General features: G+C 41.9%; 6 protein-coding genes across 9 annotated transcripts; 3 read left to right on the top strand and 3 right to left on the bottom strand.

Annotated features, from left to right (window-relative positions):
- Window positions 1–24,412: 24,412 nt before the first annotated feature.
- On the bottom strand, window positions 24,413–39,714 carry lnpep (leucyl/cystinyl aminopeptidase). Its single transcript, XM_034122309.1, has 22 exons — window positions 39,333–39,714; window positions 37,138–37,232; window positions 36,166–36,368; window positions 35,398–35,509; window positions 34,973–35,236; window positions 34,350–34,540; window positions 34,014–34,152; window positions 33,348–33,482; window positions 33,116–33,236; window positions 32,875–33,026; window positions 32,672–32,785; window positions 32,459–32,590; window positions 31,755–31,889; window positions 31,222–31,382; window positions 31,057–31,145; window positions 30,783–30,966; window positions 30,489–30,645; window positions 28,723–28,907; window positions 28,349–28,510; window positions 27,695–27,835; window positions 27,506–27,587; window positions 24,413–26,783 (listed from the first exon to the last, which is right to left on the bottom strand). Exons 1-22 carry the CDS (start codon window positions 39,358–39,360, stop codon window positions 26,652–26,654), a joined length of 3,114 nt encoding a protein of 1,037 aa, XP_033978200.1. The 5' UTR covers window positions 39,361–39,714; the 3' UTR covers window positions 24,413–26,651.
- Window positions 39,715–40,420: 706 nt separating this feature from the next.
- On the bottom strand, window positions 40,421–47,563 carry erap2 (endoplasmic reticulum aminopeptidase 2). The gene is made up of 21 exons (XM_034122314.1): window positions 47,478–47,563; window positions 46,496–46,842; window positions 46,218–46,404; window positions 45,951–46,120; window positions 45,727–45,865; window positions 45,509–45,643; window positions 45,283–45,403; window positions 45,027–45,181; window positions 44,825–44,938; window positions 44,588–44,719; window positions 44,176–44,307; window positions 43,602–43,670; window positions 43,310–43,485; window positions 43,081–43,160; window positions 42,800–42,983; window positions 42,520–42,676; window positions 42,240–42,424; window positions 41,922–42,083; window positions 41,559–41,699; window positions 41,107–41,188; window positions 40,421–40,908 (listed from the first exon to the last, which is right to left on the bottom strand). The coding sequence occupies exons 2-21, from the start codon at window positions 46,657–46,659 to the stop codon at window positions 40,765–40,767; spliced, it is 2,829 nt and encodes a 942-aa protein (XP_033978205.1). The 5' UTR covers window positions 46,660–46,842; window positions 47,478–47,563; the 3' UTR covers window positions 40,421–40,764.
- Window positions 47,564–50,107: 2,544 nt separating this feature from the next.
- Window positions 50,108–59,992, bottom strand: rgmb (repulsive guidance molecule BMP co-receptor b). Its single transcript, XM_034122316.1, has 3 exons — window positions 59,481–59,992; window positions 54,638–55,167; window positions 50,108–52,461 (listed from the first exon to the last, which is right to left on the bottom strand). Exons 1-3 carry the CDS (start codon window positions 59,596–59,598, stop codon window positions 51,706–51,708), a joined length of 1,404 nt encoding a protein of 467 aa, XP_033978207.1. The 5' UTR covers window positions 59,599–59,992; the 3' UTR covers window positions 50,108–51,705.
- A 43,868-nt stretch (window positions 59,993–103,860) lies between these two features.
- Window positions 103,861–109,006, top strand: riok2 (RIO kinase 2 (yeast)). Of its 3 annotated transcripts, none has more exons than XM_034122438.1 (11): window positions 103,861–104,066; window positions 104,816–104,954; window positions 105,042–105,158; window positions 106,088–106,263; window positions 106,371–106,459; window positions 106,577–106,768; window positions 106,870–106,962; window positions 107,238–107,488; window positions 107,540–107,801; window positions 108,004–108,106; window positions 108,524–108,809. In XM_034122438.1, exons 1-11 carry the CDS (start codon window positions 104,001–104,003, stop codon window positions 108,683–108,685), a joined length of 1,650 nt encoding a protein of 549 aa, XP_033978329.1. In that variant the 5' UTR covers window positions 103,861–104,000; the 3' UTR covers window positions 108,686–108,809. The 3 variants fall into 3 exon arrangements, with proteins under 3 accessions (XP_033978329.1, XP_033978328.1, XP_033978327.1); XM_034122437.1 differs by having other exon boundaries at window positions 107,238–107,499; window positions 107,551–107,801; XM_034122436.1 differs by having other exon boundaries at window positions 107,238–107,801; window positions 108,524–109,006.
- Window positions 109,007–110,068: 1,062 nt separating this feature from the next.
- LOC117476064 (protein limb expression 1-like) lies at window positions 110,069–116,099 on the top strand. Its single transcript, XM_034122424.1, is given in 7 exon segments — window positions 110,069–110,299; window positions 110,877–111,082; window positions 112,605–112,751; window positions 112,833–112,928; window positions 114,563–114,640; window positions 115,416–115,758; window positions 115,761–116,099. Coding segments are annotated over 7 exon segments (1,017 nt in total). The 5' UTR covers window positions 110,069–110,217; the 3' UTR covers window positions 115,826–116,099.
- A 1,578-nt stretch (window positions 116,100–117,677) lies between these two features.
- epg5 (ectopic P-granules autophagy protein 5 homolog (C. elegans)) lies at window positions 117,678–143,641 on the top strand. 2 transcript variants are annotated; one of them, XM_034122367.1, is made up of 46 exons: window positions 117,678–117,794; window positions 118,186–118,341; window positions 118,897–119,535; window positions 119,961–120,221; window positions 120,319–120,517; window positions 120,794–120,930; window positions 121,020–121,127; window positions 121,219–121,292; window positions 121,450–121,558; window positions 123,782–123,896; window positions 124,150–124,300; window positions 124,392–124,553; window positions 124,637–124,794; window positions 125,082–125,233; window positions 125,487–125,627; window positions 125,718–125,879; window positions 125,960–126,082; window positions 126,171–126,433; window positions 126,799–126,939; window positions 127,520–127,664; window positions 127,750–127,947; window positions 129,645–129,752; window positions 129,839–129,961; window positions 130,246–130,412; window positions 131,080–131,316; window positions 131,425–131,548; window positions 131,688–131,832; window positions 131,983–132,154; window positions 132,289–132,451; window positions 132,545–132,687; window positions 132,792–132,948; window positions 133,383–133,577; window positions 133,670–133,883; window positions 135,355–135,539; window positions 136,076–136,283; window positions 136,376–136,451; window positions 137,029–137,132; window positions 137,520–137,695; window positions 138,081–138,305; window positions 138,388–138,597; window positions 139,632–139,776; window positions 139,874–140,116; window positions 140,356–140,569; window positions 140,655–140,873; window positions 141,691–141,805; window positions 141,895–143,641. In XM_034122367.1, exons 2-46 carry the CDS (start codon window positions 118,288–118,290, stop codon window positions 142,075–142,077), a joined length of 7,743 nt encoding a protein of 2,580 aa, XP_033978258.1. In that variant the 5' UTR covers window positions 117,678–117,794; window positions 118,186–118,287; the 3' UTR covers window positions 142,078–143,641. The 2 variants fall into 2 exon arrangements, with proteins under 2 accessions (XP_033978258.1, XP_033978260.1); XM_034122369.1 differs by having other exon boundaries at window positions 117,687–117,794; window positions 118,208–118,341.
- Window positions 143,642–144,179: the final 538 nt, after the last annotated feature.

Genomic DNA, 144,179 nt, shown 5'->3' with positions numbered 1-144,179 from the left:
TAAGAGTCTTTAAAAAAAATATGGTATTTGTATACCAGTTTCAGTTGAACTGATTTTGAGACACAAACTACTTTTTTTCTCTGTAAAACTTTATATTTGAAATGTATGTTTTTATAAATAAATTATTTTATAATAATCATTTGAGTCAATGTTGTTTTATTCAATGCTGTGTGAAAGTAATGAGTCAAATATAAAGTAATTACAATTAAGATAAAATAAATAAGATAAAACTTTATTGATCTCAACTTGGGAGATTTTCTTTGAAATAATGGCATGATCCGCTATTTTTCCTGTCGGAGAAACAGATCCCATATATCATTTAGTTATATGCCACATGTATGTATCCAACAAGCAAACAAATACTAGAAATCAATATATAAATCATGCAGACAATATATATATGAACCTTTTCTTATAAAGGGCTATTATACTGAGACAGCTAACTGTGTCTTTGTGGAAAAGGTTAAATGTATGTTGGACACAAGCCCATATGTAGGTGCTGTCTTCCTTGATCTCAGGAAGGCTTTTGACACTGTTGACCACCAAGTGCTCCTTACAAAGCTGACTTATTTCAATTTTTCGGCAGATTCAATACATTGGGTTAAGTCTTACTTATCAAACAGAAAACAGTGTGTTTTGGTCAACGGTACCAAATCCCCCTACCTTGTCAACCCTGTTGGGGTTCCACAAGGTTCCATTCTTGGACCATTACTGTTTTCACTGTACATTAATGACTTGCCTAATGTATGTCCTGAGTTGAATGTGCAAATGTATGCCGATGATGCGGTCATCTTTGTACAGGGGAAAAATACTGAAATAATCTCATCCTGTCTCTCAAATGCTTTGGACAAGGTTCAACACTGGCTGAACAACATTTGCTTACAGTTAAATAAAAAAAAAAAACAGAATGCATGATGTTCAGTAAACGACCAGTCAAAATTGAAGGATCCAATGTGTTTTTAAACGGAGCAGAATTAGAACTAGTCCCCCACTTCAAGTATCTTGGAGTCATAATGGACTCGAACTTGACTTTTAAGAAACATATTAAGAAAGTATCCAATAACATTAAATTCAACTTGCAACATTTTAAACAAATTAGACCTTTCTTAACTGTCAATGCTGCAAAGTCATACCTCCACTGTATGATTCTATCCCACATTGAATACTGTTTGACAAACTGGTCGTTTGCTTGTGCCACAAACCTGAAACCAATAGAACAACTTTACAAGAGAGCTATCAAGGTGTTTGACAGAAAGCCAAATTCATACCACCACTGTACCATCCTTGAAAAACACAATTTCTTGAGTTTTGACAATTTTAAGTCTTTTAAAAGTATGTGTTTTTTTTATAAATGTTTACATGGACTGGCCCTCCCTCCCTTAGGGGAATTCATCCACAAAAAACACACTGGACGCTGCACTAGGTCAGAAACCAGAGGAGACTGTGAAGTCCACCGTAGACGGACCACTTTCGGTCAAAATGTTCTATCAATTAAAGGCAGCTCTTTGTGGAATAGCCTCCCAACTGAGTTACGGGATTGTCCCACTTTGAACAGTTTGGTTGAGAAACAAACAAACGTGCAATCACCGCTAAATGCACTTTAACACAGGGGCATCTCCTCTTGCACTTGATGTACCGTAGCCCTTTTATCTTCTCCTGCACTTTATATTTCGTAGCTGCTACATTGTACTGCCATGTGGTTAATGCTTATATGCTGCTCATGCTCTTTCTGCATATCATGTATTTATTTTTGCTATGTATATAAATGTCATGTTCTTAAATGTTGTATGTGAGGGACAACGGACGGAAATTAGCTCAAAGCTAAAATCCGGCATGTTTACGTTTTAAAGCATTATTTGTTTTAAAGGGCCCATGTCATGGCCATTTCCACTGATCATAATTACATTGTTGAGGTATACTAAAATAGATTTATACTGTGCAATTTTCCAAACTCACATTGGTTTCGCATACAGCATCTCTGTCAAGTATGTGTATTCAGCAGTATTCACTCTCTCCACTAAACGACTCGTTGGAGCTCTTGCCCCCCCCCTCCCTGTGAGCCTAGTGTGCTCCGATTGGTCAGCTCGGCCACTCTGTTCTGATTAGTCAACCACCAGAGAGGCTCCGCCCGCTTTTTTCGGCTCGCTCTCAGCGGAACATCAGTCTTATAATGGCGTCGGTACAGCCGTATATTTTATACGCTAACTAACCGAACTGTACCTACAACTGTTGTTATAGAAGAGTGTGACGGCCCCAGGGCCTTTGTGCAGGTGTGTTGCAGGTCTTACGATGGGGTGGAGCTGAAGAGGCTAATCAGCGCGATCACGGACACCTCCGGAGCCGAGGTGCTATTAAGCCCAGCTGCCCGGAGTCACACGGCGGCCCGTCTCTCTCCAAAGCGGCTCGGCGATCCTCTCCCCTCGACCACCTATCTCTGCATTTACCACAATAAATGTGCCGTGGTTTTGTAAACTCGTGTATGTCTCCTTGTCTTTCCGTTGTGGCCTACGAGCCGGTCATAACAAAGAGTAAGTTATTTTTACCTGTAATAAACTACTACTGTTTGATGAGAAATCAAATCATGGTTTGCTATATATGAATGATATGTTATAGGAGCAAATAATTCAGGGAAGAAAGGATAGGCCTACTAAGTATTTCCATTAAACTTTATTTTTAGAAATGTACAAAATGAACATAAATATACATATACACACGGTATATCATCCATTCCTCCCCGCATCTTGCCTGGGCGCAGCCGGTGCTTTTTAGGACGAGGCCTCAGTGTGGTAGTCCCGTCCCCGTCATGTATTGTCCGCCAGGATCTGGCTGGACGAAATCAAATGCAAATCACAAAATATTAGAGAAACTTAGTTGTTTTAGATTAGTTAGTAGTAGTTGTGGTAGGAGTGTGGATCTATCTAATCCATCTAATGAACAGCTTGCCTGCTAACCTAGCTTTCTTGTTTACTTTGGTAGCTAACACGATATGAACGCTAGCTCGGAGGAACGGCAACTATAATGTAGTGTAATAAAACTACTATGAACAAAAGCTAGTGGTTCATATTAGGCTAGCAATAACGTGTTTATAATTGCAATCTTATACGGGTATTCTGCTACGTTCGGTCATACATTGTAACTTGCATGAATACATTGTTTTGCGCTAGCATGTATAGCTAGCCTCGTTAGCTATACATGCAGTATGTACATGTACTGTCACAATGTACGGTAAATCACCCGGAGTATACTGTATGAGTATTCCGTGTGTGTGACTGCAGACATTCTCCTGCCATGACAAACATGTAAGGCCATCTGCTGACATTGTAGTTGATATATTTAAACGCTAGCAACGTAGCATAACACAAATGTTTTTCCGAGCAAACCCATGTCTAGCTCCGTTGGTTAGATCGGTAGCATACACGCTACGCCAGCTATAATGTAATTACGTTTCGCGACTGACCGCACGGCAAATCACCCGGAGTATACTGTCAATAGGTATTTTGTGTGTGAATGCAGACATTCTCCTGCTATGAGATACATGTATGCAAGGCCATCTGCTGATATTAGAGTTGATATATGGAAACGCTAGCAACTTAGTTAGCACAGTTAGCACTGTGTCAATGGCTTAGCAGTCCGACACAGTTTACACATTTAAACAGTCTTGTTTGATAAATACACAAATAACAATGCAAACTTACAGGTTGTGTACCCGAATCTTCCCCTGCTCCAAACGGTCCAAACAAACTAGGAATAGCATCGTCCTTCAGTTTCAAATGCTGTGCATATCCGGCCTCAAACTGGGCAATGTTTTGGAAGCTTTCGTCTGTGAAATGCCAGTTCTTCGAAGCTCTGAAGGAACAGTGTTAAAAAGAAATTTCAACCACTGACTTCGTCGTGGTTCTTCCGTCGGTAGGACAAACAGCTCAGATTTCTCCTCACATTTCAGGAAACAGGTCCTTGGCAGTGGCATGACTGGATCGATTGTGAACTGAACCAGAGCTTCCAACAGTAAATGTTAGGCTGGCAGAGGGTGCGGCCAGCGCCGCTGGGTGTGGCCATAGCTCTTCGGGATTGGTCCATTTCGTTCCGGGTACCGCATGACATCATGCGGTACCCGGAAGAATCAAATGGGCAGTGACTATCTCCAACGAGGCGTTTTGGGGAGGTATTTTCTGTGTTACGGTACGTCTACACAGCAGCGTTAAAAAAATCTTGGAGGTGGGCGTATCTGAAGCTTGGGGATTTTTTTGCGATCAACCAATCACATGAATCTCCCGCCCCCGAATCTCCCGCCCCCAATATACAAAGCAAAAAAGCCCGGTTCTTCTCCACTATTGCCAAAATGGATGCCGGTTTTGTAGCAAGGGTAGAACGTGTAGTAGCAAGGGTGAATTTAGTGTATGCAATGTCTCGCAGGAGGCCTCGTGTGCATCGCTTTTGGGTACATCCAATACTCCCAAAACGTCTGCAACGGGGGGAATACCACGTTCTGGTCCAAGAGCTCCATCTGGATGACCACCTGTTCCAGCAGTATTTTCGGATGAGCAAAAACGTGTTCGACGAGTTGCTCGGAAAAGTGGGTCCACTGATCACAAAGGTGGACACCCATATGCGTGTGTCAATCGGACCCGCCGAGCGACTCGCCATCTGCCTACGGTACGTTTTGTGTATTTGTACTTCTTTCATCTGACTCTGTATAGAAAGAGAGAATGCATGCCATGGATGAATGATGACTGAAGTCTGTGATTTAGTTCAGATGGATGACATTAATTAAGATAGCTAGGTAAACACAGTATTGCTCCCCTGTGTACATGGCGTGTGTGTCTGTGGTCTGTGTGTGTGTGGGGGGGATCTGTGTGTGATCTGTGTGTGTCTGTGATCTGTGTGTGTCTGTGTCCTGTGTGTGTCTGTGGTCTGTGTGTGGGGGGGGATCTGTGTGTGTCTGTGTGTGTCTGTGATCTGTGTGTGTCTGTGATCTGTGTGTGTCTGTGTCCTGTGTGTGGGGGGGGGATCTGTGTGTCTGTGGTCTGTGATCTGTGTGTGTCTGTGTGTGTGTGTGTGTGTCTGTGTTCTGTGTGTCTGTGTGTGTGTGTGTGTGTGTGTGTCTGTGTTCTGTGTGTGTGTCTGTGTGTGTGTGTGTGTGTGTGGGGGGGATATGTGTGGGGTCTGACATATTTTTTTTTAATCATGTGTATATTTTTTTCTCAGGTACCTGGCAACTGGTGATTCATACAGGACCATAGCATTCAGCTATCGGGTCGGGCATGCAACAGTGGCTGTCATCGTCAAGGAGGTTGCGGGTGCCATCTGGACCGCACTGGTTGAGGAGACCATGCCAGTACCACAGCCGGAGGACTGGAGAGCCATCGCTGCTGAGTTTCAGGAGATCTGGAACTTTCCAAATTGCGTTGGTGCCGTTGATGGGAAGCACGTGGTGATCCAGGCTCCGGCAAATTCTGGGTCCCTCTACTTCAACTATAAGTCCACCCACTCCTTGGTACTGCTGGCTGTCGTGGATGCCCGGTACCTCTTCAGGGTAGTGGATGTTGGAGGATTTGGAAGGAGCAGCGACAGTGGGAGCCTGCGGAATTCGGCATTTGGAGAGAGCCTCAGAGATGGCAATCTGCAGCTACCACCTGACAGCTGGGCCTTCTTCCCCATGTGTTTGTAGGAGATGAGGCTTTTCCGCTGCTGGACAACCTGCTGCGTCCATTCCCTGGACGTCACCTCACCCGTGAAAGGAGGATGTTCAACTACCGCCTCAGCCGGGCCAGGTTGGTGGTTGAATGTGCGTTTGGCATCCTCTCAGCCCAGTGGAGAATGTTCAGGCGTGTCATTACCACCAGCCCGGAGGTAACAGAGTTGTGTGTGAAGGCCACCTGTGTGTTGCACAACTTCCTCCACAGGAAGACGATAGGAAGGCGATCACGCACACCTCTTGCCGAGTCCACGGATGAAGCTACTCCAACCCTGTGTGATGCACCGAGGATGGGCTCCAACAATGCCACACGCAGATCCATCCAACTGCGGGAGACCTTCAGCTCCTATTTCAATGCGGAGGGTGCAGTGCCATGGCAGGCGAATGTGGTGTAGGGTCACCATTGTCTCCAAACCAAAAGCTCTTTTAAGAGCTACCCATATTTTCTTTAAAAAGCAAATATTCCAAATGAGCCATTTTAAAATCAAACATTACTAATAAACATGTTTCTTGAATTGATATTATGATATGACTAACAACCTTTTTCCTTCAGTCCTGTTTTTAGTGATAAACCACTCATAATTACAACAGGTTTTCACCTGAACAATTACAGAAGACCGCACATTATATATCGACATACATGAAGCTTCTGGTATGTTGCAACTGACAAACCACATGAACAGTATAGCCATAACATACTTTAAATAACTTTTATTTATGTAATGTTGTGAGTGAAGTGTGTGATGAGTGTAAAAAGATGTAATGTGGATCAGTATCAGTATCAGTATCTAATCTTCCTCCTGGTCTGCCTCTAATACCACCTTGTGGATGGCAAATCTGACTCGCAGCCTCTTTGCTCTCGACATCAGTCTCATGGTGGGCAAGAGACTCCGGAAGAATAACAGGTCCTCCTCCTCCTCCACCACCAATGGCATGGCCAGAATTGGAGCGACGGCAGACAGCAAATTCTGTTCGAAGGAGGACATCTCCTTTGCCCTTTTCCTTTTCCCCCGGAACGAACCACTTGCATCCACCTGTCCTGTCTCCCCTGCCTCTGCTGGCTGACTGGCTGGCTGACTGGCACCTGGCTGACTGGCTGGCTGACTGGCACCTGGCTGACTGCCTGGCTGACTGGCACCTGGCTGACTGGCTGGCTGACTGGCACCTGGCTGACTGCCTGGCTGACTGGCACCTGGCTGACTGGCTGGCTGACTGCCACCTGGCTGGCTTTCCTGGCTCTCTTCTCCTACCAGGGTGGATGGAGGCAGGGTTTGCCGGGGGACATTGCTGGACATCTCGCGGTCAATCATGAATGGGTTTAAAAAACTCATGATTGCCGCGAGACGCCAGGGCTTGTATCCCCCTGAAGACCCTGCACCGCTTCTTTTAGCCTCCTTCTCCTGTTGCTTCTCCTTCCTGTACCTGTCCCTCAGTGTCTTCCATTTCTTTTTGCACACTTCCTCTAATAAAATGAAATGAAAGAATACAGTTAATTTCTTTAATTTACCTTGCTATAGTACCGTATCTTTAATTTACAACAATTATTCCTCCATTAATGAAAACCAAATCCCTTTTATAACTGTCAATTGCATAAAAGGTTTTACATGTCACACTTTATCAGAATCAAAATCAGAAACAGGTTTATTGCCAGGTAAGTTCGCACATACTAGGAATTTGACTTGATGTCATGGGGCATATATAAAAAACAAGAAATCTAACATAAAACACAATGTTTTACACTGTAATAAAATACAGTTAAGTTGCAATAAGATAACAATTAAATAAAGCAGTAATTTACATGGAAATAGAATGCTATGAATGCAAAAATATTTTGGAGGTGGGCGTATCTGAAGCTTGAGGATTTTTTGCGAGCAACCAATCACATGAATCTCCCGCCCGCGACATACGAAGCAAAAAAGCCCGAAGTAAACTGGATATAAACTCCCCAAAACAGGCGAAAACCTGCCACTGTCTCTGCCACCTCCCTCCATGCCTGGCTCCTCCGGTTTATATCCCGGTAGGTCTGGTCATAAAGCACCGGGTGATTGATTCGCTACCGCTAATTTCTCCTCCATTTTTTGGAATATGAGGAAATGACCTGCGGTATGTCTCTCCCAGTATACACGCCGTTTGATTGGCTAGAGCTTGAACTGTCAGATTTGCGTACACAGGATTTGATTGGCTGACGCTTCCACCTCAGCCTCAAAAGTTGAACATTGTTCAACTTTGAATCCTGAAAATCCTGAAAATCTCCGCTCGCCTGCCCACAATGCAGTTCGACGAAAAGTGAGGGAAAGTGACGTCACCCCATTCAAAGTGAATGGGCAGAAGCGTTTCAAGATTTTTTTAACGCTGCTGTGTAGACGTACCGTTAGAGTTTTACTCGCTACAGGGTGTACTTTGAGGATTTTGACTCTGCACACCGTTTACATGCATAAAAACCTTCATAACACACAAGGGGACGGGTAATAACCGGAAAAGCATGACATGGGAGCTTTAAATGTTCATCAATGTGCATTGTCCCTCTTCAAATAAACGATTAAATGAAATAAATAAAAATAACAGCGGTGTGTGTGTATTTGAGAGAACTATTGTTTATTGAACATACAAAAACACACTTCAACAGAAAGAAATGCAAAGAATAGTATTTACATTTTACTTTCACTTTAAATGTCCTTTAAAGTGAAACGATATATCAAGTACAAGTGCACAAAGACTAGTGCGGACCTAAACCTAGTTTGGGTTCTTACATTACAATGAATTATTAGCATGCCATTTCTGTCTTGCATGCCTTTTCCTGTGCTCTTTATAATCTTTATGCCTAGCTTAGTTGCTCCTAGCTGTTCCTATGCCCATTCCTTTGACCCAGTTTATCACTTTCTACTCCCCTCGCTGAGCATGAGTTGCTGCACTCTCTATGTGAAAGAGTCTTTTTGTCTCCTTATTCCTGCCTGTTGGCATATGTTGATGTTTTGCATGGCTCTAGGGACATCTAGTCCGATACATGTCTCCCCTTTGGCACACGTTCTCTTAGCAAGGAGTCATAGTGCTTTGCTTGGTAAGTCTTGCCATGCAGAATGTTGATTATTCTCTCAGAACTAGCTAAATACTTGGTGAGATTAAGATAAATGTTGTTTTAGCCAAAAACAAACCACATAAGCCTCATTACAGACACACATTAAAGAATGTTCTATTTTCCAGTGTGGAGTCCTTTGATGGGAAATCTTCATCTCTCCGGTTTTAAAGCTTAAACCGAGTAGGGACCTAAATCTAGTTTTTGACTGTAATATAATTATTTATAAATGAGATTTGCATACGTTTTGCTGCAATGAAAGCATATAGATGTACAGATGTTTAACAACTATATTTCTCAAACTACAGTTTAATCCGTTTTTTACCTTATATTGTTAGAAAAACAAAGAAGGCTGACTGACATTCCCTTACATGAAATTAAAATCATCCGTTCAGTCATGAGGTCAGTAATCTGCAGATCTGTAGTTTGTTTTTCACGTGTCTGCAGCAAGTGTTTGCTGCTTAGGGAAATGTACCTGGAGCGCATCAAAATGTGCCTCGCTGCCATGGCGTGATGATCAGAGGGTTGATAAACCTGTTTACTTTTATGAGAAGGTAGATGATGTGGTTGTAAATTCCTGATTAGCGAGGGTTCTCTAGCATAATGTGCATAGCGTCAGATGGGCCTCCTGGCTACCTGCTGCTGTCTTCTAACTAACCTTACACGAACAAGGTCAGAAGTATTAGACACATGTCATGAAATAAGATAAAATGCTATTAAAGGTAGGGTAGGTAAGTTTGAGAAACCTCCTCGAGATCGCTAGAATTTGAAAATACACAACCGGAGAAAATCTGCCACTTCCTCCAACACACACGAACGCGCACATGACCAATGAGGGCACGAGATAAGTTTGTGCACAGATGGAAGGCTGACAGGCAGGTAGGCTATCCAGTTATTTTAGCCGGGCCGGCTAAAATGATTGGTCGTACTTTTTACAGTACTACGGCTTCCACAGATGACATTTTTTTATGGATTTTTTGTCAAAGCACTTAAGATATTCACTGCTATCGGGATGTTAAGAGCATTCCATGGAATATAACAAAAAGTGTATCTCGAGCCGGTTTCTCAAACTTACCTATACCTTTAAGTGATATTATTATTGCTTGCTATAATAATAATAATAATAAATTGTTTTTGTAAAGCACCTTTCATTGCTAAAAGCAACCCCAAGGTGCTACAGGAGGCATAATAGAAACAAACAAAAGAAACAAAAGTTTAATCAAAGGCTTTTTTTAAAAGAAAGATTTTTAGGCCTTTCTTGAAGGCGTCAGTGGTCTGTGGAGTCCTCAGGTGGTCTGGGAGGGAATTCCACAGGTGAGGAGCAGCTGCACAGAAAGCCCGATCCCCCATTGTGCGGAGTTTGGTCCTCGGGGGGCGAAGCAGATGGTTGGTTGTGGAGCGGAGGTTGCGTGTGGAGGTTTGTGATGTTAGTAGTTCTTTGAGGTATGGAGGAGCGTTCCCGTGGATGCACTGATGGGTGAGTAGTGCGATCTTGTATTCGATCCTGAATGAGACAGGAAGCCAGTGGAGGGAATGAAGAACGGGTGTGATGTGGTTGTACTTTCTCACCCTCATCAGGATCCTAGCGGCACTGTTCTGTATGTATTGGAGCTTCTGAAGGCTCCTGCTAGGAGTCCCGATGAGGAGAGCATTGCAGTAATTGAGCCTTGAGGAGACGAAGGCATGGACCAGTTGTTCCGCATCTGACAGGGAGAGTGTGGGATGTAGTTTTGCAATGTTCCTGAGGTGGTAGAAGGAGGTTTTTGCACAGGGTGTCAAAGGTCAGATGTCTGTCAAATCTTACACCCAGGTTGGTAACTGATGCAGAGAGGGGTATGTTTTGGCCAGAAAAGGTAATGTGGGTTATGGGGGATGACTGGATCTGGTTTGGTGTGCCAACTAAAATAGCCTCTGTTTTGGAGCTATTAAGCTGCAGGAAGTTTTGTTGCATCCAAGCCTTTATCTCCTCAATGCAGGTGTTAAAGGATGTTTATGGGAACGGTGATGATGATGGTGACAGTGAGGAAGCATGTGGGATAGGGTCTGTCTTTATATATAGCTGCATGTCATCAGCATAGCAATGGAATGATATTCCATGCTGGCTGATGACACGACCAAGGGGCAGAGTGTAAAGGGTGAACAGAGTGGGTCCGAGGACCGACCCTTCAGGGACACCACAGGTGACAGGGTGTGTCTGGGACCTCGCACCTCCCAAGGAGACATACTCAATCAATCAATCAATGTTTATTTATATAGCCCAATATCACAAATGTTACATTTGTCTCAGTGGACTTCACAGTTTGTACAGAATATCAGTATGACAATACGACACCCTCTGTCCTTAGACCCTCACATCGTACAAGGAAACACTTCCAAAAAAGGAAAAACCCACAGTTTAAAGGGGAAAATGGGAGAAACCTCAGGGAGAGCAACAGAGGAGGGATCCCTGTCCCAGGACGGACAGACGTGCAATAGATGCCGTGTGTAAATCGAAAAGATAATACATTTACAACATAGGTAGACCAAATGTTTGGAAATGCATGTGTTTATAATAAGAAGATGAATCCACGAGGATGTCAACAATGCTGTGGGAGCCATCAGGGAAGTAGTATGATGATAGTCAGGCAGGACCACAGTGACAGGATCAGCCACGACTCAGGATCCCAGCGTAGATAGACACCAAAAAGAAATTTGGGGGAAGCTGGGTTATTCGGAACATGAGAGTACACAGGTACAGACAGAGAGAAGGAAGAAGTAAGGTGTCCCCCGACAGTCTAAGCCTATAGCAGCAAAACTATGGGCTGAATCTAATCAGCCCTAACTATAAGCTTTATCAAAAAGGAAGGTCTAAAGCGCACTCTTAAAAACGGATAGGGTGTCTACCGCCCGAACACAAACTGGAAGCTGATTTCACAAAAGTGAAGCTTGATAAGAAAAGGCTCTGGCTCCCATTGTACTTTTAAAAACTCTAGGAACAACCAACAACCCTGCATTCTTGGAACGTAATGCCCTAGTAGGACAGTAGGGTATAATGAGTTATTTAAGGTAAGATGGCGCCTGCCCATTAAGGGCTTTGTAGGCGAGAAGAAGAATTTTAAATTCTATCCTGTGAGCCAGTGTAAGGCAGCCAAAACAGGAGTAATGTGGTCCCTTTTCCGAACTCTGGTTAGTACACGTGCTGCAGCATTTTGAATCAGCTGAAGCAATTTAACAGACTTCTTGGTACACCCTGATAATAAAGAGTTACAATAATCCAGCCTTGAAGTAACAAATGCATGAACTAGTTTCTCTGCATTGTTTTGAGGCAAGATATGCCTGATTTTGCTATGTTACGTAGATGAAAAAGGCGGTCCTTGAGATTGATTTTATGTGGGCGTTAAAGGATAAATCCTGATCAAATATAACACCAAGATTCCTTACAGTCTCACTGGAGGCTAATTAATGCCATCCATAGTTAATATATCTTGAGATAGTTTGTTTCGTAGAGTCTTTGGACCGAGTACAATAACTTCAGTTTTGGCCGTGTTTAACATAAAACAATGTAAGGTCAGCAGCCGCCCCCGGGTAATAGCTCGATCAACACCCTGCATCTCTGGCTTATTTCATGCAAACAATTGACGGTGCACGCCTTCAGTCTCTCGAGAGGGCATCACCGGCATCAGGGCCGCTCAAATCATCGCATGCGAAGCTTCACCCCATCTCTGGTTTCAACCATCACAGCCCCTCCCGTAGGTAGGGCTTAGGCCTACATCCGATAGCAGCTACATCTCCTCCCGGCTCAGTAGTTCGCACTGGACAACAAGTTGCCGTCATAAGCGGCTAGCAGTTTCACTGCACAGCTCCGGGCTCTCGCCCCCTTCTGCCTAGAGTGCCGCTTTCCTCCTGTGCCTCACCTCTACGTAACAACAAGGCGTCAGGTGCAGCGCTGGCAAGAAGGCAGTTTGCAACAAATTCACGAGAATGTCCGACGTATGCCATTGCTATCTTTAGTTCCAAGGTTCAGGGTAAAGGAAGTCCTAGGTAAGGTAAAGATAGTTCCTCACTTCTCCCACATACGTTATAAAAAATATATACATGTATATATATAATGCTATCATGCTATCAATGCTATCAAAGAGGCAGCATCGTTTTCCAGCTTCTAGAGAGACGTAAATCAAGGCCACTTCATCGGCCCCTCCTGTAGTATTCTGCTCCATGAACAGTTAACTTTCTACATCAGTGCTTCTCAAAGTGTGGTCCACTGATCCGTGAGTATATTGGTAAAATGTCACGTTTGAAATAAATACATTTAAGTTTTCCGCACTCTCGCGGGAATATCTCCGCAATGGAGCGTTTAACTTTTGATTGCATGATATAGCCCAGCGCAACACCTTCATCACACATGTTGCCACTTGTTTGTACCATTTTCAGGCGATTTGTAATCTGTTCTAGAAAGACGATGTGATTTTGGATATTTGTGGAGTTAGGTGGTCCGCAAGTGTTTTTTTGTATTGGTTAACCTGTTTCACGCCTTCCCCCCGGTACCGGGCGGATAAACGCGTCATTTGCAGGAAACAACGTCTAAGGAATCTTAATATTGAATAAAACTATGAATGTGTTATATCCATGTAACGGGAAGAAACTCAGCTAACTGATCTTTTTAATTTTTTTTTTCAAAAAAAACCCACAATGCTAGCACTCAGCCTCTGAATTAGCCTCGATCGAAAAAACGGGACCGACAAAGGCACATAAACTCACTCAGAACTCCCTTATTACTTATCCTAGATGCACAACCAAACACTATTTTTTGGTGTCCTGGAGACACTGAATCTAACGGTGCCCACCTCAACACTCAGTGATAAACATTCGCGACGCTATCAACGAAAGCGTACATCATCACATGTGGAGCCAAGAAGCTAAACATGTAAATATGGCTCACCTTGGTCAAAAGTGGTCTTCAATGGCATTAAAACGATAAAAAAAACGATGCTGCAGTTAATCCATAGGTTCATCCTATGTGTCTGTGCCTTCTTTGAAATTATTTCTGATAATCCATAAGCAATACAACTGCGTTTTAGTTTCCAAACTCCAGAAGGAGACATTCCTCCAGTTTAGTTTCACTTTCCACACGCGAAGCGGCAACATTTTTTCTTTATAATGTGTGTCTATGTGAGTCTCCTCCTTCGATTCTATTGGCTCTAACGGTCACAAGGGTATGTCAACCAACCAGATCGAGCAAGGGGGGCCAGAGATAGGTCAAATCCACCCAAATGACCCCAGATGGCCCAGTTTTTGGCTAAATCTCTCTAAAAAGGTCAAATTTCACTTGTTTTGCATCAATCTTGATACAGGGTACTTATTATATGTTGTACTTTGGATTCCTAAAGCTTTTAGTCTACTAACCCATCATCCAAGGGTAGTTTTCACTATCTGTAAAAAATAATTTTTGGACGGACACTATAATTTACAGTTTTTTACTATGTAAAATCTGAATTTTCTTTAAAATAAAAAACATTTATATTGATTCTGACACTTCTACATCCAACTCACAGGTTTATCATTACTTTGAGAAAAGATTATTAATTTAACCCTTTTAGAAGGGAAGATATGGTCATTTGTTCTGGGAATGTCATTTTCGAGCCTGAGACCTGAAAAACAGGCTCAGAGTGGAACAGGTTAAGTGGTCTTGGTATGAAAGTTTGAGAAACACTGGTCTACATCAACAGATGAAGCGGATTACTGCTCATCAGCATGTCCATGTTTATTTCACTTGTGTTAACCCGCAACATCAACATTACATCAGCTACGTCAAAAATCTTCTATTCACACCAAGATGTTACATCCCCCTTCTTTTGAAAATAAAGTATTGCTGCATATCAAATTACAATCATATGCAAAAAAAATAATAATATATAAATTCAAGTCTAAGGCACTATATCAACCACTTGCGCATAAGAACCGTATCACTGGGGGAATAAGCTGGTAAATCAACATTTAGTTAATTCTTCTGCAGTATAACCTTACCATTCTAAACGGAAGAGCTCACCTGCCTGCCTTATTCATCGTGTATGAACCGAAGATGTTTTGCTCTGTTTGCAGAGAGTCACCCCCCTTTTCCTCGACTACGGTTGGGAGCTGACATGACAATGGTACAATGCTTCCTCTTTCTACGCACGGATGATAATGCAATCAAATAATTAGCGTGCAGGCCAAGGCTGGCTCTCCAAAGCAGATATTAACGACGCTCTTAAAGTTCCCACTCATCCATCCCAGTGGAACTCCTTCAGCCTCAAAAAAATTAAAAAAAACAACGCGTGCACCGGCTACATGGGTAAGTAATATTAATAGTTGGTCTCCTCAGTCCAAATCACCCACTGCTCAGGGAGATCCCCTCATGCGTTGCCCTTTACGCCATCTAGTGTTAAAATACAACATTACATAACATTGTAACACCGCTCAACTGGAAAGAAGAGAAAAAGAAGAAAGAAGAAGAGACTCCTTTAGGAGCACGGCGTTCCTAAATCAAAGAGGAACTCTATACGCCCAGTCACACACCCGGAGTCCTAGGTATCACACCGAGCTTCATAGTAATGAAACGTTCTCCTAACCGAAAACTGCTGTGCATCCACAATAACGTCAAGCTGTATTACAGCAAAATATCACCAACGGCAGTTGCTCTCCCTCACCGGGCAACTGTATATCGCCATGCGGATAATCATTGGCACGCCATCATCTCCCGTCTTCTGGACATGGCGTCTGCCGTCCTTACGACGACCGTGCATTTCCCCGACTCTTAAGGATGTGCACGGCACATCCTTTGTTTTGGGGGGGATTATCTGCAGGGTGAGCGAGTCGCAGGTCCCGGGCCCACTCACTAGCGACTCTTTCCGGCACGAGACGCACAGATTTCCACCTATTGCCTTACACATTCATAATCATACCTTGTTTGGATCTACCACTAGCTCTCCCTCCATCATTCTCATTTCAGATGATATCGAAAAACTGTCCATAATCACAAGCAAGCAATTATAAAAATTGGATTCTCCCCAAACATCGGGGCAGTCCTTCTAGGATAGGTGCAGCTGCCTCAGTGGCAGCAACAACTCGGGCGCAGGCCTCCCTATTCGAAAGCTCAGCATCGGCTATCAAAGTTCTCTCAAGCCTTACTTCTGGTAAGATCCGCATATAACTGGTGGTGGTGTTCAATCATCATATTAAAATTCCAACTAAAAACCTCACATGTTCAAATCAGCTATCACTATAGTGCTCCCCATCATTTGCTTATTTTGTGTCCACTTTGATTGTCCTCTATGATTTTCTACTTCTGTTTTATCATGCTCTGTTGCCTCTTAGCATTTTTTCACAAACCGAGATCACAGGTCATGTTTCATAATTACCTAAGTGCAATGTCATATTCATGCCGTGCGTATTGCACTTCATTTAAAGTCCCTGTTTCATGCTCTCATGCGCATTTCATGCATTTGACCCAGGAAGGGTTTGCGTCTCAGGCTTGTTGATAAGCCGGGATACGATATCCATGCATCACTGTACTCAAGCTAACGGCTCATGTGCATTACGCTGCCTACACCTCCTTCACTCGCACGGACATCAGCTCCGTGCTGGCAATCCAATGATCTCTCAAGCCTTAAAGTGGACCTATCATGCTATATTTGAATAATATATTGTAGGGCCATACCTATATAAGGTATATTTATACGTTTTCTTTTTCAAAATACCAAACAGATCATGCATTTTAGCCATGCCTCATTTCGCTCTATTTTGCTTTCCTCCACCCTGTCTTTGCATCAGCTGACCACGCCCCCCTGCAAAGGAGGGGGCCGAGTTACGAGCGTCGTGTTACCATGCTGTTACCATGCCACGGCAACCTCTCATTCCCCTGATAAGTCGGCTCCGCCGTCCTGACGTCAGAGGAATGTTCAAATCTGGATCAGTCTGTATCAGATCCGTTGCAGCCCCGTTTTTAGAGATTTGGGTATGGAGGAAAAGAGAGAGGGTTGTGTTTTCTGACACTTGGTGAGTTCCCTGGAACACCGGGGACATATATTCATGTATAAAAGACGTACAAAAGTGCATTTTGCATGATAGGTCCCCTTTAACTCTGGTAAATATGCATATAACTGGTGGTGGCGTTTTAATAGCATATCGGCTATCATTTATCATAACCCTTTCTGAATCCTAATTGTATCACTCATTCTAAGATCACGGGCATGTTTTCTCTTGCAATATCTCGTACGTGTCATGCTTGTATTCCAAGTCACGGCTTCATGCCCTCACTCATGTGCTTGTGTCAAGCCAGGATATCTTATCCATGTATCATCGCATGCCTCAACCATTGCATTCCATGCATTCATAAACCCCCATGACATTTCATGTCTCAGTACCCATGCTAAACAACCCATGTGCATTCCATGCATTTTAAGCCTGTATACTTATTTGCGTGTCACATTCTCATGCTAAAACCTCCTCGGCCTATGCCTCGATACTCTGTTCTTCCAGACAGGTAGGACTGGAACCAGCTCAGGGCGGAGTCAGAGAGTCCGATGGTGTATTGGAGGCGCTGAAGGAGGATGTTATGGTCGACAGTGTCAAATGCTGCAGTCAGATCCAGGAGGATGATGAGAGATGGGGAACTAGTGTCAGCCACCATCAGCAGGTCGTTTGTGACCCTGATCAGAGCTGTTTCAGTGCTGTGGGCGGAACAGAAACCGGACTGGAATTTCTCAAATAGGCCGTTTAGTTGGAGATGGTCCTGAAGCTGGGCGGCATCTACTTTTTCCAGCACCTTGGCTAGAAATGGGAGGTTGGAGATGGGCCTGTAGTTGGCAAGGACATCTGAGTCATAGGGTGTTGTTTTTTAGAAGGGGTCTGATGACTGCAGTTTTAAGAGCCGATGGAACATGACCAGCCTTGAGGGAGCTGTTGATGACGTCGGTGATCATGGGACTTATAGCCGAGATGTTCGATTTGACAAGGGCTGTGGGTAGAGGGTCTAGTGTGCAGGTGGAGGGTTTCATCTTGCAGATGATGTCCTCAACCTCTTGCTGAGAGATCTCCGTGAAGCAGCAGAGCGGTTGGAAAATCCCATGCTGTGGGTTGACAGTAGGGACAGACAGCACAAGGGATGGAGAGAAGAGAGCGAATAGTGGCAACTTTTGTCCTGAAGAAAGTAACAAAGTTATTGCACTGCTCTTCTGTAGTGTCGATGTGTGAGGGAGTTTGTGGCTTGAGGAGATGATCAATAGTGGAGAAAAAACGCTTGGAGTTTCCAGGAGTTTTACTGATGATGTCGGAGTAGAACTGTGACCGTGCTTTTTTGAGTGACTTTGAATAGGTTTTTTTGATGATCCTGATAGATAGGCTAATCTGTGAACAGTGAGTCCAGATCGTGCGAGACGCCGCCCGAGTACACGCCCAGCTGCCTTCATGCTACGTAGCTCTGAAGTGAACCAGGGGGCTGAGCGGGAGAAGCTGACTGTTCGTGTTTTCAGATCCAGGACAGTACTCAGGGTTTTATTGTAGAATTCTACTGATTCACTGACTGTTGTGAAATTTGCAGGGGGGGGGGATTTGCTGCAGGTCCAAAGTCATGATGTCAGTGTCGATGTGTTTCAGATTTCTGAAATGGATTTGACGTTTGGGCTTGATGTGGTGAGACAATTTGAACTTGAAACAACCTTGTGATCCGACACTCCCATCGTACACCAACAGATTTGTGATGGGGGCAGAGTCAGTGATGACCAGGTCAAGCGTGTGCCCCCTGGTGTGTGTGTGGGGACATCAACTGCTGTTTGAGGTTGAGAACATCCAGTAATTGTTATAAGATTCCAGTTTATTATTATGATATAAACAGCAGTAACAGAGAAGCAACCATTGGCATGGTCAGTATTAGATCTCAGGCTCACACACACACACACACACACACACATCCTTTTGCGGATCATGAAATACAAGTGTGAATCCTTATGTGTGCATGTGTGTATTATGAGACTGTTCTGAGCCCATATATATCTATGCCCATAGCACGCTCACAAAATAAGTGCCCGCGCTAAATTAGTGCCCGTGCTCCAGCAAGTTACTGTGGGCTTACGAGAGGCAAAGCTCGTCCCTGCCTCACTTCTCATCGCTCCCGTAGCGGAGCTGTATGGGCTCAGAACAGTCTCATAATACACACATGAGCCCATACAGCTCCGCTACGGGAGCGATGAGAAGTGAGGCAGGGACGAGCTCTGCCTCTCGTAAGCCCACAGTAACTTGCTGGAGCACGGGCACTAATTTAGCGCGGGCACTTATTTTGTGAGCGTGCTATGGGCATAGATATGTATGGGCTCAGAACAGTCTCATAATACACACATGCACACATAAGGATTCACACTTGTATTTCATGATCCGCAAAAGGATCCACACTTATGTTTGTCAATGCACACACAAATGTGTTCCGTTTCATATACATGTAAATAAAATCAAAATACAGAAAAAAGTTTTACATATGTATTTTTGATCCTCACATATTTGTTTTCCGTTTAAAACCGCTGCACCTACAAACACAAACCGCTTTCTGTGCATGGATCGCTGTGCATTCGTGTGTGGGTTTTTTGAGACTCCCCTGACGGTCACCCGATTCGTACTTGTAATTTTTTCTATCTATAGCCAATCAGATGTCTCCTCAATTCTAAGCCAATCACATGAGCGCGCCCCCACGAGGGTAGATTTCTTGCGTTCATGACGTAGCGCTTCATGTACGCATTTTGCGCTGTCCGGAGCTGACAGGTCCATGGAGCCTGCCTGCAGGCGCTAATCTCAGGACATTTCCACTCTCAGTACATTGCCACTTTCCGAGCAGGAAATGCACGCAAATACAAGCCTTTATATTATTAAGGTACAGTGCCACTTTCCGAACCATTAATGAATGCTTGTGTACACAAAAACGGAAGGCAAAACCGTTTTAAATGTGTGTTTCCTGTATGGCGAATACAGCTGCTTTATTTATGTCTGAATAAAGTTGTTGTGAGTGTGGAGGGAGCAGCTACAGGTTAGCTTAGCCTAATCGATCAGTGCACTACGAAGCCAGTGCTAGACAGTGAGCTGTCAACGGGGGGAGCCCCGCCGTTCATTATCGGCCGATATTCACTCTTAATAGTTTGATCGGTGCTCTCTATAAAGGCCGATCATGAGAGCTGGATCTGATCGATATGGACATAAACGCGAGTGAAGTTTTAGCGAGCTGCATGAGAAACTGACGGGCTGTCAGGAGAGAGGGAGGGAGAGAGGAAAAAAGAGATGATCCTTACTCCCGTGTTATTAGCCATATCCGGTCATAGTCCGGTAATTACCTGCTAATGGAAACTCTGCTACACAATTCTTCTTCTTCTTATTATTATTATTGAAACATGACCAGTAAGTTTCAAATTTGTCCGGTAAAATAAATTCTGTCCGCGGAAACCCTGCTCCGGACAGCGCAAAATGCGTATATGAAGTGTCATGAAGTGAACGCAATAAATCATACCCTCGTGGGGACGCGCTCATGTGATTGGCTTAGAATGAAGGAGACATCTGATTGGCTATAGATAGAAAAAATTACAAGTACGAATCGGGTGACCGTCAGGGGAGTCTCAAAAAACCCACACACGAATGCACAGCGATCCATGCACAGAAAGCGGTTTGTGTTTGCAGGTTCAGGGGATTTAAACGGAAAACAAATATGTGAGGATCAAAAATACATATGTAAAACTTTTTTCTGTATTTGGATTTTATTTACATGTATATGAAACGGAACACATTTGTGTGTGCATTGAAAAACACAAGTGTGGATCCGGAAATACAAGTGTGGATCCTTTTGCGGATCATGAAATACAAGTGTGAATCCTTCTGTGTGCATGTGTGTATTATGAGACTGTTCTGAGCCCATAGAGCTGGGAGCTCGGCAAATTTGCTGATTTTGACTATAAAAAGCGATTGGAATCATACATAAATCACCCTTACAACACAGATCAGTGGAGACATTTTATTATTATTACTATTTAGTTTTTCTTTAGTTGTTTTTCCGTTACATTGGAGTATGACAGGTGAGGCTCTGCCTCCCCTGCCTCCCCTGACTGCACGTCGCTGCTCGATTCCATACATTTGTAATTTTTAACACATTTACAAGGCCTGTCTTGAACATTTATGTAATGGGTAGACAAACTATCTTCCCTAAAGCTAAACATCTTATCAGTATCATAAATAAATCACAAAAGACAGTCCTGGAGCTGTGGTTGTGGTTTAACACATATTATATATATATATAATATTTGCATAATCAAGTATGTAAGATAGGATCAACCTTCTTAGAATTGCCAATTTATTCTATTCAGTTTCAGGTTTCAAGTTTCAAGGCTTCCTGTCAGACGTGATGTTATGTTGTGTGGGCCTATCCAAACATCTCAGGAGACTGCAGGTTATCACGTAAACTGAGACTCAGCCCGCCTTATCAGACTGTCAGGAGGAAGGCTGCTTTCGTAAAAGACTACAATTGAATTGTCACAAAGATGAGAACTGTGCCAATTTAGATATGTGGTATCGCCTCATTGCGTTGGTACTGTTAAAGTGTAGTGACCTAAATAGCAACTTTTAAACGGCACAAAACGGCAAATTCAATAATCCCACTTAATTCATATTAATGTATATTATGTAAGTGTTTTAGTTGTTTGATTAATTGTTGGAGGCTTTAATATTCATCATGTTTTTATATGACCTGTTTGTAAACTTTGTATAATCCTTTACCTACAGCTTCACATCCACTTAACACTTAACTTACTCCTTGCATGTAGGAATATGAGTTATCTGCATTTGTTCGGATTAGTGTTTCCAACGTTCCTGTGTCAAGATCGAGAGTACTTTAAACAACACAGCATCATTACTGACAGAGTTCTTGAATATGACACCAGAAATTGTAATTAAGACAGATTGTTTCACAGTGTCAGGGAGGAGGCTGCACTTTCTGTTTCACTCCATCTCATCCAACATCACTCACTGACTGGTGGCTTTAAAATGCAAAAACAACACGTTCACACAAATTGGGATCAATAAAGTTCCATCTTATCTTATCTTATCTTAAACTGGAGCAACCACATTTCCTTTCACATGGCTGGTTATAAACAACCAAAAAAGGTGTTGAAACGGTTGCATAAGAGAGGAGAGTCGAGGTGTTGAGAAGTATGTTAGCAGGGAAGGAATTCTAGCCTGTCACACCCTTAACCTGACCTGAGTCTTTGCCTATCAGTGATCAGACATGATATTGGTTTGATCTCACAGATCAATCTGATGCCTTCGAAGCAGCTCATGGCGTATGACTCCACTGTGACTGAATGAGGCCACTGTTGATTGCTCGATATGTTTTTGAGAGTTGAAACACTGTCCTACAGTTTTAGCATCTTTCTGTTAAACGGTGTGTGCATGGGCAAGGCTCTGTGATATGGTCTTATACAGTGATTTTATCTGCTTTCTAAGAATATTTTTTCTCTATTATATTTTCCTAGAAGTACAAAAATATGCTAAGACCGATCTACCAAAACCCTGCTGGCTACGTTCAACACGTGAGGATTGTAGGAGTTTGTTCTTGTGATTATTCTGATTTGCATTTTGCTTACAGATGGCTGCATCCCCTCACAAAGAAGACTTCATTCTGCTGCCACACAGAAAAGTTTAAATGCTGAGCATAAGATGCAGAAAAAGGAGAGTGAAAGAGGGGTGAGATGCAGCAATGGGCAATGGTCAATTTGAACCACATCTGCTCCATTCAGATGTGCTACAGGTGCAACATACTGCTGATATCCCTGTACCTAGTGAGACTCAAGACTTTTATTTCACCTCATGTGAAACGGGAAGTTTTATTTTAAATGTGTCTTAAATTTAGTTTTTGTTAATGTGTTTTCAAATTGAATGCAGTAATACTGAATTCTGCTTTTTACTGTATGATATTTGTAACACATTCACAGTTGCTTCTTTCGAAAAACTAATAATGAGCTCAAAAAAACGCTGGCGCCATGATGTCTTCCAGTTGTGGGGCATCCTTCCATAACAAGTCTGCAGGGCACAAAACTGATTTCCTTAAACACACACTGAATATATGCTGATATTACATTACATTGATACTATTCCTTGGTGTGACCATCACTGATGACCTAACCTGGGAAAACAACCCCACCGCACTAGCGAAGAAAGCCCAGCAGCGCCTGTACTTCATCCGGAAGCTCAAGCGAGCCGGAGCATCACCCCCCATCATGCTGTCTTTTTACCAAGGCGCCATCGAGAGCATCCTCAGCAGCTGTATCACGCTGTGGTTCGGAAGCTGCACCGCCTCCAACCGCAAGAGCCTGCAGCGCATTGTGAACTCTGCCCAGAGGATCATCGGTGCCTCACTCCCATCACTACAGGACATATATAACACCCGCCTCACCCGCAAAGCACTCAGCATTGCGGGTGACTCCACCCACCCCTCCAACAGCCTCTCCAGTCTCCTGCCTTCAGGAAGAAGGTTCCTCAGCCTCAGCTCGTGCACCACCAGGCTGGGGAACAGCTTCCTCCACCAGGCGGTCAGGATGCTGAACTCTCTCCCCTCCCTCCCTCTCTCCCCCTCTCTGACATCTCTCCCCTGAACTCTCCACCCTGCCTCCCACCCTTCTCCCCTGCCCCAAATGGTCCTGGACTTTAACCCTCCCCCCCCCCCACACACACACAACCTTCCCTCATCCAGCACCAGTCACTTTTCTGCCCATCTCCGCTGCTACTGCACTGAAACTGTACTTTGAACACTTTAAATATATTATTGACATTTTAAATGTATACCCCGTTTATCTAGGCCCTTTTTGTTTTGTTTTATGTATACATAAAAGTGTCACACTGTAGGGCTGCGGGAAACGATATTTCGATATTTCTGGATGTATAACACATGTCGAATTTTTGACAATAAAGCTGACTTTGACTTTGATTACAAACAGTGGACTGAAAGTTATCTACATAAGAAATCTCTTTTATAATTGGATTGCAGGATTTACTTTTCTTCGACAGACATAAATGTTTTCAAATATGGCTTCAAGTCCTTTTAAAAGATCATTCCAACAAATACATCCACTTTTAAGCTAGAGTAAATCCAAATGATGTAAAACATGAGCGAGAGCCAGGGTGCAAGTTTTCAGAAGTGCTAGATAGACCTCTGGTGGGGAAACTGAGAAACAGCATGCCCTGTAAATCACTGCAGAGTAGTGGTGATTTAAGCATGCAGCTTAGTATTTACAATAAATAGAATAGAAGCAACAATTAACTAAAATGAATTTCTGTTCTCAAACGTGACAAAGCTTAGTGAAACTGGATGAGGGGAAATAGTGATCAGGTCAATATTCAATAAAAATAAATAATTGTAGGCCTTTTTAAGGTTGTTGTTTTTCTTTAGAGGGGATTTTGTGATGGTGAAGGATGTAGCTTTCAGGTTTTTTGTAGCATGTCTTTTGCAGCTTAATCTAAAGAACCTTCTTGCATTTTGCATTCTCGGATGCTTTTTCACTTATTTCATAGTCCGTTTTCAAAAAGTTCTTATTTATTTCTTCAAGCGCAGCAGCATGCAGTGTCCAACACATATTGTTACGTTGTTAAGACAAATAAAGCCAACATTTTGAGGAAAAAACGTTAACATTTTTTTTTTTTTATTAACATGAAGAGCAACACAGTCACAAAAGCATCTGCAGCATTTTATCCCAGTGCAAAAAACAAAGACCCCCCGATACAGTTACTGACCTTCCTACATCCTCCCATCAGACCGGCCACATCTAAACCTCGTACCTGCACAACTTCAGCAACTCTTAAAGCTTATGACTTCACATGAAACAGTTGTTCTCTAAACAAAACACGATGGAACATACAAATCCCAGAGCCTCAGTAAAGCTGATTCATTCATCTGATTGCTGGCAGCTGGAGAAACAAAAAGTGTCACTTCACAATAAAACGGTACCATCCATAATAATCCAGGAAATCAAAGCATAAAACATGTATATAAAAGGCATATTCCTAACTTCCATATATTAACACACTATGACAGAGTGGAACAAGTCAATGGCAATACTGTGAAAAACGACTACAGTACCTTTGTCTAGTTTTGAATGCACAATTCTTTAAGGGTCAATAATCTGTAGTACTGTGATCCTTCATTCTGCTAACCCCACATCTGGGCAGGGTGTACAGCCATGTTTTCGATTAACATGGCGTCTCTCAGTGTACACAGCGCTGAGGTAACACTGGTGGGGATTGGACCAATGTTTGTGTTTAAATACATTTTTTGAATAAATGAAACAATGAGATAGCATGACAACCAAAAACAGAGATGTTAGTCTCATGGGGATGTTAGGGATGTTCAAAGGAAAGGATTTAATCTACTTTATTTACTCAATTATCCTAAATATGTAATGACAGTGATGGAGTGGATGGAGTAAAAGCAATGCAACTTGAAATATAGCTCAGTGTAAGTAATCAACTGTATTAGGTTAGAACAAAAGTAAGGGAAACATGTTAAGACACTCTCAATAAATAGCTAGGCTCCTCTTTGATAGGAGCAACATGACTGGTTAACATTGGAATCACTTTAAACCTTCTGTATTTTCATTTGGCTAATGAACAGCTTACTGGACACAGCAGTAATTCCCAAAATAAATGTTCTTCTATACCCTGTGTCTTCAATGTGCACATTAGCCCTTAAAACACAAACATTCAGCAGCAAACTGCTCTGCTCGGATGATCTCAATCCAGAAATACAGAAAAAGTATTTGACTCTTAATTCCTTCCGTCTACATTCCATTGTTTCCTTCTCTTTACACTCCATATACACAAACAACACAAAAGCAAATCCCTAAAATGTTAAAAGTCAAGATGATCGAAACAGTAAAGTCACAGGTTAAAACTCTGTAGGGTTGAGCGTATTTACATTATGAATACAAGTTTAAAAACACACTGTTAAATCTGAGTCTGTCCGATCACCGCACTGCAGGCAAAATAAAGAGGAAAACTGGGCTTATGATGGTAGAGGAAGAACGAACGAAACATTTGGCTCCAGCGTTCACTGCCTGCTCTGACCTAAGACAGGTTGTTGATTTAAACCTGCGCAGTACGCCCTCTACTGGACACAGTGGGTAGGTTTTCAGTACATTCAATCGATGCCAACACAAGTTTGGTATTTGACTCAATCAACCAATCGTCAAGAGTTCAGAATGACAAGCAGCTATTTTGTAACATGGCGACACAAGGTTAGTCTAAGTCTAACAATAACTCCTCTAAAAAGTACCGGTGATTTTAACGTCTCATCGCCTAGGAATCCCTGACAGCTGCATCAACATATATCCGACGATAAGGACTGACTGACAGCACATAATAATAATAATAATAATAAATTGAATTTATATAGCGCTTTTCATAGTCTCAAAGTCGCTTACTTTACTAGAAACAGTAATGTTGACATTCTTCATTCGTCCTCTTTTGCCAGTGGCCTATTACAGCTCACAGAGTTCCTGAGAGCAGGCTGACGGAAGAGTGTGGGTGAAGCATGATTGTCTGATCGGGCGGGAGGTTAAGATGAAAGCCACGGAGGAGAGGTTTGGTCGACAGTATCAAGTGTGAGGAGTGTGTTCAGCATCCGACAACTTCCTGTCAGACGCACAATCAGAGCCACCCTGAGCAAAAATACATCTCACCGGACCAGTCTCAGAAATAACACCTTGTCCACCCAGGTAGAGCAAAACCTCTGGCTTTGAAACTCTGGCCTGGATAAAGAGAGTTAAGAGACAAAGTCCTACAATAGTGCAAACATTGCTGTTGCCCCGACGACATGTTGCATGTCAGCGGGGCAGAGCCTGGATGGCGTTATTAGAGCCATTTTTGGAGCGTGGACAGGTTTTTATCCATCCAGCGCCGGTTCAGCCTGATGGTTTCCAGAGCTTCCTGCACGCTCCTCATCTGAGAGCCACGCTCCTTCAGACTGGAGAAGAAACTCTGGACCTACACCACAACCACACACACACACACACACACACACACACACACACACACACACACACACACACACCACACACACACACACACACACACACACACACACACACACACACACACACACACACACACACACACACACACACACACACACACACACACACACACACACACACACACACACACCACACACACACACACACACACACACACACACACACACACACACACACACACACACACACACACACACACACACACACACACACACACACACACACACACACACAAATAGAAAATAGATTGCATGTAGGGATATTTCTGCGATTTTCTTCATATTTAACTCATGTGTAATACCTGTTGACATGCTGCTGTCACAAAAAAACATCCCAATTTGGCATAAATAAAGTGTATCTACACTAATCTAATTTTCTCTAAATTACCCTGTGCCAAATGATTAATATATGTTGTGCTTTTTTTGTGAACAGAGCACAAAAGTACATTTTATTTACAGTTTTGGTTTTGAATATAATGTCTATATATTATTATAAATTAAAAGTGCATTGTTCTTTTAGAGGGTGCACTTGCCTTTTTATGATATAATTTTATCATTACATCAGTGGCATGACAATTATCTAGTTTATAGTAATTACTTCTGGGCCTTTTTTTTTCCAACACAGTAGTTCTTGTGACAGTCCTCAAAAACATACAAATATAAAATAGCGTACCTGATCAAGGTGTGCCTGTGTGGAGAACTGAGAGGTGACGGACTTGACGATTGACTGGATGGCGAAGGAGCCCAGAGGAAACCTACAGCCAGACACACAAACACTCATGTTGTTTCACCTTATCATTCACATGTGAAATCAGAACGTATTCTCAGTGTAACCTGTATGAAGCTGAAAGGGACCACTCACTTCTCGATGAGGCGGTCCCAGTTCTCCTGAATGAAGTCCCAGACGAACAGGTAGCCAGTGAAGCCGTTACACACCGTGCTGATGACCAGAGGCAGCTCCTGAGTCTGGATGATGTTCCCCTGCAGGCCGGCCTTCAGAATCCTACAGACCGAAACACGTGTTTAAAGGCTGTTCAGAGAATAAACAACACTCACAATACACACATTTCTATACAGCAGAATACAATGTTGGTCAAATCAATATTATTTTTATTTTTTGTTATACTACAAACCTGTTTAAGAACACATTAAGAGAAGAAGAAAAGAAAAGAACAAAGAAGAAAAAAGTTTTATTCTCAAATATTAGTGTTTTTGTATCGGAGATTCTTAACTGTAATCACAGACACCAAGATGAGAAAACTCACTATTGGCATTTGGTTTGGGGCGTTTTATTGCTTAATTTAAAAATTGTTATAAGGGTGGGTTAGTAGAACTAAGCCTCAGAGTGGATTTTTACTGAACTAAGAGTGAAATGCTATGAACCAAAAACACAATGGTGCCCTCTTACGCATAGCTTTAAGGCATGTTCAAATAAATAATTTATTAAATTGAGTCGATTGCTTTAGAAATATTCCCTCTCGATCCTGGCCATGAGAAAACACACACAAACACTTACCACACGATACGCCTTGCGTCCTGAGTGGATGCTAGGCCTCGTAGCATGGATCTCTTCTCTGCATCATAGGTGGCATGTACGTACAGGTCAAACAAGTTCTCCCAATCTTCATCTGACTGTCCAGCCACAGTGAATACAACCTGCTGCAGATCGCCTGGGATCCTACCGAAAATATTAAACATTTTGAAGGTTAAAATTGCACCAAAATGTACTTTATTGCCTACAAATAAAATGTAAGATACGAACTAAATCAAGACACATTTCTTCTTTATGCTGGATATGCTATCTCTGAAAATATGTTAGGGCTGCTCCTGAACCTGTTGTTTCTGTCAATGTGACGGAGAAAGGAACAAAATAAATAGTGTCAGACGTACTTTACGGACTCATTGGACTGGAGGTATTGTTTGAACAGGTCTTTGGCTTGCTTTAAGCAGTTCTCCTCCCCCAGACTGCAGGCCGTCCCCAGCAGGGCCGCACGCAGCTCCTGCTTAGAAACACTCTCCTCCTCTGTCCACGTCTGGTTGTCCATCAGAGAACGAAACTGATGCAGGATATAAGTCTGTCAAATGGAAAAAGAAAATAATCATGAATGCATTAGTAAACAGAAACACTGTACTCAGTTCACAAGAGTGTCCGGACACAACAATAGCTTGCAACTAAAACTCACCAACATCTTAACTTCTTAAATAAAGACAATACAGATATGAAAATGTGTTTTAATGAGAGACTGTTGAGATTGTGTAATTCATGTTTAACTTCATTGAGTACTAGTGTGAATTTGGGCTTTTAAGATTCACACTCATAGATGTATTTCTAATAGTGTATATACGATGTAAATATAGATAATACATGTCAATAAGGTTTGAGTCAGTGATCTGTAATTACTTGAGCTTTAAATGGAAAGGCTTGAGTAAAGTTTAAGATTGTGTACATAAACTCAAGACCTCAAAAGTCTAATGTTTTAAGACAGTATTTGCTGCTTGAACTTAACTGCCTATATGTTACTGTTAAATGTAACTACTTCATATAACTCCTCATCTTATAGCAAAATCCAATGTCCGTCAACCTTTTATTCCCAAAATGTGACCTTCATCTCTGAACCTGTGTTGTGAGTGTGTGTGTGTGTGTGTGTGTGTGTGTGTGTGTGTGTGTGTGTGTGTGTGTGTGTGTGTGTGTGTGTGTGTGTGTGTGTGTGTGTGTGTGTGTGTGTGTGTGCGAGTGTGAGTTAGAGTGTGTGTGCGAGTGTGAGTTAGAGTGTGTGTGCGAGTGTGAGTTAGAGTGTGAGTGTGTGTGCGAGTGTGAGTTAGAGTGTGAGTGTGAGTTAGAGTGTGTGTGCGAGTGTGAGTTAGAGTGTGTGTGCGAGTGTGAGTTAGAGTGTGAGTGTGTGTGTGAGTGTGAGTTAGAGTGCGAGTGTGAGTTAGAGTGTGAGTGTGAGTGTGAGTTAGAGTGTGAGTGTGAGTTAGAGTGTGTGTGCGAGTGTGAGTTAGAGTGTGAGTGTGAGTTAGAGTGTGAGTGTGAGTGTGAGTGTGAGTTAGAGTGTGAGTGTGAGTTAGAGTGTGAGTGTGAGTGTGAGTGTGAGTGTGAGTGTGAGTTAGAGTGTGAGTGTGTGTGCGAGTGTGAGTGTGAGTGTGAGTGTGAGTTAGAGTGTGTGTGCGAGTGTGAGTTAGAGTGTGAGTGTGAGTTAGAGTGTGAGTGTGAGTTAGAGTGTGAGTGTGAGTGTGAGTGTGAGTTAGAGTGTGAGTGTGAGTTAGAGTGTGTGTGCGAGTGTGAGTTAGAGTGTGAGTGTGAGTGTGAGTTAGAGTGTGAGTGTGAGTTAGAGTGTGAGTGTGAGTGTGAGTTAGAGTGCGAGTGTGAGTTAGAGTGTGAGTGTGAGTGTGAGTTAGAGTGTGAGTGTGAGTGTGAGTTAGAGTGTGAGTGTGAGTTAGAGTGTGAGTGTGAGTGTGTGTGCAAGTTAGAGTGTGAGTGCGAGTGTGAGTTAGAGTGTGAGTGTGAGTGTGAGTGCAAGTTAGAGTGTGAGTGTGTGTGCGAGTGTGAGTTAGAGTGTGAGTGTGTGTGCGAGTGCGAGTGTGAGTGCGTGTGCGAGTGTTAGTTAGAGTGCGAGTGCGTGTGCGTGTGCGTGTGCGTGTGTGTGTGTGTGTACCTTCATGCGGGCCACAACACTGGGTGCTTGTCTTTTGTCGAGCTGCCGGTAGATGACATTGAGCTGTAACAAGGCCTCTGTCACAGGAGATGTCTCAGTTTCATTGGACACGTAGTGCAACAGGTTGAGGACTTGGCGGAAGGACACACGTCCCAGTCTGTCAATGAAACAGAAAGATAAAGGAAAGAAAGATGGATAATAACATATTTAAAAGAAACAAACACAGTTATTTTAGATAACTCCTCTACTAAATGTTCTTGTTGTCACTAAAACTTTTTATGATGTCATCTATACCTGGAGAGAGCAAAGATGTTGTGTATGAGCGAGGCGCGGTCCTCGTGTGTAAAGACACTGAGGTCGCTGATCAAAGCTTCGATAAGAGTGGCCCAGCCCTCGTCTCCGTAGTGGACGATGTAGAAGCCGGTGTTTCTGTAGTTCAGCTTCAGCCACTTCACACTTTCTGCTAGCTTTAGAGTCCCTGAAAACACACACAAACATGCACAATTTGACACAGCACGTGATATTCTTGAACCCTGACTTGATGGTGCTGGTTGCGACTTTGTTTTACCTGACTTGGTCTTCAGATTGAACACCTGTCTGCACTCAGGGGCCAAACTGCAGTTGTCAGTCACGTATGTCACTGGAATATTCCATAAGCTAAGAAGAGAGCAAAACACAGTTAGTGTTGTGATGGGTTTCTATGATCATCTGTGTGTGTGGTAACGTAACGCACCTGGACGTATGGGTGGCATCATCAGAGGTGAGCAGGAAGTGCTCCTGTGTGAGGGTCACTTCATCTCCCTTACGGCTTACGGTGACCAATGGGAAGCCTTTCTGTGACGTCCATGAGCTCATCATCTCCGACACATTCTGGTGCTGAGCCGAGACCTCCACCTGCATACAGGAAAATAAATCTAGAGTCTGTGCAGTCCAATGCTGTGTTCACTGATTTATTTCTCAACATTTGAAGAGGATTGTGTGATCTGAAACTTTGCAGCTGTTTTTCTGAAGATTTGTTGTAACAATTTCCATTTTTATAATCCAAACCCAAAGGCGATACACAGAAAGTAATTATGTTAATGAGCCGCTCCTGGGCAGTTCTCTGGGATTACACATTTTGTAATAAAAGTGAAACTAGCTAAAGAGAGCATAATTCAAGCTGGCTGACAGAGGGAGGTAACATGTTAAATGTAGTTAAAGTGATATATGTGCTGACTATAGCACCAAGAAGAAAAAACTAAAAGGCACACACACACATATACACACCCGAGTAAGGCTGTTCCAGAGGTCGTTGGTGACGGTGTTTGATCCACTGAACTGCTTCAGGTATTCAATGATACCCTTTCTGAACTGTTGTTCCCCTGGCAGGGAGGCGTTCAGCATCAGGAGGATGGACGCACCCTGGAAGACAGAGTCACAAAGCATCTGTGATCACAGCCAGAGCAGCACTGAGACAGTTATGACTCATAAGATCCAGTAGAGACATTTCTCTCTCGGGTAAACAATCATCCATACTGAGCACAAGCAGAATACAAAACCAGGACTGTTTGTAACAGCCTTCCACTACACATCAAGTCTTTAAATATGAGAGTGGTTTAGAGAAGTCAGATAAGGGCTTTTCATTGGAAATGGGAACTGATTTTTTTGTGGAATTTGCAATGATATTCTTATTGAGCTATTCTTGTTTTTTGGAGTGGGAGTCATTTTGTATTTACATGTTGATGTGTGTCTTTTGTTTAAGGATAGTTTTACTTTTTTCTGTTGTTAATCATGTGCTTCATTGTATTTTCTTTCAATTCTATCATTTTGGCACTGTGTTGTAAAAAAGTGTTTTCACTTTTCCATGCTGCACTTTATTATTAGATATGTTTCCTTGTCTTATGATCCATAAATAAATCAACCATTAAAAAACCAATCTTGATGTGGAATTTTATGAGATTTATGAAAATGTATCTGAGTAAAAAGCGTACCTTCTCATAGGACACGGAGTCAAACATCTCCTCCACCTGCTCCGGGTTGTTCACCTCGGTGGACACAGCGTGGGAGGAGTTCAGCGCGTCTTTGTCCAAGGCTCTGAAGCGGACTGCCAGGAACAAATTACCCTGCAAACAAACAGAGTTTACTGGAAGGCAGACAATGAAGCACGCCGCTTTCATATTTCTGAGGCAGGTGTGTGAACCTACGATGTCCAGCTTGGGCATCACGGCCTGCAGCGACATGTACTGCATGTAGGTGGCAAAGCCTTCGTTGAGCCACAGGTCATTCCACCAGCTCATCGTCACCAAGTTTCCAAACCACTAAATATGCAACATCAGAAAAACATTAGGACCTGACTGTAGCATAATGCACTGCATCTGCTTCTTTTTACAGACATAAAAGTAAATACCTGATGGGCAAGCTCATGCGCTACCACAGAGGCAACGACTTGCTTTTCCAGAGGAGAGGAATTCTGTCCCACCAGCAGGCTGGTCTCTCTGAAAGTGATCAGGCCCCAGTTCTCCATGGCTCCTGCCAGGAAGTCAGGGATGGCTACCAAGTCTGAAACAGGAAATATGTAGGTGTGTGAAGAGGTAAGTCAAGGCAATGGTGTGTGTAAACCTTTTGTGAAACTACCTGTGTGTACTCACCTAGTTTTTTAAGTGGGTAGTTAATTTCAAAGAAGTCGTTGTAGAACTCCAGCAGTTTGGAGCATGTTTCCAGAGCATAGTCAGTATGCTCCTTCTTCTCTGGCACAGAGTACACAGACACCTAAACACACAGATAAACATCTACACATCAAGACACTTAGCAGCAAAACACAGAACCTCACTGAATACTTAAAGAATACAAATGAAGGAGCCACAGTTTTATCAGACCTACCAGCGTGTTTGAGACATTTTTACTCATGGGGGTGAAGTTAGCAACGATGAAGGCCACCAGGTAGGTGCTCATGTTGACACTGGTCTTTTCAAACTCATCTTGCACGAGGCCATTGACAAGTGGTGTGCTTTTAGCCTGAAACACAAAGCATTAGTACAAGATTAGGACCAACAATAAAATAAGATTTTGCAAGTACCATATCAATACATGAGACATGGCTGCTTGTTTGTGCCCACGCTAAGAGCTTACAAGTCAAAGGAAAATTCTATAGGGCTGAAATGTAAATTGTGTCTTTGTTACAAACGTGACATTATTTGTCAGCTGCAGTTTGGAAGCAGAGAATGAGGCTGTGCACACTGACAAAGACAACGCTGTTTTCAGGTCATAAACCACAAAATTGTCTCTAGGGAACATGCCTAATTTTATTTGAGTTGGTATATACTGCCGTCCTAATGCTAGTAACCACTGACATCACACTAAGCCATGTCAGTAAACATCTGTGCTAATCTAGTAACTTAGAACACTGGTCAAGCCCGTTTGTAGCTCACTAATTGAAAATCTTTCATTATTTGTCCATTAAGTTAGAACAGCACATGTATGTGAGGTGTTTGAACACTAGTTGCCGTACAGTAGTAATTAACCAGGACTTAGTAAATGTTACGGTACCAAAGGCATGTTGGAAAGAGTCATGAAGTCTGTTTTTCTGCTGATTTTGATAAGGAAGGTGGCTTTGAAAGCTGGTTCATCAAAGCACGGAAAGGCTTTCCTCGCTGACAGTGGCTCAAACTGGGTTGCTGCTAAGACCCTGGTGACAAGAGGGGGATGAGCACAGTCAGGTTGAACAAAACACATTTGTAAATAATATTTTTAACAGCAACGTTTTTTTTAAGTAGTATCTGTCATGAGTATCTGTCATAAGGTCTGATGATGAGGCTTTTGATCAAATCCTCTGCAGAACATCTTCCAGCTGTTTTGAAATGCGTACACAACGAGCAAGTGTACCTTTTGTTTCCATCTTTATCGATGTATGAGCTGTTGTAGAAACCACCGTAGGTGTGTGAGAGGTTTGCAGAGTACTCCAGGGTCAAAACACAGGACTGGCCTGCCTTCAGATCCTCAGAGAACTGAACAGCTATCTGCTGCCTGGGGAGGTACTCCAGGACAGTCACAGCTTTGGAGTCCCCTTCACCCAGCTGGAAGAGAGGACGTATGAGTTAACAACTAGCAGACAACATCAAATCGTTTAAAACAATTATTTCGTTCAGGGACAATCTAAATCTTAATTTCTGTACATCTATTTAGACTGAAAATCACCTGAACTTGTTAATTCGGGTTCTTACGCCTAAATAAAATGTATGATGCATGGATCCACACTGAGAAGGTTTCATTATGAGAATGACCAGACTCACAGACTGCAATTAAACAATAGTTAAAGGAATTAATGCGTGAACACTCCCCAATTGTGCTTTATTACAATGATGGCAGATTATGCGCTCTCTTGTTATATTTTACACAGAACAGCAAAACAAAGATTGACTAAAATAAAAAACTAACTTCAATTCTGGCATAACAATATATAAACTAAAGCACTTTCCATGACCCCACTAATACCCTTTCTAACCCACCTTGAAGGTAGCTCCGGTGATGTTGAGTTTGGCGCTGTGCAGGACGATGCGCTTGGTGTTGTGCTGCACAGACATGTTGATGACGGTGTAGCCGGTGAAGGTCATGTCCTCAAGGTTAGGGTTCAGGGTGACCTCATAGCTCAGAGGATGTACGCTCTGAGGCAGCCGGTAGCCGTTCCATGGAAACGGTTCGCCACTCGAAGACGGGGGGTTAACTGGCAGTGGCACTAAGTCGGTGGTCTGGTTGGCCTTTCGACAACCCGCCTGCAGAAGAATGAAGGGTCAGAAAACAAAGGTTATGACAGAGAACTAAAAAGGGAAATTATATGACAGAGATATCAACATGTGTTAAGCGAGTCCTGTTTAGTAATCGAAGCATGATAAAGAAAATCTACCTGAATAGAACTAGTGAATATTCGTCTTACCTTGGTAAAGTTGCATCCAGGTAAGAAGTACAGTACCATGGTCATAGAGGCCACTATCACCAGGAATAACACACATACAACCGTGGTGCGGGCTGAGGGTCGGGAACATGACCTGAGACAAACAAAGTTTAAATATATAACTTTGACTTAAAACTGAGCAGTAGTGGTTATGAAAAAGCTGGGGATGGTGGTGTTGTGACAAACAGCTTTAAATTGGTATCTTGACTAAAACCTTTTTCCATGCAAATCTGATCTTTTAAGAATGGTCTTTAATACAAATCGAATTGGTGTGTTGCCTTTTTTTGTGTGAAGAACACCAATCTAAGAAAACACTCCCTTGCCTTGTGTGTTATGTTGCAGGTTCCTTATGTAAAAGAGCCTGATATTCTAACCCACTGTATCATATTCATTAACAGTACTATCTGGCATTGTCTTTGGGCATCTTAATTCATTTTGATTAGCTTTTTTTACCCTGCAACTGTAACCACATAGTTACCGACGGGATCTTCAATGTAGCTGCTGTTTCTCTACAAATCTTAGAGCAAGTGGTTCACCGAAACCACCACTGCTTGTTTTATGACTATGTAAATGTTAGTGATATATGAGGTCATTCATTTTTTATTGAGCACACAGAGATAACACACTGTTTGACTATGTTTATTACTTTCATATATATTTATTGGCTCAGTACAAGCTGAACCATCTCAAATGCGCTTCCCAAAAATACTTTTGATTTTTGTTCATATTAAGACCTTTTTAGAGCATTACCTTGGTGGAGGCTGCCTGGCGTAAGGTGAAGAGCTGGATCTTTTAGCAGAGCTGCGGTTCATGAAGGACATGCCCAGCAGACGGGCTGAGGACTCGCAGTCCTCCTCATCCTCGTCCATGTCGTTCTCTCCCAGCCCTCGCACAAGCAGCCGCGAGCTACGAGGCTCATACGCCACCTCATCTGGGTCAAGAGCAGGAAACGTCTGCAGAGAGCACGGACAGTACACTCTGTTATTCTCAAACTTAGCTGTGCACTGTTCCCCATTTATAGTTAATAATTGAATTCTATTCACAGGTCAATTAATAAGCACAGGGTTAGATGTGTGTAGGTGGTGAGTGGAGGGAGGGCAGAGACCGGAATAATGAAAATAATAAGGGCAGAGGAGGGTCTGTCAACAAAGAACAGGGAAAAATGGAGAGCAATAGAAACCTTTTATTTTAGGATTAATTAAATAAACATCTTGAACATAAAGGGAACCACATTTAGGAGAGGGTTTGTTGGGTGACTGACATTGAGGGAGGACAGGGGGGGGTCGGGTACTGAGTAACACACTTAAGGTCTTACTTCATCTAAAATATTTTTGACACCGTATGTCGATACTGTACATTGGGAAAATAGGCCCTTGTAGTTCTGAACAGGCGACAGCTTGATCTTCATGCTACAATTAAGTTTCTTAGTGCAATTTTCTCAATTATGGGTAAAGATTATTGCAGCTGACAGATCTATGTTCAGACCAGTGAAAGATACACTGAACTCAAAGTTTGCAAATTAGGATTCTAACACGGTTACTCACAAGTGGTGGCTGACCTTGAATTAGCTGGTTCTAATTTATATTGCCATGATCTTTTCACATTATCAGATTTAACGAGAAAAACACTTGTGCAGAGTGTTGCAAATAAGCATTACAAATGATTGAGCCAGACTGGTCTTTAAAACGAAGACATGCATTGCATGAGATGACGGGAACATACTGGAAACGCAGTGGAGTCTTTGGCCAAATCCACCACATCAGGCTCTTCTTGAAACATGCTGTTCTCAATCATGTTTCTTGGAAGGTTAGCTCGATCTGCAACAAAGGAAAAAGAGGAAATTAGAAAAGTGGAAGAGTAGAATATGTATATACATTGACACATTCACACTGTGCTGTATGTTAAAATATGTGGTGTAATTGTTGGAGTTTGATAGTTAACCAGAGAAGAGTTGTGGCAAAAAGTATTTTTTCAACACAAAGACTTGTTATTGTCACCCAATATGCGGGCAACAAGAAGCCTTGTTTTACAAAGCACTAACTGGTTTTTTTCAGTTTCCTGTATGTAAACCTTCTTCAGCATTTCCTGGTATTTGACCCACATAAAATGGATGCATCAAGCTGGTAAGAAAGTACTGGTTTAACAAAATATGTTTAAAGAGGAATTTCTTATTAACTAAAATAAGAAAACATTGACAAAGTATATATTAAAAAAATATCAGGAAAAAGCAAACACAATTAATTCAACTGGTCATGTCACTAAATTCTGCATTTCCACAAACTAACTAGTGTCTCAAGCATCATGTCGGGTATTATGCCTTGTCTTACAAAAATCATGTGACTTTCTGGCAGGCGACTTCTGCCCTACATTTTTGGAACACTCAGAGACATGTTCAACTTCCTAATTGAATAATATCAAAAGTAGAAAGAAACCCTAAGCAATGCAGTTCTCCTATTTGTTTCACTTTTCATTCTTGGTTGAACAAGCTGAGGATAATGCATTTACATTCTCCGTTGGGTTGTAGGGGAAAGCACAGGGAGACATTGAACACTTACTGAATTCACAGGGCTCTTACAGAAACAATCTCACCAAACATGTGAACGTTGGCTCCCCAAACACAAGACAAGAGGCCAAAAATGCATGAGAAGAATTTAGTTTCTTGTCTGTCCTATATAGTGTTTCTGATAAGACTGTATGGGCTGTCACAGTGTCCCTGTCCCCTAGGGTATGAAGGCCTATTTATTAGCTAACAGCTAAGTAGTTGGTAATGTGTAATGTGCGACGAGGATAATAACTTGATTAATAAATGATTGTCATGTCTACTTCTAATTGCTGTGTTATTGTAAGGAAAGTTATTTCATATTAGCAAGATGACATGCTCAGATAACAGAGGAAGTTGATGTAATGGTTATCATTAATCATAAAGCCTGTTCGAGCTCTGTAGATACAGCAGCAGTGCATGTTCATCTGCTGACTGCGCACTTCCTGTTTACCTCAAAACATTTATCAACCCTTTGTGGTTTGTATTACGCGAGTCCAACCTCTCACAGAAATAAAGATGAATATATGTCTGAGTTTGATAGGTGGTCCACTAATTTAGAAGTAGGTAGGAGACAACCAGCATGAGGCAGATTACTGAGCAACAATATGGTCAGTTTGTTGGTCATTAGAATTGTGTTCTTTCTGCTTCTCTTTTCTCATCATTATCTGATTAAAATGTGATTGTGAAATGTGACTTTGGGTTTTTACTTAAAACACCAAGCCAAGCACACACAGGAAGAAAAAACAGGAAGTTTTATTGCTGTGATTTTATGACTGCTTCCAAGTTGAGGCCAACATTAATGAAATACACCCTCAACGGAGCTCATGTGTGCACTGGGCTTTTTGTTTGTTTTCATAAAGCATCGCACACTCTGAGACCATAGAGAGGTTGTAAAAACAGCCTGAGCTGAGCATGACTTATCTCTCCACACCAACACAAAACACAGCTATCATCAAACCAACAGGCTCACACTGGGCAAACAGTGCTGCTGTGTTTTAACAGTCAACGTGGGCATTAACAGAGGCATACTAGGTTTCTGCAAATACAGACATTGTTTAGGATGTTAGAACAGTGTTATTGGCTTTTTTCTGTTAGATAAACTTACAGTTTGATAACAACAAGGTTCAATAACAGCCCATCCCGTTTTGTCCTTACACTTATGTGCGTTAGCAGACTGATACTGTCTGAGACTCCATACAATGTGACATTGAAATCACTCAGAAAACACAAGGTTTAGCTAGTCAGAAGTCAAGTCCCCCACTCAACATGTGTCCTCGGGTGAATGTCACTGCCAGTGATCTCTATGCTAATGTCCCGTTAGTTATTAGCTGGCCTGTTAGCTTGCTGTTATTGTACTGACATGTTAATTCCTTACCTGAAATGTTGCTGTCAAACGGATCCATGGTTGTTTATCTTAAACAGCTCCTCTCCTCCAAAACAACAGCTCACGCAGCTCGACAGACGTGATGTTTTTTTCCTGGTTGGCCACAACCCACCGCAGCCTGTCCTCTCTCACGTTAGCTACGTAGAAGCTAGCCAACTTCTGACAACTGAAACTGACTGAAAGACATCAAGGTAGCGAACGTTAGCTCGTATCCATAACTTTATCGCCTAGAGCTGTTTAGTAGACTTAATTATGATTGGGGTCTAAAATAAATATAGCCTTACGATTTAAATATGTAAACAAAACATACTCTAACACGCTCGGTACTTTAACGAAATAGCAGATGACACTTTCCGTCCTCCCCGACCAGTTGTTGACAATCTCCCATCGTATCACAATGCTGACATCCTATTGGATGTTATCATCGGAGGGCGGGGTCAGGGCATGACAGACACACGCACGCCATAATGCAGATTTTTCAAGAGGTCGAATTTCTTTAAATTCTTTAGAGATCATCCCTAATCTTCACATCTTTGACCCTAACCCTAACAAACCCCTTAAAATATTAAAAGTAATTGCTTCAACATTAAACCAAGTCCTAACCCAACGCCACATTATCTGCCATCTAAAGATTCTCCACTGAAGGTTGTTTTGCACATCTTTAACATGGACACAATAAATATTTATACGTTTTCTGTGTTTTTGGACAAAGAGCAACACAGGCTCTTTAAATATATTTGTGAGAAACAACATTTCATTATCATATTCATTATTTATTACTTGACTGACTATGGCTGACTTTTAACAATACTTTTATATATACAGTCTATGCTTTTAACTCTAAATGTGACACGTCTTACTTTAACCATAGCCTTTAGTTAGCAATCTGAGATATACACACACAATATAACATGATCTGCCATTTTAAGAGTCTGAAATGAAAGTGGTTTTGCATATCTTTAACATGGACACAGAATAAATAATAGATTTCTGTGTTTTTGGACAAAGAACGCATACAATGATTGTACTTACCACAATGAGATTTCAGTTAATGCAACACACAGAAAGGCACAATGAGATACAATGAAAACTTGAATTGTTTATTTGTTGAAGAATCAATTAACACAGCATTAAATCCCTCTACCTCTCTCTCACACACACCCATACACACACACACTGATAGTCACATACATGGCTCCTCACACACTCAGCTGCAAGTTCTACTAATTAAATGTGTTCGTTCTAACAAATAAGTCCCGGGAAAATTTACAAAACCACTCATTTATATACAAAAATGTCAAATCTTCAGTGAAATGTATCGCATTACAATTATCAAATAAAACCCCATAAACATTAAAAAAAAACGTTAGATATCCCATCTGTGATATCTGTGAACCACCAGCTCCCGTTCTGCTGTCTTCCACTACATTTGCTGGTTCAGCCAGTTTCGCAGAGTCTCTAGGTTCCTCTGAAACCAGCGAACATTTTTCTGCACGTTGTCCAGAGCAACCTGAGTAGCTCTCAGCTGTGACGCCTGCTCTTTGATGGACTCAAAGAACAACTGCACCTGCAGGATCAAACACAGATGAATTTACAAAAACAAAAACAAGCATACAACTAAAGGTTTCTCAGAGATTTCCATGTCTAATTATCATCACTATTAGTACAGATATTGCCAATGCCAGCCATTAAATATTGAAATATTGGTAATCTCTAAATTGGCTTGTAGACTTTAGATTAGTTCAAAACATAAGAGTGCATTTACTTCAGCGAGTTCCTCTGGAGATGAGAAATGGAATGTGGTGCCAATGATGATGCTTCTAATACAAGATGAACCCAACTGGAACCTGAGTGCAGAAAGACAACAGAGACACAGATTAATATATCTTCCTTTATTAGCTGTTACACACTTATTGTGAATCATCCAACCAATGTGTTGCTTGTGATATAATGAGGTCTTTATTATTGTAAATCAGAACCTGTTAGACTTGTTAAACAGCATTTTAGCTGCTTGAAAGGTCGGGCTTACTGGTTCACAAAAAGGTTTTGCATTCAACTCACAGCAACTTGATGAGTAAAAAGTACTTATTAGAGGGTGAATATATAAACTGGGAAAGATGTTTAAAATAAGTAGAAGTAAGGAAAATGCATTTTCATTTATTCATAAGGTTTTTATTATCTTATCTGTATTGTCACAATGTCTTGTGTTGCACTAACCTCTGAACCAATGTGTCCCAGTTCTTTTTGACAAAGTTCCAGGCGAGGCGATGTCCCTGCGGGTTTCTGGCCACCATGAAAATGAGAGAGGAAAGATCCTGGGATCGAATCACCTTCCCTTCAAGACCCAACTCCAGCAATCTGAAAAACAGACACACACACACACAGAATATAACATGCTCTATTAGCGTCACATTATCTATCATCTAAAGAGCCTCCACTGAAAGCTGTTTAGCATGTCTGACAAGGACACAGAATAAATATTAGATTTCTGTTGGCTGCAGCACTGGGATGTAATACCCTATGTTTGCCACATGGTGGCAGCATACACTGTGTCAAAAATGAAAAAGAGAGAAGATGTACCTGTGTAGTTTGTTTGTGTCTCTGCTGCAGGTTAAGGCAAACAGGATTTTGCCTTGTTGTGCTGCAGACGAAGAGATGTTGTATGTGTGTAAGAGTGAAGCCCAGCCGTGGTCCTCCTGAGCTCCGACTGAAAACACTGTCTCTGCCACATCGGTTGGCAGGCTATGGTAAACACAAGCAGAGACGTGCACATTAGAGACATGATGAAATATAAAATGAAATAGCCCGGCCGAACACAGGCCATAGCTGCTGTTTATTTGAATGATATCAGAGTTTAGTGACTTATGAGTGTAAAGAATATAATTTAGACAGACGTACTTGAGTGTACCGTTGGACTGCAGCCAGTGCTTGAAGCTCTGACGGGCCCGCTCCAGACAGGGAGGGTCGTCCAGGTGGCAGGCCAGTGACAAGAGCTCTGACCTCAGCCGCCGCTCGGACACAGAGCCCCCGTCGCTCCACGTCTGCTGGTCGATGACAGCACGGAAAAATCGCAGGATGTGCATCTACACACGTAAAAAGAAAGCATTAAACATGAAAATAAACTGCTTTTAATGCCAACATTTGCATACATATCATCCTCATTGTGTAGTCTTCTTACCCGCAGCTTGCGTGTTACATCAATCTCATTCCTTTTCTCAATCATATGGTAAAAGGCCTGCAGAGAGCCCAGTCCTTGGAGGAGAGGCACGTTGTGTGTCTCCAATTGCAGGTAACCAATCAGGTCTAAGCCTTTATCGAGCGACAGGTGACCTGCCCTTTGGAGACATGCAGGAATATTTCAAAATGTTAGATTTCAGGAGGGATCATTTAGGCTGTTTTTTTTAAATGACTGTCTGTGTTGGTCTCACACAAACCCTCAAGAACACATAGATGCTTACGTGACCAATTGAAAAGCGTTGTGTATTAATTGAGTCCTGTCTTTGTAGCTCAGAGCGGTGTGATTTTGTCTCAGTAGTTTTGTCATCTTGTCCCAGCCACCATCCTCGTAATGAACCACATAATAGCCTGTCATGTCAGTGTTGACTTTCACCCAGCTGACTTCCTCTCCAATGTGTATACTGTCTAAATGAGAAATAAACAGAATAATAGAATAAAAAACACTATGTCAAAGCAAAAGTGATATTATACATGATTTATATTTAACACATTTGCTCTTTACCTGTTTGTGTGGTCATCAGGTGTCTGTGGATGGTGTTTGAAGCATCTGTCTTGTATGTCAAAGGGATATGCCAAAGGAAACTACAGGAAAATAATGTTTTATTGTATCATCAGGTCAACTTGAAGTTAAAGGTTTTACTGGGTATGTAGCTGCAGAGAAACATACAATGTTAATAAAATACCAAATTAGATTTGTTTTAGAAACTGTGAAAGTGCATGTGCATGCTCACCCCTTTTGCAAAGAGGACCAGAGAGGATCAGAAGGCAGCACTGTCCTCAGGAACCTGTCCTGTCTGAGCAGCAGATGGGCCCCCTTCCTAGTTACAGTTACCAGAGGAATACCTTTCTGCAGAATCCAAGTGTTCATCATGGCTGTCAGGTCCAGGTGTTCCCCTGCAAACAGGTACTGAAGAGACAACACGTGCGACCGCACCATGGCACAAGGTCAGATTGAAATCTTTTAACAGGTGCTGGTGTAAAACCCATGAAGAGAGGTCAGAAAGGTTTATTATGTTTACTGACTGCATTCTTGGAGGCCTGGCTGCTGCTGTAACAGTGTTTTCCTGAGATGAAGTCCTCCTCGGAGCATGTCTGGAAAACAACAAATAAATACCCTGCATTGCACCTTACCATAATACATGAACATTTATTTTAGGCAGCTGTTCAATTAAATTCGTACTCGATATAATTCAATACAACTAACTTTGAGACTTAATTTGTGTGAGATTTGTAATCCATCACAATGTACACCATGTCTCAGTGGTGTATTCTTTTAAAATGATTTATATTTGCGTTACTGGTAAAAGATAAAATAATACTCTAAAAACAGACATTTTGATTAATACCCTACTTTTAAGTATCAGCAGTTGATTTGTGCCATAATAAATTGAATTGCAAACAGTCACTGCTGTCTGAAAGGTATAGAAATATCTAAATTTAAAAACACTACAGCATCCATTATGAAATGTTAAGTTAGTTAATAAATATACCAGATATCTAATATATGGAATCAAACAAAGATTAGTTAATTGCTTTACAAGAAGTCAAAAGACTTCACAGTGCATTTCACACACATGTATGTAAATTGTGTTTGTACATTGGCTAGGCTGTCCCACAGGTCCTGGTTGAGTGCATTTTTGTAGCTGTATTTGCGGAGGTATCGCACAATCCCCCGCTGGAACACATCATCTGTCAGGAAGTGTCGCAGCATGTGCAGGACACATGCTCCCTGGTGGGAGAGAAAAGGTATTTTAATCAGGCCAGAAAATGTTATATTGTAGGTTGATTTCAACACAGTTTGAATGGAGTTACAATATTCATAAAGAGATCAATAGTTATGCTGTGTGAGTTTAGCGGTCGTTTTCTAACAATTTCAAACCAGGCCAATCAGAAGTGTTTTTATATATCTCTGATTCTGTGGGTAAAACATTTCCACAGATTATACTCATAATGAATTGTAATTATCAGTTGAATGTGGTCTTTGTGACTGAATGAGAATGAAAGCATACTTTGTCATAGGAGGCCGTGTCAAACATCTGTTTGATCTGAGTGGGGTTCTCTGCTGGGCTGGATATTGGCCGAGAGGAGTTCAAAGAATCACTGCCAACTGCTGCAAAACAGGTGTGCAGAAGATATTCCTCCTGCAAACACACGAAACATGTTAATCAATACGCTCTTCTAGGCTTAATATTAATCTGCCACTATTATTCATGTATGTTGATTCTCAGGTTAAACAAAGCACATACCACTTTGAGGTCAGGGTAAGTGGCCTCGACTGAAATATACTCCATGTATCGCGCAAATCCTTCATTCAGCCAGATGTCGTTCCACCACTCCATGGTCACCAAGTTTCCAAACCACTGCAGGCAAGATCAGTAAGATTACTACTGAAGCTTAACAAATATGTAATCCTGTCACCAGAGTCCAAACACAATGTCACACTCTCACCTGATGGGCGAGCTCATGGCCAATCACCATAGTGATCCAGAGTTTATCAGACATGGAGGATGTGAGAGGATCATAGAGAAGGCAGGTCTCTCTGTAGGTGGTCAGACCCCAGTTCTCCATCGCACCAGACTCGAAATCTGGGATGGCTATCAGATCTGAGAGAGGGAAAACACAGCTCAGGGAACACAGAGTGGCAGGGTAAAGAGAAGCAAATGTCACATTATATAAAAAGTAGTGACAAAAACAAATAGAGTACCTTGCTTGGGAAGAGGATAGCGGATGTTGAAATATTCATCGTAGAAATCTAGCATTTTGACAGCAACCTCCAGGGCGTAGCTAGTTTGCTGCCACTTCTCAGGGGAGGCATAGATGGACACCTACAGATACACAACAGTGCATGAAAAAGCAATTAGAGTGTCCTTGAGAGAGAAATATTGTTGGCGAGAAATGAAGGAAATCAAATATCGTTGGGGAGACCACACCTGCACCCCAGAGGATGTTGTTGCTGTGACAGATTTGAAGTCACAGAGGACAAAAGCTACGAGGTACGTGCTCATCTTTACACTGACATCAAACTGGTCCTCAAGCAGGCCATCGCCTACTTCAACTGTCTTGACCTGAAATACACAAATCACATTTTGTAGCCATTTCTTAAACATATGTAAACATGTGTGACACCTAGCATACAGGCAGCACTCACTATAGGCATGTTGGACAGGGAGATCAACTCTGGATTCCTCTTGATCCGAACGGTGAAATTGGCTTTGAAGCTCGGCTCATCAAAACAAGGGAATGCCATCCGGGCACTCGTGGGCTCAAAGTGAGTTGAAGCTAAGGTTCTGGAAATCAGAGGATAGTTTTTTGTATTTAATAGACAACAGACTATTGAATATTTTACTAAGCTTGCTGTGAATCATCTATTACCTTGTCTCTCCTGTGCTGGTTCTGTAGGTGCTCTTATAGAAGCCATAGAAGCCTTCTGCAAGTTCTGCCCCAAACTCAATGCACAGAAAGTACTTTCGCCCACTGCTGAGCACTCTGGGAGAGAAAATGCCAATCTGCTCATGGGAAGGGTGATGAAGAACTGGAAGAACCTAGAACAAGAGGAGATAGACAGTTGAAAATATGTTTTATCCAATGGTAACAAGGACAAATAAGCTGTAATAATATTAACTCTGCTTTTACCATTACCTTATCAGACAGATGAGTGAGGTTCTGGTCCAATATCGTGGCCTTTGAAATCTTCAAACCCTTGCTGTGTAACACGACCCAGTTTGTGTTGTTCTGGACGTCAATCTGGATCTGCACTGTGCCAGTGAAACTGAGACTAGTGAGATTGGGGTGCAGGTGGAGGTCGTAGTGAAGAGGAATGATGTACCTGAGATAAAGATACACTTGTTAATTCAATGATCCTGCAAAATGTACTTATGTCTTAGATGGGGCTGTTATAAAAAAAGCATGAAGGGCACCTTGGCAGACGAAGACGGCTCCAAGGGAACGAGAGGTTATCCGATCCTTCAGGAGACTGTTCCCCTGCGGGTTGAGGAGGACTTGATGCGTGTTGTGAACTCGGGTGTGAGCCAACCAGAGACACATGGAATAGAGAGAGAACTAATAGCCCCAACAAGGCCATCGTAGATGAAATGTCCTTCAACCACGTCTTTCAAATAAAAAAAAAGGGTTGTGTGAAATGCTAAAAGTCAGTATTGAACTGGGGCATATAGGTTGAGTGTTGAATGTCTGCCGGGATGATGTCCAGATCTCATACTATTAGAATACTGCTGAATCAAAAATACCAGGACGTTTCCTCTGAAACCTGAAAGACATTTGAGCAGGATTAAAAATACATCACATATGTATTTAAATGAAACGATTATACCAATGTTCTTTCTTGCCTCCTTCAGCCAGTTGTATGGTAATAGTTATGGTTATGGTTTCAAAGGTTATTTCCTCATCACTTTTAAACTTGGACCATACATAACTGCCACTGTTAAGTTGTTATCCAAACTTTCAAATAATGCATCTGCCTACAAACCTATTCATACAGTGTAGCTTGCAATGCAGAATAAATATATCTACCTACGAGGCAAATGTTTTTATATTACAAAGGGCTTCTGCATTCTGTTGAGAGAGGTTTGTTAATATGCAAACTGAGCTAGGCCCTAACAACAACACCACTCGATCTGAATGAGACTCAAACATGTGACAATCAAACCACATGATTTTCCATGGGACAAAACAAGCAGAGGACACAGCTATAACTGTGTGTACTCACAGTAGCTGTGCTGCACCATGCTGATAAGGTGAGGAAGATGTATTTCACAACATAAACGTAAATTAGTCTCAAATATTGTTATAAAGTCACAGTTAGTAAAGTATTGCTCACATTTAAAGTACTTAATTGGAAATGTCTTAGCAGTAATCAAATAGCAATTGCCAAAAGAGCTTTACCTCGTTTATTTTAGCTTCATCATCCTCCCCTGCATTTCCTGCTGTTGAGTTTCACTTTCTCTTATGAGTTCCGTGTGTGTGTGTGTGTGTGTGTGTGTGTGTGTGTGTGTGTGTGTGTGTGTGTGTGTGTGTGTGTGTGTGTGTGTGTGTGTGTGTGTGTGTGTGTGTGTGTGTGTGTGCGTGCGTGTGTGTGCAGGTGTTGTCTATAATCTGGGTGTGTTGATAGGATCATCCTTTCTTACCTCAACAGTCGTAGGCAGGTGTTTCCAGTAGATGAAAGGACTCTTCATTGACTCCACATTACGGTCCTCAGTTTTAACGTTTTAACCAGTTAAAGCCCACATTGTGTAAAAAGAGCTCACAATAAGCACAAACTGTTCCCCCTGTGCCTCGTGTTAGGGTGGGGGGGTTTCATTGTTAGCATGAGGTCAAAACAATGTGACATGTCAATCCCCATAATGCAATGCTCCTGGCAAAGCCAAACGGCATGCCCCCATTTCACACAGTCAGTGGCAGTGCACATACAAACACTCAGTCACACACACAGCAGTCACTGAAGCCACTTAAGCTAACAGAGACATGACTGAGCCATCCAACGGTTTATATTACCTTCCTATCATCTATTTGTGGACAGGTAAGGGTTCTCACATTTTAATACTTTTATAATTTTATATTATGAAAAGGGAATATTTTTTAGCCAATGGGCAAGAATATTCTACATCACTATTTAGTGAAAATCAGAAATATCCAAAATATCAACTTCTCTGAGTTAGTTTTACTTTTGTCTTTTTGTAAATTAAAAAAAAACTGCAGTGTTTGAACTTAATTAATGGCTGTTTCAGATAGAGTAAAGTGAAGTCAATATTATTTATTAAGCAACAATTACAAATTTGCAACAAAGAGCTTTTGACAATATTCTTAGTTTTTTGTATTAGGGTACCTTCTGTTAGAGTTACTACATAAAATCACAAAGATTTTTGGAGGTTTTTAAGATTTCAGCAAAAAAATAACTAGCGAAATATTTGGAGTCTTTTATGGCAAAAATGATAAATGCATGGAGGATTTAAATATACTTTAATATGTAAGATGTGTAATAATGTTATATTGATGTCCATGTTTGAAATTCTGTTCCCATGAGAAAACAGCAAAGTTGTTTGTTTAAACAAATTGCAGCATATCTACAATTACTTTATACACTTTTTCTACATCATTGCCTTGTTGTGTTTGAACCAAGGCATCACCTTCAGTCGGATAGTCACCAACCAAGATCTTTTTTTTTCATTCTAATATCCTCTTCATGTATGTCATCTTCAAGGAGGAGTAAAGTGTGATGTGCTGGCATCTCTGGCCCCTCCGGTCCACCTGTCAGGGGAGAGGTTGGGCTGGACCCTGCTGGTCTGTATGGTGAGCGACTTCAGGAGAGGGCACCTAGAGGTCAGCTGGAGGTCACCATCAGAAGGCCAGGTATCCAGCTCCCCATACAGCATGGCTGTTAACAGGAAGCATCGTGGAAACAGCGCTGTGGCAATCATCACTGTGGCGACCGGTGACTGGCCATCGTACAGCTGCTCTGCGAGTCACAGACGTCACCCAAAAGTCCCCAGGAGACACCACTCATCAGGTAGGACTACACATCGGTGTGTGTAATTTCTACTCACAAATAAAAGCTACTTTTTGATTTACATAGGTAATTCTTTTTTATAATTTTAGATCACAAAGACAACACCTGCTATGAACGTGAAGAAACAGAAGGTAAAGGTTTGCCACTCATTAAAAAAAGAAACCTTCTGGGTCATACAGATGTTGTTTGTTATGTTGGTGTGTGGTTTTTTTCGACAGATGTTGGTCTGTGGACTAATACAGTGGTAGTCTTGGCTCTGAGGCTGATTCTCATGAAGATCATCGTCTTCAACACTTTGATGACCATTTATGCTGTTATTAAGTGGTAAGAGGTTTTCACTCATATTCATAGTGTGGTCCTATAGTGTGTAATGTGTTTTAACTAACATTGTATGTAACTGTTCAATGTATTTAACCTTTCAGATTATTGAAATGGAGAGCTTCGTTAAAATCATGTGACCTTGAAAAGAAACCTAACCCAGAAAGGGAAGTATTTCTTGTCTTGTCTGAAGTCGGCAAAGTGAGGATTTCTGCATTGGAAGAAGTTGAGAATAGCCCACTTTTGGTTTACACTGAGTTTTGGATGGGAATCTCTTGATGGGAAATCCTCCAACGTCAGGATCACAGGAGTAGCAGGTCTCAAATTCGACTAATCTTTTGTGGCGCTCTTTCTCATTGACATCGCAGGTGTTGCAAACTGTGGCAGTTGAGCACAGATCTTGTTTGTGAGGCTGATCTTGGTATCTGATCAAAGCCTAACCTCAGACAGATGGGTTAGTGCACATGCTGTTGTATATATGTGTGTGTGTGTTTATGTTTGTAAGAAGATCTTTTTGTGTTCTCACTGATCTTTATTCCTGAATTCCTTGAATGCCTAAAATACTATGAAAAATGTAGGGGAAACTTAGCTCAAGGTTTTTGGAAGTTTCCAAATGAACAAAAAAATGAGCATCTTGTTCTGTTTTTTTATGTTCTGGTCAATTGTGACATTAATAAACAGGAAGTAAACTTGAACCATTTTGACTTTATTGTTTTTGAAATAAAACACTTGCACACAGTTTTTTTTCTCCATGTTTTTTTCTGTTTTTGTTTTTTGAGCGCCTTAAGTAACACACTGACATAGCAACAGAGCACCACTAAGTGGCAGTACAATCACATCTGAATTTTTTTTAAATTATTATCCAACAGCAAGAATATGGAGCTTAACTTCCTCTACAGGACACTACGTTCATAAATAAGTTAAGTATTTCAACACTGACCAGTCGCTCTTCACCAAACTGACACTCACACGCGATGTAAGAGATTACATTGCCAAGAACTGAGATTAAGCTGATTATTGCCAACCATTTAGGGCATCATTATACAAATGTTACAGGATAAAAAGGCTCATAATGAGGCTCATAGTGTTAAGGGACATTTCTATCAGGTTTGAAATGGCATACATTTCCCACAACACACTGCTGAAGCACATGTCTCAGCTGAGAGTGTGGTTTGCAGTGTTTTTTCTACACTCCAGTATCTTACACTTATCCCAGGAAGGATCAGCTCATCAAAAACAATCTACAGTAGCAACTTTAAAAAAAGAAGAGTGTGACAAAGATAACGGTGCTGGTTTGGTGGTGAGCTATGATCTCCTTTGTACATAAACATACAATATCTGTCTTTGGCTCAAATTAACACAACAAAGATACGAAGAGCAACATACATGAGCCCGTATTGTCACAGCCTTTTGTCAAAATGGTGGGAATAAAACAAGCACATCCAAGCATGTCACCAACTGGTAAAAAAAAACAGCACAGGCACACACACACACTTTCACTTTCACACACACACACTCCAGATATTTGAAATCAGGACTGAGGAAAAACAACAAATTTAAACGGCAACAGAATTGTACTGATGGCATTTGCTGTGACAATATTCATAATACATTCAAAAGAGAACAACTCACATTGACCGACTCGCATTAAAATGAGATGCTGAGTCAAATCAGCTACTGGAAGAATGATGGATATCAATAAAATGGCAGCTCCTTGAATTTAAAAGACTTACTTTGAAATGATCAAAATGTATATTACAGATGGTCTCCAAAACTTGAGCCATTGAGGATTGGTGGAGGACAGCAAGAGAGAGAGGAAAAAACACTGATGTGGATTTATAGGAATAAAACGAAATAAAGTGCTTCTGTTTAAAACAAACATCCTCTGTCTGAGGTATCAAAGAAGAATCACAACAAATGACACAAAAAGAACTCTACGCCATTACACTGTGCACTGAAGACAAGCTATTTACAGTTTGGAGTGTATATCCACACACTCTATTCACCCACACATGTTTGTGTCATTGTCAGGCGTCTTATCCAAAGATAAAGACAGGTTGTGAAAGCCATCATCACAACTCTTGAGTTACTACCCAGTAGGCTGACTCTGCCAGGTATGTTAAGTTAGTGTTGCCAGTATTTTTTGGCCAAAAACTTGAGTTCCCAGTTACCGTCCAGCTGTTTCCTCTTTACACGAGAGAGGCGTCAGTGCTCAGTATCAGTGCCTTAGCTAAAAACTTCCCAAACTCTCTCTAGTGCACACACATAAACAAACTTCCTGCTTTGCTCTCACATCGCCACACTCAGGAAACACAGCAAGAGCACAGCCAGTTGTTTGATATGTTGAGAATCAGAGTGTAAGGTGGAGTGGGCCGAGCCGCGGGGGTAGATCCTCCATTTATCCTGGTGAGGGTGGAGACTCTCCATGTCCTTCTGGGCGCTGTACGCCGCCACTGTGAAGTTAGCATCCCCGGTGGTGAGGAGATCAAACACACAGGAGTGGAAGTAAATGTCCTGCACCTCCAGCTGCTCCCTGCAGCGTTGCTTGGCCCCCTCCACACTAAAAACCTGCGCGGCACCGTAGGGGGATGCTTGTGTCTGTGAGGAGTAGCTGGGTCGGCGTAGCTGCTGGAGCTGCAGGCCAAGCGGCGGAGGGGAGAGGGGCAGGGGGAGGTGCCCCGCCTTGTCGATGCGCTCTCCCCCGGGGCAGCCGTTCAGGCAGAGCTGCAGGTCCTGGGTGGAGTCATAGGCCTGAGCCAGCTCCTCCGGGATCCGCACTGCCATGGTGAGGTAGCGGCCCAGCTGGCGCACGATCACAGTCACACCGATGTAGCCGGCGTGCAGCTCCACATGGTGCCCTGGGCTGCGCTCAGAGATCCACAGCGCCCGCACCTTCCCAGTGGCACCTTTTGTACCGACAGACATGTGGATGGGCTCTCCACTGCTCACCGTACCATCATCAAATGCAGCCGGGAGGTTGTCTGTGACGGCCTGGTAGACCCTCTGGTCTGTGCACCCCTCATAGGGCTTGAAGATGATGGTGATCTATAGAGACAGAGAGAGGAGCATCAGGTCAGTCAGAGATATTTGAGTTTCAAGTTGGTTCAATGAATGATATAGAGTTCACAAGTCAATTCATTTAGGACAAACACAACTACAGTAAGGAGATGAGACAATAGGCAAGGCAATTCAAGTTTGCTCATATAGCACATCTCAACAAGAGGCAATTCAAAGTGCTTTACAGAAAAAACCATTAAAAGCATTAAGGTATGGTGTATAAATACATTTAAAAACAGTCATTTAAAAGCAAGGAGAATACAAATAAAAAGCCACAATAGAGTAAGACAGGTATAAATTACAAGAATAAAAGTTATTGTGCAGATATGAATAGTTATTTGATTTATTACAAGGTGGCGGCAAAAAGGAAAGTCTTCAGTCTGAATTTGAAAGAAGTAAGAGTTTCAGCAGACCTGCAGTTGTCTAGTACTTTGTTCCAGATATATGAAGCATAGGTAGGAAACAATATGAAGATGAAATGTCGAGCTGCAAAGATTAGTCAATTATTTGATTATATAATTGAAAATAAATTAATTGGCAACTATTAACCCTGGGGATTTGCTACTTTTGCTTGTATAAAATATCTTTGTTTGACATTCACAATCAGCAGTTGCAGCCCTAATTAATTGCTTAGTTAATAGACAGAAACTAATCACCAACTACTTTTATAACTGATTTATCATCTAAATGAATGTCTTTCATTTACACATTTGAACCATTAATCAATTAATCAAGAAAAAGTACCAGAATAATTGGAAAAGATTACTAGAGATAAGGTAAAAGGTACTTCTCTCTCTGTCTGTCTCATACACACAATCACACAAATATTAACATTCACCCATTACACAGGTTATTGACTCTCATCACCCTACATTTGATAAATTACTAAATTACTTTGTAACAAGTTGTAATTTGACACAGCTATGCAAACATGCTGACACATGCTGACACATGCACACACACACACACACACACACACACACACACACACACACACACACACACACACACACACACACACACACACACCACACACACACACACACACACACACACACACAACACACACACACACACACACACACACACACACACACACACACACACACACACACACACACACACACACACACACACACACTGGTAAGTAGAGCCAGTGGTGGGTGCAGGGTGTGGTGTGAGCATTACGGTTAGCACTAGCATCATAGTTCCGGTGAATGGCGGCTTTGTTCACATGACAGCCGTGAGGAATGAGGCCTGGCAGGCCATTAGGCCTGGAGGGCTGTTAATGTGTGTGAGTGTGTGTGTGTGTGACAGAGAGTGTGTGTGTCCCTAATAATCGTGACTAATAACTTGCCCCACCTCTGACACAAGGTCAAACCTTCAGTTCTACAGTGTAGCAACCCTACTATTTGCTTAATGTGTGTGTGTGTGTTTTTATGTCAATGTGTGCATGACTAAGTGTATGCATGGGTGTGTATGTGTTTTAATAATTAAAGCTATCGACTAAGCTAGAGAGGGCAGATCATCGGGGGAAATATCAACATAGCTTCTTTAACACCACAAAGATCACCTTGTGTGGCTCGCCATCCATTTAGCTGTGCGTGTGTGTGTTTGTGAGTGTCTTTTTGTCATAAAGGGATAAGGACTCTTAACACACATAGTGCTTTAAGCTGAGTGCAAGGAGTGGCACTTATGAGACACACACACAAATACTTGAAAACACACACATGGGTAAACAGTGGGTCCTTTCACACATCTCATTCCATGTTATTAGAGGTCAGGCTATATGCAGCCATAAACCAAGTTAACTAAGTTTCCAACACTGCCTCAGTCACAAGAGATAGTCACAAGATCGGGCTGTTGGCCTCACACCTCTTGAGTCTAAGGAAGCGAGAGACATTGAGACAGAAAGAGAGAGAAAAGTAGAGCAGGGAGAGCAAGTGTATTTTCCAGCCTCACATTGATACGATTTCTTACTCTAACGTAGAGAAAAGCAACTTAAAAGGTCATTATTGAAAAAATGTGTCTCTCTTACCGACACAATTACCTCTATTACACCAGCTGCTCTTACTTAATATACTCTTTCAGTCTTAATACAAACAAATTAGACCCCAAAAGCCTGTTTCGCTCTGTTTCCCCTGTTAAAAATATATCTTCTCACCTTATTGGTTGCTGTGGCGCTGGAGCCAGGTACCACGGGGACATTAGTGACCTGTACTGTCAGATAGTCGTTATCGATTAGAGGCCACGCCCCCTGCACCTTGCATGTCTGGAAGCTGTCCTTAAACGTCCTCAGGTGTGGGTCCCCGAACAGCCCGCAGAACAGGTAGACAGGCTGAGTGTGGACATGGCCGTGGGCGTGTGTATGGGAGTGTGTGTGTGCGTGCTGGGTGCGACTGTGGTAGTTGCAGGGCTCGTGTTGGACCTCAGGGCGCGTGGAGGACGTGGGCCCGTCTCTGGAGCAGTTCCTCTGGCTCATGAGGTCGGAGATGCCCAGCATGGCCGCGTGGAAGATGAGGTCCCCCCGGCAGGACTTGGCTGTCTTCTGGGTGCAGGCCGAGTATGAACGTAAAGCCTTGCAGAACTCAGTGTGAATGCCATCCACTGCCGGAGACAGGTGGGAGGTCAGGGACACAAAGTCGGTGTTGCACTTCTGGATATGGCAATGAGGGGTAGCCACCTGGCACTGACCTGGAGAGGACAAAGAGCGGAGAGATTGTTATCAAAGTGATAGATAGTACAGATAACAGTAATATAACCAGAAGAGCAGCTACAACTAGGGTGGGCAATATATTGATATTATACCGATATGGTGATATAACACTAGATGTTTTAATATCGTACAGTAATAAATGTTTTTTTCTGGTGTTATACGCTGATTTACAGAAAGTTATACAATTCTCTGAACTAACAGGACTGTTCCAGCTGTTCTATAATGTCCATTCACTAATTAAGCAATTAGATAAATTACTGATAATTGTTCAAAAGAAATCTCATCAAATAAGATTTTGAAAGCAATATAGTCAACCCTATAATATCATTGCAATAATGATATTAAGGTAGTTGGTTTAAAATATTGTGATTTTATATTTTCACCATATCACCCAGCACTCTCTACAACAACCACAAGTCTGATAATGTGGGTATGTACTAAACTCAGAGGTGGATTTAACTAGAAATGGAGAGCTCATGTGCACATAGAAGGAAACTAAGGTTACTTTGAACTTAAAAACACACAATGCTACCGGTCGGTAACAATGCAACCTAATAAAATTGAAAAAAAGAACCCTGTGCTAGTAAAAACTCTTGATGAATCAGTAGTGCCGCTCTGGAGTGTAATAAAGCTGAAGTGTAATAAACCAAAGAGCAGCCGGAGAGAAAAGATAAAGAACATTTTCCCACAAGGAGTGAGATAATACTGCTCATAAAGACAAGGAGCACATAACACATACAGTAAAGAAGGAGCGAGCAAGACACGTCAAGGTGTGCTATGTACACAAACCTGCTACCATTAGTTTGAGACGCTCATAATAATAATGTCAAGGCTGTCGGAAAGGTTTTGATTGGTTATTTGTAGAGGGTATTTATGATCCTGCTTTTCCAAATAAAATACAAAGCCAGAAATGTACCTTCATAAGATAAAGCTTTTACTTTAGTGTTTGTTTACAGCTTTGAAAACCATAGTAGGCTGAAAACGGTAAATGTATCCTAATGACTTTATTCTGCCCATGATACACATTAGAAACAAATATCATGGTCTGAAATTGTTCATGACATTTTATCGGTTGCTATATTTTCGAATGCAGCAGGGGTCAAACTTTCCTTTTATATCATAGATCATCAGAGAGAGAGAGAGGGAGTAGGAGCGAGGGAGAGATTAGAGACCAGACCTAATGCATCAGTCACAGCGTGCTACTATTAGATTAGGCCAGAGAGAGGCTCTGCAGTGTATGGGCAGCTGTACACACACACACACACATTCACACACACACACACAATAGCTTTCTTAGAAAGAATGCTGCTTATGCTTCCGTTAAACGTACACAGTCTGTGATCTTCAGATGGTGGTATGATCTCCTAATGGCCGACCAAATAAAAAAAGAAACAGAAAGTGCATGGTGTTTACTGATATCAACCATTTTCTTTGTGACACCAGAACATCACAACCAGTAACACATCAACTCACAAGCAAACAGCACATTTCCAGCTCTTCTTTGTACATTTATTTGATTTCAGGGCATGACGGAGTTGGGCGCCACCATTTGGGGGCAGCAGTGCTCTGAGTTTTAGAAATGAAGGTGCAGGTAGGACCCCCACTCGCACCACGCTTCAGAATCTCTCTCCTGCATGTTAAATACTGACAGCAACCCACAGGAAACCCACACACACACACACACACACACACACACACACACACACACACCCACACACACACACACACACACACACACACACACACACACACACACACACACACACACACACACACACACACACACACACACACCGTCCATGCCGACCACCTCTGTACAGACGGTCTGAGTACTGAGGACACATTGTGTCTTTGACTGGTGCACCAAGAGCCTCCTTTTTTCCTTCCTATCTGCCTAGCAGTACCTAAATACCACTCCCAATCTAATCAGAGTGGGTTTATTCTCTTTCGAAGGGGTATCAGAATCATGAGCTGCTCTAAAAACACACAAAAGCACTCATTCACTGATATTTTCCCAGCAGGGTGACGTAGCAGACAGTCGACACTGTAACTGAAGGACTCGGGTTCAAACCGCTGACTTATATAAAGGTTGAAACCTCTCTGATGACAAGCATCTACTGGAGTTTCACAGCAGCTGACCCTGCACTTTTGCCTGCCTGGGTATACATCGAGCAAGAAGAGATGATTTCCACATGCTGATTATTAATATGAAGCACCATTTTCTCTCCTGTGAAGCCGTCCTCTTAAGCGTCCTTTCTAAGCCTGCATAGCTGTAATTTCAAAAGAAAATCCAATCTATGCATATAAATGTGCAATTTGTGGAAAGATGAGATGAATACAGAAGTGATTTGAAGATATTGTAAAGAAGAGTATAAATATCTCCTCCTGTGAGGAGCTGATGCAGGAGAGTCGTTCAACACATGCCGGCTTGGTTTATTTCATCCCCTGGGGTGAGTATCTAATATAGACACAATAAAACAGCCAGCCGTGCCCACACCTCTCCCACCACAATATTAACCTGTCTTTTTCACTCCTTCCCCCTCTCCCAGGTCTCTTCTTTTCTCTCAAGCCTCATTTGTTGTCAGATTTGTTTCTTAAATCCTTCCCTTCCATCGGTACTGTTATGATACAGCCCTATGCTTCTCTCGCCCTCAGCCCTCTCTGTCTGATTCCCTGCTCTCTCTCTCTCTCGCTTTCTCTCTCTCCCACACATCCTGAGGCCGCCTCTCTACCATCAGACAGAGGTCAAAAGATCCAGCAGCCGAATCTCTCCGGCTCAGTTTAGCGATTCTCTCTCCCTGTTCGATGTTCTCAAAATTCTCTGATCTCCGTAAATCAGAGAAGGATCTGCTGGGATCATCTCTCAACTGAGGGAATGGCTTGTGAAGTGCTTATTGATCACCTTGTTGTGTGCACTCTCTCTCTCTCTCACACACACACTGAGCTCAAATCACACAAACATCCCTCAAAGCTAAAAGATACAAAGCTTTACAGGAGCTCACTACAGCATGCTCTCTTTCTCGACCTGACAAGCATGAGGCAAACAATAGTCAACAACTAAGAAATCCCTGCCTCCTCGTCTAAAGAGACACATGGACCGACGGCTGGAGTAAAATATGTCAAAATATCTTGATATGGACACAAGTTAGAACAAATAAAACAACAGACTCAATAATACACATTCTTTCCCGGTGACGGATGTGTAGCAGAAGGTGCCATAGGGGTCTTTAATGCGAAGTGGGTCTCTGTGTTCCCACCAGGCTTCGTGCAGAGGTGGTTTTGTCCCGCTGGCTGAGCCGTGTTAAACTAATTACTGGAGGTGTGACTGCTCAACAGACAGCCGCCACAGCAGCCGACCCCCTGCACACACAGCAACACACACACCCAAAAAGAGCTGGTTTTTTGATAGAGGACGGGGTTACTGATTTATATATTAAACATGCCTCTGCGATGATGAATTTGAAACCAAAAGACAATGTGGTAAATAGTTGGTTAGTAAGTCATGGAGTCTGTTGCCACAAAGAATGAGTCATATTATGTGTAAGTATCAGTAGCCCTAACAAACACCTTATAAACTTTCAGGGAACACACTCTTCTTTTGTGAAATTCTTCTGTTTTTTTCTTTCTCCTGTCCAGCATGTGGATAAGATTGTGAGGTGTGATTTTCTGCTTTTGGTGATTATTAGAAAACAAACAACCACAGATTCAAACGCAGTGCAGTTCACTTCAATACTATCGATGCATTATATTAATGTGCACCATGCAACTGAACATTAACTGTATTTCCCAATATATGAAGTCTTATTTACAACAGTTCAGCCCTAATCCTAACTTTGTATGATCAGATGTACACTTTAATGGATCCTGGTTTGTTTGATATTGCTCTGAGTATAAACTGTTATCTGCTATATGGACATGAGGAGAGATAGTCACCCTATCTTCCCTTCTCTTCCCCTCCTCCATGAGCCATTAAGGGGCAGACAGGAGAATGACGGCCCAGGAGAGAGAAGGGGAAACTCGATCCGTGCTCAGACTGCTGCACTGCCGCTGGAGAGAGAGCCATTGTCAGGCAGCCCTGGGCCCAGCACAAAGATCAGCTCCGCATGGATTACACACGCATAATAACTAATAAAGTATCTCTAATCAAGACTTAATGCAAAAGACAGAGAAAAAAACATGATGTTACTGTGGTTATAGTGTGAAACTGGAGAACAAAGTGCAGGAAATGACAGATTAGTTGCGACCACGAGCGAGAGACACACTATTTGTTGCAGTGATAGAGTGCAATTACCTAGTTGAGCACCGCAGCAGACAGCGATGATCAGCAGCAGCAGTGGCCGGAAGCGGCGCACCAGAGACGCGGAGACGAGGCGCTCAGCCCCGCGGAAACAGCATCCGGCTCTCCCCATCCCCGTCCATGCAGGGCCAGGAGGGGAGAGTGGACAGTCTTCCGAAAGGCGAGGAGGGGTGGTGTCCAGGCCTTCTCACTTCTCCTTCTTCTTCTGCCTCTTCTGCCTCTTCTGCCTCACTCTTCTCTCCTTCCTCTCCTCCTCGGGTGCGCATTAAAACACAGCTGCTCCGCGGAATGTAGGGCGGAGGGGGTCGAAAGGCAGGAAGAAATCAAAGTGCAAGAGAAGTCACTCCGACGATAGTTTTACTTTTTGCCCGGCACTAACCCAACACACCCACGTGATTTAAGTGCGCTCCCTTCACGGTCGGACTTTCGCCAGGATTGAGATCACTCTGTGCTCTCCTCTCGTCCCAAACACGCACAATCACATCACTCTTCCTCACCAGGCCGGGGTTTCTCCTCCACTCCTCCCCTTTCACTTTCTCCTCCTCCTCCTCCTCTGCCCCTCCAACAAATCAATAGAGAATCAACCAAACCCTGCTGGCGGAAAACCCGCCTACCACCACTCTCTCTCTCTCCCACACACACTCACTCAGAGAGATCTGTCTACAAAAATTATGAAGAGGCCGGAGAAAAAAAAGTTGTAAAACGTTGGTAAGGTGCCATTAAATCACTGTTTATAACGGGTTTGCAATGTAGGCTAACGCTACGGTCAAGGTTCTTTATGTGGCAAAGTGAGAGCTGATCAACATAAACCAGAGTTTCTACAATACCATATGCTTTCCTACTAAATACTAATATAATAGCCTACCATTACCAATTATAATAATAATAATAACAATCATCATCATAATAATAATGATAATAATATGTCCACCTGAATAACAAAAGAAAACCTAATACCTCATTGCATGAAAAGGGAGGGGTTATAGACAAAAGGGTGCGGTGAGAGGTGGATATTTAAATCAGTTTTACAAGCTGTAATAGTTGTTATACTGTAGTGACCACAGATAAAACACACACAGTCATGAATCTGTTTTTTGTGTTTGTTGAAACAAAATGATAAAAAAAGAATATCGTATCCAAGACACAATCATCCAGTTTTATGTCTGATGCATAATCATGTTGTATTACGTTTTTAAGAGTTTCTGGTGAAATGTAATGCAATCATTGTGAATATATAACTTTTTTACAAAAACAAGCTTTAAAACGTATTGTTTAAGTGTAAATCAAACAACTTTTTTGATTTTATTTCAGATGCATGCAGACTTTGATCTTGAAACTACTTTTCAAAAACCTTCTCTAATGAAAGTTACACCATAATATGAACAATTAACGATGAAGGGTAACTTTTCATACTGTTTATAACTATGAATGCAGGACGGGTTTTCCCTAAATGCTGTGATTTTAATCTGCTTCAAGAATGTCTTTGATCTACTGACCAAATGAGCTGCAAATGTTGTGTGAGAAATTGTATTCATTGGTTGGTATACGCTACAGAGTGGCTAGCTTGATTGCTTGTCTTATCTTTTCTTATTAAACCCTCTAGGACTTCAAAATAATTATGTGGCAGTTTGAAGGAGTTCAGACCCAACCTATCCTCCTTGGAATTAGCTTAGATACATTTGCATAACTTTGACTTTATTGGCAAAAATTGCACAACAGATATTAGAAACAAACCAGAACACAAAGTGAAGGGAGCACCTCTTTGACACAAAACAGCCGAGACATATCCCACGCACACCAAACCGTTCAAACTGTAACAGTCATAAATCCACACAGTCAAAAGAACAAAAGTGCAGAAGGTGAGCAGACAATGTAAACACCCCCAGGCGATAATGACAAGACACTGCATACACAGTTATAAATGCAAAACAGGCCGTACCTTTGCTATTTGTCTTGTTCTCTCAACCTAACTCACAAATGAATACATTCCTGCTCTCTACAGGCTGTTCAAATGCAACTATGTATTGCAAAGATTTAAAAACCTGATTTAAATTAATCATTCCAACAAAAGGTTATGGAGCTGGACAGACTTCAAAGAAAGCATCTCAAATTCTAGTTACATTTAAGTGTGCATATCTAGGGTGTGTTTGTTCATTTTAATGAATGTTCAGCTTGTATGAGAGAGTAAGTGTGTTGAAGGTGTGCATGTGTTTGTGCAGAGCTTTAATCCCCTGCTGCTTGCTGCATTCTGCCAGACTGTGCCACCCCGGCTTAACTTGTTTGCATGTGTACAGTATGTGCATATGTGTGAATATATGTGTGTGAGTCACCGTGACTGCTGTGCGGCAAACAGAGCTTCTCTGTGGCTGATATTTTATGTGCGGTGTGTCATAGCCGGATAGTTTCACTCATGACTCAATAACAGTACACTCACTTTACTGCCGGCCATATGTTTGGTCATGGTTGTGTTCCCACTGATTGTGTCAGTAAAATAAACACATACAGTCATTAGCTCAAGACGATTTGAAACTAAGTGTGGCCAGAGGAGATGATGTATGCTACTCAAACAGGCCCTGATATTAGATTATATCAGCTTCCTGTTTGTGCCAGAAGCTTCTGATTCCACTCATAAGGATGTGTGTCAGTGAGTCTTGAAATCCGGTCAGATGTTGTTTTGTAGTGTATTGGTTCAGTGTGTTTATAGTTTGTATTTTACAGTATTCATGGAGGAGGTAAACAAACAGACAGGGGACAAAAAAAGGAAAAAGCTGAATAAATTCATGTAGAATTAAACAAATGCGGATGCTTCGATATTTTTAAACCTTCGAGGCAAATATTGTATTTTCTACCTCACTACTTTTCTATTTCCAATAGTTTTAAGCTTCTTTCAGATTAAAACTAGGAACAGAGAATATGCATTGTTTTATATTTCATTTCCTAAAATGTATGTTTATCGCATCAGTTATATTCCCCAAATAGTTTTGTACAATACAATGCTCATGGAATAATAGAATAAAAGTTGTACTACTTTTATCTAGGGAAAATATTTATTGTGAACACACTGGTGTTCTAGGGGTTGAGGCGCTGACCAAGAAACAGAGTCCCTGGTTCAAATCTTTGTTGTTTATCTACTATTTATTATTAAATAAAAAACACAAAAAAGATCATGGTTTCCAAGTCACCAAATCTCATTGCAATGTGACATCTAAAGCCCCATACACACATGCATTGGGACACATAAATTATCCTGACATTTTCCCAGAGGAGCTGTGTGTCCGACAAGACACTAAACGGACTTTACCCTGCCAGCTCCTTAGTACTAAGTCTAAGTGAGCTGCTTCTTGTTTAGAGAATTAAGGGAAAGCATGTGGGCATTTTAATGGGTTAGTTTCTAGAAACGTCTGAGGTTGAGGTAGAAAGGTGGTTTACACAAAGACACCATTAAAATGATCAATAGGAGAGACAATACCTTTTTGAATGTCTGTCGTTAAGGGCTGACGCCAAAGCCTTCCAACTAATTCAAGGAACGCTAAGAGACTTGGTTGTCAATAAACAAATTGCAAACCGAGGTGTAACGCATCCTGTTGGGGCTTCTGCACGCTAAACCCAGGCACCACATACCCTAAAGCAAACTGAGTATTCCCCATAAATGAGAACAATTCTGAAACGGACAATCTCCTGTTCTGTGCTACATGTGTAAAAGGGAAACTCCAGACAATGTGCAGACCTGATTCTCTGGTATATATGATAGGCTCATGTGTTTAACAGCATCTCCAGTACTATCATCATAACGTTCAGAGTAGGGAATATCTTTTCGTAGAATAATGTTCCAGTAGAAGTGAAACGATCAATGAAGCTCAATTGATGCCACATGGAGGCAAAACACATTTCTTAGGCATTTTATGCTTGTTTTCCCTTAATTTGCCAACGAGCTATGCATCCTGTAAATCAAATATTAGGGAAGGATATAAACAAGCAGCATTTTCACTCTTAAAACTCCTTCTCTGACCAACCTGCCACCTCTCTGCTCGATGGTGCACACTATGTGGAGATTTCATTTATGCCAACACTCTAAAAAGCAGATTGGTTAATTAAATTACACGAGTGCATATGGTGCTATTCATCATGACTAATTTCATATTTCATTCTAATCACACATCCGCTTACATGGACACACAAAAGCCTATAACATGTGACCCTATTCATGGAGTTTAATTCTATATTTCATACTAATTCATTTAATCAATTACACCACAGCTGAGACCTGGGAGCAGAGAACACACACACACACACACACACACACACACACACACACACACACACACACACACACACACACACACACACACACACACACACACACACACACACACACACACACACACACACACACACACACACACACTGCCTTGTCACACATGCATTCACACACTGCGCCTCAGGCACACAAAGACAGTCTGTCTCTGAACGTCCAGCTTGTCTTCACCTCCACACCTCTGCCTCCCTTCTCCACTTCTACCTCTCTCCACCTCCCCCTCACTTCGACTCCAAACAGCCCGTCATTCAACAAATGGCTCTCACAACTCCATGCACACCTGTGTATGCATGTATGAGTGTGTGTGCGTCAGAGTGTGGAAGTGGTGAGAGTTTTGCATTGTTGCAAAAATGTCAAAGGCTTGGTTTTAAGGAAAGGCATGATGTTGTAATAAATCTCTACTTATCTGTCACACACACACACACACACACACACACACACACACACACACACACACACACACACACACACACACACACACACACACACACAGACAGAAGAAGCTGAAGTACTGTACAGAATCTGTACTACTACTCAAGTAATGCAACCATGGTAAAATCTCTGCATTACAAATCTTACTTACATTATTTGACTATTTTGCAATAAAATAATAACTTCAAAACGATTTGAATGCTAAACTGCCTTGTCAAAGAAAATAGTGTCTCTATCAGTGTTATCACACTCCGTAACTTTGTGAGAGAGTTGAACATTCTCCTGGGAAAGCTGAAAAAGGCTTCAAGGCAATAAGATAGCTTTGGTGAAACTGGATCATATTTTATGAATCACTTTTTCAGGTTTTTACTCTGATGTGCTCCAGCTGCTCTGACTCAACTTTTGGTGATTTACGGAGTTTCATTAACGGCAAAAACCGTGCCGGGAGCTCGGAGAACCAGAGAAGTGTTATGATGTGTCTCAATTCAGATACTTTTCTGGATACACTGCCTGTCGTAGAGTGTGAACAATCTCAGTGTGTGAGTGTAGCATTTTCTCAAAGCACATAGCTGCAACAGAGCGCATACTTTGAAAAGAGAGCCCAGTCTCGTTTGTTCACATTACATTTTTACATTACATTTCATTTAGCTGACGCTTTTATCCAAAGCGACTTACAATAAGTGCATTCGACCAAGAAGATACAAACTTGAAGAAAACAGAATCATAGAAGTACATCAGGTTTCAGAGAGCCAAAACATTTCAAGTGCTACTCAACTGGCTTTAGATAAGCCAGTGCTTTGTTAGTATATAAGTGCTTTGTTAATATAAGTGCTTTGTTAGTATAAGTGCTTTTTATTTTGTTTTTCATTTTTTCATTTTATTGGTCGAAGTGGAGTCGAAAGAGATGAGTTTTCAGTCTGCGCCGGAAGATGTGTAAGCTTTCTGCTGTCCTGATGTCAATGGGGAGCTCATTCCACCATTTAGGAGCCAGGATAGCAAACCGACGTGTTTTTGCTGATGGGAACTTGGGTCCCCCTCGCAGTGCGGGTGCAGCGAGCCGTTTGGCTGATGCAGAGCGGAGTGCACATGCTGGGGTGTATGGTTTAACCATGTCCTGGATGTAGGAAGTGCCAGAACCATTCACAGCATGGTTCACCAAAGCTCAACCTTGTGCCTGTTATTAATGCACCATCCTCTTACTCATAGTGTGATGCATTTTGCCGTACTTCTTAGTGGGAATGCAGTAATGCCTTCAAAATGGCAAATGTAAGAACAGAAGGAAGTGTGCACATTGAGATACTGCCTTGGTGTTTACACTGCGAGCACTTGAGCTTTGGACTGCTACTCACTCACATCCAACCACTGCACACTATATCCAGTTATTCTCACTCGTTCTCAGTGCCAGCCACCACAACACACACACACACACACACACACACACACACACACACACACACACACACACACACACACACACACACACACACACACACACACACACACACACACACACACACACACACACACACACACACACACACACACACACACACACACACACACACACACACACACACACACACACACACAGATGGTAGTAAAGGTAAGCGGGGACTGCAGGTGTGTATGTGTGTGAGTATGTGTTTATATTGCTGATGTGAGACGATAACATGAAAGATAGAATCCAGGTATCAAAGCCTCTTGTAATGCAAGTGGAAACCCTATCCCATAATAGCCTGTTTGATGGCTGCTTCACTCCGCGGCCAAACTCATGTTGTGTTTCACTCCAGTTGGCCTTATCAGACCTCCTGTGTCTGCACCCTGCTACAAAAAGAAGAGACTGAGGCTGCTTTCCGGTGCGTCTGCAAGGCAAAAAGTGTCAGAGGGGGAAAAGGAGATCTTCTCAGGGTCAGTTTATCTTTTGAAATGCAGTGTGGTCGGAGAGCTCAGATCAGTGGGAGAGGATTCCAGAGGAGATTATCACATTGATCCTTCTCTCCTTACACTCTTAGCCTCAGTCTCTTTTCCCCCAGACCGGCCCGCTGCTATGCATTGATTGACTGATACTGATGTAAAAGCCAAAATACTATCATGACATTACAGATAAAAATAGAAACACGTCATGATGATAGGGCTTTCTGTTCTGGTTCTCCAAACACACTCTCCTCTATTCTCACTCTTCATATTACCACTGTTTTTTTGTTATATTTACATTTGCTAAAACTAACTTAGCATGTTAACGTTCTGCAATTGAGCATGATATGAAGGAACTCCTAAAAAAAACTACTACTAGGTAATTCTTATTATAAGGAAATGCACCTTGAAGATAAGATGATGTATAAAACCTTTGATCATCTTATAAATTATCTCAAGAATACACACCATTTCATAAACACCTGTCTATGTAAGAATCTAGCTTCTAAAGAAGTATTTGAACATGCTTTTACTTCCTGTTCTGCATGGACAAGTTATCAGTCCACAAAGAATGTATCAAGTTAAGTGTGAAGACATCTGACATAAACACACAATACCCACTTGACGAATTCAAACATTATTTTCCATCTCAATATTTTTCTACCATCTCCTCATCGTACCCTCTTCCTCTCCCTTTTCATTTCCCTTATCTATCATTTCATTCTTTATGTAAAAACATCTGAAGCATACACAGCTGCATCAGACAGCGCTGTGACAACGGAGTCTCTGTTGTCTCTTGGCAAACACACACACAGCGCAGTGGAAGGAAACAGCTGAAGGATGTAATAGGGCAGATGAGGATCATGGGGTTGCAGTTTGGTTTGGGTCAGGGTAAATGTTTGGCAGCTGTGAGACAAAGACGCGCTATTAACACAGATCCCTTCTCGCCTCCAGCTCGCTCTGCAGGGAAACTTGTTTTGTCACTCAATTTGCCTGCTAACATCGAGTTGAATAAGCCAAAGCCTTGTAATTCTATTAACGCTCCTTTTGGGATAAGAGGCGTCTATTTGTACATGAGTACTTAACTTCCAAAAACTGAAACACTTTTAAGCCCATTTGATAATCGTTCTCTTGTTGAACACTGCTTTCTATGCTTCTATGAATATGCTTGATCACATTACACGCAGCTGTTCTTTTTCTCTGTCTCACCACGCACACGCAGGTAACTGTGATAATGTTCTGTGTTTTCCACACATGCAAACACATGGCGACACACACACACACACACTGAAGCTTCACAGATATGTAGAGTCTTGCGGCTACAGATGGTCAGCGGCATCTCCTGCTGGGACATCCACATCCTCTGGGGGTAAAAACAAAATCCCTCAAAGCACGTCACACACATACCTACACGCACACACACACACACACACACACACACACACACACACACACACACACACACACACACAGGTATGGGCATCTATAAATCACTCACACTCCAGAGCCATATGCCCATACCTGTCTGTGAGGAGGAAGCCCAAACACAGGTGAGCTTCTCACATTCCAGCAGCCCGCAACTTGACAGGTATACAGATGGCGAGAGAGTGTGTGTGTGTGTGTGTGTGTGTGTGTGTGTGTGTGTGTGTGTGTGTGTGTGTGTGTGTGTGTGTGTGTGTGTGTGTGTGTGTGTGTGTGTGTGTGTGTGTGTGTGTGTGTGTGTGTGTGTGTGTGTGTGTGTGTGTGAGAGAGAGGGAGTGTTGGCAGGTTTCCATTCAAATGTGCAAATCTGAACCAAAACCATAAATACAAATAAACGGTACATTTTATGAGTTTGTCATCATATTAGAAGGGGCTAATTCCCCAGTCAGGTGTTATTAAACCACATGTTATAATTAAGAGAGAGATGGTTGAGAAAACATTTCGCTAAATTGAATGGAAAAATGTAATTTGTGTTTGTGTGATGTATTTTGGAGGAACGTCCCCGTCCTCTCATCGCTCCACACAGATCTAAAGATGTCCCATTCTGCCGTTCCTTTGCCATTCCTTTAGCATCATGATAACTTAGGTCTATTCTACTTCTCACATATTGCTTTTATCAATACAACACATTGTTTAACTCAGTGTGAAAACAATTGCAACATTTTGAGATGGTTTGTTGTGATTTCAGGGTTTTTTAAGCGCAGAATGAAAACGTGGCAAAAACAGGTGGATGGCAACACTCTCTCTCTCCCTATATCCAGCTGTGAGTGCCTCCCCCTCTTTTCCTCCCCCTCTCCTCCCCTCTCTTCCCCTTGGGATAGAGTGCTCACAGAGTGGCAGATGGGTGGAATGCATAATACATGGACTATTTGGGGGGCTGGGAGAGAGAGAGAGAGTGTGTGTATGTGTGTGTGCAGCCAGTCCACGGGGAGTAGGCTGTGGAGTCATTATAGATCTAATGGTTGTGTTTTAGACGCTGCACCGTGCCAATCTCATTTGAAGTGCAAAAGCCAAATGAGTGTGAAGCGTTTCATTACTCATGCTCTGTGTGTGTGCACCCCCACCCCCGCACCCCAGTTCATGCAAGGCAACAGATCAGTGATGCAGTCACAACTTTCTAACTGACATGTGAGATGTATGTATGTGCGTGTCTGTGCAAGTGTGTGTATTTTGAAGGACATGTAAGGTGCATGCTAGACGGAGTGAATCTAAATCTTTTGTTCTCCACAGTTCGTGGTTCTTCTGCCTACTTGCTCTTGGAGACTGACTTAGCTTCCCTAATTACTGTGATTACGGCAAGATGAGGCCTATGTATCATAATGTTGTGTAATTAGCACTCGATGTTCAACTAACAAGGCCTCCTCAAGCATAGGTAATGGATTGGGGATAGACAAGGGGAGCTGAAGCATGACTAATACTGCATGGGTAAGTCTAATTAAAGTGTCCTCGCTGGAAGGAGGTTTCTTCTCACACACAGCTGAAGTTGAGAACCAAAGCATCGGTCGGCACTGTTGTGAGAAAAGTTCATCTAATCCACATAATGAATAAAAGCAAGGTCTCTCTCGGACCATTTACTTAAGAGTTAATGGGGATATGTAAGATGTGAACCCATAACAGATAAAGGAGGCTTGTTAGCTGATGGAGGCGAGACCCACCGCACTCAGAGAATCAGCGTCGGTTTAGGCAGACAAGGAGGGGGGAGCGGGAGGGAAGAAAACAAGAGGGAGAAAACAGAGTGAGAGAACAATGAAGACAAGACAGAACAAGAGAAAGCTGGCAGGTAGCGGTTCTCCCGAGATTCATTAGGCTTGTCAGAAATGTTGGCTGTGAATATGCTTGCACAGCAAGATCCTCGGTGGGCACACACAAACACACACAGACACACACAAACACACACAGACACACCATCGCAGGTTGCCGCAGGTGTATAGAGCTCTCATCTGCTGACAGGTAGGGATAAAACGCGATAGGGAAACTGGGATTTGGAGTCACACTGTGAAGACAGCAGGCGTCGTTTCTCCAAATGGCTGCTGCGGGAATTAACATATCCCTGCTGTCCTGGGCTGTGGCACACAGCACCTCAAGTGATGAGTAAAAAATGTATTTGTGTAAATGTGACTGAAAGAAGTTGATACATTTCAATTTTTAATGAAACTCCTGGCACTGGAGTCTAGCTTTCTAGTGCTGCACAACATTTAGGAAGAATTCCTCCCTGTGACCGTTTCTGCTTTAACAGGCATCTCAACATGTACACTGGTTTGTACAATTCCTATTGTGAATGTACACAATATCTGGGTGTTGATGTTTCTTAGAGAATCAGTACTGAGTTTGTCAATGTCTCTGGTTAAATAGGGCCTAAAACGCTGCGAGTGCGAGTGCGTAATGAACTGAAAAAGACGGTACCATAATGTATCAAAAATAAGCCGCCTGAACAGGAAAAAAAATGTAAACAAGAGCCTCTCTTCCAGAATAAATCAATGAGTGAATTATCATTGTTTGTTTAGGTGATTGCTTAGGAATAAAATAACTAGCAGATGATGAAATGACCTGAAATGTATGATGCAATCTGTGCAAGAGTTCTTTGTGCATATGCGTTCATGATTGCATGCATATGCATGCTCGTCTTGGCACAGGAGCGCTGTGTGTCTGGGCTTTGGGCAGCGTGTAAACCCAGCATTTAGGTGGAGGAGAGAATAACCGTCTGATTCCCCAGCTGTCCCTGCAGCCGTTCCTCTGTCTCAACAGCCTGATCGCTGGAGAAATGTTAACTGTACACAGACTTAAGACAAATGCACATACTTCCTGACAATGAACAGTGATTTTGCTTTGCACACAAGTGTCCAGTGTGTGTGAGGTGCCAGCCCCCAGATGCAGCCTCTCATCACACAGTTGGAGATGGAGAGAAACTCCACACCAGCAGCTGGAAGCTTGATGACTGTTCCATGTGTTCATGTCTCACTGGAGATCCATAAAGCTGGCCGACACGGCCCGGGATCCATCCAGTGTGTGTGTGTGTGTGTGTGTGTGTGTGTGTGTGTGTGTGTGTGTGTGTGTGTGTGTGTGTGTGTGTGTGTGTGTGTGTGTGTGTGTGTGTGTGTGTGTGTGTGTGTGTGTGTGTGTGTGTGTGTGTGTGTGTGTGTGTGTGTGTGTGTGTGTGGGACAGAGAATTGCATGTCTTCAGCTTCAAGAAAGTGTTATATTTCATGTACACCCACACTGGCTGTACACACTACATAACATTTTATATCATTTTCACGGCCCCCGTGTCTCACCGCTAGTGGTCACATAAAAATAGCCTTTGTCTCTCTCTAGGAAGACTTTTATTTCGTTCACATTTTGACTTAGTGTGACTGTATTTATTTTCACCTCATTCTCAGTGGAAATAATCATGCTGGTGCTTCTCTTTCTCTCTTTTTTTTATTCTGGGGGCTCAGCTGTGGCCTCGGGATCAGGGGACTATGTTTCCGTGACAACCAGAGATCATCACTGAATGCTGACACTAAAATAACAGACTGAATAATTTAGATGGATCCATTTTTAAACAGCATGTCAATTCACATCACTGGCCACAGACACCCTGCTTGGCACCCTGCAGGCGGGCCCACCCAGGCCGGGTGAAGGGTGGGGGGCAGCGGCCAAAACTAATTCAGCAAACAATCTGGCTGTTGGAGATAGAAATGTGGCTAAACAAATGTGGTGATTAAAGGGAGTATAATCTAGGCCACTGTTCCCTCTTGAGATGAAAAGTAAAACTTTGAAAGTTTTTGAATTCATATTTGCATCATAAAAATTGCATCGTGATGCAGTAAACATTGAATCAGAATGCGGGCTGACAGGAATACAAATATATACAAATAACTGGCCAGCAGGGACAGTGTGTCGGACCCGCGTGTACAAAAATCAGGATTTATTTACCACATCACTGAACTGAGAATGCTCGTTGGTGTTTGTGTCATGACAGATGAAAGCAGCCCTGTTTAATGAAAGTAGCACATGGCTCCATGATCAAAGTTCAGTAGACGTCATCCATCAGGACTAATTTCAACGTCTGACTTTCTAATTTAACTCCGGTTTAACAAAAGACCACAGAAATTAGCATTGATGACTGCCCATTTATCAGCATGAAGCATTGCTGCAATCTGATATTAAGAAGGGCTAATTACATGAGAAGGATTTATAATGGATGTTTTATCGAGATGTAAAATCTGGTCCAAGATCTTTTCTATGTTTTATAACAAGCTTGTGGAGAAACATTAGCTCAGTGCCGCAATACATACATCTGCTCAAACTAAAACACACGTCACACACAGTTCCCACTGATGGCTTATTCAGATGGAACCATCAAATATTGGCACATGTGCTTTATCCTGCTTTCCTCACTGCCTGTGTGTTGAGAAATATTCAGACACCATTGTCTCTGCATGTGTGTGTGTGTGTGTGTGTGTGTGTGTGTGTGTGTGTGTGTGTGTGTGTGTGTGTGTGTGTGTGTGTGTGTGTGTGTGTGTGTGTGTGTGTGTGTGTGTGTGTGTGTGTGAAACTGCTCCCCTGTTATTTTACAAGCTCCCAATCACGCCCACACACACACGCCCAATCACCAGAGGGCTAAACGGAATAACGGAGCGGAGGAGGTAAAGGGTCTCGCAGGTGTCCCTCTACTCTCTTTGTTTCTATTTCACTCACTCTGTCATTTGAAGTGTGTGTCCTTTTCCTCTCTACCTCTCTCTCTCTTTGGTTCTGCCTTCATACAATTGTTGAGCACATTTTAAATAATAGTTTTGAAAAATCAGGAAAAGTAAGAAAACATATCAGCAAAAGCAGAGCCATGTCTTAAAAGAAAAGTTTTACAATTCATAGTTTAGTAAGACGAATATTGGGTTTCACACTTTGAGAAAACAGTGTTTAATATTTGATTGCATCTGTGCCAGAATTGCACTCAGTCAATACAGAGTACTACTACTGAAACAGAGCTACTCCGACTAACACACAATGGAAACAGTGTTTCAAATGCGTAATTTTCAATGTTTCACATTCACAAAACCTCAAGTATGTATTGTTAAGAGAATATTAACTGAAATGTCCTGTTTCAATTCTACATTCTTGTAGACGATATTTTGAATTTGACCTTATTTTGTGTTCTGGGATTTTGGGAGAAGAATCCTCCTGACACGCGCTGTCATCCCTTCACTCAAACACACACCCACCCACCCACCCACCCACCCACCCACACACACACACACACACACACACACACACACACACACACACACACACACACACACACACACACACACACACACACACACACACACACACACACACACACACACACACACACACACACACACACACACACACACACACACCCTCCTATTAACCCACCAACCTTCAGGCAGTGCACCTGGGTAACCTTCTTACACATGCACTCACACACAGATATACACACAGACCAAAAAAGTGTACATAGACACATTTTCAAGGACAAAACACACCAATGCACGCTACCACAGTCACAAAAACTGTGTGTGTGTTCAGCCTCCAACAGCCAATAACACTGTACAGTAAACTAAGTGTTTGGACAGAATTTATCTCCTAACGGCCGACGTCATGAGGTCTCCCATTAGGTCTCATAACAGCTCACACAGTATGACCACTTGGGAAATGACACACACATACATACACACAGTGTTGAACCAGTGGGACAGACACAGCAGGATTGATCTTCTTCAATGGTATTGATTAGCCTACCCCCAACTCAGACCAGAAGATACCAGCTGTGTCGAGCCATTTGCCTTCCTGAAGGGCTCCCACTCCTGCATGGAAGATGAAAATAATGACGCTGCGAGCATCTTCTCTAAGAGAAATTCTGCCAGCTGGAAAAGGGCAGGAAGTCCACAGGGAAACAGTTACTGCAGATGAAGGTCGCTCCAAGCCATTTGTTTTAACCCCTGCCCTGGTCCTACTGTGTGTGTGTGTGTGTGTGTGTGTGTGTGTGTGTGTGTGTGTGTGTGTGTGTGTGTGTGTGTGTGTGTGTGTGTGTGTGTGTGTGTGTGTGTGTGTGTGTGTGTGTGTCTCGTTGGGCTTATGTCTCGTCTGATTGGTATGTTTTGTGATCCGTTAGTCTGTCAGTAAATACACAACTGTGTTTCTTGAGTGTTCATTTTTCTCTCACTTTGCACTCACACACAAAGACACACAGACTCACATGCGTAGCTGGGAGAAACATCAAGGGGCTCCTTTTTAAATTTAAATTTCACAGTATTATATTCTCCCCGGGAAAGGACAGTTATTTTACATTATTGATAAAAGCATGAATATGTTCCTGTTCCAGAGCCACAAGCCAAAAACTTGGTATGATAATATCATGATGTAAGATTAACTAAGCTTAGCAAAGTTTAATAAGCTGCTCTATTTCTGTATATCTTGCATATATTTTATTCTGTCTGTTTTAAAAGAGAAATCTGAACATATCCAGCTAAAACCTTTTCTTATCTTTAGAAAACTGATTCAGCCTAAATGTTTCTGACTACAATCAGGATGATAAGACTACAGAGTCCTACAGAGGGAATTCTAAAAACTCAAATTCAGTGATAGTCCTGTTTTAAACCACAATTACTATTCCTTTTTCTGAGAATCTCTAAAGTTTTTACATGACACACTATTGAGTGGTGGGAACAGGACATTTGGTTAATTCTACAAGACCCAGAATAGCAATGGCAGCAAAAACTAGGCCTAGTAGTTTTAATAAAAAAATGCATTGGGCTTTTTCGATCATTCTAAAAGCAACCATGATTTGATTTTATGCTGCACATGGACTGAGCCTGCAGGACTGCGACAGTGAAGGTAGTTGGTACCGTTGCTTAGAGGTTGGAGGTGTGCAGCCTGCAGCTCTTCATCCAACAGCTCTCTGTGGCTGCGCCTGACTCTAACATTACTCCCTGCAATATTTCAAACAGATTAGCTTGTCAAAAAAGTCCAAAAACGACCAGTCAGTGTCAGGCTCACTGACAAAATATTGCATTTATGTGACTACTCCATCATAAAAAGGACTCAGATTGTGGCCGCAGACACCCAGTTCATAATACTGCAAACATATCAATATTGCAATACCTTCATATGTTGGCATTCGGCTCAACCCCACCTGATTGTGCATTGAAAGTGTATTAACGTTGGCTGGGTGTTTACTAAAGCATAGTGTCTTTTTTTATGTTTACAATTGTTAAATACATTAGATGTGACCCGTGAGTATGGAGGATTTCAAGTTATATTAAAGGCACAATGTTGTGTCTCGTAAAATCTGTTAAGTTCATGTATTTAGTTCAGTCTTGTATCCTGTTTTATTTTGTAGTAACCTTTCCTTCTTGTTGCAGATTACCTCACTTCCTCCCTTGTGTGTTTTCCCTCCACTGTGATTGTCGACTCCGCCCTAATTGTCTGCACCTGTTCCCCCTTAGCCTGCCTATGGGTGTTTCTCCATCGCGAGTAAAGCTGCTTCAGAGCCACTATTTCAAGCATACTACGTCATCGAGTGCCGCCGAAGTACTGTTCCAATCTCCAGTATACTTGGAAATCTACCGAGCCCGACGTACTCCGTTTGGAGAAATATCGAGTGTGCACATGAGTAGACTTTGCGGTCTTAAAATCCCCACAATGCTTTGCGCACGGACCAATTTCCCCAAATCTGTGGTGGAAGATGTAAGGCGGGGCCTCTCATATGACGCACACCTGCACACTTGCTAGCCTGTTCCACTCTTTGTTTTCCGAATGTCAGGAAGTATTCTTGACTCGCTTCTGAAGCAAGATGCTCGGCAGACATGTGCTACCAAGCAAGCGTACTCGCGATTGAGAAACACCCTATATATAGATTCTGTTTCCCTTGTCTTGTTGCCAGTTCGTTTCGTCCGATGTGCCAGACAGCCAGCGTGAAGTCCATGTCTTTCTGCTAAGAGCTAAGAACCGAGGGTGTTTCTCAATCGCGAGTACGCTTGCTTGGTAGCACATGTCTGCCGAGCATCTTGCTTCAGAAGCGAGGCAAGAATACTTCCTGGCATTCGGAAAACGAAGAGTGGAACAGGCTAGCAAGTGTGCAGGTGTGCGTCATATGAGAGGCCCCGCCTTACATTTTCCGCCACAGATTTGGGGAAATTGGTCCGTGCGCAAAGCATTGTGGGGATTTTAAGACCGCGGAGTCTACACATGTGCAGCCTCGAAATTTCTCCAAACGAAGTACGCCGGGCTCGGTAGATTTCCAAGTATGCTGGACATTGGAACAGTACTTCGGCGGCACTCGACGTATATGCTTGAAATAGTGGCTCTGCAGCAGCTTTACTCGCGATTGAGAAACACCCCCAGTTTTGGAATTTACTTTATCTTTTCCATTTTTTGAACTACTTTGTGAACCTTTTCATCGTAAGAGTGTTTTTTGTTACCTTACCCTGTTACCTCTACGGAGAGCACATAGTGCCATTTTTTCAGTAAATACTTTCTTTTGTACTTTGTTAGTCGGGTGACAAACAGTAATTTTATGAGTAATTTAACTAACTACTTTTGCTTTTGAGTAATGATTGTAATTGTAGGAATCACTAGTATATCACAGAAAGGATATGTTTCCTTGTCTTGAAAAATAAATATATCTGGTAACCTCTAGCAGCTCCATTTGCTGTCCTCTCTATCCCTGCATATAAAATATTAATTTTACTGAAATACTTTTAAAAACTTTGCAAGTGGAAACTCAAGATATGTCTGGTAAAATTCTGCATGACAGTGAGAACATCTGACGCTCCAGCTCCTGCACTAGTTTCAGTTGAAAGAGAAACTGCACAAGAGCCTTTACAGTAAATGTGGCCTTGTGTGTATTAGGAAAAAACTGAAATAAGTTATGTGTTGATATTCAAGCCCATTCAAATGTAATCATGAATAAAACTTGGCAATTCATACAAAACTTGTGATTCTTCCAGTGTCTTTTAAATCGTTTCGTGTTTTATTTGGAGATTGAAGTACTTGTTGTGCATTTTTACACAAGGCTTTCTTTCTGTGCAGGTGACGCTTCCTACCTTGCACCTCCACTCTTCAAACACCTGACCTCACTCTTCTGTTTAGATTCAAGAGCATCCGTCCAACTCTCTCTTGTCCAACTCCAAGTCTGTATCTCTCCTACTCTGCAGTCTCTCTCCTCCCTCTTATTTCCCTCTGCGCCCTCTCTGTATTTTTGACAAGCTGGCACACTCGAAGGGCATTGTCAAAACGTCAAACGTTATAAAATATAGATATAGAAAGACATGTACAGAGGCCACGGAAAAGGGGAAAGAAGATGAATATGTGAGTTTAAAAAAAGGAAGACAGAGTAAGAGAGTCAGAGTAAAGATATGAGCTCTCTGTGGTAAAAGACAATAAAGTGTGAAAGGTTTCTCCCTTTGTTTGATGTCCTCCCCTCGGGGGCTTTGTGACAGAGTCGGCTGCAGAGCCCCAGTTAAAAGAGAAAAAATGACAGGAGCCATTTCTCTCTTTTCTCTCTCTATGGCCCTTCAGGTTGAGGGTTGTCTGTGAATGTAAGTGTGTGTGTTGGAGAGAGAGCGAGTGAGAAAGAGTATGAGACAGAAAGAGAAGGAGAGAGAGAGAGAGGGAGCCCTTGGGGTCTAATAAATCAGGCCTGCATTGAACGGGAGGGTCCTGGAGGATCTTGCGTGGGAAGACAGGTGTCCATTGCATTCTGGGGCAGAGGTTATGGTCGGACACATCAGTCATCTCAAACAACACACACACACCCAGCCAGGACTGAAATTACCCAGAGACAAAACCCATTTCCTCCTCTTGTACCTCATTACCATGTCACAGCCCTCTGCTTCATATTTGGATTTGTTTTTTTTTAAATGTGAGATACTGCTGTGATCAAATAATGAGAAAGTGCGACAACGGGAGCCGCTTCTGTAAACAGTTTACCATTGATTATTCCGCAGCTTATTGTGTTTCGATGTGTTTTCCTTTCAGTCTACAAAAAAAAGTGAGGCTGGCACCTAGGCGCACACGGGAGCCCCACAACAACATTAGCATAATAGTAATTCACAGGCTGGAGTTATGGAAATGAAATAAAATATTGCTCTTGTATTCTCCAGCACGCAGCAGTATTCCACTAAGACATCCAGCTATTACTCATGACAAATATGAATTAAAGCTGTGTGTGTGTGTGTGTGTGTGTGTGTGTGCGTGCGTGCGTGCGTGCGTGCGTGCGTGCGTGCGTGCGTGTGTGTGTGTGTGGAAGAGGTGTGTTTGTGTATGTATATGCATATGTGAGAAATGTCTGTTTGTAATATACACAGGAGGTCCTGAGAAATGGAGGAATGTATATTTGTTTCTGGGATAAAACCAGAGCGGTCAGCTCTCTGTCAGCTGTTTGTGTGGTGTGTGTGTGTGTGTGTGTGTGTGTGTGTGTGTGTGTGTGTGTGTGTGTGTGTGTGTGTGTGTGTGTGTGTGTGTGTGTGTGTGTGTGTGTGTGTGTGTGTGTGTGTGTGTGTGTGTGTGTGTGTATGAATGCCTCAGGGTTACGGATAGGGGAATGTTGCGTGCCTCACTCTCTGTCCTCTTTTCCACCCTTATTCTGAAAACTGAAACTCCATCATGCCGCAGATACACACAAACACACACAAACACACATACACACACACACACACACACACACACACACACACACACACACACACACATGTAGACAGTCAAACAGTGAAGGGTTCCACAGAGTTCATCAGCTAGTGAATAATAAAAGCTCCACATTGGACCTGTCTGTGACTTGAATATGCTTTTTGCTGTGTCGGTGCGTGTGTCCTCGCACATGCAGAAATGTGTGTGTGTGTGTGTGTGTGGGTGTGAGTGTGTGCTCTCTATGGTAACTAGATGAATTATTCACTGTTTACTGATGAGGAAGCATTTAGGCTCCCAGGAGTGGTGCTCAGAAGCAGGCCTCACCTCTCTCCTCTTGCCCTCTCTCCATCTTTAGCCTTTTCTTCTCCTCCTTCCCTTTTTCCCGCTCGCCCCATCACACTTTCATCATCTCTCTCCATTACTGAGGTTAGTGGTTCTAACATCACGCCTTTGTTGGATAAAGACGCTGTTGGAAGGAATACACGATAAGTGTTTCTTCGCCTTTAGCTCCAAATCTCTGTCTGTCTTATCCCGCTGACCTAGTTGCAAAACAATGTTCTGATGGGTAAATCTCTGTTATGAACAACAAAGTAGGAATCCATTTGCATTACATTAAGTAGAGGGATGGGATTTAGCTTTTCCTCTTTGGGGCTGCCTTAGCTGAATTAGCATCACTTCACGGCCGAGGCTCAAACATACACATATACCCACACAAATCACTGGAAGCCAAGTCTAATCTGTCTCTTCCACACCCAGCGTACACACAAATGCACATGCACACATTCACATAGGTTAAAACACAGTTAATACACCCACTAATCAAGCTCCTATTACCAGAAGGAGGCTTTCACACATGGGGACCAAACTCCCTTCATTTAATTGGTCCGCTGAGAAAATAGCTAAGCTGTTCACATCTGCAGGGATACGTACTCACATAGCAACGCAAACACAGACACACAAAAAGACACACACAAAGACACACACATGCGGTCACTGAGCCAATCAGTGCAGAGCTCCTTGGGCCATGTGCACAGTTCCATCCTTTCATTTATCCATCCCTTATCCCCGGTTCATCCCTCGCTTTCAGCTCTGTCGGTCCCATTACCACAGCCAGGGACCCCAATCCCTGGAACAGAACCCCAAAACACACACACACACACACACACACACACACACACACACACACACACTCACACCCTCACACACAAAAATACAGCGCACTTAACCATGGCCCAGATCCAACCGTAACAAAACCAAGGGTCCAAGCTATTTTAGCCTACCATGTGTGTGTGTGTGTGTGTGTGTGTGTGTGTGTGTGTGTGTGTGTGTGTGTGTGTGTGTGTGTGTGTGTGTGTGTGTGTGTGTGTGTGTGTGTGTGTGTGTGTGTGTGTTTGGAGTTGGGTGGTTTCCCGTCCGGAGCAGCCGTTGTGCTGCTTATTAAACAAAGCCTGTCTAAAGCTGTCCTAATCCTTTCCCATAGCTATCCCTGACTACACATATAGACACACACACACACACACACACACACACAGATTTCTGAACAATTACTGAAGTCCAGAGCTCAGCAACACATTCTGTCCTCTGTCAACAGATCGAGGGAGGAAAAGAGAGAGAGAGAGAGAGAGAGAGAGAGAGAGAGAGAGAGAGAGAGAGAGATGGATGGACGTAGGGAGAGGGGGAGATGAAGCATTAGCTATACACACATTCATACACACACATACAGAGTATATAGTTTCTTTAGGGGCTGGCGACTAGTCTCCCATCTGCGACGAAAGATAACCCTCGCTACCCAATAGTGTACCCAGCAGTGTGAGTGGGATTATATGTGCTTTAGGAACTCTTGCACCCAGTGGCACCAAACCAGCACCCAACAGAGCTCCAACATCCAAAACTCTGCAACTTCCAATAAAAGGGGAATTTCTGAAGCATAAATGCATTTCTTAATGAAGGTAAAACAAACCCTGGAGTCTTCGGTTTGCTTTATTTAAAAATATGATATGGCATGCTTTGCAGTTCTGATAGAAAGGGTTGGAGGAAGAACTGCCTTTAGACTCACAACTCAAGGCTGAGATCATCAATTTGTCTACGTCAGCTCTTTTTATCCGCGTGTAACAGTTTTAGGGGATTGACCCAGCCAAGAAATTTGCTGGAAAGCCAAATACCAAAATAACACTATCAATCTTTTTGAAGTGTGTGAACCTAGTCTGGCAGTCTTGAATAGGAATATTTATAGAGTCTAGGATACAATAATAGTGTACTCCTCAATATTAGAGCTACTTTCAGTCATATTAATCCAGAGGAAGTTGTACAGGTTGATCAAATTATGAATACATCCGAGTCCCCTCAAAGGCTGTGGATAATAAATGGTATTTTTTATTTTACAAATGGTAAGATGTATAAGCTTGGTTTGACTAAGGGATGAGAGTTATGAGAGTTAACATAATTGACGACAAACTATGGGAATTAAAGTCCTCCCATTATTGGTACATAAAAGTGTGGTTACTAGAATTGATTGAGGAATTATTAGTTTTCAATGTTTGCTTTTTGTGAAGATTGTGAAATGGATTGAGACAGTTTAGTCCCCAACAGTTTTACAGAATTAATTGTCTTTATTTTACTTATATTATTTTACCTTGATGGAGTGCAGAGTCGGTGGACTGCCTGACGCCTGATAAGCAAGTCATATCTGACGTTACGTATAGCTGTATTTACCTAACTGTCAGCTGGTGTGCGTGTCTCTGTGTGTGTAAATCTGCATTTGTGTAATGATGCTTGTGTGTTTGTGGCTGGGGTCACTAAATGTGTGAATGAGACTGGAAGTGTGTCCACATCTCTGTTTGTCCACAGCTGTTTGCTGGGATATTTTCAGCTCTGGTTTGTGTGAGCACCACACACAGGGACTTTGGTGATAATTGAAGCGCATATACCCACCTCCATGAAGGTGATGTTTGTATGTGTGTGTGTTTTTAGGCAGACCAAGGCTACATTGACCAATAGAGATAATTACTTAAAAATGCATGTGCACTCTTGAGTCCTCACTTATGGAGATTACCGAGTAGTTTCATGCATTAACACACACATGCTTAAGTAGAGGTGATTGGACGAGGGCTGGGGCTGTTTGAAGAGCCGCTTCAGACAAACACATCCCAAATCATTTCAATGCATCTCAATGAAGAGTGCTCAATATGGACGCAGCTGGCAAAGACACATACACACATATTACACACTCATAGACCGCACTGGGAAAGCATGTCTATTATGTGTGTGACCAAGAAGAGCATGGCCACGAGCACCTCTTTGTTTCAAGACAAAGAGAGGGTCAAAAACATCATTAGTCTGAGGCTGCAGGACACCCATGCACACAAACACTCACACACACACACACACGCTCACACGCATACACAGTTTTCCAGATGCTAATACTTTTGCCAGTAGGGTTTCTGGGCCACAGCGAGGCAATCACACCCAGCAGAGTATACACAGTAGGAAGAGCATCACTTCTCTCTGACACACGCAGCGGCAACATTATTTCTACCTCAAACGAAGGATATTGAATTTTCATGAAACCGGTTAAATAAAAAGCGTAGACGAGTTGAGAGGGAGTGGATAGCAAGGACGAGAGAGAATCTATTGTCCAGCTTGTACAAAGCCACAAAAAAGAAAGTCCTCCCTGTAACCTTGTACTCATGAGTCAAAGCATAAATCACTGTAAATTGTGTTTGTTCACACTAACCCAACCTTGGTGTGTCGTGGAACCGTGCAGTCAGCACCTATGTGCACATAACCACACATGCACACACACACACACACACACACACACACACACTGTGACCTGACCTCTCTCCTCTCTAAACTCCTCTGAACTGACATCAGCTTCACGTAAAGCTCTGACATCAGCTTTTAGAGGCAAGAATATCTAATAAAACCACTTTTGCGGTGGTCCTAATCATTTAATAGAGCCCTTTCACCTCAGCTTTTATTGATGCACCTGAAGCATCCCCGTAATGCAGCAAAAAACAAGACTCTCTTTTATTCACACCCTCTGTTTAAAGTCAACTCTCTCATACTTTTCTTTGTTCTGTCCTTCCCTCTCTCCCTGCATGACTGCATGGTGTAATCCCGGTCAGGCCACAGGAATGTTCCGGTGTTGTTCTGGTGTCTGAGCCTGTACACACACACACACACTCACTCAGACACATACACTGCGCCGGGAATTCAAAGGACAGCGGCTCCAAAACAGGCACACAAAGCGAGGTTGCGCTACCATAAGCACCGTAGAGCAAACCGTCAGGGCCGAGTGGAAAACCACAGGAGAGGAGTGATGACAAAGAGATGTTACACCTCTCTGTCCCTCCTCCTCCTCCTCCTCCTCCTCCCGACTCTCCTCCCTTCCCCCATTGTTCATTCCCAGGCATCAAGGTCGGACCGTGTTACAAATGAAGCAGTCCTCCACCCCTCTTATATCCCCTCTACACACTCGCACACGCAGGCTGATGAAGGCCCGCTGCTGTAACTCACTGCTTGCTGTGACATCATTAATACGACATACTGTCCACAGTGACATCATTAATAAGAGCCGGGGTGCTGACTCTTCCTTAATGGCTCTCTAAATATGACAGGTTTGACATATCGTCGATGTGGTGGTCCTGTGTGTGTGTGTGTTTGTATGTGTGTGAGTGTATATATATACATGTCAAGCAAGGAGGCCGGTGCATCCACTGGTGCCTGATTTACACTGCAGGCGGCGGTTTTTCAGGGTGCGAGCAAATGTCAGCCAGAGCAGTCTTTTGAAAGCAATTAGGGAAACAGTTTCGGTCCCACCCTGCGACACATCCTCACACACATGCAGATACACACACAAACACACACACACACATAGTTTCCTTGGTTGACGGCCTACTCTGAGCAGAAGATGGATTCTGAATAATTAGGGAGATAATTGCCCAGGCAGGGGAGAAAGAGAAGATCAATGGCTGATCTTTAAGGGGGTTTGTGTGTGTTCTTGTGTGTGTTGGGTGGGGCGGAAGTTAAGAAGGCAACTATATGTATCGATTCTCTATGTTCTGTAGGTCTTCCTGTTTTAGACCGTGGAAAACGTCAAATAAAAGTCAAATTGGCAATCTCAGGAAACGTAGCACATACATCAGCAGTGACCTACATACATACAATATATATAAATAGAATACATATATGTGGCAGTTAAAACAATATTCGGTGATGGCAGTGCCACGAAAGTGAAAAGAAAAGTGTTTTGAAGTGGTGTGCACATAAAAGGCAATGCTACAACGGAGAAGCGTTTCATCCTGTGTCTTTGTTCAGCCCTACACCAGTGGAAACAGACTTCCTTGCCTTTGTTTGGCAGACGGGGAGAGATGGAATAGCTAAAAGAGAAAAAGATGCAGGTGGGGGGGAAGAGTGTGGCAGGTCAGACTGCACCTGCTAAGCAACGGATATATTGTCATGTTGGCAAGGCTTCTTCCCCTCCTGTACAACACACACATACAGAAACACACACACACACACACACTGCTGACAAAAGCTTGATCAGAGCCCCCTGCTTCCTCTTAAACTTCTTCCAAATCTTTGTCTATCTCACGCTCCCGCTGCTCTCCTCCTCTCCCCTCCTTCCTCCCTCAGACAAAGGTGAGCACACGTTAGACTGACAATCAGACTGGAGCGTGCATATAATTAGCACCTACACACACATACACACACGCTGACATACATGATGAGTCTCCTACACCTCCCATGGCAGCCAAACAATGAGCCTCCCTGACATTCATCTCCATCATATTTATCTCCTGGCAGACTAGAGAAACGCGGTGGCACCGCTATCTGGGAGTTCTTTTCTTCTCATTTTCTCTCTACCGTGCATTTACATTTCAGTCCGTCAGCACACGCCTCTATTCACAGTCCCTGCATTTAGAATCATTCATTTAGTATCTAGGCTAACAACAAAGGCAAACACCTAGGACAGCATCAATGTCATCACTATTATTAGAAGTTGCTCGGCAATGCATATTGTAAAGAGTTATTATTATAATATGTAGCTGGATAGATATATACTTCATTTAACGCAAGTTGGGGAATTGTTTTGTCACAGCAGCATTTTGACAGTCAGTCTACAAGAAGTACAAAATGTATTAAAAAAATAATAAAATACAAATAAAATAAAGATAATTTTTTTTTTTTTTTTTACATTTTCTCTGTAAAAAAGATGTATATTCAGAGAAGTGTCTAAACACTATGAAATATACAGAATCAATTAGAATATTCCCTAATATCCCAATCTACTAAACATTTCAACATAGTGTACTGTATACATTAAAAAAAACACAGAAACTTGAAATTAAAAGATATATTGAAGTCAGAGGGGGCAGCTGTGGGTGTAATGCTGAACCAGATCGGAGGTGGCAGGTCGAAGCGCGGCCTCGTCAGACGCATCTCCATATGAAAGGAGCTCTGTGCCACTCTAAACACTACGTATGCATTTGTAATGTAGTTCAAACACAGCACTGGGAATTCATCCACTGCTACATGTGAGTGTGTACGTGCTTAAGCAGGTGCACAGAGGACAAATAGTAATCAATCTGAATTCAACTAGTCCTGTCTCCACCTGGCACACAACGTCCCTGAATAGGACAGGTCATTTTTTGAGCATCCATCGAGCCATGTCATGCAAATAACAAAGGGGGTGCGGTGCTGTGATAACTGCCGTCCTCCCCTCTAATTACAGCTAAACTGATTCTAAGCGGTGACGTTATGATGTCTAAATTAGCTTCTCACAGCATGCCACCTTTCCTGTTTGAATGATAAAAGAGACAAATCTCCAGCAGCGCAGGGCTGTCTGTCTTTGTGTCTCCCTGCCTGTCAGCTGATCCATGATCTCAGAGTGGAACGGTGCAGCTTACAGGAAAGCTGGCAGCTGACTGACAGCTTAAGTCAAAAACATGAAATATGTTATGTTTCAGCACCTCCCGACAGAGGACACCCTGGGGAAGGATAGTTAACTTTAATGGTTTGTTTAGTTTGGAGACGTGTATGTGTATGCATGCATGTGTTTATTTTGAAGCATAAAATTGCATCGGGGCTGTGTGGGCTGATGACTTCACGCTCAGTTAATTGGCCAACTTGGTTATTTCCGTACAACCACAGGCAGACCTAGATCTACCACACACACACACATATTTAGGAACACACACCTGCTAAAAGCTGAATCTAACAGTCAGCTTTATTTAGATGTTACTTTCTCCCTCCAAGTTTGTGTATATGTGTATCTTTAAAAAGCAGGAGAGATAGCTGTCATGCAATCCTTGGGTACTTGACTCCAACATTCTAGCCAAAACATTACTTCTGTCTACAAAAACCACCACATAGCTCTCTTTTAATTTGATGGATACAAGCATCCTGCCGGGGAACTTTATTCATTCATTTCCAAAAGCATGTAGGGCATTTACTTTTCAGAGGCTGAAACATTTTCAACAAAATGACATACCTGACTTTTAAACAGCGCCGGCAGTTTCACAGGAAACTCTATCAGACATGATGGGGAAATAGCTTTTTTGCAATATAATGTGCATGGATGACTGTGTGCATCATAAATCAGGAACAATTGTAACCACACACAGTGACAGAAATGAGAAATAACACCATTATGACTTCTCGGCAAAACACAGAGGGTCATAATGGAATAATCTGCTAAACACATTAGCTAAACATTACACTGCCACAAGGTGGTTGATATGCTATTAAATACTACAACTATTATGGAACTGTGTGTATCATCAGCAGGGCATCTGCTGCTGCAGATGTACAAGTCTTCAAAGATTTGCACACACACACACACACACACACACACCGTACAGTATATTAGCTGGTTGTGTTTTCGCCTTTTGTCTAAAAACAGATCTGTCAGAACAACAACAGAACACAACATACTGTTAAATCCAGTTATCCTCCATCCACAGAGGAAATGACCTGGACCAGGCCATCTGTGAGTGAAGTGTGTATAACCGCGTTTATCCGTGTGTGTGTGTGTGTGTGTGTGTGTGTGTGTGTGTGTGTGTGTGTGTGTGTGTGTGTGTGTGTGTGTGTGTGTGTGTGTGTGTGTGTGTGTGTGTGTGTGTGTGTGTGTGTGTGTGTGTGTGTGTGTGTGTGTGTGTGTGTGTGTGTGGTGTGTGTGAGAGAGAGCGATAAAGCAATAGGGTAAGAGTTTGCTGCTGATGCTCATGTGTTATTCATGAGGGTGCAGAGAATTTGTGGAATAAAAGCTCTTTCAAACATTAAGCAAAAGAGAGGACAGCAAAGTAAGTGAGTCGGGTGAAAAAAGCAGCGAGGCTGAAAGTATGACTTCACTTGGCTTTTTGCTGTTTTATCTCTCTGCCTCCATCTTCTACCATCTCTTTTGTTTCCATTCTGAGGCTGTCAGATGGAAGACAGCCACGTTGGGGACTGAAAGAGTCCCAGACAACCGGAGGAAGAGGAGAGACGCAGGGGAAGAAAGGGAAGCAGACAGGGGGAGAAACTAGAGTTGGATAAAAGATTAAGGTTGAAGAAGTAGAGAGGCAGATGGGCTGAAAGGATGCAGTGTAATGTCCAGGTGCCACAGCTCAGGGTGAAAGAGAGCAGGAGAACATGTCACCGCTGCCCCTCTGATCCACTGAGACACACAGCCTGACATCTGAAAGGGAAACTGACACCAAATGATAGCCTTTGGGAATGCTTACAAATGAAGATCAACAAACCAATGCAAAGTGTTGTACTGTGTTGTAATATGCAAATGCAGTGGACAAATCCTAACAAAGAAAACCGTGCCTAATTAAAAACTCTGTATTAATTACGCTCAATTGAGTAGACTAATAGACTTTCTTTACCTGAGCATGCATGAGAAAACAAATGGTCCTATTTTCAAATAAAATTGAGAAATAATGCTTAATTTCTTTGTTTAAAATCTTAGTTATTTCCAAAGCGTATCTGGACCTTTGTTTGGGCTGCTGTGGTAAAAAAATAAATAAAATTGTTTAATTCCCATGAGATTCCAGCAATTAATTTCCTTTCCCTCATAATGGAATTTTTAATTGCAGTGATTGGTCCCAAGTGGTTGCTGCAGGGCATATGTTCATGACAAACGCTCCTATTAAAGTTTTTCCAATTATGAAAACAATGGAAAATGTAATCAAATGCATAATCACTGTAAAAGGCTGATAAGGCCATGATGTACTATTGAAGGGAAACAGATTTTGCACTTTAAAGTCTGTTTACAGCTCTTGGGTAGTTCAAATACTTGAAACCTCCTGAATAGAAGACTATATGAAAAAAAATAAACCTGACTTCTATCTAGATTTATTATCTAGAATTGTTATATACTATGTATTATGGTCTAAATTGTGACATTAAATACAGAATAATGTTCATACAGTAAATGATGGTCAAATTGAAATTGAAATAGATGATAAAGCAGGGTATGTTGAAGGGCGTGGATGTCTCTCACTATCATCCAGTACTGATGCATTGTTCAGAGCTCAGTTGTAAGAGAAGAAATTGGCTTTTTCAGGTAAGTACATTCTGTTTTAAGTATATTTTTTCCTAGCAAAAGTGCCATCATTATTATCAGCAAAACATTTGGGTAACTGATGCACCTTGCTCACCAAGCTAGTAAGCTGGTCACTTCTATCTGGCTCCAAAAAACAAGATGGCGACTGCAAAAATGACTCTTCAATAAGGTGTTCCACAAACCAATGGGTAAGGTCACACTAAAAAAACATCCAACTTTTTTTATACAGTCTACGCTGCAGTGAGAGTTGCTGTAAATCTGGAGGTGTGGAGTTAAAAATCAGTGAGCTTACTTTTCTGCTCGTGGTATATCACCTGAGGCTATATTAGCTGCAAAGGGCATAACAAACCTGAACATCTGAACAAACTGCTGATGCTCAAGAGTTCTGTATCATTTATAGGCACAAGGTTTCGATAAGTAAAACATTTGTGAAATAATGTACTGGAGTCGATGCTACATGGCTGAAGTTTAATTACACAGCCCTTGAAATAACAATACATTTTTGAGAAGCATCTCACTGCTTTTTTAATCACCTAAAAAGAACACTAGAGTCTGGAACAGTGAATGAGATAATCTGTTTGCACAATGGTGCCAATAAAACAAGCTGTTCTGCTTCAGGCTGGATGGACCATTTTTCCATCTCACAACATACTGAGTGCACTAATCCTGGAGCGCAGCGAGAGTGTGTCTGTGAGGTCAGTCCCATAAAAGTGCAGGTGCCTGCTACAGAACATCACAACGAATTACGCATTCAATCAGACACACACACACACACACACACACACACAATAAATACGCAGAACACACATGCATGGTTGGGCTGATACACCCAGACGTCTGACTCCAGAGCTCATAGCTTGTAAGTGCTGCTTGTTTCCTTAAATCACCTCTGAGGGGGAAAGATAGTGAGGCAGCTAGACTTATTTATTCCTTTGCTCCCTTGAGAGCGGGATAATTCAGATCAACTCAGGTGTTGTGTTTAAAACGAGGGGCAACAAACAGATATTGACACCATTCATAAAACCAGAGGTAGGATGGTTGAATGTAGGCGCTCCAGACTCTCTCTCTCTCTCCAGATGTCGGTCTGATTAAGATGATACACTGTTATGCTTCTTGGTTCTGCCAGGGGGGTCTGGTGAGGACTTTAGTACAAGCCCTCTGATTGGCTGGCCTCTGGGTGACCCGGAGCTGCTGGGAGTCTTGAGATGTCAGACATGATTCTGAGGAGAGCTGCACGTGTATCACCATGATGCTCTGAAGCTAACGTGTCTGGGTTTGTTGCGTGTAGGAGAGACTTCTCACCCTTTTTCAGATGGGGGGGAAAAAGTGGGTTAAGTGCTATTGTTGGGGGGGAGTGTGTCATTGCCAGAGTTTGGGAGGGTTACTTTAAAAAGTAATCAATTTCAATTATTAGCAACCTGTAAAGAAATGTCTAATCCGAGTATCACAATATAAAAGTAACCTGATTACTTTCCGTTCTTTTTTACTTAAATTATTATCAAATGCAATGTAATTAAACACAAAAGAAAAAAATATCAATAAAATGTTTTTTACTTAAGTGTATTATTTAAGAAAAATGTGAGTACTTCTAACTATTTTTTTATTGTAAAATGTAATAACGTTGTAATCCTGTTTGTAATCCCCATTTCTTTTCAAATGTAACAGTAATCTGGAAACATATGTTTTTATTTAACTGTAAGGGATTACAGTGTATCCTGATGTAATCCCGTTACATGTGATCCGTTACTCCCCAAGCCTGGTCATTGCAACCTCGTTTGTGACCATTGTACATTTGCAGCTGGAAGACGTACTCACAGCACCCCAGCGTAATAACATCATCATAATTTAAAAGACGTAAACATGTCCACTGATCAAAGCATTTTTCCTCTAACAAAATCAAGTTGAACATTTTATTTTGAGCGTGTCCCTGAGAGGCAGACAGAATCAACAATGGCCTGTCTGACTGGTTTGTTTCAAATATTGACAGGAAGCCGTTAAGTGCCTCAGATGAACCAGAGGCCGTCAGTAAATCAGAAGTGATACATTATATCACTGGAAATCTGACAACACAGACACAAATGCCAGATAAAGAGGAGGTGGCAGTGAATAACGACAAACAACATGATTATTAGTGCTCGGTCATTTTTTACTGCAGCTGAAGGGTGATGTGGTGTGGGTGGGTGTACATGAATGATGGCCGGAGCAGTTAATGTGGCTCTTTGAGATAAAACAGAGAAGGGAGACTTTCATACCCACCAACCCACACAATCAATTAAATCCTCCAGGAAAACAGAGACACAAGTAAAAGACACTGATATAAAAGGTCACAAAAGATACATTTAGGAAAAGGGGTTGTATAAGACCCTTTATAAGGGATCCTTATAAAAAAAAGGTTATTTTAGTTTTGTTGGCTGACTAAAAAGTGATGCAATTAGCAACTGTTGCAGCAGCAGTAAAGTGCTAATGTAGAAAAGCATAACTACTGATGGCCCACACGATTGAAGAAAATAAAACCACAAACTAACAAGCATGCAGGAGCTGAAAATGAAAAGACCAAATGTTTGTTATTGATCTCTAGAAATTGGAATTGAACAAAAACATAGCAACAATGAAAACATAGACTGCCATCTTCATGCTCAGTTACAGCTTGAATCAACCTGGCTGCCACAGTAAACACTGTTGTTTTGTTCTGATATTGCAGCACTGTGAATGACGGCTGAAAATGAATTATGAGAAGTCCTGCTCTCAGGGACCTGACCTCACTGACATCTGTTTCGAAACTTTAAATTAAGTAAACCGCAGCTTTCTCCATCCATCTGCTGCACAGGTAGACATCTCTACATCAGTCTGTCCGGCTGAAAATCCATCTTAACGTCTGACTGCCATTCATCCATCCATACATCCACGTAAACATCCGTCCATCCATCCGGGCAGCGAGCTGTCGTCCCCTGGGGGGGGGGGCTCAGCTGCATCCTGCAGCCGTCAGACATGTTTTAATGGTGAGCCTGAACTATATAGGCTCCTCTGGCTCTCCTGAGATGCTGTTGGAGATGCGCACACACACATCAAACACTGCATACAATTGCATATGTACCAGCAGTGGTGACCTAGCTAATGCGATTGCCAGGTTTCCATTTTTTTTCGCAAATACTAATTTAACTTCCACATAAAACCCCTTTGTTGTTATGTTTTTGTTATCTAAATCCCTGTAAATACTGGTAATTTTCTCTCCATCCCTTTTTGTCTTGTTCTTTCTTTTGTTCCTTATCTCTCTGCCCCCAAGCCAGTTTCTCCTTCTGGCTTTCCCTTTTTCTTTCTCTTCTTCAACGCCACCCCTCCTCTTTCTGCCCTATCCCTCTTTTTCCTCCGCTTTAACTCATTTTCGCATTTGCAGAATGTCATTTCGGTAATGTCACGCTGCCCTGTAACGGATGTCTTTGTGTTGATGTGAGTCATTTGAGGACAGGATGGGTGTGACAGAAAGAGACAGACTCAGAGAGAGAATGGAAACGTGAACTATCATCAGCGCAGATGGAGGGACACCTGGTCTGTAATGGGGTTTTCAGATGCTTCCTCTCTCTCACTCTTTCATGCTCTCATGCAAGGGTATACACAACACACACACACACACACACACACACACACACACACACACACACACACACACACACACACACACACACACACACACACACACACACACACACACACCCCACACACACACACACACACACACACACACACACACACACACACACACTTACTTCAGAGAGGCAAGCCTGGGCACAACATGAAGGACTATCCTCCTCTTCCCATGGTGCATTGGAGGCAGAGGAGTGACGGATGGGATGGGGTGAAATGGGAGAGAGATAAAACGACAATATGGGGCCATGGAGGCAGGTCCAGAAAGGGGGAAGTCACAGAGAAAGAGAGTGGGGGACAGACAGGGAGTGGTTCACTTATTTGGCGAGTGAAACTAGCTGTGATACATCCAGCAGAGCGGCCTTATATGTGTTCAGTTGTGTGTTTGCATGTGGTGAGTGTTCTCCTGTGACACTGGGAGGGAGCAGCTCTGCAGATACACAGCAGACTGGGAGGTATGCGTTTAGACCAAGAGGGGCTCACAGTCTACCTCAGGAGAGTAGCTGAACCTGAGCTGAGTTAGGATTACTGTAAAGCTGTGTTTGAAGTCTAACATTATACTGTCAGTCTTGCTCAACCCTCTTAATTTGTGTACCTTTGTATATAAAGCTACCTCTTTTTATACCTGCACAGCTTTCCACTTTTCATAACAATACTGCAAATATTAAATATTTATTCTATTTCATTCTCACAAGTATTTTGTCATATTGTACTGTACGTAGTTTTTTGATATCTTTATTTAATGTAAATAAATATTTCTCTATATTTTAGTGTTAGAATCATTTATTTTCAAACGTTTGTATGACTGCTTTATTTTTTGGTCCTTTTCTTACAATGTATCTTCTTTCATGTGTTCATGTATGCATCATATACACCAAAGGCAAATTCCTCTTATTTATGGACCTACTTTGCAATGAACCTGTTTCTGATTTCTGATTATGGTTCTGATTCTGAAAAGCATATACCGTATTTAAATGCAGGCAAAGAAAATACTCCACATTGTTCTCTGAGGCCAAATGAAAGGAGTCATGCATTGGATGTGATGCAGTCAAGACAATCTCATTGAAATATTGGCTTAAAAGGGACAGAAAGGGGATTTTGCAACTGGACTCACAACATACTGGAGGCTGATGCCCTCAATCCAAGCTTAACACACACCCAAGTGTGTGATGGGCTGTTTTGTGGAGATAATACCCAGGCCATTGTGAGGCCTTGGACTGTGCTAAACTGAACACAATCACAAGTAAGACAAATGCAATTAGGCCCTCATTCAAGGTTAATACCATGAACATTTAACACATAATTGGATTATCAACAATGAACATGTTGTATGTTGTTTGTCTAATACAAAGGAGTAGGCTCAGCCATAAACCGCCATAAAACATTCACGTGGAAAGACCTTTGTATTGATTAAACAAATGACAGAATGTGTACCTTAGGACAGTGCCAGACAAAGCCTTCTGTTTCCAGTCTTTATGCTAAGCTAAGCTAAGCTAAGTTACTGCTGGCTGTTACTGACCAATCTTCTTAATTAACTCTAACAAAGTTAAAAAGTATACATCCCAAAATGTATTTAGCCTCATTGACTTGTTTGATAATTTAGACTTTAGACTCTACAGATTCAAATTGCTCTAGGCTATTTCAGGCCAACTTGAATGTGCAATTTTTACATAATATTACTTGGTGCTTTTTGAAGTAAAACTTTGGAATCAACATGTTAATAATTAAAGTTTGTATTTATTTCAAGAGGAGAAAATATGAAGGCTTCAATTCTCAAGGAAAATGGGAAGGACTCAGAGGAGGAGGAAGCGTGGTGAATTTGAAAACAATACGGTAGTTATGAGAAGAAACAGGGCAGTACAGCCCGGCAGGCAAACACAGCAAAGACCGCTACCACAAGTTCAAGGTTCCTGACACTTTGCATGTCAATTAGAAGAGCTGAAACCCAAGAGTGTAAAACACACTCAAAACTCAGACAGGAGCAAAACACACACACCAGGACAGAGCAATTTAAAAAGGGCACAGACACATCCACTCACAAAGAAACCCACAATTATGTGCACACCTCACTATATCATTTTAGTCACTTATACAAGCAGATTCACTATAATATAGCCTACAGGTGTCATTAACATTTCAAACACGGAAATTATGCAAACACCCCGCAAAGCTGTAGGGGCCGAGCAGCTCTGCTCATTTAACACACTCCTCCAGCCACTCAGACTGAACCGTTTTCTCATCTGTCAGTGCTCCACGGCTTTAGGAAAACAAACTTCTTGTCAACATCGTGCACTCTCACATTTACATTAACACACACAGACGAAAAAAAGCACTGCCAATGCAGCTAAAGAAAACCAATCTCGTAAAAAAACACACACATCGACTTCTCACACATGAAAGATCGTATCAAGGAGCCTTTTCTGCTCCCATAATCTTTTCTGACCCTCTTCGACAGACTGTCGAACCTTGTGCCCAGCAAAAACAATCTGCTCTTATTTCATTTCATCCCAATCTATTATTTTGCTAGGTGACCATATTGTGTGTGTCTTTATGTGTGTATGAGTGTGTGTCCATCACACCCAATGGAGGTCTATGTGCGGGGCCTCAGAATATGAGGTAATCAATCACATCATACGGCCTTAGATTAGAGCCACATCGATCTGGTCTCTCTGACAAACAACCTGACCTAGAATACATCCACCTGGACATGGCACACACACACACACACACACAAACAGCATCTCTTCTATCACTGCATTTCTACCTCTCCGCATAGCAACCCCTCCCGAGAGTGTACACAACCACATACACACATACCAGGAATATTTACTGAGAACCGCAGTCTCGCACAGAGCGGCCCCTATGTAGGAAACATCCAAGGTGGGATGATTTTCCCCGTGGGTGGCTGTTCATTTGTATGCTCCTTTGACTGTCCATCACCTCCGCTGCCCCCGTCCTCGAAAAAGCAAACACTCACACTGACGTTCTGGGAATGTCATACATATTTTCTACCTGTGTGTTTTCTCTCTAATGGCTAAATGCACTCATTTAATTTATTAATGCTGTGTATCGTCCCAATCAATGGTCGGTAGTGTGATGAAGGTCCTTGCCCGAGGGGAGAGAGCGAATGGAAAATACTGTGAGATGTGCAGCGTTCACAGAATCATTAAGTCTGAGCTCAGGCCTCTGAGTGTGTGTTGCTGGTGTGCATGTGTGAGTGTGTATTGCGCTTAACAAGTAATCATTAGCACTAGATATGCAGTGAGAGTATTATCCAGGTATTGTTTGAAGATCTCTGGCTGTCTACCCTGTAGTGCAAGCTGGAGGAAATCAAAGCCTTGAACATCTTAAGCATGTGTGTATAGTATAAGTGTGTCTGTGTCTATGTGTGACAAGTTTTCTACCGATACTCTACTATTCAGCAGAGACATACACATATTCTTCAGTTAAACTACAGCCAGGGATTGAAAGTTTTCCCTACTTCTTTGTTTAATGTGAAACATATTCAAGAGAGTTCAATTAATTATAATATTTGATTGAATGTTTGCATCGTAAGTGAGACAAACTGCTTGGCAATTTCAACGCTCTTCTTCAAAATGAGTGTGGAAATTGAATAAATATCTTCATCTTGCAGAAGCTGAAGTGACAAAGCAATTAAACCGTGCACACTCAGTTAATTGAAAACTATTTCACACAGTTTACTGTTGTGTAGGATGCCTGACTGCAGCCACAAAAGTATATTTCAACATTTTGAGGAATATAACTGACTTTCTTGTCGATTGATAGCACTCTTTATGTATGAGAGTGGTATCAACAAAACAAGTATCTAACTGTTGAATCATTCCTTTAACAGAAACACAAACTGTCCCTCTGTTCTCACGTGAAATGTCTCAATCATGTCGAGTTAAGTTATTCCTGTTTTTATTTTCATACTGGAGCTTGAGTCTCAAACCCAATGTGTCGTGGTGTGCAACAGCTGAACAGTACAGGACGTACAGAGACAGCCGGGTGGGCGAGTAACCAATCAAGTTCTTCTGGAGGTGGGAAGATTGACCAATGAGAGCGCAGGGCTGATTGGAGGTGATTTACGTTCCTGACATCTTTAACCAAATTACCCAGCATCCCTTGCGGTGTGATTACTGTGATGCACAGTCTTGATGCTTGTGTGTGTGTTGTGTATGTGTGTGTGTTATGTCAAGGCAACAGCTAATGCAGGACTGGAAGACGGATTTAAACACAACAAGTGAGATTCAGAATCCCAGGAAAAAACAACTGTTTTTTAGAGCTTCTGTGATAGTCTGATATCCACTATCTCTGGTAGTAGCATCACCACTGACCTGCAGGCGAGGCTTACACAACATGTTCAGGGTTTTATGAAGTAATCTCATTGATCGCTAGCCAAGACTGATGTTAGGACAATCCAGGGGATTTTCCCAGCATTTCATTCAATTTATGTGAACCTAACAAGCTTCTGTTCACATTTTATATTAATCCAAAACTTCACACAAAATGCCTTCCTACTTTTGCAGTCTAATACACATTGAGCCATAATAGGAAAATACAATAAATTCATCTGGTGACATGCATTTGATTAGCTGCCTCCCTGATGACTACTAGTGTCATTTTCCCGAAGACTAAACCAACAACCTAAACATTTCGAAATGAGCTCAGGGAAGCTTTTCTCAGCAGTCAGAAATATGTCATTCAAAGTGTCCCTTTGAAATGAATATGCTACACCTGACACATTTCCATTAAATATAGAATATAGTTGGTACAATGTAGGGGTTCTTAGTGGTTCACTGCGAAATGCCTCTCTACTGACACCAGCACACTTTCTATTAGAGCTAACAGGCTCATCTGACTGGAAGCCTGCTTGATCCATCAGTTCATTTTAGCCACTCAACTCTCTCAGCCCTGCTCTTAAGACAGATAGTGGGGAGACTGTCTCATTTCACGCTTGCAGGAGTTAATGCTATTAAACTAGACACATAGATACACTCAAATGTGCACACATTCAAACGCACACACACTCACAAGATGTATCTGCTATCTGATGGCCTGAACAACGGCAACCTCTGAGATAAGAGCAGCTTTCCTGTTTCCGTGATGCACTGCCATGTTCAGCCTTTAGATTATATGGGTGTGTGTGTGTGTGTGTGTGTGTGTGTGTGTGTGTGTGTGTGTGTGTGTGTGTGTGTGTGTGTGTGTGTGTGTGTGTGTGTGTGTGTGTGTGTGTGTGTGTGTGTGTGTGTGTGTGTGTGTGTGTGTGCAGGTGGTTGAATCCTAGTGTGTTAGTACGCACCTGCTCTGTGACTGATGCAGGACCAATCCCTCCGTGATACCATTACAAGGGTCTGGCAAGCGATGGTGCTTTGTCTGTTTGTGTGTGTGTGTGTGTGTGTGTGTGTGTGTGTGTGTGTGTGTGTGTGTGTGTGTGTGTGTGTGTGTGTGTGTGTGTGTGTGTGTGTGTGTGTGTGTGTGTGTGTGTGTGTGTGTGTGTGGTGTGTGTGTGTGTGTGTCTGTTGTGTGTGTGTGTGATGGAGAGGACCATTTGAACTCTTGTTAGTTAGCAGCATTCTCTATCACTGTGGCATGTTATTATCTGGCCAGGCCCTATGTTACATCACTCATACTTACACACACATTTGGACGTACACAAAAACACACACAACCACACATGTGTCATGATATGTTGGTAAGGGGATTCCATTGACTGCATCCGTTCATTATTCCACATCACTACATATGTAACTCTGAAGGAATATTTTGGCCTTTGGGGAACTACTCTTATATTCCCTTATATGGCAAGGACAGTAGATTTATATCACCCTCCCTTCTTATAAACAAACTGTTAGCTTAGCTGAGCCTAAAATCCAAAACAAGGGGAAACAGCTAGCCTGGCTCCTTACACAGGTTTAAAGAAAGAAAACAAAACAAATCTGCCTACACCTAAAGTGAAATAATTAGCATGTTGTATGATGTTTGTTTTATCAATATCAAAAAATAAGTGTATAAATGTACATTTGTAGGTTAGGGACTGAGCTATGCTATGGCAGAAAATAAAATAAGTAAATGTTTCATTTTTTGCTTTTGTGGTTGCATAAATACTAGTAGTCCATGATTGTTAGACCCAAAAACCATTTCATCCAATTGTATCCATTTTTGATATGCATGCCATCACAGGACACAGACTTGGGACAGCCCAGAGCGAAGAAAATAAATGTCTTATGGTATCCAGAAGTAGTATTGTTGCTGTTAAAAAACTCTGGGTGAGTCTTTTTTTAAGTTGTGGAAAATGACATACGGTAAACCAAATGGAATATCCTGTCATTAAAATATTCCACATTTGCCTTTGAACTTCTTGTCAAGTTTGCCTCACATTGTGCAATATACCTTTTTTAGTTCAGAGTCAGAAGTCACTGCACATGGACAAAAAAGTAGTTCCAGCACGTAGTTCTCAGTAAAACCCAAAATTGTCATAAGCGGAATCAAATCTCTAAACTCAAGTCTTTACTTTCAACAAGCCACTTAAAAATGGACTGCAGGACGATATCATCACTCAAAAATTCAAAAACTCAAGTGCAACAAAATCAAATCCAATTCCACATTCCCCATTTACTTAATAAGATCATGTGCTCGTCCAAATAAAAATAAAAACATGATTTCTAACCTTTTGGGGGTCGAACGTAGACCATTGAATCTAAAAGGGAGGTCCAGCTTGTCATCAACACATCAACACAGAGATCCTGCAGACATCATGTAACCTTAATGCAAGCAGACCACACTAGGCAGTTAAAAATAACAAGCGCCTACCATTTTGGAACTTTTTAGGATTGCAGCAAAACAAGATCGTATAAGGATGACACTGTATGTGGCACTGTGTGCACACTGTACTGCCAACTAGTCCTTATCTCTATGCAAACCTGGCCTCAAACCCCTTGTTATTCCTGTGAGGTGCCAATCTGCCTGCCAGCGGAGAAAAATTAATGCAGACTTGTCAGGTCAGACTAAGAAGCAGTTATAGGCACATCATTTACTGTAAACTTATACACAGACAAATGCATCCACATATTAAAGTGAACTGCTGTTATATAGCTTTAAACGGTCAAATGTGCTGTATTTGTAATGTTTCCGTACCACACTGTGTTGTGGTGGTGATCGGGGCATTCTCCACACTGCAGCACACACATACTGTATAAAGGGCTAATTGAGGAAAATAGCCATTTGTGTATAGTATGTGGTTGTGAACTTGTCTCTTAAGCTGTATCAGCTGGGCTTGGAACAGGTTATGCCTTTCCTCCTCATATTTCTCCTCAGGCATCTTGTTTTTTCGCTGCTTGTACCAGCACCTGAGAGCAGATTATTGTTTAGGAGTCTTGCAGCAGAACAGGCAGAGTAAGTAGATCTCTCCTCTGCTCTAATCTAATCAAATTTGATGTTTCCAAACACACCGCAGCTGGCTAAAGGCACAGCTATGATACCCCAGGAACAAAGCCCACGCTTGTTGTTAGAGAGCTACCTAAGCTTCTCCAATTCCTGCCTCAATTTAGCATTCTCTCCCTGAAGCTTAACACTGGAAAAACAACAAGAAAGCAATTTAACAGGCTAACGCTGTGAGTGAGTGTTCAGGTGTGTGTGTGTGTGTGTATTACCCTCACAATTGTTCATTGCTTATTGTGGAGCAGACATCCTCTGTGGGCTGATGGGGGCAGGTCTCCTGTGATCCAACAGTACGCTCACTCTGCAGCAACTGAGTGGAGGAAATTCAAACATCAGGAGACAGTACTGACATCAACAACCTTTTTAAAACAGCTTTGAAATTTTTTCTCCGTCTTTTTACAAACATGTTTAAATATGAACAGAAGTAAACAATAAGTATAGAAAAGGCCTCACTATTGACATTTGCTGTTCAGAGGTTAGTAAAGCTATCTCGTAGCCTAATATGTAAGAACATCCAATTTTTAAACGCATTTTTTATACATATGCTACATGTTTATAAAATAGCTAGATGTTGGTGGTAAATATAGGATGAGGTGGTGGTAGATATGCTAACACTTTTACTCTTTAATGCATTATTAAAACATCATAAGCAATGTCTTTCTTCATGTGAATGACATAATAGGGGCTGATAGCTTTGATGCACTATGTGTACATCAAATGTAGAGATCACTCCACTTCAGTCAATACTGCAAAGGTCCTTTCATCACTTTGACCTACAGTACCCAGCTCTCACTTTCATCTTAGGCTAACGAGGGGCTCATTAATTTCTTATCAAAGGATCCTGATTTACTGCAGGTCTATGGAGGATGTTCAGCCCTACATACACAGAGAATGGATGGGGTCGTCACATTTTAAATAATACAAGGAGTCACACACGGGTGCTCACTTTAACACACAAGGTGAAGGTGAATCTGTCTCAAAACATTAGGACACTTTGTAATCAGATGTATTCGATTTGGTAGACAGGGGCAAAGAAAAAAAAGAGAAGGGGGCGAAAAAGATGGAATGAAGACCGAAAAGAGAGCAGCTTTGTGTTAAAGCATGGCAAGAAAGTTCCCTCACACATCTGGAAAGAAGACACTATCTCACTGTGTGTTAGTGTGTGTGTTTGTGTGTGCTACGTGCACGTGCATGCAGGAATGGCCGTTCCGCCACGTTCCAGATAATTCCACACACAGGCGGGTCCACACTCTCCCTCTGTACTCCCGTCCCCAGCTCCACTAACACACCATCGGTCACTCCGGGTTCTGCTTGTGTGTAACTGTCCAGACTCAGTGAAACAGACGACTGCGCCTGTCTGTCATAGGCTGTTTAACAAGAAATTCTGCCTCGAGACTCTCATTCTGCAGCTGCTGAGAGCCAGAGGAGCAAATCACAAGTTTTATCAGCAAGAAACACATTCAGCCTATCAGCCGAATCTATCATATCTCTGCAGACTTCTACCTAGACTCTAAAACCATTAAAACATCGTATAAAAGTAGTCATGCTATTGGAGCCGTAAAAGATTAAAAATAAATCCTATGAGAAATTGAGTTACAGGATAATATGATAATCTAATCAAAATCGGAGTTGGTCTATTATTACCAGTATTCAATCAAGGTTATCATGTGCTCCCATTTGGCTTCCGCATGTAATAAGAGAGAACGTAGGAGATAAATAAAGATGAGGTGGATGTGTATGATTTCAACATACAAAAAACGTATGTCCTCTTTTTCTATTTTTATTACAAGTAGCTTATTAAAAAAAAAAAAAAAAAGATTATATCTGCAGAATAACAAACTACCATACTAAACTCATTGATCATTCCTTCCAAGCCTTTCAATGGTCCAAGGTTGTTCTGCAGAAATGATAGGATACATTTAAAAATATTCATTTCATTTGATCAGCATCTTGTATAAGAGTTGAGGCAAGAGTTTCTAACCATATTTTGGGTCAAGGCTTTCAACTGCATAACATTTAAGATCACAATGTGGGACAGAGCAATATGGTGAAAGAACAAACCTGTTTAGTTAAGGCTGTTCAGCCAACAATCTCTGTCCTCTTAACACTCAACCTGCAACCAAAGGCCTGACCCTGTTAGAAACACTTTGTCTGCAAAATATCACAAAGACACTTTAATTCAAACAAAAGGCCAGGTGCACATGGAGGAGGAAAATTGTTCAGGATCAATAATAAACCAGAGACAACAAAGGTTTACATGAGACAAAAGACAGCGGCTTAGAAGCTACACTAATCCACCTGTGTCACAGTGCCATCTAGCTGTCAAAATACGAATTGCAGTCAATTAATTGATAACAACAACAAAAAGCTTTGTTTTTAATCTTTTCATTGAAATATCAGAACAGTTTAACTAAATGCAATTCAACAAGATGGCCTACTGCGCTGATGTTCATTTGCATAAAGTCTGTTGTTTTCTATAAAATGTCAAACTTTTTAATGTTACATTAAACGGGGTTTAGGACATCTGTACAATCCAATACATTCTGCAGCAATAGACATGTACTAGACAGTAACTGATTATAGTAGTGAATGTTCCACTCCTTCAGCACTGGGGTCAGCTTTGGCTAATATATGGTGGTGTTTTACAATGCATTAGTATTGTAAGGTCTCCATGTTATTTGTTCTACTACTTGTGCATAAAGTCAGCAATGGATGTATATGTTACCACCCAAGACACACCTGCAGAAGCTGTTTAGCACGCAGCACACTGTGACACATGTTAACAGACCGTAGATCACAGACAGAAAACAACCATGATGCAGAGTCGAGAACAATAATGAGAGCTGCAAAAGACTTATAGACATCAATTTAGGAGTCACACACACACACACACACACACACACACACACACACACACACACACACACACACACACACACACACACACACACACACACACACACACACACACACACACACACACAGCATGCCTGGCTTCTCCTTTGGACACAGGCACTTGCTGAACTGCAGAATGTTAAATAAACCAGTGGAGGAATTCAACTGAGTCAACAGTGTGTGTGTGTGTGTGTGTGTGTGTGTGTGTGTGTGTGTGTGTGTGTGTGTGTGTGTGTGTGTGTGTGTGTGTGTGTGTGTGTGTGTGTGTGTGTGTGTGTGTGTTGAGAGCAGAACAGAGTGGTGTCTGTCGCAGGGCAGTCCTGAGTAAACACACACACACTCTCTCTCTCCCCCTCTCTTTAGGAACTACCTACCCACAAATGCACAGAATCCAGCTGCTATGGCAACAGAAACCTTCTCACATGTACCCAGACAAACAGACAGACAGACAGACAGACAGACAGACAAACAGACAGACAATTGATATTGATTATTTAATGGGGAAAATCTGAAATTGGATAAAACACAAGCAAATAATTTCGCTCACATTAAATTAATATTAATAATGCTGTCATTCAAATTGTGGTATTCCATTACAAGACAGAATAGGAAAACTACAGTAATGTAGGTATACCTATGAAACTGTCTTAGCAGCACAGGTCAGAAGGTAATATGTAACTTTTTTTAGTGACCTAATAGGTGCTTGTTTTACGCAGGAAACTTTTAAACATCAGCAGGTCATGTCAAGGTTGATGTTAATCTTTTACCTAAATACACATAACGCATGCATTATACACACACACACACACACACACACACACACACACACACACACACACACACACACACACACACACACACACACACACACACACACACACACACACACACACACACACACACACACACACACACCACACACACACACACACACACACACACACACACACACACACACACACACACACACACACACACACACACAATATGATATATTTATTTTCCCTGAGAGGAAACACATTACAGGCTCACAGCTCTTCTAATCTATCATGATTACAAAAACAATACAACTAAACAAAAGTAGTCATATCTGAGCCAACCATTGAATAAATAATACCAGCAAATACAAAATAATTAACACCTTTGAGAAAACTAAAACATCAATCCCCAAATATTTGTATTCTTCACACTCCACAGTTCATTAAGCCTTTTTTAAGCAGACATTTTGACTTGTCATAGTAGGAAAAACCCTGATATCGTGTCACTGATAACAAAGGTAACTTGGCTCAAGTAAGCCATGTACAATACCAAGAGTCTGCTAGACAATCTGGCTAGAACTCTGTAAAGGTTAAGATACTGAAGTTATACTGTAAAGGGAACTACCCAGGCAGTGTCCCAAAAAGCTATGCACTAAACATAAAAGGGTTACATTGCCCTAACAGGTGCAATATGAAGAGAGTGAGGCCAATGTCAATCAAGCACAGTTTGTACACACCTGTGCAATGCAAAGGGGCTTTAATATGTGACTGTCATTGTGTTTTGGTTCCATAGTAAACAATAAAGGCTAATAAATGTACACTGTTTGCCTGTTGATGTACACTATTGACAAGTAAAATAAAGAAGCTAATATAATCTGCTGCAGAAAATTGGAGAGTTGGAAAACAAAATGAACATTGATTAAATATATTGGCAGTGCCAGTGCCCTAGGGCTTTGGGCAGTGCTATACCGATGGTCCGATTGACATCTTTCAGTGCGCATAGTGCAGCATGATGTTGTATTGTGTAATAAACATCTCAACTATGTTGAAAAACTCTCACCTAGCAATAGTCGGTACTTAATAGTCCTCCTCCGTATAACACAAGTGCTGTTTTGTTTCATTATTCATTTCATTAAGATATTCATTGCTATCGGGATGTTAAGAGCATTCCATGGAATATAACAAAAAGTGTATCTCGAGCCGGTTTCTCAAACTTACCTACCCCACCTTTAACAGGCCAAGCTCAAACTTTTACTGTGGAAAATCGTGTGTGCTGCAGGCGTGCCTGTACCGTGCGTCAAAATGACGTCGAACGTAAACCAGAAGTGACGTAATCTCCGTTCCCCGTACCTCCGTGTTGCACGTGTGTTTACAAAAAATGTGGACGATTGAGCTGAATCAGTGATAGTATTCATATTCTTTAAACACAGTTGCTCTTGACCGGTTTAAACATGGGGAAGCTTAATGTCGTGGTGTTGAGATACTTATCTCGAGATGACTTCCGGGTCCTCACAGCGGTAAGTAGTGAGCTAGCTACAAGCTAACTGTTCTGTGTGAGCTGAGTTAGCCTGTGCTAGGCTAGCTTTCCAATGTAACGCTTTAATACACGAACTAATGTTGTCAGCAACTTATTAACGAGCTGTCAAAATGTAGCTTGACGTTATTACCCTGTTGAATTGGGTAAAATAACGTCTGTGTTGTCAGGGTGTTTTTGTCAAAAGTAATATTTTTAGTTTGGTCTGATTCTGTCCCATCAGTCTTTTCTCTGTTAGTGTGTCCTTGATCCAGCTGTTAATATCGAGTTTCATATATTATTTGGATGAAACAGTTTATTTTTCGAATGATTTTAATATATTAAATTAAAGTAAGAAATCTTGCTGATGTATTGGTTTAAGTGAGTCTCTGCTTTCAAGTACCCACTTATATCGTGGTAAATTATTAATCATGTAATCCTATTCCAAAATCAAGTTGAATTTCTAAGTGGAAATTACTTTTTGAATCCTACACTTAGATCAGTATTTCATTATAAAACAGCACAGTTTCACATCATTGACTTAACAATACTTATTAAGATTTTCAGCATTTTGCTTAAATGCTTGTTTTTTTTATTGACCTCAATATTACTTTTAACCTAAACTCAACTTTTATTATTGCTCATATCCATTTAGCTCCACATCACTGTAACACTGTTTCTGAGAGCAGGCTTGAATTCCAGCACACTTGGCAGTCTTTTTCTGATTCTTCCTGTGATTTTCCCCTCACACAGGTTGAGATGGGGATGAAGAACCATGAGATCGTCCCAGTGAGTCTCCTGTCCTCCATCGCTAGCCTTAAACATGGCGGCTGCAACAAGATCCTCAGAGAGCTCGTCAAACACAAGCTTGTGGCCTATGAACGCAGCAGGGGTAAGAAAACACAGACATGCTTGCTGAACATTCGTAGTCCTGCTCCACGTTATATTTCCTAATGCATCCTGTATATGTTGATTCCAGCTGTGCAGGGTTACAGGTTGAACAATGGAGGATATGACTACTTGGCTCTGAAGACCTTGTGCGCCAGAGAAGTGCTCATTTCAGTTGGAAACCAGATGGGTGTTGGTAAAGAGTCTGGTAAGAAGTGGCAAACACCTCTCATTTGGCGTGCATGTTTCATTTGAAATAAATTGCAAGACGTTCTCTATTTATTTATATATACATGATAATGGTTCACATAAGCAAATATTTCTCATCTTAATTTACACAAGAATCACACACTAATTTCGAAATGATAAGGCACATTTTTAAAATGGATGAAAACAAAATGTCCTGAAAGCTTACCATAAAACATGTGTATTCTAACCCCGGGATTCCACCGGGTCCGTCTGCACCGCGGTTTTGTTCCGACCTCCTACAGCGCCAAACCCCACCGGGCGCGTTTCAGAAGCGGAGCGTCTTGCGTGCCGGCTCGCAGTTTTTGTTGATTTGGGCATAATTCCTGGACAGGCTACTTTGAACAGACAAAGTTAATAATAATTGTAATAGTCCAGTTATAAACGACATGAATCAAAGATGTGTTGCTGTATTTTAGTGGTAAAAAAAATGCATTCATCATCATAATTATTCTATATATATATAATTTACACAGTGCCTTTAAACCGGAGGAGAACGCTGGCATTTCTCCTCCTACTTGAAAGACTATGGAGGGATAGGGTCTGCAAAATTTGTTTATTTTGGGGATTGACTGGATGTCAAATGGACAGACCCGGTGAAATCAAGGGGTAACGGAATAGTTCAAATAAAACTGTTTTCTGCACTATTGTATTTGATATTTTTCTGCTACAAATCCATGTGGTAATTGTTGATGGAAGTTGCTTTTTATATCCATAATTATAAAGAAATACTGGGAAGTCTTTTTAACCGTGGTGTTTTAAAAGACAGTAGTCTAACTCGGCAGCAGATTATGATTCCTTGCGTGTCGATGTGAATGACATCTGTTCTCTGTCAGGTTGCCAGAAATTCTCATGTTCATAGAAACATTTGATTGTGCTCCCTCCTTTTAGATATTTATATTGTGGCGAGTCCCAACAACGAGCAGTACGCTCTGAAGCTTCACAGGTTGGGTCGTACCTCCTTCAGGAACCTGAAGAACAAGAGAGATTATCACCAGCACAGGAAGAACGTGTCCTGGCTCTACCTCTCTCGGCTTTCTGCCATGAAGGAGTATGCCTACATGAAGGTATGTGGACAAATCAAAAAAGGTTCCATGTTCCAATTCCTACGATGTGAAGTAGAAATCAATTTCGTGTGCAGCATCTTTTGAGTCCCTTTTTCTCATTTTTTTAGGTATTGTACGAACGGGGCTTTCCCGTTCCCAAACCTGTGGACTATAACCGACATGCAATAGTGATGGAGTTCATCAATGGATATCCGCTGTAAGTAAACAAGCCATTCTTCTCTCTTACTTTATATATAACACTAACGAAAGCATTCTTTTCCTGGTCTCTTTTCCTAATATTAAATGTTCGTATTGTTTGTGTGATGTCTTTCAGGTGTCAGGTGCATAAGCTGGAGGATCCATCACACCTGTATAATGAGTTCATGGAGCTCATTGTCAAACTGGGCAATCACGGCCTGATTCATGGAGACTTCAACGAGTTCAACCTCATGCTGGACGACCACGACCACATCACTATGATCGACTTTCCTCAAATGGTGTCCACCTCGCATTTAAATGCTGAATGGTTCGTTACCGTGACAATTTGGAAAATAAATGAACACCTATAATTAATTAAACAAAACTAAATATGTTTTTTTTGTTCACTTTTCATATCTTTCTTTATAGGTATTTTGACAGAGATGTCAAATGCATCAGAGATTTCTTCGCCAGAAGATACAATTACGAGAGTGAGCTCTACCCAACATTCAAAGACGTCAGGTAAATACTTATATTTATGTTTCGTTGCCAATAAAATTACTGAAATGCATCAAAAAGATTCTTGTTCTTGTTATTTCGAAATGCATTTAAGCTATTTTAGCAACCACGGGAAAATGTTGTCTGCCTTGTTTATTAACATGTAAGTTGTTCAAAATGTGTCCCGACACAAAATCTTGCATTGATTGTTTTCTTTTGTACAATTATTTCTAAAAACGCGATTTGCAAATAAAAAGCAAGCCTTAGTTGATCTTCTGTGTCATTGTTTATTCCTACAGGCGATCTTGTTCTCTAGATATCGAAGTATCAGCTAGCGGCTTCACCAAAGACATGGAGAGAGACAGTGCATTGCTTCACCCAGCAGGACCCGATGAAGAGGACGACGATGAAGAGGAGGAGAGTGATGACGAAGAGGCAACAGACGAGGAGGAAGAAGAGGAAGTGGACATGGATGAATATAAACATGCAATGCTGGAACTAGAAGGTCTGAAAATCAGCGACTCCACTGCAGACAAACACGAAGAGCAGAGCGAGAAAGAGGAAGAACAAAAAGAGACTGAGACAACGTCGCCTGCTGTAGGAGAGGAAGAGGAAGAACAAAAAGAGACTGAGACAACGTCGCCTGCTGTAGGAGAGGAAGAGGAAGAACAAAAAGAGACTGAGACAACGTCGCCTGCTGTAGGAGAGGAAGAGGAAGAACAAAAAGAGACTGAGACAACGTCGCCTGCTGTAGGAGATGAAGAGCCAGGGAAAGACTTGGAAAAAGAGTTGAGCGAGGCAGAGGATGAGTGTGCAGAGCTGGGAGACCTTTCTGCTGCGAACAAAGACTTCAAACCCTTCAGGTAAACAAAACAAAAAAAGTTAGCATGTCCAATATCCAAAATGATGTATATTTCCTAAAATAAGTTTGAATACTTCACCTGTAGCTGCCACAAAGTCAACACATATTTTAAGTTTTGATTAATAGGAATGGCAGGTAACTGACTTTCATTTTGTTCTGCTGTTAAACTCATTGCAATTTCTTTTACTGTGTTTTTCCTGCAGAGACTCAGACAGTCTTCTACAGATGGCAGAGCACATGAGGAGGAGGAGGACAGACAGCGAGGGCACGATGGGCAGCATGGGGAGCTGTTCTACAATACCACTAGTAAGTCAACCACAGAAACACAGCTTTCTAGGCCCTTTTTGTTTGTTTTATGTATACATGTCACACTGTAGGACTGCGGGAAACGATATTTCTGGATGTATAACACATGTAGAATTTTTGACAATAAAGCTGACTTTGACTTTAGCAAAGTGTATTAGACATGGGTCAAGTTGGGAGACAGTACCATTATAAAGAAACACTGAGAATAATTTATCACTACAACTTTCTTGACAAAAACGTAGATATCCTGTAGGTGTAGCTAAAGAGCTTTCATGGTGATGCAGTTTGTCAATGAATGTGTCGGTTGACTTTTAAAGAGAGAGAAAATGTCTGCATACTGTTGTGTCCTGCCTAGCACGGACATAAAGCGTAAACATTGGTCCGTAGTAACCTGCTGTTGTTTGGTGTGTGCTGCAGGAGGTTGTCCGTCAGAAGGTGCGGAGGCAGCTCTCCAAACAGCAGAAGGCAGCGCAGAGGAGACGCCTGCAGAAGGGAGAGGCCAACCTGGTAACCAGTGTCAAGAGAGACAACGACAGCAACATCAAGTCTAGTATGGAGTCCGACTCCTTCTGGGGATAAATGGCAGTCCAGAGATGCACAGACCAGATTCATATCAACAAGTCTGTTGCATTGTCCCTGCTTCTGTGTCTGATGAGTTGAAAACAAATGAAATTGGATGGATAATCTCAGCAGGAGAGTTTCTGCAGCAAATCAACTGTCCTGTACACAAAAGAAGACTGAAAACAAAGTGCATGTATTCAGCAAATCATCACACTGACCAGTAAGAAGACTTTTCTGTTTGAACTGTAGTGAACTACCATGTTCAACATACAGTGTAATGTAAATATCAACTGCTTATAATGAAGCTGTATGTTTGATAATAAACCCATTTAAACCTTACTGATAAGGTGTGTTTATCTCTGTTTGTTCAAAAAGATTGGTACATTAAAAAAAAGGTCAAAACATGAAATGCACCTGTGCTAAACAGGGTTAGCTCATGGTGGCAACAAAAGACAGAGGCCTATAGAGTAACTTTTACTATTATTGTGATTTCAAGTTCAGGTTTATTGCTGACCAAGTTACTCAAATGGATTTAAGAACAAACGGATTGCACGTTCCTGAAGAGCTTTTATTTATCCTAAACTCTAGTGGTCCAAAGGTCTCCCAACTATTATGGTAGTTTGAAAAGATTCCTAACTCCACCCTTCGGGCATCCAATCAAAAACAAGCAGGTCCTGACACACGATTGGGAATGCTTCATAACGCAACACTACTAAAAGCATTAAATAAACACACATCCCTTTCCCCTTCGCATGGGCACAACCTAGCTGAGACATAACATGTAGAAGAGGAGAAGGCAGAGGACTGAGAGCTGAGAAACTACTCGGACTAAGAATTTGGTTCATTTATTAGAGAGCGGCTTTCAGAGAGCAAGTTAATTCAGGCTTCAACAATGGTTATTCAAATTGAAGAGGGTGAATGGAGCTCAGACCCTGGACTTCATGGGCTCAAATTAGTGTGTGAAGTCGAAAGTATCCCACCCCCATACATCTTAAACACTCATTTTGGGTAGAATTGTCTCCAATGTTATGAACACTGACGGTATTTCATATAAAAAGGAACACCCAGTCACCTTTCCACAGACATTTTTACTTTTCCTCAAGGTGCCACATTGTGCCATCTGTGGTTCAACTTGGCCACTTTGTGCAGGTCTCTAACTACTCGACTCTGTTCAGGGATTAGCCAGCTGCACGGCCCGAGGGGAGGGGCTCAGCATTCCAGCCAAGCACCTCTGTGAGTGTGTGTGTGTGTGTGTGTGGGTGCATGTGTAGAAAAAGTGAGGGGCCCTCTGAGCTAATTGGCAGTGAGGTTGACAAAGGTGGTCCGCTTCAAAAGAGAAACCCTGGTGAGATGTTCACACAGGAGAAGGGAAGGGGAGTACGGGAGAGTAAGAGGGGATTTCAGATGTGGAGTTTATTCCTCATGGTCTTCCCATCCTGAGTTGTGATGGCGGTCGTCGTTGGTCATTTCCAGGGACATATGTGCTGTTTGGATGGATCTTTTTGATGAGAGGAAGGATTTATTGAGGCAGCTGTGAAAGCAAACTCTGGATGGAGATGAGTCAAGTGGAAGTGGAGGAGAGCATCATGTCATACCTGTCACAGAGCGAGACTGACGCCAGCCCCAAAGACTGTGAGTAACTCAGAAGCTTTGTGAGAGACATGATTTTTTTTTACAGGAAATAAACTATTTATTTTAGATATTAATCTCTTAAAATTGTAACAGGTGTGTTTTCAACTGATGTTATCAGTATGGTAGTAGTTTTATCATGACTTTGTTATATTCCTAAAACAAATATCCATCAAAGTATCACTGCTACAAAAGACTTTACTGCAGTGAATACTTTAGAACAAAGTGAAGGACACAGAAAACCCTTTAAGCTATTTCAGGGTCAGAAAAATCTAAAAGGGTTGCACAATTCAGATTTGTTTAAGTTACAGGGTGGCGCTTACCGCTCCTTGTTCTACTTAAATAAACACTGTCTGGGATTTAAACTTGTATATTGATGTTAGCCTTCATACATATTCCCACATGTTTACTCAGTGAGCCAAAAATAAAGCTTTTACTCATGATGATAACAAAGTAGTAATATTACGTTTTTAAAAAGGAAATCATAATTATTAAGTTGGGATCATGTTCTCTTCAACAGTTTTCTTTGGGTTTTGGTTTGCTTCATTTCTGTCCTTGTCCTTATTATACGTGTGTGCAGTGAATGTGGTGGCGATGCTCCATAACTTCTGGGATCAGAGGCAGACGACTCAGTCCAACGGTTCCTCTGATGAATCAGACGGTTCTGTTGGGGAAGCCCCCGTCCACACTGAGAGCTTACTGCTGTACGAGTCTGCTGCGTCCCCCGGCCCCCCATACGTCTGCTATGTGACCCTGCCTGGAGGAAGCTGCTTTGGGAACTATAAGGTGTGTTTAGTATCATCTCTGCTGCCTGTTTCCTTGGTAGTGGGGGTATCACAGTATAATATGAACAATTGATATCATGAGGAGACGGAACAAACACTCACAGAAAGTGGAAAACAAGCTGTTAGCGATGCCATGATCTTAGGGCAGGAATACCGTGAACATAGTTTAACGTGACAGAGGAATAAATACACACGTACACCATCAGCTGTGCTTCAATCGGAAGTGACACGTTTTATTGCGCATGTCCCTTTTATCACGGGAATACAGGAAGTGATTAGTATAAGAGTACTAAATAAACAGAATTCATATATTACATTTCATAATTCAACACAAGCATTGCATTAAATTATCCTCTGCCTCCTAAATCATTTCATTTAAAAAGAGATTTTTTAGACTTTTAATGTTATTTTGGAGACAAAATGCACAAAAAACAAAGGTAACAATGAATTTCACTGAACGCATTATTACGTGTTTTAATGTAAGATGAAGTACCCTTTCTTAGTAGTTCCAACATCTACACTGTATCAATGATGTCCTATGTCTTAGTCAAAAACGTAGTCAATAATAAGCTACTATTTAGCAATTTCAAGATACATGATGCAGGTGATATTTCTGTCTTGATGGTTAAATTGCAGGGTGCGTTGAAACCAGAACATTAGTTGTAAATGTATAATCAATAATCATAACTTGTTATTCTAAGTAAATAGCTAAATGGCTGTAGTACTTTGCAGTTGTTTCTGTTCATTTTGCTGCAGCCGTCCCAGTAACAAGTTTTCTTACAAACTTTATTTGTTCTTGTTTTATTATCAACTTTCACATTAAGAGGTAAGCGCTGTTAAGCAAGAGTTGAAGGAGATTTGGTGGGGATAAGCACACACAGTCACACACACTTTTGAGGTTGTTTTAAATTGATGTCGTTCTGTTTCTGTTTCCAACAATGCCTCTCATTGTGACCCAGACGCAGCCCCCAGCTCAGAGGAGGCACATGATTGGTTATCTGTGAATGCCTTTTATGTTCTAATCTCATTGGTGAATTGAGTTCTGATCCCATGATTAGCTGTAATGAAGTGTAAAATCATCAAAATGTAGCCGAAAGTAGGCGCCCTTTTACTGACAGGACTTATTGACTCAATCAGAAAACCCCAGGCTCAGCAAACCGAGAAACTTTAGTTTAAAATGACAAAAGTTAGTCAAGTCAAAGTCAAAGTCAACTTTAATGTCAATCTTTCAGTTTGTGTGTACAGACAGAGAGATCGAAATACCGTTTCCCACAATCCCGAATACAAAACCAAAATATATAAAAATATGTATGCAAATATATATATACCTATATATACACAATCAAAAGACACATTTATACATATGCACACATTAAGACCTAAATAAAAGCACAACAATCAATATATACAAAATAACAGTCACTTTAATATCTTTGAGAATGTACATTAGTGCAAGACTGTCCATAGCAGCGTAAAAAAAAGTGTCTGGTGCTGGTTACATATTTGTCTCACTCTTTTTACAGGTGTGTGACACCCAGGCAGAGGCTCGGCGGGACGCAGCTCGCGTGGCTCTCATGAACTCTCTTGTGAACGAGCTGCCGTGCCGGCGCATCAACCCTCAGTTCATCACTCACAGTTTGGAGCAGGCGGCCACAGACAGTGCTGTGAGCGTGAGCAAACACATTATTACAACTTAATACAATCATTTAATATCAAGATGAATGTTGATCTTCACTGTTGTCTCTGTTTAGGTCACTATGGAGGATTCTTGTGATTCAAGCACCAGTATAGGAACCTACAGTTTGCTGCTTCATTCCTACAAAGGAAAGACAATGTTGGAGTTTCAGGTAAAAAATAAAGCCACGGCTGATTTAGCAAAATGCTATCTTTCTTGTTTCTGTCCTCATAAATCATGTGATAATTGTGTGTACTATCAATTTACTTCAAAGGATTCGGGCTTTGTAAGCAGGTACTTTTCTGCTCGGATATCTTGAATAGTTTATTTATAATTATAATTACATTTTTAGCTTTAAAATGTAACATGACGTAGGTATTATAATGCTAAACACAACAAGAATCACAACCAATGGGTGGTAATTATACCCACCAGTGTTATTATTAACCCCCCAAGTATGTTTTTGCTCATTTCTCCTTCTCCATTTCACTGTGTTAGACCCAGGCATGGTATGCAACACCATATATTCCTCGCTTTGTGTAAATAAACATAAGCTGTGCGCAGGCAGAGGGTTATTAGCTGGAGGAAATGGGTTCATTTTCATTCCATGGATCATAGAGATGAAGACTTTTTAAGGAATACACACACCTTCATGACAGACAATGAAATGGTTTGACACAAACATTTAAATCTCTCCAGACACAGCATCAACAATACGGTATGCAGCTCTCAGGGCTTCAGATATGTTATACATGCAGATACTCCAGGGAGGGTTCAACAGTTTGGTAGTCATGCAGAATCATAAAGTAGCATAAATAAACAGAGCAAAAAGGCCAGCTGATACAACATGGACCTCAACCCCAGACAACGTACAGTATGTGTCATATTCAGTGTTGGAAAGCTTCTTTGAAATTATGGCTTTTTGATCTACCAATTACTTCACATAGTATATTAGAGCAAAGTTACCATAGGCTAAAACTCTGGCTTCTTTTACAAAAGTAGTTCAAACTAAATAAAGGTCACAGGCCAGCAGAAAAAGCCTCCCAATTGATTTTATTTTCAAAAGTGATATGCAGGTCTTATATAAACCAAAAAACTGTATTTAATTTCAACGTTTTTAAGCCGCTTGACCAACTTGAGCACTGGCCTAAAAAAAGCAGTTTTGTAACATCTGACTTCTTAAAAAAACGACGTTCCCCTTGAACCTTTGTAACATTATAAACAGCTTGAACACAGGTCACAGTAAAACATATTTGTCCTGTTCAGAGCAGAATTAAAGAGGGTCAATTACAGTACAGTAAAACATTGAATAAAAATGGTTTCCATTTATGCCCCACACATTTTTTGTAGGTAAAGAAGTTAGCTGAAAATGGAAATATAAACCACTTGAAGTACCAGCAAGCCAAATACAGTTAACCTTTAGTTACATGTAGTTCACTACTTCCTAAGATTGGTCATATGTTCCATCTGTGTTTCATGACATCAATTGTAGTTAATGTACAGACTTTCTCTGTTAAACACTAAAGTCATTAGCTCCTAACACAGGGCAGCTGTGTTTTATAAATCAGGGGTAAAACCTACCTGGTGCATAAAGATTTACAATATCTTTTCAAACCAATCATTCACAGTTTAGGTGTGCGTTCAAGAAATACCCTGATAATATGTTATCTTTGTCAGACCTCCGTACACAGAGCTGGATGTTTGGGTTTGTTATTACCGTCATTAATCATATGGTTGCACAAGACTCTCTCTCTCTCTGTGTGTCTAATGGTCACCCACCTCCTCCCCCTCTCTTTCCCTGTATAGGAGATGATGACAATTTTCCAGTTGTTGCAGTGGAACGGGACACTGAAGGCTCTGAGGGAGAGGCAGTGCTCTCGGCAGGTACAGGTTTTGAGGATATCTTATCCCTGGTTTCAGTTAACTTAAAAAAAACACAGGATATCTGCTGCTGCCACAAGAATAATGTAGACGTGACGTTAGTGAGCTAAGAGTGGATTTATCGCTACTTTAATACAAGGGAATAAGTTGTGTTGAAGTAGGCCAGAGGTGGGAGAAGTACTCAGATCTTGTAATGAAGTAAAAGTCGAAGTACCAGAGTGTAGCAATACTCTGTTACAAGTAAAAGTCCTGCATTCAAAATGTTTCTCAAGTAAAAACACAAAAGTATAAGCATCTAAATATACTTAAAGTACCAAAAGGAAAAGTTATATTGTGCAGAGCGGCCCATTTCAGAATAATATATATGATATGTTTTGATTATAAATATTTATGCATTGAAGTGTTGTCAAAGCTGGTAAAGGTGCAGCTAGTTTTAGTAATTAATGCTTTGTTTGCTGCAGGGTAGTTAATGGATTTTCTCCAGGTGTAACTAAAGTATTTTTAAAGTGTTGATTATATATTTCACATGATTAATCAAACATGTAAAGTAACCAAAGGTATTACAAAAATGTAGTGGAGTAAAAGTACATGACTTATCTCTGAATTGTAGTAGAGTAGAAGTACAAAGTAGCAAATCATTGAAATAGTCAAGTAGAGTACAAATCCCTCAAAATTGTACTTAAGTACAGTACTTGAGTAAATCTACCTTGTAACTTTACACCACTGGATGCTGCATACTGATTATTGATTATTGATTATGTTATTTCCTTCCTCCCAGAGTGTGATTTCCTATTACTCCCAGAGAGGACTTGATGAGTACATGCGCAGCAGCATGGCTCTGGATTGGCTGGGGCGGGAGCAGAGGTCAGCGGGGCGCCTGGGGGAGGAGCTGCAGGTGGCGCAGAGGGAGCTGGTGTTTGCCCGCCGCCGAGGCATAGAGCTGCGCTTCTACAAGGAGAAGACAGAGATCCTCAGCTTGGCTCTGAGTCAGGCATACATTCACCACACACCTGAGGCCTTCAGTGAGGCGTCCAGTCACCCATACAAACAAGAAGAACTTCCTCTACACACATTATTCAGCCACATCACAGACGTCCAGATAACCCCACCCTGCAGTCCTTCACCACCCCTCCAGAAAACACAAAGAAAACAGTCTGTCACACCTCTGGCAAACACTTCAGCTCATAACAGTCCTGCTCCGTGCTCACAGTACACATTTCTGCCTTGATTTTAAAATAGACTGAAGCCGAAAGTAAAGGATGGACTTTGTCTTTGTAATAGATCTAAAACTCTTTCACTGGAGAGGTCACATCACATCTATGTAAGCATAAGAGTTCTGTGAAAAAGATTGTGCTAAGTTTTGTCTAAATATTAATGTTCTAACCTTACTTACACTCTTTTGTGACTATAGAACAAGGAACTTGAGCTAGATAGGGTATTTAAATCTCCTACACACCAGAAAAGCAGCATTCAAATGATTTAAATCCATTTGCTGGATGTAGTTAAACTATAAAAAGTGTCTGGCTCTCTAAGTTTGTATGAAGAGCACTCTGCTTTCCTGCCTTAGCTTTTATACTGTATACGTTCAGTTGTGTCTTCGTTTAGCCAATATTATGATTCACTTACATAAAAAACAGGAGTTTAAAAATGATATATTTAACCCTGTTACTATTCAATTCAATTCAATCAATTAACTACTTTATCTACCAGCAACTCCTCCCTCCCTGCCTCACTCTTCCTTTCTTCTTCTCTGCCTAGCATGTCATCTGGCATGTCAATTCCCTAAATGGAAATTACTTGCCAAGGCAATTCAGGATACTGACGGACCCTGTGACAAGTTGCATGATGTGTTGGACGTATGCTATGAGACAGTAATACATGTAACACAATGATGGCATTATGTCAGAGAGAAGCTGGATATAAAATACAACCTGGTTTGTATTTATCAGGAGACAACAGGATGGCTGGTCATGTCATAATTTTAAGAACTAGCACAATGTTCCTCATTGTAAAAATGCATAGTGATTTAGAGCATTTGATTATCTTTGGTTGGATTGGTTGGTGGAAATGAACGTATTTTAAAGGGAAAATGTTTTGTGTTTTTTTTTTATCATTTTTGTACATGTTTGGAAATAAATATGTTTTGCTACTCATGACCTGCCTGTTGATTCACTGCTTTTGAAAGTGTAGTATGGCCTATTACAGACATGATCACATATTATTCTGAAACTGGCCCTTCTGTAAATTGAATACAATTGTTTATGAAGTATGTTTTGATGCTAATACTTTTTTTAATTTTCTGTAAGTTTATTAGATTGATGCATGAATTTTACATGTTACATAGTATGTGTACTCTTTAGTTTTGCTGCTTTTACTGAAGTAAAAATACTCAAGTACTTCTATTATCACTGAATTCCATTGGGGTTTTCTGGCAAAAAATAGATATCCTGAATCAAATTAGATCTAGCAGTGAAGGGAACTAAACCTACCCTGGATAAACATTTTGTGCTTTGTTGAGACCACCAGACTCAGGGATAGTTTTATCCCAGACAGAGCAGGCAATATGACTGCTAAACTCCTGAGCTCTCTGAAGTGCCTACATAACTTTTAAGCATTTATCTGTTCGCATTTCACATATGTATTTGTTATTAAAATAAACATTATTTCATTCCTGTACAGTATTTCATTTTACATTCAATTATTTAGCTTATTTCATTCAATTTTACATGTATATAGTTCACTTCTCCTGCATTTCTTGCACATTGGTCACTTGAACCATTCTCTTGCCCTATTTTATTTCGATTCCGCTGCTTTTTGCGCTATTTTGAATTGTCTTATTGTTTTATGTCTAATGTATTTACGTTTCATTGTTGAAGTAGCCAGGGACTTAATGTTTTGTTTCCATTGCCATATCTACACTGTAGCTCATAGACTGTATAGCTGTAGCTACTGTGCAAGTGACAATAACACTTTGCATCTTGAGTCGTGTATCTAGTTTGGGCTCTCTGGCTCACCGTAGAGAGGTGGAGTTGTCACGTGATTAAAGATTGTGATTGCGGAGTTCCTGGAAGAAACAAAACAAATGACAGCTGACCAGCGGACGAGGCTCCTGCCGCCTGTCACTCTATTCGACGTGTGGACATCTTATTTTGATAAGGTAAGGAACAAAAAAAAAATGCTTTAAGCGAATAGAGTTGTTAGGAGAAAGACATTGAAACGAGCTAACATCTACGTGTTAGCTTAGCTTCGCATTGGTAAAGCGTCTGCAGTTGTTTTGCTAACGACAGCTGGAGATTATTAACAGGGACTGGTTTCGTTTATCCTGAAAAGTGTTCCCTGGATATTGTATCTATGCTGAAAGACATGCTAGTTGTTTCCTTGCCTTGACAGAGACGTTTTTCTCAGCGGCCACAGAAGAGTGTTTTGTTTACAACCCGTGAACAGTGTTTATCTTGACAACACAGCCAGCCACTAACTGCTGCTTATCGCGGGACAGACCATGCGAGCTATTCCAGCTAATGGTTTGTTTTTGTCATTATCCGGTTAAGGTGTGACGATGTTTGTTGTCAGATGATCAGCAGTGTTTCCTCCCGGAGACATCTCGGTCAGCTGGATGTCAATGTGATCTGAGTTGTGTACAAAGCTGAAAGATGGAGGCTGTAAGACCAAAGAGGACCAAAGCAAAAACCAGCGGAAAATCTCAGGTGATCAAAGAGTTAATTCTTCTTTCTTTAAGGTAGAAATTCTGTGCCTGTCAAGTTGTGGTCAGGATAGATGTATTCAGTCCATTACAAAGCAAGAAAACACTTCTTCTCACAGCTACAGACTAATGAGTGTATCCAATCAAACATTGTTTTATGTCTTAAGCAATTATGATGGAGCTGGAAAAAATGACAGAGCTAATCACTGGGACACTATGCTGTTAGGATAATATCATTTATTAGATCTGCCATATTCATGTGGTGATGTGTTTTTGTTAAGTGTATGTGTAGAATGTCATATATTTCTTTAGTTCTCTTGTCTTCTAACATATTGGGATCATGATGGAATTAAAAATGTCACTTTAATTTGTTATCTTTTAGATGTTATGCTTCTGTATTTGACATAATCCATAAATGAAATCATCAATCGTCATGGTGTTTTCACTTTAGTCACATGCTCTTTGTCACAAGTGGAAAACAACTACATACCCTGAGTTGTTGACCAATTACTTTTTAAGAATGTATTTGTATTTGATTTTGTTTTCTACATGTTTTCAGCTGGTCAGAAAGCAGAAGCAGGCCGAGGAACACAAAGGCGCCACAGCTCCCTCAGCTGTTTGTGATGAGGCCTTCACTGACATCCCCCTCAGCCTGCCCTATCAGGAGCCAGTGGAGGAGCAACGGGACTCTGTTCAGACCCCCAAGATCACAGCACAGCCATCAGATCGACCCTCTGAGAAACATCAGACGTCCTCATCACATACTTTATCCACATCAGTTTTAACTTTACAGTCACCGCTGACGCCCCAGGAGACAGTACCTCTGACAGAGTCAAAAGATGAGGAAGAGGAGGATGGGGGAGTTGCAGATCAGGGGGCTGAGCTTAAAGTAGAAGAACAGAACACTGAATTAGGAAATTACACACAATCATGGAACCAGCCTTGTGTTTCAACTCAGTTTCAGATCCCACATGCCCCGAGTGCCCCTGCACTGTACCCATGTCTCCCAACACTGGAGGAAGGCCCCATGATGTCGCTCTGTCAAGAAGCCGTGAAAGAGAGGGAGAAAGGACCTGCAGTGTTGTCGCTTCCTGAGCAGGAGTCCTCCCTTCCAAGTTTTCAGCTTGTTGAATCTGTTGCAGAACTTTCTAGGAGCAAACTTTACCCAGAACTACCCAAGACAGCTCCAGAAATGCAGGTACTGTGATCTCATTCACCAAGCGGGGACATTAAATTAGATTGTTCCGCTGTGGGTTGTTTTAAACAGAAAAGGACTTAATGGGAATAACTAGAGTGTTTATTATACTCTTGGAAATGTCAGCTTATAAATAAAAATATATCCTTCTAATGCGACTGCACATAAATTAACCACTTCAGCAGATTATTTTTGATCTCTCTGTCAATTGCCTCTACCTGTGGTTATGGTTTAAACCATATCGGTACCAATTATTTTTGATTCATATATATTCTTCATGTCACAACATTATAATAGCACATGTAAACACATTTGAGTGCTTTTAATGCTTAGATCCAGGTAATAACATAGTGAACCATTTTCTGAACTCATTGTATCCATGCAAACATGTGAGAAAACCTCTCTCATCTCATGTTTTTCTTTTGCAGCCGTTCTCACTGGAGCAGCTGAGTGTGTGGGAGCCTGCCGGAGGTTTGAGGGCCTTGTTAGAGGGTGTGGAAGTGTGTGCAGCCCAGTTTTGTGGCCTTGCCCGGCAGGAGAACCACGAACTAACCGAACTACTGCAGAACTACTGGCGCTGTCGTAGACAGCTGACTCAGTCACACACACAGCTCCACACACAGTCCTCGGACTGCAAGAGCACTCAGAATCGTCTCTGGAGCTTCAGAGATGAACAGCTTACACTTCAGGTATGGTGGTAAACACATAAATATAGTTTGTAGGGAAAACAACTAACTAATGTCCTTTTGCTCTAATGACATTGTTGTTATAAATTCTTCTCTACAGGGTTTGTGTGCAGATCAGTCGAAGGTGTGTGGATACCACCGCTTCCAGCAGGCAGAGTTCAGTCAGAGTGTGCTGGCTGAGCTGAGCAGACTGTTTGAAGCTCGCAGTGAGCTGCTCCATCAGAAGGTGGCGCTTCATGCCTACACTGCTCTGCTGTCACGCCTCCAGGTGGAATCATACTTGTACCGTCTTCTAAAAGGTGAATACATTCCCATTCACCAACATGTTGCTCTAAAAAGTAAAGCCAATGTTGAAGTGCCTTAAAATGTCATTGTAAAAAGAAGAGTAATTGTGCAAAAGCCTTTGAAAAAATTACTTCACTTGATTTATTGCCTCAGTAAATGTTTTCTCAAGGTCCCTTGAAACGAGCGATTTAGAGCTTAAACTCAATCTCTATTTTCAAGTGACCACCACAACTCCTGACATACAGCCCACGCACAAACTCTACATCAGCTATGTGTTTTATTTTGATCAGATTGTTCCGGCAGCAAAACACAGCCTTGTTCTCTCCAACCCTTGAAAGAGGCAATCAGTGTCCTGTTCAGCTTCACTCGTAGAGTCCTGGATGACACACAGTTCCAGACAGACATCCATCACTGGCTGGAGAGATTGGTACTCATACACACACAAACACATTTCTTACTCTTGGTTACATTGGTTGACGTTTGTTGTTGTTCAACTGGTTGTGATGTACTCTCCAGGTGGCGGTGCTGCTGCATGTTGGAGGGTCAGGAGAGCACCTGTACCTGCTGTGCCATCTTCTCTGCTCTCCTGCGGGGGTTGGCAAATGGGCTGCAACCTTCCTTCAGGTTAGTAACACACACACAATATATCATTTATTGTTGTCACATTAGTTGTTTTACATACTGACTGGAGTTTTCTTTCCTATTTCTGCCTCAGATACAAGTTTGGGGAAACACCAGTGGAGTGCAGCACTTTATGCAAGCTCTGGCCGTCCTTATGTCACCTGCAAGGTAAATATTGAACCCCATGTGGCGATTACTCTTTCTAACCCGCTCAATGTTAACAGTTCAGTATTTATTTCTTTGGTTTTTCATGAGAGTCCAAGATATTCTTTCAGGGTCTAACAACCTCACATCTCTAACCAATGACTTCTGTGTTTTGACTCAGTCACCGTGCAGAGTTTCTGGGACATCTGAAGCCATGTGAGAGCCAGAGCTCAGCAGCCTCTGGACCCGCCTCTGGCAACTGGACGCTAGTGGATGAAGGGGGGGAGGAGGTATGTATAGACAGGCAATATCTGCATTTTGAGAAAAGAAACAAAACTCCGACATCACAGTTTTAAAACAGATAATTATCTCAAATAAAATGGGGATAAGTCAATATGTTGGACAACTGTAGATGCTTTCATGGTCAAATTGAAAAGTTGTTAATAAGAAAATAGCCAATAACCAATTTATTTCTTCTATATGATTCCATTAAATAATAAGTAGAACACTTAATACCAGAGGTGTGGACTCGAGTCACATGACTTGGACTCGAGTCAGACTCGAGTCACCAATTTGATGACTTTGGACTCGACTTGACAAAATCACAAAACACTTGCGACTCGACTTGGACTTGAACACCAATGACTCGGGACTTGACTTGGACTTGAGCCTTCTGACTTGAGGCGACTTGATCATTTAATTCAGGGGTCTCCAACACGCCGATCACGAGATGCCGCAAGAAGAGCAGACTCCAGTCGGGGAGAACAGAATCTCCAGCCGCTCCAATTCTTGCTGTGAATCCATGCAGGCAGGGGCGGGACTTTATTTTGCTGAGCCACCATGCGGCCAATCATATGTGAGGACACACTAGGATCATACCATTATGTGAAAGAAGGGTGGGGGGCAGACGCTCCAAAGACAGCAAGTGTAGTGGTACAGGCCAGCTACACAGAGCGACGGGGAGCCGGATTTAAATGCAAGCGCGTCGGAAAAAGTCATTTGCGAAAACCGAAAAAAGAAGTAGCATCTGGCTGCATTTCAATGATATTGGAGAAAGCAAAGCTGAGTGCAGGATTTGTCAAATGAAAATAACTTTCAGAGCAGGGTTTTTCTTTTTGGTAACCACTCAGGATTTATTGTCAGAGGTGGGAGAAGTTCAGATCTTGTACTTGAGTAAAAGTACCAGAGTGTAGGAATACTCGGTTACAATAAAAAGTCCTGCATTCAAAATGTTACTCAAGTAAAAGTACAAAAGTATTAGCATCAAAATATACTTAAAGTACCACCTGCAGAGGGATCTAGATTCAGGTGTTCTTTTCCCCATAGAGACGCCTCGCTGCACATTATCCCTTGCATAAAGATAGATTGTGGGTCCCTTATAACATGTTGTACACAGTGGAAATAAACATTCTGGTTACCTTAACATCAGGGATCTTGTACATTAAACTCCTTCTGAATCAAACCGTCACGGTAGCATTACATTACTGATCCATCTTACAATAGAAGAAAACACGTTACTTTACCAGCAGAGAGAAAATAGATTATTAAATGATTAATGTGACTAATAAAGAGCAGTTTGATTATTAAGTATTATTCTGTTGATCGATGTCATTACATTTGTTGAAAAGCACATAAGGACTTGTTTAAGACTCGTTTTGTCAAAGTTTAGGACTTGAACTTGCCCATCCTGACTTGAGACTTGACTCGGACTTGAGCGCAAAGACTTGAGACTTGACTCGGACTTGAGCGCAAAGACTTGAGACTTGACTCGGACTTGCAAACAATGACTTGGTCCCACCTCTGCTTAATACTAAAAGAAAGTTGATTCTATTTTTCTGTTAAAAACAGTATATGTTTTGTTTTGCCTCACTAATTGCATTGCCATTATATTAAAAAGTAAACTGTCTGCATGTCTCTCAAGAAAATGCGATGTGTCACTGAGGATGTCAGATGATGAATATACCAGAACGTTCCGGTCTTTGTTCTGATCTGCCGAGTCATATTTAAAGCTGTTGAAAGGTTTCAAATCACCTTTGAGCATTTAAATATCAATCTTCCTTCTTAAAAGCACGAATGCTGCCGGTACTAATGTTTTACTGAGGAACCACTTTGGGAACCTTGGAAAAATATATGTTTTTTACAAAACATTAACATTTGAAGTTACCCTTAATTGAATTGTTATGTAATCATTTTGTAAACTTTCATATTTGTGCTATTCTTTTATGTATGTAATTAACATTTAGTAGCCTTCAATTGCATCTTGCTTTTAAAACGAAGGGTAAAATAAAGCCCATCGTGTGGTTCTTTTTTTTTTCAATATTTACAAGCACAAACAGAAAAAAGGCAACGCACAAAAAACAACCCCCCAAAAAACTAAAAGCATACATTACATACTTGCAAAACTAGATAATTAACTACCAAAGACATACACTGACATGACAGCACTTGAAGCAAAGAAGTACACTAATAAAAAAAATAAGCTTTTAACCTGCGTTTGTCTTCTCTTTGTTTAGGACGAGGACCCAGACAGCAGCTGGTTGTTGCTCTGTGAGGAGGATCTGATCTCCCTGCTCACACAGTTCCCGTTCCAGCAGCTCTATTCACACATGCTGGGGATGAGCAAGCAGGGTAAGGGAGACCGTCTGTCTGTCTGTCTGTCTGTCTGTCTGTCTGTCTGTCTGTCTGTCTGTCTGTCTGTCTGTCTGTCTGTCTGTCTGTCTGTCTGTCTGTCTGTCTGTCTGTCTGTCTGTCTGTCTGTCTGTCTGTCTGTCTGTCTGTCTGTCTGTCTGTCTGTCTGTCTGTCCGTCCGTCCGTCTGTCTGTCCATCTGTCTGTTGGTTTACCACTCACTGTATCAACTGACACCCCCACTTCCCCCCCAGGTGTGTACGAACCCCAGGCCTATTCCAGTCAGAAGATGATGCGTGTTTTTGCTTTTGCCTCCTCACTCATCGAAATGCTCGCTCTTGGTCTACAAACCTACAACAGGGCACGATACAGACAGCTGGTTAAACGCATAGGACACATCATACGGTCAGAGCACCAATGATATACACTAACAATGCACGTTATGTATCATATAACCGTAAATATTCATAATGCTGTCTTATGTCTGTTTCCTCAGAATCACAGTGTGTTACGTCAGTGATCACTGGGCCCAGTATGTGAGTGTAGCTGGTGCTAGTGGATCCAGCTCTCATGGACACACTCTTTCTTTGGACAAACTGCAGGTGGAATACGACAATCTCTTCCTCAGAGCTGTTTTACATGTGCTCAGAAATAAAAGGTGAGAAATTAACCTTTGTTTTTATTTCAACTCGATTTTTTTTTACTGAATTGACATTTATACTCTGTGGTCCTCCCTCACAGGTTGGGCATTTGGTTGTTTATGTCCGAGATGCCGTATGGGACCCTGTCCAGCTCCATGCTGTGGAGGGTCCTTTATGTGATGCAGTGCGCAGAGACAGCAGGACTGGAAACTCTCGGCACTGCTAATGACACACGCTCCTGCATCCAGGCTCTTAGAGGTACCAGTATGCACTCGTAACCTGGAGAAATATGATCTTTCAAATCTTAAAATATTGAACTAGCATGGGCATTGTAGTAATGCTTAGATGGTACCCCACAGCTTCATCACATTGTTGAAGACTGGTGGTGTTTTACTTATCTCAAACTACTTAAACTCAATTGCTAAGACAAGTCTATCTATGTATTGAATTGAAATTTTAACCACATTCAAAAAAGTTGGTTGTGTTATTCCTCTCAGCCTGATTTTGACAGGTGCCACTATAATCATTTTTTTTTTCTGTTACAGATCTAGAGCACCAGGACAGGTTTGAGCACTGGCTGTGTGAAGTGAACAGCTCTGATGGCATCTCCCTCCTCACTGCATTAGCACACATGGCGACACCGACTCAGCACTCTGACCCTGCATTCATCACAACCATAACTCTGCTGGTGTACCAGGTATAAAAGGAGAAAATACTAGGAGTGGCAGGTATAAAACAAAGCTGTAGAGTAATTTACATTTTAAACAAAGCTGCTGTATTACACAGATGCTTTATTTACTGTATGGTACGTCATATAAACACAGCCAAGGTAACCTATGTGAAGGAGGGTATCATAGACAAAATAGAATGTTTTACACACACCTGGTCCCTTGGGTAAGAACCATACTCTACCTTGTTCTTGAAATTTCCTTTCTAATGTTTGTTTCCAGGTGTCTTATGTGAGTGTGTCTACCAGAGAAACTTACTCTAAAGTGGGCAGGGAGTTGTTGGCTGCCATTGCAACAGCCCATCCCTTTGTCATCTCTGTTCTCCTGGAGAGACTGAGAGAGACCATCCAATCTGTGGGAATGGTTAGTATCTCTTCTCTATTTTCTATCTAGAGGAAAATATCTAATTTGCCATTCACATCCAACTCATGACTTTCTCTTTTTGTGTGTTAGGTGGCTCTGTACTTGTGCAAAGAGCTGCCTCTGAGTCTGTGGCGGCCTCGGCAAGAGGAGATATGTGTGATCGGAGCCTGGCTGCTCCAGCACCCTCTGTCCACTGTGGAGAACCGGCTGGCCTGTGTCGTCCTGGAGGGTCTTCACTGGGATTACACACAGGTAGTCAGTGACTCATTGACTGTGACCAGATATCTCCAGTACAGTTATGGGTTTGTAGTTGAACCTGTTTCCTCTTGCAGGACGGCTCCTTGGCTTTGCCTTCATCTCTCCACAGTGAAGTGGCTCTGCTGGTGGCTGAAGCCTACCAGAAGTACCTCACTGACAAACCGTACAGTGGCCTGATATCAGAGGGAATCAAACAGGTGACACGCCCGCTCTTTGCTGACAGCCCTTCAGTGTGAATCACCATGGCTTGTTTCCTTTTTCACCTTTCTCTCCTCCTCCCTGCAGGTGTCTTATCTCGCCAGTGTCCTTCGTTTGGGCGTTTCTCCTGAGGCATCCTTTAGTCAATGGGCTTGGCAACTGTTGCTAAGGCTTAAGCTCCATGGCAACGCCCAGAACCCTAAAGGAGCCTGGTCCGTCCCGGCTTTGTCGTCCAACCCGCCTCCAGAGCTCACACACACTCCCAGCATGCACTCTGTTCTCAGGGCTGTAAAAGCAGGCATCCCTATTGGGTGCTACCTGTCCATTGCCATGACAACAGTGGGGCATAGGTTTGTACTCACCCACACCATGCCTGATACTTAAGGTTGATTTATACATACAATTGAAATTAAAGCAAACAAGGAACTTTCATTTGATGTCGATTCTGGATGCATATACAATAGGTTATGTATCTATGTGTGGATATGTATTAATAATAACTGTAATATGACAATTGTGAAACGAACATGAATACATACATTCATATATTGATGTATTACCATCTCTTGCTATTCATTTTATACATAAATTATACACATTATATCCCAGTCTAGCAGGAATAGCTCTAATTCAGTCATCAGCATTAGATTGTTCAATAAGTAGTTAAAAACTCCTTGTAGCTACTTTAAGTTAATCTCCTGTTGTTTTTTTCTAGTCTGGAACACTTTTGCACTGATGGAGTCGGCTTGTTGAAAAGTCTGATACAATCTCGCCACCTGAGAGCCGCTGTGCATCTTCTCGACAACATCTTACCCCCCACCTACCCCCTCAGCTTCTACCTGCTGAATAACACTCAGTAAGAAAGATACATCCTTCACACACAGCCCATAACATATATTTACAGGAGAAGATAATCTCCAACACTAGGGCTGTGCGATTATGGCAAAAATCATAATCACGATTATTTTGGTCAATAATTGATATCACGATTATTAAATACGATTATTCATTGACTTTGAAAACATCCATTTATTGAACTTTAAAACAAATACAAATAATAATTTGAACAGTATCTTTTTAACTGTTGATTACCCTGAACGTATAATTCAACTGAAAAACCAATACAAAAATAAATGATACATTTATATAAATAATATCAAAAATAATAAATACCAATAAACAAGATCAACAAATATTTTGGAGCACACTTCAACAAGCTACTAAACATATGTAAATATGATAAATACAAATAAATTAGACTAAAATAAATTAGATCAAATATGTTGCAGTGCACTGTCACAACCAAGCAAAGCAAAATAATCGTTTTTTTCGATTATGTTGTTTTCGTAATTGTGGCAGGCCAAAATCGTAATTGCGATTAAAATACGATTAATTGCACAGCCCTATCCAACACTTACATTTGTTCTTTATTGCAGGTTTGTGAGTTGTATCCAGTTGTTCTTGCAGTATGACAGTGTGTGTCCTCAAGGTGTGACACAGCAGGTCACACATCGGGTCGCACCCCTCCTCACAGGAACGGCCTATGGAGACAATGTTCGACTGCTGAACAGTGTCATTCAGGTTTGTCCCAAGCTTTTATTATAATAATGTATTTCAAGTCAACATATGAGAGAATATGCATACATGTGTTTGTTTCCTCTCTCAGAGTCATGTGGTGGAGAGCTCAAAGCCCGGTCGTGTTGGTGCTGCAGCGGTGCTGGAGTTTTGGTTGGGGATTTTGACCCAGCCGAACCTTTGGTACCGGGACAAAACGGTCCTGTTCCTCCTGGATCAGATCTGCTGTGCAGCATTCACACACCATCAGGAGGAATGTTTGCAGAAACTCCTGTACCAACAGCACAAGGTATTTACTCAGTGGTGTTAGAGGTTTGCATTATTTAGGGGCTTTATAGGTCTCACAGGTGCATATGATAAATGAAGCATTGCAAACTGCCTGCAGTCACATTATAAAGATAAATATTACATTAACATTAAAGGGCCCCACATTAGAGTTTAAGAAAGAGCTAATTAATTAGGGATGCTGAACAATTACCTTTCACTCATTAAGCTTTAAATCCCATTATGGTAACATTATTATTAAAAGAAAAACGTGCCCACTAGGATTCAGTCAAATGTTTCCATCAGGGGAACTTCAAGGCAAGGCAAGGCAAGGCAAGGCAAGTTTATTTATATAGCACCTTTCAACACAAGGTAATTCAAAGTGCTTTACAAAAATGGAAGACATTATGAAAATGGCATTTAAAATCAGTCATTAAAAAGGAAAGATAATAAAATAAACATTAAAAGAAAAAATACATGGATAAAAGTTAAAAGTTACAGTGCAGTTTAAGATGTGAATAGTTCAATTAAAAGCAGCGGCAAAAAGAAAAGTCTTCAGCCTGGATTTAAAAGTAGTAAGAGTTGCAGCGGACCTGCAGGTTTCTGGGAGTTTGTTCCAGATATTTGGAGCATAATAACTGAACGCTGCTTTACCATGTTTAGTTCTGACTCTGGGGACAGAAAGCTGACCAGTCCCTGAAGACCTGAGGGTTCTGGATGGTTCATAATTTAGCAGTAGGTCAGACATGTATTTTGGGCCTAAACCATTCAATGCTTTATAAACCAGCAACAATATTTTGAAATCTATTCTTTGACACACAGGAAGCCAGTGTAAGGACTTCAGAACAGGAGTGATGTGATCCACTCTCTTAGTGTTAGTGAGGACTCGAGCAGCGGCGTTCTGAATTAGCTGCAGCTTTCTAATAGATTTTTTAGTGAGGCCTGTAAAGACACCATTGCAGTAGTCGAATCTACTGAAGATAAAAGCATGGACAAGTTTTTCCAAATCCTGCTGTGACATTAGTCCTTTAATCCTAGATATGTTCTTTAGGTGATAGTAGGCTGATTTAGTAACTGTTTTAATGTGACTGTTGAAACTCAGGTCAGAGTCCATGACTACACCTAGATTTCTGGCTTTATCTGTTGTTTTGAACATTGCAGACTGAAGCTCAGCGCTAACTTTTATACGTTCTGCCTTGGCTCCAAAAACCATTACCTCACTTTTATCTTTGTTTAATTGGAGAAAGTTCTGACACATCCAGTCATTGATTTGTTCAATGCACTTACTCAGTGTTTGAATTGGAGCATAATCTCCTGGTGAAATTGTTACGTAAATCTGTGTGTCATCCGCATAGCTATGGTAACTTATTTTGTTGTTTTTCATTATCTGAGCCAGTGGTAGCATGTAGATGTTAAAGAGAAGAGGCCCCAAGATGGAGCCTTGAGGTACCCCACATGTCATATTTGTCAACTCAGATGTGTATTTACCTATAGAAATAAAGTTTTTTCTGTCCTTTAAGTAGGACTCAAACCAATTTAGAACTGTTGCCGAAAGTCCCACCCAGTTTTCTAGTCGGTCTAGTAATATGTTGTGGTCAACAGTGTCAAATGCAGCACTGAGATCTAATAATACTAACACTGAAGTTCTGCCACTTCAGGGACCTAGCACAGTTTCACAAACAATAGCTGTAACTTTTCCCATTTTTTTTGTACCTCTTGTAGAATGCCTTGGGTTACCATGGAGATCGTGGTCTGCTCTCCTCTCTGGTTGGCTGGATTGCTGGAAATGCCACGCCCTCATTCGTAGAGGGCCAATCCCTGAGTGCAGAGGTGAGGGACCCCAGAGCACCATCAGTACGTGCTAGAACTCTCAATCATATCAGTGAAGTTCTCCTCACTCGTCTGTGTGTTTTTAGGTGTGGTTCGCCTGGCTGGTGCTGAACATGGAGGGCCTGTTCGAGGAGGATTCTCAGCTCAGACGCTGTGTTGAAAATGAGCTTCTGTCTGAGCCCAACATTTCCCCTGATCAAGCCTTAAAGGTATACAGATATATACTAAAAAATGTATACATTTGTTGATTTGGACATATTTCATATGTTGGTCATTTCAATAATTTACTAACACCTGGCACTGAGAATTTAGAAGATGTCTCACAATACAGCACACGAAAAAAAGGACATTTTACTAAGCTAAAACAGAATACTTGCAAAGTCAAAGGGCAGTGGCATGGTAGTGAGTGTTTAGAGGTTTTGGTCTACTGCTGGTTCCTAAACCTTTATGCTGTATGATGATGTTTTTAACCCTGTGTCTGTGTCTGAGCCAGAAGGCGCAGCAGAGGCTGAAGCTGCCGGTCGCTCCGTCTCTGCAGCGGCTGCAGGTTTACCGCTGGGCGTGTCAGGCCTTGGCCACGCCTCCTGACCACCCCATCCTCCCCCTGGTGTGGCAGAAGTTCCTGCAGCTCTACCTCAGACAGCCGGGACCGGAGTATGGGTACGATGCACACACAGTACTATCCCTAAACTAGGAACTATGCAATATCAAAATCTAATTTTGTTTTCTAACATACATTTTTTCTGTAATCTCGGACTAAGGATGGCAATTGTTTTACTGTAGCGGTTGGTCTTAACGTGGCTCTAATATGTGTTGATGTCATGTATACCATCTCATACATTTCTTACATTTCTCGATGTGTTCTGTCTCTCCCGCCAGATTAAATAAGGTTGAAAAGAGATAGAACAGAATATATTTAATAAATGCAGAGCAAGTCTACATTCAATATTTAATGGCCCCCAAATGACCAATGTTGATATTGAGTTATTATTTATGATGTAGGCAAATAACTAATGTTGCCTCATTGTTATTCAGACTTGCATCCAGAAGAAAGTTAAATTAAAATTGAATTAAATTGAAAATATATTGATATTGTAAACAGTTGTGTTTCTTCTGTATTCTGTAATGATGTATTGAGTGTGCCTGTGGTTTGAATGGACAATTCAAGAGATATGAACAAAGTAACTGTTTGGACATTTGGAGTAATACTTCTTTACCGTTCTTCTTGTTTATTTATGAGTTGTAAATGGTCATGGAAATTTGAAAAGTTTAAAATCCACAATTGTGTAAAGGAACCAATCATCTTTTTCTATGTGTCCTCCACCAGGCTGGCTGCAGGAGGATGTATCGGCCAGCGGTTTTTCCAGGCGTCTTCTCAGGCCGCTTTACTCAGAGACCTGAGACAGAGAATACAGGAAGTGTCTGACTTCCACCACGCAGCCAGCCAGGCCCTCAGGGTGCCCCCCCCACACACACCCTCACCAGACAGCCAGGGCGAAGAAAGCCCTGGCTGTCCTCGCCCCCCTTACCTCACTTCTCCTCATCTTCACACAGAGCTGGTCAGGTAGGTCACTGATGTTTAATGTATGCACTCAAATACACCCTTCCTGTCGTTTGGCTGCCATTAGTGTGTTACCAGGCTTCTAAATCTCCAATGATTTGCTGCCTACAGGTTGTTTGGTGTGTTTGCCATGTGGTTGGATGATGAAAATCTACAGAAGCAGGAAGTATATCTTCCCTCTCTTCCTCCCGAGTATGAACCACACAGACTGGCACAGGTCATGCAGCGGCATCAGGTGGGTTTGTCTTTATGTGTGTTTACATTTAAGAATGAGGTACATTCTACATGTGGTACAGCGGTTGTAACAGTTTAGTAAAAACTCACATCATGTGTAGATGGTACGTTTCAGTATGTATTGTATTGTTTTGCTCTAGGAACTATGGCTGGAGTATGTGGACCAGGAACGTATGCAGTATGACGAGAGAGAGGTTCTGTCTCTGTGGGAAAAGGTTCAGAGTGAGCCCATCTTCCTGCAGACCCAAAACCTCGGCTTCACCGACTACACCAGCCTCAAGAATGGTACACAGCCAAAGTTTAATATCCAGATCCAAAAGATTACAGAAAGTTTAACTCCAGCAGACATGCAGTGTAAATAAATGTTGAACATAATAATTACTTTTTCTTAGTATTAACTATCTTTATTGTTGTGCTTTGTGTCTCTGTGTGCAGCAAGGGAGAGAATCTTGTCCAACCTGCAGAAGCATCCAGTTCCCCGTCCTGCTCCAGAGCTGCAGAAGCTAAAGCCTCCAGTAGCTGAAGTCCCCACCACCTGCCTCACTGACTCTAAAGCTGCTGCTGAACTGCTGCACCAGGACCTCCGCATGCTGCAGGATCAGGCCAGGTACATGGGGGTCCCACACATATTGAAACATCATCAGTAGGGCCAACATGCACACACAGACCTGCTGTCACTTGGTTCTACTACAATGCTACACATTGAAACATGAAAACAAATACTTGTTCATCCTGTTGCAGGATTGCAGTGGCACGTGAAGCTCAGCAGGTGGCGATGGAGCAGGAGCAGCTGGAGAGCCTTCCTCTGCTGTATAAGAACCAACCGGAGCAGGTCACCATGGCGCTGGAGTGTAAAGGGAAGGGCGGGCAGCCGTGCCAGGGACCTGCAAACATCACTGTCACAGTACGACCACTAAAACTCCCTACTAGCAACATTTTATAATTTCCTTGCCATGATATATTAATGTGTTTGTGTGTCTTCTCTGTAACTGCGTAGTGTGAGTGCGTCCAGAGACAGGAGGCAGTGCAAACTCAGATAACGTCACTGCGCAGGGATGTGAAGAAGCTTCAAGCTGACGCCATGGCGCCTCCACCTCAGAGCCTGGCCCAGGCTGCGGTCCACACAGAGAACTTTATCACGTCAGTATAAACAGAAACTACATCACAATAAATATAATTTTCGAACGAACAGAACAAGTTTTTTGATTCTGATGATTTGACTAATGCATTTTTTTTGTGTTCAGCGCTCTGGTGAATATATATAAGGCACAGAAGTTACCGGCAGTGCAGCATGTCGGCGTGTCCGCCTTCTACCAGGTGGTCTCCTTTGTGTGTGAAGACACACTGCGACATCCCCCAACACGCCAGTACCTCTCCTCATGTGTGGAGATACTGGGACAGGTGCGCATACACACACATCCAAACACACAGAGCAGTACGAGATTTATTTTAAGCATTGTTTAACTTTATTTGGAATGCACAAAGTAAATATATATGTTTGTGAACCCTACTTGAACCAGAAACACTGCTGCTCAGGGATTAACTAGGACACAGCTGTGACTAAACAATTGGTAAAAGGGGCCGGTTTACTCATTACTCTGTTCAGTCTTTACAGTTATAATTGGTAACTTTATTGAAATTGACTTGTCTTGTTTTCACGATCAATATATCCTGACAGTCATGCATGGCAGGATTCCATTGAGAGCACTGGGGGAAGAGAGTAAAACATGACTCTGTTAAAATAAAGGTTTATTTTTACAGAATCACTAGCTGTAGCCTCAAATTAATAAAACTTGCTTGAATTGACTGACATTGCATTCTTGTTTTGTGTCCAGGTGTTTATCCAAGGCAATGCAAATGAATGCGGTCCTGTCCTGAAACGGATCCTGGAGCACAGGCGTCTCTGCCCTCTCATTTCCCCGTTCTTCACTCCCAACTCAGCACCCACTCAGCTGGTGTTTCTCTACCAAGACGTGGTGACATCCTTACACCCTGACAGTGCTGATGTCATTTTCATGCTGCTCACAAAGGTCAGCCTGGACTCAAATGAAACACAGTGAAGAAATACAATATGTCTTAAGCAGTCCAGTCACAGTAACCCCCTCTACCTCTCCCCATTCAGTTTGATTTGTCCCAGTGGCTGAATGAATCCCATCCTGTGTTTTCGGAGAGGACCCGTTTGCTGGAGTTGGTCCACGGAGCCCTCTGCGTCTGCGGGCGAGACCCTGAACCAGAATTTCTTACACCTTTCCACCTTTTCACCAAACACTGGACCTGGATTCTACGCCACCATTTCCCTGATCATTACAGTGACTGCCTGCGTCTTCTGATGACCAGTACGTGTGTTTCCTTGTTGTGTGCAGATGTTTTAAACTGATTAGTCAAATGACTTATCAGACTTATAAAGCCACAACTTGAATCATCATTTACTCAATCAATCATCAATTGTGTGTTTTTCCTCAAACAATTGCCTGTAGAACACTACATGAAAGGTTCAGGCCATTGGTCTTCAACAGAGGGTCCATGGCCCTGAGGTGGTCCTCAACATTTAAATATGTTTGAAAATACACATTACAGTAACATCAATCTAACTTTTAGCATTCATAAATTGACCTTTACCCATTTGATTTACACAACATCACTATTCAAATCTATCCATAATTGACATTGTCTACTTGTTGTAAGTATTGTTGTTATTTTAATAGATGATATGTATACACACTATGAAGATGAGTGTTTTATACATGGCCTCTCTTCAAGTTTTTGAAGGCCCAGTTTAATATGCAACTAATTTTAAAGTGGACCTATCATGCTATATTTGAATAATATAGTGTAGGACCATACCTATATAAGGCATATTTATACTTTTTTTTTTTCAAAATACCAAACAGATCATGCATTTTAGCCATGCCTCATTTTGCTCAATCTGACATTTTTTATCCCTGTTTTAGCAAGGGTTGATTCTGTGAGAACAGCACCACCTACAGGCCTGGCATATGTACTACAGCGTCTCCAGCGCTTTCGAACGGCAATGGCCGTGGCTGTCTCCTCCTGATTGGTGGAGTTGGCCCAATAGCCGTAGCGCCACCGTCCTGACGTCAGGACAGTGTTCAAATCTGGATCAGTTTTTATCAGATCCGTTGCAGCCCCTTTTTTAGAGATTTGGGTATGGAGGAAAATAGAGAGGGTTGTGTTTTCTGACACTTGGTGAGTTCCCTGGAACACCGGGGACACATATTCATGTATAAAAGACGTACAAAAGTGCATTTCGCATGATAGGTCCCCTTTAAATATATAATAAGTGGGGCTCCTTCTCTCTTTCAGCTAAGTGGTTCTTGGCCTTGACCCCTGTTTCAGACTAAACACTAACTTGCAAAGACAGCAGCTTTAAAAAAAAGTATTTGTCTCTTATGCTGTGTTACAAATTGGCTGGTAATGCACCTAGGAGCAAGGACTGTTTGTTGCTCATCATGTGATTCATCAAACGCATTCATCCTGAGAGCATGTCTCCTACTCATGTTCCCACCAACAAACAATATAATGAATTAGTTAACCAAACCGAAGCGAGCTGAATCATTCTATCAAGCGACTGAATCAAATCCACTTGCCAATGTTTGTCAAGACAACTGAATGTGTTTGTGTGACAGACAAATAGACTGTTTTTGTTACCGTGATATAAAATGATTCCAAATGAAGGCACACATGCTGAGATCTATTATAGTACTTTTATTTCAAGAATATTAGATTTAGGTGTTTGATTTGCAACTTTTCGAACAAAACAAACCTCACCTTTCTTAACGTCACCAGGCTCCTCGGACCAGTTACTGAGTCCAGAGTGCTGGAAGGTGACTCTGCGAGTGCTCGGCTGTTTACCTCCGACCCGTAGTAGCAAGATCAAAGCTGAAGCAGTACAGAGCACCTCTGATGTCTCCGGCCGTTCTGCTGGACCAACAGCTCCCTACAGATCCCCCATCAGCCTCTCCCATCAGCAGGTAACTCCTGTGTTAACAGAATCTTGCAAAATGTCTCAAAAAAGGTTTAAATGGCTTTATTGTCATACGCACAGCATATATACAGTATATACAGTGTAGACATGCAATGAAAAAGTCAAAGACCCCTCAAACTATGGGACATAAATATATATATATAAGAAATACAACTAAATAAAATACAATAAATGCAATCATAGTGCAAGAAGAAACTGAGTAGAAATAAAATAGTGCAAGACTAATGTGCAAGTAATGCAGGAGACGTGAACTCACTTAATATTTGTGCATATTCAGTTTGATTTAAAAAATAACAAGATGATCCAAACATAGTGTAACATTAAATGCTGTACAGTGAAATAAAACACAGCTTATTGAAATAATAGATATATATGAGATGCAAACAGACGAATGGTATGAAGTTGTGAAGTTTAGCACTCTTATGGCCTGTGGGATAAAACTGTCATCCTATCTCATTGAATTGTATGATGCTTAAACATTCAATATTAATCAAATTGTGTCATTTAATTGGCTTCCAACAGGTGGATGAGACCGTTAATTGGCTGAGTGATTACTTCATGCGGAGTCGTCTCAGTAAAGCCGACCTCCGCAGTTTTGGCCTCTACTCAGCATGGACTCCCTACATCACCGAGGTGGTGTCCTTCTGGGAGCATCTGATTGGTGGTCTGATCAGCGTGCAGCTCAACAGCCTCGCCAGAGAGTCCGTGGGAAGCGTTAAAATAATGAAAGGTAACTGCCAAACGTCCTTACATTGACCTAATGTTTTACTTTGTTGTTATCCGTCAGTATAAACAAGTGAAATATGTCTTGCACTCTCACAGCTCTGCAGGACCTACACAGTAAGATCGGGAAGTTATTTAAGCCTTGGATCTTCCCTCTGGACACGGAGGATGGCGGGTAAGCATGACACTCCACTCAGCAGTCACATGGTGGGAATTGTTGTCAGTCAGGAGGATGTGACACAGAAGAGAGCACAGACAGAGACGAGTCAATACATCGAATTTACTCGCATTCCACAAGTTTGTCAGCAAACCAAGGGAATTTGTATCTATAATACACAGTAAACATTGCAAAGAAACCACAAACATTGCACTGCTCAGAGAGAAAAGACCCCACAAATTAGTAGATAAAAAATGTCCAAGTATTTTGATAATTGGTTAATGTTTATGAAATTGTCTATTCAAAAAGTTTCATCAAATGCTTTTTCAGACTCTCAGAATTTGGAGAATTTCTGCATTTTTCCATTTAATATCATTATAAACTATATTTAACCGATTATCTTAAAAAAAAAAAACCATACAGCCAGATGGACATATTATTGACTAAACATTTAGCAGCATACTATTCAATAATGAAAATAATCTTTAGTTGCTGCCATAGTTGGAACCGTGATCTCAGCAGCAGTTGTGTGCTTTCCAGAAGAGGAATTATGTCAAACAAAGGTGATTTTAATATCTGTGTCTCTTTGTCTCAGTAACCTGAAGTGCTACCCCTGGCTGGAGACTGACGCTGGAGCGGCAGGATGTCTGGTTGGCCTGTATGCTCAGCTCACTGACACACTGCATCACAAGTTCAGAGGTGGGTCTCCTGGAGTCCTGCTGTTCAACTTACTTACTTACTTACTTACTTACTTACTTACTTACTTACTTACTTACTTACTTACTTACTTACGTGTGTGTGTGTGTGTGTGTGTGTGTGTGTGTGTGTGTGGTGTGTGTGTGTGTGTGTGTGTGTGTCGTGTGTGTGGTGTGTGTGTGTGTGGTGTGTGTGGTGTGTGTTGTGTGTGTGTGGTGTGTGTGTGTGTGTGTGTGTGTGTGTGTGTGTGTGTGTGTGTGTGTGTGTGTGTGTGTGTGTGTGTGTGTGTGTGTGTGTGTGTGTGTGTGTGTGTGTGTGTGTGTGTGTGTGTGTGTGTGTGTGTGTGTGTGTGTGTGTGTGTGTGTGTGTGTGTGTGTGTGTGTGTGTCAGAGCGCCTGCTGCCCGGGCAGAGAGGGGCTCTGTGGCTGTGTATGATGCAGTACTGTGAGAGCTGCACGGCCCCCCGCACACCGGAGTACCTGCTCTACCTGTATCACACACACCTCCGCAGCCTGCCCTGGAGACACCTGCACCCAGACACCCAGCTGATGGAGCAGCTATTCAAAGTGAGTCACTCTACCCTCCAACTCCTCACCCTGACCCCTCTCTGGTCTAGACATGCGTGACACAGGAGAGCATGTTAATTTGAGACCTCGATCCTTCGCCCATAGCTCCTATTATTAGCCTGACTTGTCTGTTCCTGGAAACAAGTTCCTGTCTTCCAAGACCCACATAGATCTGGAGAGGCTGCAGTACTGAATATGCACAAATTAAAAAACATAGTCATTAAAAATCCCACAGTTTAATAATAATATTTGCTTATCTATGAATGGTAAAGTTAGAATAAAGGGATAGAGCTAGGCAGGGGGTGTAAATGGAAGGCACATCAGTCTAATTATTGAATCAAGAGTATAATCCATTTTGATTTTTCTCTTCTCCCTTTGCCTGCAGGTTGAGCGAGGAAGTCCCAAGAGCTGCTTCCTCTTTCTGGGAGAAGTGTTATGTGAAGTAAACTGGGTCAGTGTCCTCAGTGACCACTTACAACCTCCCCCCACCTCAACGACATATCCAACTCTACCAGACATGGGTGCTCAGAAGGAGACACATACCATGCTAGTCTATCTACTTTACATGCTAGTTTTTCTGGCAAAGGAGGAACAAATCCTGAGTCAACAGGTAAATCCGGATTATTTTTTTATTTAATTTTGGTCAGACCTATTGTGGCTTCTTAATTCCTTATTTCCTCCCTACCCTCCAGGACTCTCCTCTCCTGAGTCTATTGGTCCAGTCCACCTCTCTTCCCTGGCACCAACTGGACCTGTCTTCATACCAGGGCATTCTGGGATATGTTGGCACCCACTACCCGCCCTCCTTGCTGCTCAGTGCTGATTCGGCGCCTCAGCTGCTGCTGAAGTCACTGCGCAGCGCTGCTGGGCTCCACCCCTGCCCTAATGAGGCTCCACACAGGGTGAGACCAGTCCCAGACCCCCAGTTTTCTCAGTTTTCTCGAGTTTACAGCACATTGGAGTTGGTTTAATCTCCCACAATTAAGCTCTGTATGAAGCAAACGGCAGCCCAGTCAAGGTTTCAAGCCCAGAAATGTATGACAGAACTCACTCAGTGATGATTTAGTATACATGAAGTAAATCAGGCCTTAATGATACATTGGGAATTACAGTTACACTATAATAAATGGTAAAGAAGAAGACTTACAGCTGAGATTTCAATTTCTGAGAGTCAATTGATAGGAAGAATAGAGATAATAGCTACTATATGACTGTCGTTGAACGCTGTATTATACAGAAGAGCCCTCATTTCGGAAAATATAAGAATGACTCTAAATCTCTTATATCTGCCCCTGCTCTGCCCCAGGCAGATACATCTAGTGTAAAAGTGGGAGGCTCGGAACATCCATATTAAATATAGACTTGTACAATTCAGTTTTCTATGCCAGCTATGCATCACTCAGCCAAATTACATAAACACAACACCTCACAGTGACTGTTGAAGTAGAGCAGTAGAACGCAATACCCTACTTGATGATGTTTCCAAATAGATGGATTTTGGCAAAAGACACTTCCAAGCTTTACTGTAAACAAAACCAAGCAGCGTATGTTGTCTTTAATTGTATCAACTACATTCCTGAAAATCCAGGATGTTAAAATAAGATGCCAACACAAAACATGAACATTACTTCAGGTATCAGAAATTAATACATGTATTTATTTTTGTAAAGTTGCTTTTACTTCAAAAGTTAGATTTCACCTTTCCTCTTAACTTTTAAAATATATATATTTTTTCATAAAAATAAGTGAACCACTAATAATAAAAGACAGAATGCTTAGACAATGATTGAGAAGAAAATCAAATGATACCTACATTGTAGTTTTGCAGGAGCTAAAAGTTATGGGGAAAATACTCTTGTATAATGAGTTAATGTATGGCATGAATCTCAACAAACAGAAACATTTTAAACGTGATAATCTGTGTAATATCTGTCAGGAGGAGACGCTGAAGGCAGGGGTGTACGTGTGCTGGTGCGTTCAGTCTCTGGTGACTCTGGAGCAGGGGGGCAGCCTCAGCCTCAGCAGTCTGGAGGCTCAGCTGGGGTCTCTCCTGGATAGCGTCGTCACGTTCAACCCACCAGGCCAGTCGTCCTTACATTTTCCTCATAAAATCAACCACCAGATCCAAAAGTTCTCCCATCATCCTTTCTCATCACTTCCTGCTTTTCTCCTCTGCAGAGACGGGATTGGAGCAGAGGCACATGGCCTTCTGCAGTCTGTTCAGCGATGCTCTGGCTCTGCTGAATGGAGTTGGAGTCTCAACAGGAGAGGCGCTCGCTGCTCATGTCATTTCCTGGCTGGACAGGAAGGGGAGGGGCTTCCCTATCCTCCCTCTTCTCACCGCTTGCTCCCGCTGTCTTGCTTCAGTGCGACACATGACGCGGATCATGGAGGCGTGCATTACAGCCTACTTCAACCACGGTAACCAACGTTTTGGTTTTATTGTGAGATCATGTTTTTGGTCTGATGTCTATCTCTCTCCAGAGAAAATCGCATAATACTGGACCCTTCAGATTCATAGTTTGTGTGGTCATTTCTGACTGTATCCTCAAGGACCTCTCAAGATTGCTTTGATTCACAATTTTATCAAACATATTTTAATAATTGTTTTAGACCGTTATTAATGGCTGACTCTTCACTTCCTTGTGTGTTTGTTCCAGCGGAGGAGGAATCTGTGGGTTGGGGTCCTGTTTTGGCGTCGCTGCAGGTGCCTGAGCTCACAGTGGATGACTTCCTCTCTGAGAGCCAATCAGGAGGCAGCTTCCTGACGCTCTATGCCTTCATCCTGCAGCGCCTCAACTCTGAATACACAGCCGCCAACGAGAGGAGGACTCTGGCTTTAGTTAACACCTGGACCAATCAGGTCTTCCCCAGGTTTGATCCCGTCATGCTCTCATTTGGTTGCTTGTTATGGCTTTTATAGTTCAATGTTCTCAGAATGTGTGCTTTGTGTGTCCAGTGGTCCAGGGGATGAAGCCAAGCTGTTCCTTTGGTGGCACAAAGCTCTGAGTCTGTCCGCGGAGCAGCTGAAGCCTCATGCAGGCCAGACTGAAGGGTCAGGCGTCGTCATGGGTCTGTTGAGGCTGCAGACCAGGCTGCTTCAGCTGGGAGAAGAGAGACTGAACTCTGGGCTGTTAGGAGCTATCGGTTTGGGGAAGAGGTCTCCTGTTTCAAATAGGTAAGCTCACATGCATTTTATTAACTAATAAAAACACATGTAGGCCAGATAGACATCAGATATTGGTTCTAGAGATATGCCAATAGAATGATTTCATCCCCAATACCTAGTCTGATGTATATCGATGGGTACCAAGTCCGATGCAATATCACTGCATTGAAAACTAAAATGCATTTCTTCTGAATTTATTTCAGATGTTTACTACTAACCCTGTTTGTTTGAGCATGTTGCGAGCTAGTCTGGTCAATTGTACTCCTCTGCTAGCGCTTGTTCTATCAGTAAAGGCAGGTGCAAAGCTAACAAGTGAGCTATCTCGCGTCTTTATCATCTCAGTTAAGAGTTGCAAATGCTTATTGATCAGGCAGGATGTACAGATTGGGTAGCAAGTCACACTTCTTGCTGTTGTTCCTGTGTAGAATACATTTGCTCTTAAATGATATGATTACATGATTTTGGATTGGTGCACAGACTCGCGTACACCCCGATACCCGATCCATGTTTTTAGGAGGTATTTTCCACACTGGTATTGGTTCAGAGTGGTGCAGGAATGAAGTATTTTACTAGACATACCCGGAAAAATACAACAAACTGTTTTTCTGAGCAAAGCAAATTGAAAAATGCTCTGTGGCAAACAAACATTTATGATACTAACATCTTATGTTTAGCAGGATAATCTCCCCATATTAACACCCTTTATGATTTTTCAATGCTAACACCTTCCTGAACCACTCTTCTGGAACAACACTAATCAGAGTGAAATATGAATTTAATCCATGTTGATAAACTGCCTGTTAATATGTACCTCATGTTCATCCAGGTTCAGGGTGGTGGTGCGCAGTCTGGCAGCGTTCCTGTCCATCCAGGTGCCGTCAGAGACCGAGCTTCGACTCCAACCCACCGGTGACCTGCAGCTCTCTGCGAAAGCACAGCAAGTATGCAACAAAACTGCAAACACAGTGTTTCCGATTTATAGTCTGCAATTACCTCCTAAAAATACCTCCGTCTTTTTCCCTGGATGTAGATGCTGGGGGTGTTGGAGGCCATGCCCAGCAATAAGCAGTATGCAGAGTTAGAGGACTCTGTGAATAAAGCTGTCCAGTTCATCCGCTACCCAGGACACTGTCTCAGAGACGGACCCCGCCTGCTGGCCCTGCTCGCCAACCTGCTTTACCCGGACCTCAGATATCTGCACATTATCCGTTAACCTTGATTTGACCCTAACACTCATCCTGGAGGGCCGAGAGGAAGTTTGTCTCCTGTGGAAAATACAGTGACCTCTGATCTGCACAGAGAAGATTTTTCCTGAGAACAAAGTTTTCAAGCAATGACATTGAATTGCTGTTGCTTTTATATCAGCAAAAGCCTTGTGACTCATCAGCGAGAGCTTTTGTGAGACAGATGCTGACTGCATTTGAGAAAAATACTTGGTGATGAAGGTTGAAACCAGTCGGAGGCATAAGAAAATGTTATGTGCTAATCTCTTATCCTTACTCACACTTTGCTTTCTTCCCTCATGTTTATGCCTTGTTACTTTCTAAATAACTTGCCTGTTGGTTTGCAACACATCTGTTTTATTCTTGATTTTAGAGAAAGTTGCACATATTTATTGAAGCAGAATTCATTAATCAGAATTCCTCGCTGGGCTTTAGGAGTGAGTAAAATAGTTGAAGGGTCCACAGATATTTTAGAAGAGATTAAATGACAGATCTAATAGGCCTAACATCTAGTAGTACCTTTTAAAAAATGGGGGGACATACCAGGAAATCTGGGGGTTAAATGCCTGATACATCTCAGCTGTTAATGCTAGCATCTAGCTAAAAGCTACAATCTGAAATCTCTCGATCCTAGATGCTGAACACAGGTGATAATGTTTAGTTACAGAGCATTTGCCAGTATTATGTTTCCGTCCAGCCACAAGTGCTTTCCTTGTTTCTGCCAAAGAGATGTTATTTTCATTTGCTCAGCTACTTAAAACGTCTTGACCGTGCACTCTGGTTGTTTCATCTGTCTCAGTTGGATACAAAAACTGCAGTCTGAATGGGCACATGCTATATAAGTACCACTTACAATGCCCCGCACTACTTTGCTTCCTTATAAAGTAGTGTGTGCTCTGTTACACAAATTACTGATGCTGTTGGTATTACTGAGAGCAGGGGTGTCACGTTGTTGGAGGTACTATGTAACTGGACTTATATACACAAATGTTTGGGTAATTTAAGGCAGATAATTCCGTTTTTTCCGACCTCCATACTGTACATCCAACAATATTCACATTTTAATTACTCTTCTCAGCTCACCACTTCTGTTGCTCTGTGCCATCTCAGTAATAATCGTGCTGCACTTGTGCGGCCTGAAGCCCGCCTTATTGCCTGTGTTATGTGGTGACTCTTAATGTCAGAAGAATTTCTTTTTTTATGAGTCAGTAAGCAGGAATGGGTCTGTAGGGCTGCTGGAGGAGGGAGCTACATACAGTAGCTGGGCTGCACAAAGGAGACGGGAATATGTTCAATAAAGAGAACTGAATGTCTCGGCTGTTATTTATTAACTCAACACAGCAATCGAGGAACATGTGTAGTACATCGAGCCTCTGAGAGCAGAAAGACTGATCCCGCTGACACGTCACGTAACTGTTTTATGAATTGAGCTGTTAAGAATAAGTGAGAGAGACAAAAGGTCCAGACGGCAATACAGGACACAATGTGCACAACAAACCTGACATAACGCTGCAGATGGTCAAACTGAGAATAAAGCTTCCTTGTCTCAAAGACGAGCGTGTGCTGTGTGTTTGTAATTTAACTGTCGTCAGCATCCTGTTGTTCTCTCTCTGTGAAGGTACAGCACGTCTTCAGTTGAAAGAAGATTGTTAAGGGGGGGGGTCTGGGTCTGTAAATTGTGCACAAAAACATCCAGCGTCCTCATTTAAACACCAACCCAACTGTCTGGGTGAACCTCTCTTCAGGCAACTGTGGTCTCTATGGTTACAGGAGGGGTATAAGTGAGAGAGGAGGTGGAGAGGACGGGTTGTTCCGAGGCTGTGAGAGAGGAGGTGGGAGATGCTTACAGACACTTACGACTGGCTATTTTTCACTCAAAAACAGCCTCTGGTGTATTCTGTGAACCCCCCCCCCCTCTATCTCCTTTTGCAACTTAATTAACCTTCTGTTCTCTCGGCTCAGGTGGTGAAGTACAGTGGAGGCAATGTTTACGTGACAGCTTGCTCCCAAAGCCTCACCTAATTTTTTCTCTCACACACAAACACACACACACACACACCCATATAGGACCCTTTGCTGAGACCGGGTATTC

The sequence above is a fragment of the Trematomus bernacchii genome, unplaced genomic scaffold (genome assembly GCF_902827165.1).
Source record: "Trematomus bernacchii unplaced genomic scaffold, fTreBer1.1, whole genome shotgun sequence".
NCBI classification, from domain to species: Eukaryota; Metazoa; Chordata; class Actinopteri; order Perciformes; family Nototheniidae; genus Trematomus; species Trematomus bernacchii.
This window is presented reverse-complemented; position numbering and strand designations above follow the sequence as displayed.

What these genes read in the sequence shown, in the direction of transcription:
- lnpep (XM_034122309.1), bottom strand. Translation starts at nt 39,360, where the DNA reads ATGGATCCGTTTGACAGCAACATTTCAG. An exon ending in GCCAGGCAGCCTCCACCAAG is followed by an intron (nt 35,510 to 36,165) that starts GTAATGCTCTAA and finishes TGTTTGTCTCAG; the next exon opens with GTCATGTTCCCGACCCTCAG. An exon ending in AAAATGTCTCAAACACGCTG is followed by an intron (nt 33,237 to 33,347) that starts GTAGGTCTGATA and finishes CTGTGTGTTTAG; the next exon opens with GTGTCTGTGTACTCTGTGCC.
- erap2 (XM_034122314.1), bottom strand. Translation starts at nt 46,659, where the DNA reads ATGGCCTTGTTGGGGCTATTAGTTCTCTCTCTATTCCATGTGTCTCTG. An exon ending in GCCAGGCCTCCAAGAATGCA is followed by an intron (nt 43,486 to 43,601) that starts GTCAGTAAACAT and finishes TTGTCTCTTCAG; the next exon opens with TACCTGTTTGCAGGGGAACA. An exon ending in AACGCTTTTCAATTGGTCAC is followed by an intron (nt 42,677 to 42,799) that starts GTAAGCATCTAT and finishes ATGTCTCCAAAG; the next exon opens with GGCAGGTCACCTGTCGCTCG.
- rgmb (XM_034122316.1), bottom strand. Translation starts at nt 59,598, where the DNA reads ATGGGGAGAGCCGGATGCTGTTTCCGCGGGGCTGAGCGCCTCGTCTCC. An exon ending in CTGCTGCGGTGCTCAACTAG is followed by an intron (nt 55,168 to 59,480) that starts GTAATTGCACTC and finishes TGTCCTCTCCAG; the next exon opens with GTCAGTGCCAGGTGGCTACC. An exon ending in GCGCCACAGCAACCAATAAG is followed by an intron (nt 52,462 to 54,637) that starts GTGAGAAGATAT and finishes CTGTCTCTATAG; the next exon opens with ATCACCATCATCTTCAAGCC.
- riok2 (XM_034122436.1), top strand. Translation starts at nt 104,001, where the DNA reads ATGGGGAAGCTTAATGTCGTGGTGTTGAGATACTTATCTCGAGATGAC. An exon ending in GGGTGTTGGTAAAGAGTCTG is followed by an intron (nt 105,159 to 106,087) that starts GTAAGAAGTGGC and finishes CCCTCCTTTTAG; the next exon opens with ATATTTATATTGTGGCGAGT. An exon ending in AGGAGTATGCCTACATGAAG is followed by an intron (nt 106,264 to 106,370) that starts GTATGTGGACAA and finishes TCATTTTTTTAG; the next exon opens with GTATTGTACGAACGGGGCTT.
- epg5 (XM_034122367.1), top strand. Translation starts at nt 118,288, where the DNA reads ATGGAGGCTGTAAGACCAAAGAGGACCAAAGCAAAAACCAGCGGAAAA. An exon ending in TGGATGAAGGGGGGGAGGAG is followed by an intron (nt 121,559 to 123,781) that starts GTATGTATAGAC and finishes CTCTTTGTTTAG; the next exon opens with GACGAGGACCCAGACAGCAG. An exon ending in GCCAATCCCTGAGTGCAGAG is followed by an intron (nt 129,753 to 129,838) that starts GTGAGGGACCCC and finishes GTGTGTTTTTAG; the next exon opens with GTGTGGTTCGCCTGGCTGGT.